General features: G+C 44.8%; 2 protein-coding genes and 1 pseudogene across 2 annotated transcripts; 1 reads left to right on the top strand and 2 right to left on the bottom strand.

Moving 5' to 3' along the window:
• Window positions 1–16,625: 16,625 nt before the first annotated feature.
• Window positions 16,626–49,778, bottom strand: LOC146173375 (venom metalloproteinase antarease-like TfasMP_A; annotated as a pseudogene).
• Window positions 49,779–50,192: 414 nt separating this feature from the next.
• Window positions 50,193–67,010, bottom strand: LOC146173374 (uncharacterized). Its single transcript, XM_084585185.1, has 7 exons — window positions 66,815–67,010; window positions 63,404–63,666; window positions 62,045–62,310; window positions 56,672–56,927; window positions 54,121–54,189; window positions 52,111–52,200; window positions 50,193–50,294 (listed from the first exon to the last, which is right to left on the bottom strand). The coding sequence occupies exons 1-7, from the start codon at window positions 66,855–66,857 to the stop codon at window positions 50,193–50,195; spliced, it is 1,089 nt and encodes a 362-aa protein (XP_084441311.1). The 5' UTR covers window positions 66,858–67,010.
• A 6,197-nt stretch (window positions 67,011–73,207) lies between these two features.
• LOC146173373 (uncharacterized) lies at window positions 73,208–81,875 on the top strand. The gene is made up of 4 exons (XM_084585184.1): window positions 73,208–74,017; window positions 76,565–76,633; window positions 76,771–76,860; window positions 81,634–81,875. Exons 1-4 carry the CDS (start codon window positions 73,208–73,210, stop codon window positions 81,709–81,711), a joined length of 1,047 nt encoding a protein of 348 aa, XP_084441310.1. The 3' UTR covers window positions 81,712–81,875.
• The last annotated feature ends 24,900 nt before the right edge of the window (window positions 81,876–106,775 follow it).

Below are 106,775 nucleotides of genomic sequence, written 5' to 3'. Positions count from 1 at the left end.
AATCTCATATAATATAACCTGCGCCCGAAAGAAAGATTTCTTAGCAGTCATATCAAAAAGGCGTCGAAGCAATTGATCTTTTTTAGGACCCGAAAACTAGGCAGTGCTTTTTAAAGCCTCAACGGCACTATGTTCGCAAACACTATAGCGTTAAGATCTGTCGATATGAAAGCCGCTAAGAAGAAATGCGGTTTGTACCATATTATGTAGACATTTCATGCCCTCGGGTATGTCAACATTATAGCACCACGTGTCGCTGCCTTCCTTAAAGCAGCACTCCATTTTGCACCTGCTGGCGAAGTAGGAGGGCTGAAATAGAAAGAGAAACTACATAAAGCAGTTTAAAAACGAGATAGCACATTAAAGCACTATTCAATGAAACCGGAAATATTCGTGATATCCTGTGCAAATTTAAAAATCAGTGATTATAAAAAAATTACAGCCGATTTTTATTGTAATTCGAAAGCGAAGTAGGTGCGTACCGCTGCTTACCCCTGCTGTACTTCTATAGGCATTTTTACATTTTGTTATGATTCGGTTTGGTTTGTACTACATCAAAGGCTCGGCATAGCCGCGTCCTGAACTGTCTTCACTCCATCTGCAGTGGCTCTTATCACCGAGAGGCCCGGTGAGCGGCTCGAATCCGGGGTCGATGATGCACCGAGTGTATATGTCTCCTGCCCGTGGAGGCCGAGGAACGACTGATGCCTCCGACGACCTCCAGCGCTGCTTGGTTATGCGCAAAAAGCAATACACACACAAGAGAATTAAACCAGGACGTTAACACAGATGATGCGCATCATCTGTGTTTACGTCCTGGTTTAATTCTCTTGCGTGTGTATTATTTTTTGTGTATAACCATGCAGCGCCGGAGGTCGCCGGAGTCGTATAGCCAACTAGCCTGCTCGCAAGTACTACAGAACGACTGGTGCTAGGGGATAAAAAAAGAACTGAACAAGGGTAAATAGGGTACGCCTCAGGTCGCAGATGAGCCAACGTTTCGACAAGTGGACTTGTCTTCGTCTGGGCATAGCGATCATCACTGGCAGGGGTTTAAATACGCTTTTGCTTCCGAAGAAGAAAAGCTGGGGAGGGGAAAGTGGGTGCGAAAGAGTGGGGAGGAGAGGATGGGTGAGAAGAAAGTGGGCCACGAAGTGGAAAAAAAGAACAATCTTGAGTATGTACTTATCAGCCAAGGAACCAGGGATTCTGTAGCCTGCAAAAGAAGTAAAGGCGGCAGTACCAGGAAAAAAAACTACAATGCCGGTTAGGTGATTAGTCACCACTAAAGATGGTTTGGTGAAGATACACCTTACAAAGGGAGGCTCTGCAAAGGGCCCCGATAAGGCATATATCTAGGGGGACAATTCTTAAAAAGCGTTGAGGTGCCGGCTAGTTGGTTATGCATTTTGGAATAACAGCGCGAAGGACGAGGACGAAGATCAAAAGGACACAAACACAGCGCTGACTGACAACTGATTTTATTTCCAGAAGTTGGCAAGCATATATACACGGCTTGAAGCGCGACAGAAAAACAGATAAAACAGATGCAATGCGCATGCCGAAACCAAAGCCATGCCGAAACCAAAGCATGCCGAAACCAAAATAAAGACCGCACCACAAGAGAAATTATTGAAGCCGAAAGAATTTTGGAGCTTGGGGACCGATGCATTAGCACTCCTTCCCTTGCGTTATCGGACAAAGAGCTTGCGTTCCTGGCAATGCGAAAAAACAGATAATTGGCTTTGGTTTCGGCATGCGCATTGCATCTGTTTTATCTGTTTTTCTGTCGCGCTTCAAGCCGTGTATATATGCTTGACAACTTCTGGAAATAAAATCAGTTGTCAGTCAGCGCTGTGTTTGTGTCCTTCTGATCTTCGTCCTCGTCCTTCGCGCTGTTATTCCAAAATTCTTAAAAGGATGGGGTAGGGCGGGGAGTACATAGTCACAGGATAATAACCGCATAGTGAAAAGTAATAATAACCATAAGTATGTATCACAACCTGGAACCGGAGATGCTGTGGCCTACAAAAGAAGTAAAAGCGGCAGTACCAGGAAAAAAAATAAATAAATTCCAGTACTGGGTAGATGATTAGTCACCACTTAGGCGGGTTTGGTGCAAATACACCTTACAAAGGGAGGGTTTGGGAAGGGCCCTGATAAGGCATATATCTACCCTACTGAAAAAACTGTAAGGGGCAATAACCTCACATTTTCTCACATAATCTCACTCAATTCACATAGGAAATCACGTACAAGTCGCATATAATTGCATAAGTTCTCATAGTTTCTTGTACATTATCATAAATTATGTACGATATTTTATGATAATGATGTGCGCCGTATGAGACTCTATGCAATTAAATTAGATTTTATGAGGTTATTGCCCTTTAGAACTTTTGGTTTTTCAGTAGGGTAAGGGCGACAATTCTTAAAACTTTCTGCAAAGGGGGGGGGGGGGATACAGTCACAGGATAATAAGCGCACGTGGAACCACAACTGACATGAGAAAAAAAAAGAGAAAAATGAAAATAAAAAAAAAAACATATATATAAAAAATATTTGAGGACAAATTCAAGCAACAAGTGATAAGGAGGAAATGTGTTTAGAGGAACGTGTAGGGTTATGCTATTGCGGAATGGAATGGGGTGTACATGGGTTGTGAATAAACTGTACAGTTAAGGCTATGTGAGATTGTTTTTCCGAATAGTTATGATGGAGAGGGAATATACCTAAGGGATTCTAACGTTCCCTTAGATATATTTATTCCTGCTGGTTCCGATGTTCTAAATGTATGAATTAGATACGCCTCTCTATATTTTCTGTTCCTTGCAGATTTAAAGCCTGACTGGAGAATATATAATTTAACTTCTTCGAACTTATGGTCTTTCTGATTGAAATGCTGGGAAACCGCTTTCGGGAGGTTTTTGCCTACGTCTGCCCGATGTTCATTAAGCCGCATGTTCATTGGTGGTCCTGTCTCTCCGATGTACTATTTATGACAAAAGGAGCATTCTAGAAGGTAGATAACGTTTGAAGATGTGCAGTTAAAGCCTGGTTTTATGTGAAAAGTGAAATCGCTTGCATTGCTTTTAACCGTGGTGTCTTTTTGTATATGACTGCACGTCTTACATCTAGGTCGAGAGCAAGGGTGTGGTACTGTTGGATGCTTGTTCTCGAGTTTAGAATGTACTAGAATATCTCTGAGGTTCGCGTTACGTTTGTGTGTTACCCTTGGTGCCTCCGGAAATAGTATCTTGAGGCGTTCATTACACGTTAGCATGGAGTGGTATTTTCGCAGAATATTGTTTATGTTTGGAAGGGCATTGGAGTATTTAGTTACAAAAGAAGGCTGTCGTTCGGTGTTGGCCTTTGGTCGTTTCGTGAGCACATCGTTGCGGTTTAAAGTGCTTGCTTTTTCGAGGGCCGTATTAAGGGAGTTACCGGGATAGTTCCTCTGGATTAGTGTTGCTTTCAATGAATGTAGTTCGTTTAGGTAGTCACTATCATCGCTACATATTCTTCTAAGCTGTGTCGCCTGTCCTACAAATATTCCTTGTTTACAATGTCTCGGATGATGACTCGTAAAATCTAGGTATTGTTGCTTATCCGTTGGCTTTCTGTACAAAGAAGTTTTAAGTTTTCTATTTTCCACTGACACCGTGGTGTCGAGAAAGTCGACTTTTAATTGCGACGACTGACAAGTGAATTTAACGCTAGTGTGATGATTATTAAGATGCGAGACGAACGACTGAAGTGATTCTGATCCGTGCTGCCATATCATGAAAATATCGTCAATATAGCGAATATATATAAGTGGCTTTTCCGGGAATGAATTTAGTATATTGGATTCTAGAACTCCCATGAATATATTCGCGTAAGTCGGCGCGAATGGAGTACCCATGCTGGTTCCAAATATCTGCAAATAATAGGATGAATCGAATTCGAAATAATTTAAAGTTAGGACTAGTTTAGGGAGCGAGAGATAAACTTCAGAGGCATGCGGATGGTGGTTGTTGATTAATACTTGGGAGAGGGCGTCGATACCTTCATTGATAGGAATATTAGTGTAGAGTGCCGCGACGTCAAGTGTGACAAGTATACAATCATCTGCAAGATTGGTGGTGTTATTAATACGCTCAATATTTCGGAGAAAGTGAGGTGCGTCCTGCACAAACGAAGGCAGCTGGGTCGGGAGGTCTGCTAGGTGGTGATTTAGGAATATTGAGAGGTTTTATGTGGGCGTATTATTGTTGGAAACAATTGGTCTTCCTGGTATGTCTGTGGTAAACAATGTTTCTGCGGAAACCTTATGGATCTTGGGTAGTAGGTAAAACCGACCTGCTTGTTTGTTTGACGGCTGAAGAAATTTATAGTCCATCTCGGTAATTAGTTTCCTGGCTAATAGACCCCTTATTTTATTCAGGATGACTTCACTGAACTGTTCTGTCGGGTCGGTATTCAACTTTTCGTAGTGGAAAGAGTTGTTAAGCTGTCTATATGTCTCTTTATTGTAATTTTCTACAGGGAGAATCACTATGCTACCACCTTTGTCTGCAGGCTTGATAACTAAGTCAGTTCTAGAAGCTAGGTTGTCTAGAGTTGCTCTTTCAGTTATGGAGAGGTTTTTGGGCTTTCGAGCTAGCTTTGTTTTTTCAATAATTTCTTTTGAGACGGATATAATGTATAGGTCTAGTTCGGGGCTGCGCTCTGCATCAGGAAACCATGTGCTGGGGGCTCTGAGTAGGTTGGAAGCTTCCGGTACATTGTTTAGATTTTCAGCGAAGAATTCTTTAATACGCATTCTTCTTGCGAATTCAGTTAAATCTCGGTGAAGTTCATATTCATTAAAGCTATTATTCGTTGGGCAGAAGGTCAGGGCTCGCCTTAGAATCTGCTTATCATTACCGCTTAGAGATTTAGAAATGTCAATGATGTTGCTATCATCTGTGTCCTGTCTCGTAGGTGATATCCGTCGTTGTGAAACTGCAGGAGGTATTATTCGCTGCCAAGGTTTGTAATAATCTACCGACTGCTGATCCCTTCTGAATTTACGCTGTTTTTTAACCTGAAGCTTTTGTTCTTTCCTTTTCACGAATTCTTTTAGTACTTGATGCTCGTCCGCGGTTAGTGCTAGTTTGGCCATTTGATCGTTAAGTTCATCTACTTTTTCCTGACAGTGTTGTTTTAAAATGGCAATCAAAGCTAATGACGCATCATCTAAAATATTTTTCCAGCGAATGAATAGTTCAGGGCGAAGTGTGCCGAGAGCGCACTTTACATTTATCTTAAGTCCTTTCGGTACCATTGCATTCGTTAAATAATGTTTGTAAGTATCTAAATGAGATATGTAGTTACTGTGTTTTGCGGCTAATTTCCTAGCAACAAGAAAAGGGCGACGTTTGTGCTGGGCGATTTCGGCTCTAGGAGCAAGTCATTTCTTCTTGTTGTTGTTCCGAGTGGACCTCCTGACAGGCGTTGCGTGTTTGGGGGTAGCTGGCTTAGGGCTGGTGTTCGTGGTGAAGTCCACTTCGGTGTCCGCCTGGCAGCTGGTGTTTTTCCTAGAATGGGTGGGTGTCTGTGTGAAGAAACTGCGGTATGTCTTCGGGTCTGTGCGCGCGTGTTGTTCCACTGGTGTTGGTTCCACGAACTCCGTTTGTGTGCACATGTCGCGGGTACTGACAATGGGAGGTCGTGGGCGTTCCGGTTCGTTGTCAGTTTTGTGTGTGTTCAGTTGATCCGGGCTGGCCAGAGGGGTTCGTGTGATAGGTTCACATGGCTGCGTGCACTTAAATGAGTTCCTGATTCTATACTTGATCATGTTTGCCATTAGTCGGACGCCTCGAAAGTTGGGGTGTAGTCCATCTCTCGCCAGGTCTACACCCCAACTATCGAGGCGTCCGACTAATGGCAAACATGATCAGGTATAGAATCAGGAACTCATTTAAGTGCACGCAGCCATGTGAACCTATCACACGAACCCCTCTGGCCAGCCCGGATCAACTGAACACACACAAAACTGACAACGAACCGGAACGCCCACGACCTCCCATTGTCAGTACCCGCGACATGTGCACACAAACGGAGTTCGTGGAACCAACACCAGTGGAACAACACGCGCGCACAGACCCGAAGACATACCGCAGTTTCTTCACACAGACACCCACCCATTCTAGGAAAAACACCAGCTGCCAGGCGGACACCGAAGTGGACTTCACCACGAACACCAGCCCTAAGCCAGCTACCCCCAAATACGTAACGCCTGTCAGGAGGTCCACTCGGAACAACAACAAGAAGAAATGACTTGCTCCTAGAGCCGAAATCGCCCAGCACAAACGTCGCCCTTTTCTTGTTGCTAGGAAATTAGCCGCAAAACACAGTAACTACATATCTCATTTAGATACTTACAAACATTATTTAACGAATGCAATGGTACCGAAAGGACTTAAGATAAATGTAAAGTGCGCTCTCGGCACACTTCGCCCTGAACTATTCATTCGCTGGAAAAATATTTTAGATGATGCGTCATTAGCTTTGATTGCCATTTTAAAACAACACTGTCAGGAAAAAGTAGATGAACTTAACGATCAAATGGCCAAACTAGCACTAACCGCGGGCGAGCATCAAGAACTAAGAGAATTCGTGAAAAGGAAAGAACAAAAGCTTCAGGTTAAAAAACAGCGTAAATTCAGAAGGGATCAGCAGTCGGTAGATTATTACAAACCTTGGCAGCGAATAATACCTCCTGCAGTTTCACAACGACGGATATCACCTACGAGACAGGACACAGATGATAGCAACATCATTGACATTTCTAAATCTCTAAGCGGTAATGATAAGCAGATTCTAAGGCGAGCCCTGACCTTCTGCCCAACGAATAATAGCTTTAATGAATATGAACTTCACCGAGATTTAACTGAATTCGCAAGAAGAATGCGTATTAAAGAACTCTTCGCTGAAAATCTAAACAATGTACCGGAAGCTTCCAACCTACTCAGAGCCCCCAGCACATGGTTTCCTGATGCAGAGCGCAGCCCCGAACTAGACCTATACATTATATCCGTCTCAAAAGAAATTATTGAGAAAACAAAGCTAGCTCGAAAGCCCAAAAACCTCTCCATAACTGAAAGAGCAACTCTAGACAACCTAGCTTCTAGAACTGACTTAGTTATCAAGCCTGCAGACAAAGGTGGTAGCATAGTGATTCTCCCTGTTGAAAATTACAAAAAAGAGACATATAGACAGCTTAACAACTCTTTCCAACACGAAAAGTTGAATACCGACCCGACAGAACAGTTCAGTGAAGTCATCCTGAATAAAATAAGGGATCTATTAGCCAGGGAACTAATTACCGAGATGGACTATAAATTTCTTCAGCCGTCAAACAAACAAGCAGGTCGGTTTTACCCACTACACAAGATCCATAAGGTTTCCGCAGAAGCATTGTTTACCACAAACATACCAGGAAGACCAATTGTTTCCAACAATAATACGCCCACAGAAAGCCTCTCAATATTCCTAAATCACCACCTAGCAGACCTCCCGACCCAGCTTCCTTCGTTTGTGCAGGACACACCTCACTTTCTCCGAATTATTGAGCGTATTAATAACACCACCAATCTTGCAGATGATTGTATACTTGTCCCACTTGACGTCGCGGCACTCTACACTAATATTCCTATCAATGAAGGTATCGACGCCCTCTCCCAAGTACTAATCAACAACCACCATCCGCATGCCTCTGAAGTTTACCTCTCGCTCCTTAAACTAGTCCTAACTTTAAATTATTTCGAATTCGATTCATCCTATTATTTGCAGATATATTTGTAACCAGCATGGGTACTCCATTCGCGCCGACTTACGCGAATATATTCATGGGAGTTCTAGAATCCAATATACTAAATTCATTCCCGGAAAAGCCACTTATATACACCTTCGCTATATTGACGATATTTTCATGATATGGCAGCACGGATCAGAATCACTTCAGTCGTTCGTCTCGCATCTTAATAATCATCACATTAGCATTAAATTCACTTGTCAGTCGTCGCAATTAAAAGTCGACTTTCTCGACACCACGGTGTCAGTGGAAAATGGAAAACTTAAAACTTCTTTGTACAGAAAGCCAACGGATAAGCAACAATACCTAGATTTTACGAGTCATCATCCGAGACATTGTAAACAAGGAATATTTGTAGGACAGGCGACACGGCTTAGAAGAATATGTAGCGATGATAGTGACTACCTAAACGAACTACATTCATTGAAAGCAACACTAATCCAGAGGAACTATCCCGGTAACTCCCTTAATACGGCCCTCGAAAAAGCAAGCACTTTAAACCGCAACGATGGGCTCACGAAACGACCAAAGGCCAACACCGAACGACAGCCTTCTTTTGTAACTAACTACTCCAATGCCCTTCCAAACATAAACAATATTTTGCGGAAATACCATTCCATGCTAACGTGTAATGAACGCCTCAAGAAACTATTTCCGGAGGCACCAAGGGTAACATACAAACGTAACGCGAACCTCAGAGATATTCTAGTACATTCTAAACTTGACAACAAGCATCCAACAGTACCACACCCTTGCTCTCGACCTAGATGTAAGACGTGCAGTCATATACAAAAAGACACCACGGTTAAAAGCAATGCAAGCGATTTCACTTTTCACATAAAACCAGGCTTTAACTGCACATCTTCAAACGTTATCTCCCTTCTAGAATGCTCCTTTTGTCATAAACAGTACATCGGAGAGACAGGACAACCAATGAACATGCGGCTTAATGAACATCGGGCAGACGTAGGCAAAAACCTCCCGAAAGCAGTTTCCCAGCATTTCAATCAGAAAGACCATAAGTTCGAAGAAATTAAATTATATATTCTCCAGACAGGCTTTAAATCTGCAAGGGACAGAAAATATAGAGAGGCGTATCTAATTCATAAATTTAGAACATTGCAACCAGCAGGAATAAATATATCTAAGGGAACGTTTGAATCCCTTAGGTATATTCCCTCTCCATCATAACTATTCGGAAAAACAATCTCACATAGCCTTAATTGTACAATTTAGTCACAACGCATATACACCCCATTCCATTCCGCAGTAGCATAACCCTGCACGTTCCTCTAAACACATTTCCTCCTTATCACTTGTTGCTTGAATTTGTCCTCAAATATATATATATATATATATATATATATATATATATATATATATATATATATATATATATATATATATATATATATATATATATATATATATATATATATATATATATTATTTTTATTTTTCTCTTTTTTTTTCTCATGTCAGCTGTGGTTCCCTGTGCGCTTATTATCCTGTGACTGTATCCCCCCCCCCCCCCCTTTGCAGAAAGTTTTAAGAATTGTCCCCCTTAGATATATGCCTTATCAGGGCCCTTCCCAAACCCTCCCTTTGTAAGGTGTATCTGCACCAAACCCGCCTAAGTGGTGACTAATCATCTACCCGGTACTGGAATTTATTTTTTTTTCCTGGTACTGCCGCTTTTAACTTATCAGGGCCCTTCCCAAACCCTCCCTTTGTAAGGTGTATCTTCATTAAACCATCTTTAGTGGTGACTAATCACCTAACCGGCATTGTAGTTTTTTTCCTGGTACTGCCGCTTTTACTTCTTTTGCAGGCTACAGAATCCCTGGTTCCTTGACTGATAAGTACATACTCAAGATTGTTTTTTTTTTCCACTTCATGACCAACTTTCTTCTCACCCATCCTCTCCTCCCCACTCTTTCGCACCCACTTTCCCCTCCCCAGCTTTTCTTCTTCGGAAGCAAAAGCGTATTTAAACCCCTGCCAGTGATGATCGCTATGCCCAGACGAAGACAAGTCCACTTGTCGAAACGTTGGCTCATCTGCGACCTGAGGCGTGCCCTATTTATCCTTGTTCAGCTGTTCTTTTTTATACCGTGCAAACCATCTTCTTCCTTTCGTTCTACCTGATGCTAGGGGAGACAGTCCGAATTTGAGGGTGTGCAAGTGACACGCGGCTACTCAGTCTGCAGTAACTCGCGGTTGTAAAGCATTGCCCGGTGACGCCTGCGACAGTCGCAACTGTGATACACGCCACTCTCCCATTGGCTGCAGCTCTGGGGCCGCTCCGCGTCTTCTCATCGGCTGAGACGCTCGATGCGGCGCAACACCACCTAGGAAGAAGAAGACGATGTGTCGCTGTGCATACCATGGCTGCTTCGTGTCCCGCAAGATTCCGAATTTCATCGGTAGTTCGCGCCCACACAGCGGCCATCAGGCTCCTCAAGAAGAGTATAAAGGCCAAAAAAAAACCTCTCGATGGCAATAAGACCTCCAAGGACAAAGCCCTCCGGATAGGAGCTGCCAAATGCCGACGCGGCTTGGCTGCTAGGCCTATTCGGGCTGGGCTAAGCCTTACTGCTGATGAGGCATCAAGTATGGGGACGCCAATGGAACGTCGCGTCGACGCTGCGACCTCTGCGAGCACAACGACAAGTACTGGACCAGAAGTCGACTTGATCACCTCAGGCTGCGGCTACGAGCCGACTTCACTAACGAGCACCTATCCCCAGAGCAACGTGGACGTCACTTCCAATATGAGAACAGCGCTCGGGCAACTACCCGAGCCTAAACATTCCTTGCAGGCTATGGATATGCAACAGAAAGTCACCATTGACACTTCGCAGCGGGTATCCCGGCCGATGAAACTACCTGGGTTGCCAGTCAACGCACCACCGGCGAAGAAGGTGAGGGCCGCCTCTGATTAGCAGGTTTCTACTTATCCAACCCAATTCTTGCAGCACTCCTTCAGGGTACATACCAAACCTACAGTACGTATGACATCACAAAAATCCAACAAAAGTTGTACAGAGAGTCATAGACGCAGCACTAGGTACAACCAGCTATCAGGGATTTGTAACTACAAGACATCAAACAACATCACAGTGCATTTAGCCACTCTTCGGGAGGCGCGCAAAATTTACACAGTGACACAGATTCCAGATACATCAGAGGAGTACCTACCAGTACAGACTTACTTTGCGTCAGGTGTCGTTCTGCGATGTGTCGTTTATGACCTAGACGTACATGATTTCCGGAGACAGTGGCGAGAGACCCCATATAAAGAACACGCACTGTGTTCGCTGCACGTCGAATGGGGAACAGAGGCAAATTTTGAACACATTACAGCGACCAGATACTTTTCCGGGTAAATTCTACTACAATGGCTGCATAGTTCGCCCCAAAACGTACAAACCTTAACCGGTACACTGTTAGGGTGCTACCGTGAAGGATATGTGCAAAAATTCTACCCAAACCCTGTCAACTTCATCTGCGTAACTGAATCGGGTGATGTAAAATTCGTGTGCGGAATATGCAAGTCTAATGATCATGACATTACTTCCTCTCAGTGTCCGACTAAAAAGCGAAAGCTCGAGCTAGCAAGAGCAGACTGATGGAACCAGTTTGCACCAATAGTTGTTAAAAACAGATTTACTGCGCTGTCTCAAGAACTGATTGATTATGGGGCTCAAGAAAAAGCCTCTCAGAAGCTCAAGAAGGGTCTCTCACGTCGGATGAACAGGATACATCTTTTGCTTCAGCACTGAAGGCTAGGCGACGCACAAAAGGCAGGACACCGGCGTCCACCGCTGATAAATTTCCAGAACTTGAGGATTGCGCAAGACAGCAGGGTTCAATAGACAAAGAAATTGAGATGCTGGCAGCAAAAATTGCGCAGTTGAGACAGAAGGAAGCTCGTATTGTCGAAAGGCAAAAGGAAAGTTCCCCAAAACAGAAGGAGGAGCCTGCGCCTAGTAGGGCAGCAAGGCTAGTGGATGTTACGAAATGTAAACCTGCCGCCAGAATAACAACGTAGGAAGCGATACTGGACACCCTTACGCAACTTACACAACTCATTCAGAGCACTATATATCATGGATAGTAGTAGCAGAAAATATCGGCAAAGGATTGCACAATGGAATTGTAGAGGCCTTTCTATATAAGGCTGAGGAAATTGAAACAAAATTATTATATGGCAAGCTACATTCCTGAGTGTATTCGATACAGGAACATAATCTATTGTGTCCAATCACAGGGTACATAGGGTACCAATGCCATTCAATTCCTGATAAAAGAGCAAGAGCTGAGATGGAAACTCCAGGAAAAGCTGCCTTCTATATTAAGTCCCATATTACCCAAACGCCACATGATTTGAGCAAGTGGTGTAACACTCAGCAGGAAGTAGTTGCGGTACTCGCGCGCCCAAACAAAACACCCCTGATACTAGTGTCCGTGAATGCTCAGCCCATAAACACACTTAACAATATTGCGTGGCTTACATATATTCGACGTTTATACCATGGAACTCCGATACTAATAGGTGGAAATTTTAGCGCCCCGCACAGAGCTTGGGGATATGATTATGATTCCAAAAAGGGAGCTCAATTGCATACCGCCTTCACAAAAATGGAGTTTCCACTGATAAATCATCCAGGGGTCACTACACTTCCTGCAACACGAACACACTCACCAGACTTGACACGGTGGAAAGGCCCTGGTGCACCCCATTGGCAGATAGAATTATTTGCGTGGGGTAGTGGCCATGCTCCCATTACAATAGGTATTAATTTGGGACACATGAAAAGTTGAAGTAAAGTTTCTGTTACAACTGGGATGGCGTATGGCAGGATACTCGAACGCATTCAGTTAGCCCGAATACTCTCGTTACCACCCTTCAAACGGTATTCAAGGATCACACCATTACAACTACAGTGAACGAAGATCAGCCAACTCCCGACCTGCACCTACTAAAACTTTGGGCACGCCGAAAGCGGGCCGAGATACAGGCTGGTCGCCATCCTGAAGACGTGCAAAGAAGAATTGAGGTAAACAGAGTGACGGCACAGGCACGCCGATATGAAAAACAGCTGGCTCATAGGAGATGGGATGAGTGGTGCAGTCGTTTGGGCTCAGGAACGAATAACAAGGCCCTCTGGAGGACTTTCCATGGCATGGAAAAGAGGCGGCAGGTTAAAGATCATGCAGAAAGTATTAGACTCGCATTACAGCTTACACCAGAGGAGTTTGCAGATCAGGCTGCCGTCTTTTTTTTTTCCCGGACCATGCTAAGTGTCCCGCTCGTCCACCAACAAAGGATGTGGTTTATAAAACGAGAATAATATCTCCATTTACCAAATTAGAGTTATTGGCCGGTATCAAAGAAGCAAATGGAAAAACTGCGCCTGGGAATAATAATGTTCCTTATGAGTTATTCAAGAATTTAGGAGGAGACGCAATTGACAGCCTGCTGTATGGGATAAATGAGGTATGGCAAGGAGGAGAAACTCCAGTCGGCTGGAAACCCACTCGATGGTGATGCCAATACCAAAGCCTGGAAAACCTCCTACTAGCCAACAATCTTTGCGGCACGTACCGCTAATGCCCACAATTTGCAACATGTATGAAAAAATGATAGCCACCCGCCTGTCGTGGTGGTTGAAAAGTCAGCAAAATAGTCATGATCGGCAAATTGAATTATGTACAAGCCTTGGCACGGTAACTGGGTTGGCTATACTAGCCCAAGAGGTCGTACATGTGTCGCCTCATAGCCACCTTGTACGCACCGTGGTGGCTACCGACGTTGCAAAGGAATATGATAACGTGTTACATGCCAAGGTACTTAACAACATGGACAGTATGGGCATTCCTTTTCAGGTGAAAAAGGCAGTGCATAACCTTCTTAAGAACAGGACGTTTTCAGTCCGGATAAATGGAAAACAAATCGGCAATTACACCTTAAACAGAGGCATGCCGCAAGGGTCAGTTTTAGCGTCTTTGTTATTTAATATCGCACTCAATCCTTTGGCGTCGCTATTAACGGAAATACCAAAGGTGCCGTTCCATATTTCCGCAGATGATGTTACAATATGGTCTACTCATAAATGTCTTGATGCAAAAAATCTTTATTTGCAAGAGGCCCTAAAAACACTAAATGAGAACGTACGTGATGCAGGTGTGAAGATGTCACCCCAAAAGTCCACCTACATTTATGTTGCAAATAAGAATGGACGAAAACAATTGTCAACGAAAAGAGCTACGCTAAAGACTGAAAATCAGGCATTCCAAAAGGTTGAGGAGCCGAGAGTTCCTGGCCTAGATATTCATAAATCCGGCAAAGGAACACAATGGCTCTATAGGATGAAAAAAGCAGCTGCTATTTCCTTGCACTTGAAAAAACGTATTTCGTCAAGGGGATGAGGATCCCGAATGGAGATTGCAAGACGTCTTGTGTACAATCGGTGCTTCAGCCCAGGATACTATACCAGGCCCAGTTCCAAAGACTCACGAGGCGACAGTGGGCAATGTTTGAAACTATAAATAGGAGTTCAATGCGCACAATAAATCCTTACCAAACCTTACCCGCATCCCTGTTCTTCGGGAATATGCGCAGCTCAACACACTAACAAAGCTCATTGTACAGCGAGAGGCAACTAGAAATACGAAACGAAATTATGTTATACCTAGGCATCCTTGACCAATGCGGTGACAAGGCAAACACCGACAATGGTGACCCCCTCCATGGTAATTCACGACCATTACCACGAACAAAACGAGTGAAGATAGGCCGGCGTCTCACCCTCTGGTTGATGTATTCCAAGGAATCTGTATTGCATATACAGACTCGTCGATTATAAAAGCGGCGGTAGAACAGCAGCTACTAGACCGACTCACGAAGAGCTAAACATAAGGAATAGGAAACAGAGCATCCGGACTCGCTTGTGATGGAACTTTATGCAATTCGCGATGCAATGAAAGCTATAAATAAAATAGAGTCCATAACAGAAGCCCACATCTATACAGACTGCTTAGCCGCTATAAAACAAATGAAAAGAGTGACAAAAACACTACGTGTAACCCAGGAGATCCATGCACTTAATAAGGAAACAAAGATACACTTCCAGATACACTGGACACAAGATAATGCTGATAACGATGAACAGAGAAAAGTTGACAACCTCACACACCAAGTTCTATCAGTGTCCTCATCACTAAGCGATCTTTTGATGGCCGCTCCGTTGTCCCCATCCTAGCATCCTCTTTGTGGAAAAGTACACGTGCCCTCACCCGGTCGAGTACTTACCCCCTCCCTAATAACTTAAGTAGAGTGGAGGTATCCCTTAGAGCGATAAGGGATGGGGCGGCCCTTACCCGGTCGGTCAAGTGTCGATTGGACTTCCAGACATAGGACCGACCACCTGCCCAAAATTTTCAACACCGGCTGCAGAGGTGGACGATCGCCACTTGCTGTGGAGCAGGGACGAGGGCGACGAGAACACAGATTCTCGAGGAAGTGGGACGGTGACGAGGGAGGAGGATTTCTTCAAGTGGAAAACAGATAACACTGAAAGCAAAAGGCTTCTCCAGTCTTTGGCAGAAAATGAGTCACATGACTTTCTATAGTATGACTTATGGCAAGTTAGCGAAGAAAAAACCTAGGCTCGCAGTGTCGCCACCATCTCATTTGCGCCTCAAACTCACGGAGAAAGAAAGAGAGAGAGAGACACCAGGTCTCAGACTGCCATCATCGAAGTCCGTGATGACGGCCTGAAGTGCTACGCGCTCTAATGATTGCAGTGTTGACTGCATGACTGTCCGGTAAATGGTTGGATGCAGTGTAGTTTTCTAACAGCGAACGAGTGCTTTGTGAGTAAGACTGCCTATTTTCTTCTTCAGTTTCGTTTTGCTACAGGTTCTATCTCCTTAACAAATATGTAAGCTAGTGTAACATGGGCTCCAAGATTACCCCGGAAGGAGACTGCAGCCATAATATTAGGAGACGCCTGCTTCTGGGAAAGAGAGCCACGGCTAGCCTTGACCGCCTTGTAAAGAGCAGAGACATTAGACTGCCAACCAAGATCCGTATAACTCGTGCTATGGTCTTTCCAGTTGTGATGTATGGATGCGAGAGTTGGACCGTGAAGAAGGCTGACCGCCGAAGAATCGACGCATTTAAATTGTGGTGCTGGCGGAGACTCTTGAGAGTTCCTTGGACTGCCAGAAGATCAAATCAGTCTATATTGTCTACCATAAACCCTGACTGCTCATTGTAGGGCCAAATTCTAAAGTTAAAGCTCAGCTACTTTGGTCATCTGATGAGAAGAGAGGAGTCGCTGGAGATATATTTGATGTTAGGAAAGGTTGAGGGTCGCCGGAGAAGGGGTAGGCAGCGAACGCGATGGTTAGATGGCATCCTCGAGGCGCTGCAGATGAAGTTATGTGATGTTAGTGAGAGACCGGAAAGCGTGGCGTGATATGGTCCATAGGGTCACGAAGAGTCGGACACGACTGAACGACTGAACTGAACTGTAACATGCACGGTTGAGTGTGTGCGTTTATCTTGCTTTGCTGTTTTAGCAAATTAAGTGTGCGATGGTTTATATTTTATGTTAAATAATTCAAGCTCAGGTATTCCTCTCCTTACTGAATTTTTTTCACGAGTGTTTTTATGCATTCTATTCTTATTTAGTAGGGACAAAAGTGTCAACTTGAGCGCTACTTAGCTAATTTGTTTCATTTGTATGTATGCGCCATGTTTAATTTGTTTACCCTAATGAGTGAAGCCCTTGTCAGGCCTTTTGGCCACCATCCTGAAATGCATGTAAAGGCAACTCAAATAAATACTGTTCTTCCTTTTGCAATTTTTCTGTATTTCTGTACGTTGTTCACCATGCTTTAGGCATCTCAATGTCCCTCGGTGCCAAGGAAACAAAGCGTCAAAGGTAAAATTGAAAAACTACAAGAGATCCAAAACAGCTTCTGCACTCGTATGCTGCAACCTTACTGCGTCCTTGAAGAGATGTGCAAGGCGGCGAAGACTAGCTGAGCTTGTATTTAAGCGCGAACGAGATTGTGTCACCAATCGCTGTGATAATGCGGTACTCAGGCACTTTAATGACAAGGATGCTGTTTCGTGGGAATTGCTGTAGCATAGAGCTGAAATTATTCGTAGCGAAATAGTAATAACAGTAGCATCTAGGGTCTTCAAATTTTATTTTGCGTTAAAATTATGAAAAGCTACAAAAGCAAATTTATGACTTATATACAGAACGATCTTTGAAGAGCCTCAGAAGCGGCCTTGGTGGGAGTGGATAGTCAGAATATTGATACGTACTGCAGCAATCGGAATTTTTTCAGAAACATTCTTAGTCTATCTCGCGCAACTACAGAGCTGTGGGCGATTGAAAATGAATACACCGTAGGAAGGAGTACAAAGATATTCATTTAGGACGACGCCCGGCCTACAGCAAATCCTAAACCTAGAACCTGTAATCGAGAATAGACGTGATGGTAAAATAAGTATTGCCGGCTTTGCAAACAGGAGAGCGCACATCTGCGTTTCTCGCTGCATTTTATTTTTATCGCTCAATCGAGCGGTTTCACGGCATGCCGACAGATAGCGCCACGAGGTCAGTGGTACATGAGCATGATAGCTACTGCTACCACCCCGATTCAAAGGGAACGCTCCTATATTCCATCCATTCCATCCATCCATCCACACAGTAACTATATGTGGTGTATATAGCATATAGTTGTGGCCTGCGAGCGCAATATGAAACAATTTAAACTGGGTGCACTCACTTCGCTAGTCCACAGCCGCTTGCAATACGCATGCGCCGATCGGGCTTGGAGATCAGAGCATTGCGTAATGTGGGGGCGATTCGAGTGAAAGCCGCCGTTAGTAGCCATGAGAAGCGAATGGGAAATATTTAAAATTTCCTCCAAACTACAAAAAGCTGCGAAGGCGACCGCCAAGCTGTAGCAGCACCGTTAGCGTCATGTTAATATGCAATGTAGATGCGTCGATTGCGCATCCTTCATTGTCGTTCTTCCGTTGCCTGACTGTGGTGCATGTGGGTTATGCTGGGCTGTGAGCAATTTACATACCCTTCTACGAACGAACTTTCACGCCTCGTTTCATTCTGCTTCACTTCATATCTTTCCAGGACATTGTTACCTGCCCGTGGCGCCATCTATCGGATCACACGTTCACTATTCAATGGTGACTGAAATTTGTAGTGTGGCAGCGGTGCATCTCGATGACCCTCGAAAATTTCGATAGACATTCACTGAATGCGCATTGAGATTGCGCGTGTGACAGAGGTATAAGAGTCTTTCAGACGTCCCTCGACGTTATATACACTGTACCTCTTGGAATTCGGAAATATGCCGACTTCCTCATCGGTTATTTATGTCTTGAATTCTTATTGATGTTGTCAAGTTATCAGCAATACAGTAATCTCCAGAAGTAAATTATCATTGTTACTCAACGGTGGCAACATTTCCGAACGCAATTCTGAAACGTTTACTCGGGTACTCGTTGTATTGCAATCCTTACTGCTGCATTGTGTTTGTTTGCATGACTATACAGCTCCCTGCTCTTTCTATAATAAATTTTTCCAATTGTTCTTCTGTCTAACGTGCGCTGACATAATAATAATAATAATAATAATAATAATAATAATAATAATAATAATAATAATAATAATAATAATAATAATAATAATAATAATAATAATAATTGGTTCACGGGAAAGGAAAGGCGCAGTATCTGTCACACCTGCTATGTAGGCACCTCAACCGCGCCGTAAGGGAAGGGATGAAGGTGGGAGTGAAAGTGGAAGGAGAGAAAGGGGAGCCGTAGTGGAGGGCTACGGAGTAATTTCGACCACTTGGGGATCTTTAACCTGCGCTGACATCGCACAGCACACGGACGCCTCTTGGTTTCGCCTCCATCGCCTGCATCGAAATGCGCTGACATCGCACAGCACACGAAGGGGCGTCCGTGTGCTGTGCGATGTCAGCGCACGTTAAAGATCCCCAGGTGGGCGAAATTACTTCGTAGCCCTCCACTACGGCTCCTCTTTTTCTCTTTCCACTTTCACTCCCACCTTCCTTCCTTATATTACGGCGTGGTTGAGGTGTCCACAGAAAACAAGTGAGACAGTTATTGCGCCCTTCCCTTCCTATAAATCAATCAATCAATCAATGTTGCCTAAATACGCTGCTTGATCGCCGCTGGATTATGTGTAATCCCTACCTCAGTTCATCGTGTTTTATCTCTCCAATGTAATAACCTCTATTTTCAACCTCGACAGAAGGCACCATGAGTAAAGGCAGATTGATTGATTGATTGATTGATTGATTGATTGATTGATTGATTGATTGATTGAAAACATCTTTATTTATTCAGTATTCTCAGAACATGTGGGTGGGCCGCCTATTCCGGTAGTCCATTGGCTGCTGCTGCTGCGCTGGCCCTCCCCACCAGCCAGTGCTGACGGTCAGAATCATCGCTGAGCAGAATAGCCTCCCACTGCTCCTCCGAGGAGTTGGGAATTGGGGTCAACTAAGGGATTAAATTGGCATGCCCACACCATATGGTAGAGGTTAGCTACCTCTCCACAGTGTGGGCACTGCGGAGAGTATAGTGTAGGGTACCACAGGTGCAATTTAGCTGGTGTTGGGTATGTGTTGGTTTGTTGTCTCCTAAGGATGTTCTCTTCTAACTTACTGAGGGATTTGTGTGGTGTTGGGTACTCCTTTCTGGCTGTTCTGTATGGCGCGAGATTGTCAGCATACACTGCTAAACCTATCAGGTCCCGGCACCCTTCATGGTCATCAGGGGGAGACGCCCGGTATAGAAGAGCTCGGGCATGCCTGTGAGCGGCTTCGTTTCCTCCTGGTAGTTCCAGGTGACCTGGAAACCAGATGATTGATGCTTGGTTGGGTGGGTGCTTAGTTAGCAATGACAACCCTGACTTATGAATTAATCCATAATTGAAGTTGCGACAGGCGTTCTGGGAATCAGTGAGCACAACGGCGTTGGGGTTAGATGCTACAGCTAATGCAATAGCTGCCTCCTCTGCATGAGTTGGGTTAGATGTTTTCACCGAGGCGCAGTTCACCATCGACCCCGCAGGCGTTGAGACTACGATAGTCATGACTCCATTCTGTGGTCCTGCTGCGTCCACGTAAAGGGTGTTAGTCTGCTTGTCCCATTTCTTCTGCAGGGCTTCCCCTCTTACTATCCTCCTCTCGATGTTATATGCGGGATGCATATTCCGCGGAATGGGGTACACGTTAATGCGTCTTCTCACATCGCGTGGGACCTCTTCCCTTTGGTCAATTGTATAGGGCTGATTAACATGGATCTTCTCGAGCAGTTCTCTGCCGGGTGTTGTAAGTGCGAGCCTATTGAGAATTGTGAGAGCCATTGTGCTTCCCACATCTCTTCGAGGGTATTATGTACTCCTAGAGCCATGAGCTTGGCCGTTGGCGTGGAGTTCGGTAGCCCCAGGGCCGTCTTGTAGGCTTTCCTGATGAGTGTCTCCAAGACCTGGAGAGGTTAAGGAATGCCGTCCCGTACATTATCCGCGAGATCACGAAAGCTTGCACCAAGCGGATGGTGTCCCTTTCCTTCATGCCATGGTGTTTATTTCGGATACGATGTATCATCCGGAGGATTTGCTCGGTGGATGTTGTAAGCTTCTTCATTGTGGTGGTGTTCTGTCGCCCCTGCGGGATATACTGCCCTAGGATCTCCGTGGGTTTCTGTACTGGGTGGCTCTCTATATACACCGAGATGTTCTGTGCTAGGGGTGTCCTCGGGTTCTTCAGAATTAGCAACTCGGACTTTTCCGGCGCACACTGGAGGCCTCTCTCCCTGGCGTACCGGGCCACCGTGTCCGCTGCTGCTTGAAGACGCTCCTCGATCTCGGCGTCACTCCCTGAGTTGCACCAGACAGTGATATCATCCGCATACAATGTGTGTTTGATGCCGGGAATTTCGGAAAGAAGCATGCGATTTTTCGCTCCTTCATAAACGTATTATCCAATAAGGACCGGCCGCGGTTGTCTTTTGCGCAGCTCACCTTTTTAACAGTCACATTTTTCTTCCCTCTGAGAATCTTTCGGCAATAAACGTCTTCATTTATTTCCTGACCAGGGACATTTTTGTACCGATTCATGTAGTTTGTTTTCGAAGTTTCGCGCCAACAAGCGTCAGATATCTTTCTGCAATAAACAACAAAATGCGGAGGTACACGGGAGTTAGAACATGGTGATTTGTCTAAATATGCAAGACGCGTAACTCGAAAAACTGCCTTTCCGAGAAGATTGTTGAGCTTTAATATTTTTTAAAGAACCATACTCTAGTGGTATAATGTCACTTAAATAACCAATGGACACCTGTATATACCACGATAGCAAGTTGGCCATTACGGTGTAATATATTAGGGTCAATTCACACCAACTGATCTGAATTGCATTTGACCAGCTTCGAACAATGAATTTCCTGTAGTGCACTGTGATGAACATTAACTTAGTTTGTTTGCAAGCGACGTCAAACCATTGTGACACAAAAAATAATTGCAAAAGATTGTTTTGAAGCATTACTATGAAACTTTATTTCGACAAATAAAACAAATTGCGCTTTCATACGAACTGAATTGAATTGAATGAAATTGAACTGAACTTTTTAAGGTTGCTTGTAAATAAACCAAGGAACCAGGCACCAAAAAAAGAAATTTGAAATGATCAAATTTATATTCTCGCAGTGGTCATGTCAACTATTTTTCTGGTTTCCAAAAGACAATGAAGCCCATAAAATATTGCTGTGGTTTATCCTGCTAACTCCAGACGAAGCGATAGCTCTGTTAGGCTTGGCTAAGTTTCTTGTCACTCATCATCATCATCATTATCACTACTAACACCATTATCAAATAAATTCACTGTCATTGTCATCGCTACTACAACCAATATAATTATCAGCAAAACCAGCGTCAGCATCACCGCTGCTATCAGCATCTTTCCTGAGAAAGAGAATTACGATTTTTCTCTTGTATACCTCGGATGTTTTCCCATGCAATAAAGAAAAAAAAACACCAGGGTGGCAAATGTGTACTATAACATTTTCACAGAAGTCCTATCAAATTGTCTAAAACATGCAATGTCGGTTCTCATTGGCCTTAATCAGACGTGTAGTTTGAAGGACCGCTCCATAAATATTAAACGTACAATTCTCGAATCTTGCTCCGGCTGGTATGAGCAGCTTGCGCTACTCCAGGTTGTCCTTGGAAAGGCATTTGATCGTGTCCGGCATTCGTTTATATTTTTTTTAGTGTGGCAATGTTAGGTAAACCGTACTTAAAGATGAGCAACTTTGTTACAACTCTTCAACTCACTTGATTGTTAACGGTCATCTCTCAGAGCCTGTCGCAATTTGAACATCCGTGATGTAAGGCTGTTATGTCACCGCTGCTCTTTTCCCTCTGCATGGAGCCACTTTGTTTGAGCAGACTGCGAAACAGCAGTATTCGTGGGTTTTGTTGCCTTTAGCAAGGAAGTCAAAATGCTAGAGCTGTAAACCCAGTATTCACAAAACAATAACCACTATTGAAACTACTGGCCTTGTCTCAGGCGCTCAAATGAATAGCTCTAAATTTTCGGGTCTATAGTTCGGTTCATGGGAATCAATACCAAATCATTGTACTGGAATTGAATGGTCTCGTGTCCCCCCCCCCCCAAAAAAAAAAAAAATACCCCGAAGTTCCCCTTCATGCACTGAAGTTTAGTGGGGCGTTACTGAAGAGAGCTTCACTTCAGCTCACCCGACAGTCTTCCGTATATCCTCTTCACTGCACTTGGAGAGCGTGTACTTTTTGGTTCCTCCATCCTCGTAGCTCATGAGGTATCCTTCAGACCACGGACACCTCTCGGTGAGGTCGTGCGTTGCCCCGACGCTGCACAAGATAGTTTGCCGCCATTCACCTAGGATCCATTCTGGGAGTAGGGAGTCATCTCAGGCTTGTATCAGAGAATTATTTAAATAGAGCGAAAGAACTTATAGCAGGCTCCAGTGGTGCTGTGCTATTTTCGGCGAGAGCTTTTCCAGGCTGTGGCTGTACATCAAATTGTACCTTTTGAATCACACATTCTGTGCTTGAGCACCATCTTACTCTGCACTCGCGGACAGCTTTCTGTGATTCTGTAGCGAAGGCTAGGAGGGAAAGGGAAGCACATAGACATTTGTGGCTGTTCTTGGGCGTGTGTGGTCCGCAGTAGGAGTGCAATGTGGTGCAGGAGGAGTCGGAAGACCGAGGTAGCCCATTCTCTGCGGAACCAATATAAAATCTTCCTCCTTTCCTGCACAGCCTTCGTTGTTGAGTCACAGAAAGTAGTCCACGGGTATAGCCTTCTCCCAGCTACACCAATTGGAAACAAACCGGCAGCTTCAGGTGTGCATGTACAATTTCAGTTGGCGACAAGCACGAGTGGCGGGTATTCGCTACAAACGGAATCTTACATTTGCCATGAGTTTTTGGCCCCGCACGGAATTGTGCGAGTCGTGCCTCTTGTACACAAGGTCATTTGCTTACAGACTAAATTTATCATTTTATAAGAAACTAATTTCGGCACACAGCCCACAAAGTGCCACAGCTTGTCGAAAAGAAAGAGTGACATAAGAACTGATAAGTCCTTAAGGGGCCTTGGCACAATCTAATATTGCCATTAACTGTCGGCTTTCTCTTCTTCTTCGTGAATTAAGAAAAGCTAAACTTTACCACTGTTTTCTGCCTAAAATAAATCAAACTTAGTTCTAGGACTACATTCCACGCTATGGGAAATCGTGCGTGAACTCATTAGCACGGCGCGACGCAAGCGTGTCCTGGGCATGAGCTCAACTTGCGACTCTGCTTGTAAGGAAAGCCGAAACAAAGGCGACAAAACAGACAAGAAAGACAGGACAGGGCGCTGACCCGTGCTGTCCTTCTTGTCAGTTGTGTGGTGTTGCGCTTACATAAGTACGAGCATTAACCAACTAGCCCCTCAACGCATACGGGAAAGCAGAAACCACCATTAGACGCACGATATAACCCTCGATGCACTCAGCCAATTGCGGATGGGAAGCAGAGAGGGGACAGCGAATAAGTTTGAAACGAGGACGTCAGGGTAAAAAAATAGCCGTCTTCTGCATGATCGAGTAGTAAGGTACATAAAGAAAATAACAAGAACACCTTCTACTACCTGGTCTGATACGTTACCGCAATAACCAGCTGCTACATCTATCGGGTGTGTCAAAGCAGCCTATAGAACTGCGTGGTTCCCCAAGATTTTCTTTAAGTGACCTGGGTGTGGTTTCTAAGGTGAGTGCGTAAACTTCAAACTCCACCCACATAGCAAGCTCTAATATTGCAAAACAAAAGGTTGTCTGCAGTCTATTTCTTTCAAACTCCACCCACAAAGCTCTAATATCGCAAAACGAAAGGTTGTCTGCAGTCTATTTCTTTCAAACTCCACCCACAAAGCTCTAATATCGCAAAACGAAAGGTTGTCTGCGGTCTATTTCTTTCAAACTCCACCCACAAAGCAAGCTCTAATATCGCAAAACAGAGGGTTGTCTGCAGTCTATTTCTTTACCTGCTTCGACCAAGGGACAGAAACGTGACCTGACGTCTGGAAGGTTCCCGTTGGTAAGCTGCAGAGCTGTCACACCATACCTCATTTATCCCTGATCTCTGAATGTGAGTGTCAAGGTCATGTCGTCGGCTCGCGTAAATTTCAGCATCATAAATGGTCCTTACATGTGTGCCAGCTCATGGGCCATGGCGTAAACGCCAATGTATGAGCCCGGGTCATCTTCGCCCTCAGCAACTGCCCGCTTGGTGCACAATCTGCCTCGAACCGCAAGTCCTGAAAAAGTAAGTACTACATTAGAGTAAATTGTCGGCGCACGAAATGAACTGCTGTTGTGCGCGAACCTAAAGCATAGTTTGCATGGGTGTCATTCAACGCAATTGTATAACATTCAATTTCTTCGATTGGACTTTGTTTCAATAAATCGAATAGGAGGATAAATGGTTCATGTTGATGTCACTAAGGCTGTTTCATAATAGCTGCTATTGATGGTATTCAGCCTGCAAAAATTTTTTTGCTCGAAGTAAACAAATATTTGCTTCATATTGATCAATATAGATCAATATGAGGCCGTAATGTGCGATTTGCTGATGACATTGCCTTGCTAAGCAACTCGGGAGATGAACTACAAATAATGATTGATGACCTAGACAGGAAAAGTAGAAAGGTAGGCTTGAAAATCAATACGCAGAAGACTAAGGTAATGCTCAACAGCCTCGGGAAGGAACAGCAGTTTACATTAGGTAGCGATGTACTGGAAGTAGTAGGCGAATGTGTCTACTTAGGACAGGTAGTATCCGCAGATCCGGACCAAAAGGAAATAAGAAGAATAAGATTTGAATGAAGCGCCTTTGGCAAGCACTCGCAGATTATGTCTAGCAGCTTACCGGTATCGCTAAAGAGGAAAGTATATAACAGTTGCATCTTACCTGTACTTACCTATGGCGCTGAAACGTGGAGGCTAACCAAGAGAGTTTTACTTAAGTTGAGGACAACCCAGAGGGCTATGGAACGAAAAATGGTAGGGGTAACATTAACAGATAGGAAGCGTGCAGAGTGGGTCAGAGAAATAACTCAAGTTACCGACATTCTAGTGGAAATTAAGAAGAAATGGACATGGGCAGGACATGTAGAGCGAAGAGAGGATAACTTTAGGGTAACAAACTGGATTCCAAGGGAAGGAAAGCGTAGCAGGGGGCGGCAGAAAGTTAGGTGGGCGGATGAGATTAAGAAGTTCGCAGGGGTCAAGTGGATGCAGCTAGCACAGAACCGGGTTAAGTGGATAAATATGGGAGAGGCCTTCGCCCTTCAGTGGGTATAGTCAAGGTGATGATGATGATGATTATCAATATAGAAAATAAAGAAAGTTAACTTATTGGTGATAATGGAAACAATTTTTCTGTTATAAATCTCGATAAAAATTACGTATCAGTGCTGAATGTTCCCCGGTACTGCGAAATGAAAACCGCTTTTGCACACATAAAGTATATGCGATAAAAGTTTCTTACCGGCAATATTTCTTATTAGTCCGCCTTTGTCGCCTTTGGCCGTTAAGTCACGGCTGCAGTGAAACAAGAATGATGAGATTCTTACCAGGTGTCACCAAGAGTGAACCTAGTGTATACTGCAACATGTAGGGCTTTACCGTTATTACAGGTGTTTATCGCGAGGGGAAAATAATGCGTAGTGGCCCTTACCCCGTCATTAAGAACACAGCGTCAGGAGAGCCTGGAACTTTTCCATCATCGTAGTAGTCGATCAGACCATACAGCGTCTCGTAAGCACCGAGAGTACCTGAAGACATGTGAGCAAAAGACGTCGTCCTGCAAAAGAAGAGTAATACAGCCAGCCAACATCCTATCGTTACTATGCAAATGCTGAGATAAATGCAAGTACAGGGCCATTCAGTATTAGAGCAACACTCAATCGCATGGTAGATTTTCTTTGAGCGCATTTTGTCCGACCTGGCCGTACATACAAACGAAATAGTGGCCATGCGAAGCACTACTAATAGCACCCTCTGTGCCTACGCCACTTTCTTTTGATGTGTGACTAATTCGAACGGATTAGCATTTCGAAAAGAACAACCACTTGTCGCGTGTTTACCCTAAGAGAGCAGGACCCTGCACATCGAGAGAGCTCTACGAGCTGCACTTTTGCATGATGGAGCAAGGAATAGTCTTACATTGTTTAAGCCACAGGCTAAAGTTGCTGCTGCAAAATGTTTGACATAAAATACTTTAAAACAACCTCTACGCGACTAAATAGGTGTTGTCCTGTATTCCAGAAATAACGGACATAATTCGCCTAATGATGTGTTACGTCATTTCGAATTTGTGCCACTGTGGCTCAGTGGTTCCAGAGCTGGGTTCAAGCCAAGCCGCGGTACCCGCGTGTGCTATGCAATATTCATTAGAAAATCTCAGGAGGTCGCAAATAATTCAAAGTCCTTCTTTCCTGAAAAACCAAACGTTCTACTGAGCAATAACCTCACAAAATCTCATAAAATCGCATAGACACTGGTACGTTGGACATCATTATCATAAAATATTTCCCGTAATTTATGATAATGTACAAGAAACTTTGTGATCTTATGCAAATATATGTGAGTTGTGTGTGATTTCTTATGCGAATTCAGTGAGATTGTGTGAGAAAATGGGAGGTTATTGCCTCATACAATTTTTTCAGTAGGGTTCCCTCATATTTCTTCCTTTATTCATGCCTCGTATCGAACTGAAATGTTTCCTTGTGTCATGACATAGTCTTATAGTGTGCCTGTAGCTCGTATAAGCGGAACCTGGCGCATACCAGCTAATATTCGACAGCAAGCCACGCCTTAGTGTTAACCAACCCGGGAATGTTATGCGAGGAGCCGAACGCTGTAAAGATGCCTGTGATTGGTTTCATAATATTATTCATAATATCTTTCTTGATAAAAACGCTGTTTCGTCCACGCGATGAAAGATGAGTTCAGCTTGATTCATGGCATAACATTATATCTACATGTATCCTAAAACGCTCCTAATAAATATGCGCATTTTAACATATAAAGCTATTTTCCTATGAAGCGTTCGTGAAAAGATACCTTAAAGATTTTAAAATCGGCAACCATGAAGCTAACAGCCCTGCATGCAGTCGCGAAAGGACGTATAAAAACGCAGCTAGCCGCCACACGCATACATCGACCCGCGAAAAGGCCACTATGCTGGGCTTGTACGGAATGGCTCCCTGTTGTTAAATGAACGCTTCTTGAGTGCAGACAACGTGAGCGAGGTGGTTCCACAGCAGAAGCACAAATGAAGTTAAAGAAGGTTCCAGCCATGCAAAATTGTTTCTGACTCAGGTCTAAGCAACCTGCAGTACGCGATAAGCAGCTCTGTGATATTTATTCCGGTCTACCTCTCTCTGGCGGAGCTATTGTTCCGCCTCAAGCAAGAATGGAGAGGAAAATGCATGGTTAATTTAAACAGCGCGAACACGAAGACAAAGGACAAGATTAAAGAAAGCCACAGTACAAGCGCTCACTCACAACTATGCCGAAGCCCTCTACTCCAAGGCCCAGAAAAAAAAAACATGAAGAAAACGAAACAATCACATAAAACAACCCCTGGGTTTTCTTTAATCATGTCGTTTGTCTTCGTGTTCGCGCTGTTTAAATTAATAATGAATAAGTACCAACTCGCCCAGCAAAGTATCTTGGAAAATGCAAGGGCCTATCGGCTGGCTCCGGCTGAGCCCCATCATTGGTGCGTGCGCAGAGAAAGTTAGAAGTTATATGAAGAGAAGAATGAAAAGAAGAGGCGCGCTTCGTGAAGCAGCAGTAGTTTGTAATTTCTCCTCTGTGTCAAGGTGTCTCCATCCAAACAGGTGGAATCCACTAGGTTCCGACGCCAAGAGGGCCAGGAGAAATTATTCATGCTTCATGCTTGCCTTTTTCCTCCGAGTAATTCCTTTTTTTCTTTATGTAACACCATTCTACCTTCGATGTTGTGCCTCTTGAACCTATATTCATGTGACTTTTCCGTCTTTTCTCTCCTACTTCATAAAATGTGGTTCTTTATGAAGCATCTGTCCAGGCTCCAACAGTTGAGGTACATAAAGCATCAAGAGACATCGCCACATCAATGTGCCGACTGCCGAGTAATTGAAATGTCAGTGTAGCTCTGGAAACCTTGGGTGCAGATGATACGCGTATGCACCATTTTCTTCTATGCATTTTCTTTTTGCGAGTTTACTGCTGGTATTCACGGGTATACCATTCGAAAATCCTTATTCCCGAAAACGGAATAGTAAAGTGAACCGTTAAATGCATTACTGCCACGAAAGTAGGCATCAGTGCTGTTGCTACACTCTTAACTGATATCATTAGCATACGAACAGTGATCCAAAGTAAAGCGTTCTTTTTTTTTTGTTAGTATGCCATCAAGTAAAGGTTAAATTTACGGGACCTTTCAGTCACTATATCGGAACTCTACAGCAGTGACTTACCGTGTTTCGTGTTACACCAACGAGCTTAAAAGATATTTTAGGGCGCTTCATATCCAGAAACCGTAAATTTACCTGAAATAAAGTTAGAAAGCCATTTTAATGATGCATAAAAAGTGGAAAATTAGACAATAAAAAATCCGTTTAATAATAACAGCTGTATGTATGTATGTATGTATGTATGTATGTATGTATGTATGTATGTATGTATGTATGTATGTATGTATGTATGTATGTATGTATGTATGTATGTATGTATGTATGTATGTATGTATGTATGTATGTATGTATGTACGTACGTACGTACGTACGTACGTACGTACGTACGTACGTACGTACGTACGTATGTATGTATGTATGTATGTATGTATGTATGCATGCATGCATGCATGCATGCATGTATGTATGTATGTATGTATGTATGTGTGTATGTATGTATGTATGTATGTATGTATGTATGTATGTATGTATGTATGTATGTATGTATGTATGTATGTATGTATGTATGTATGTATGTATGTATGTATGTATGTATGTATGTATGTATGTATGTATGTATGTATGTATGTATGTATGTATGTATGTATGTATGTATGTATGTACGTACGTACGTACGTACGTACGTACGTATGTATGTATGTATGTATGTATGTACGTACGTACGTATGTATGTATGTATGCATGTATGCATGTAAGTATGTATGTCCTTTTGATACTTTTGTTATGATTTCCAACTACAAACATAGCTTAAAAACGGATTTGAAAAAGGCAAACATTTCCGTCCACTGCTCTTGAGCCATTAAGTTGGTCGCGAGCAGAAACGAACAGAGCGTGCCATGGATTATGAATTGGACGACCAAAGCTTAAGCAAGTTTATTTATTTTCAACGGATTCAGTAAGACAAGAAAATACATCATTTTGCTTTCAGGGTACAGTACCAGCTCGCCCAAATTTCCGCTTAAGAAAAATGCGCGCTTTACGTTTGCATATTACAATTTCATAAACGGAGCGGTTTTACCAGTTACAATTAATCAACCTTCTTTTGAACCCTTCAAACTGAATGCCTGAATTCAAGCACGAAAATTACGTAATGACTTTACGTAACGATCTCTTTTTATTGATTAGAGAGTTCCATGAAAGAGGTACTTTTTTGCGGGCAAGCAGTACGGCAAGACGGGATTTATAGGATAAATTGAAAACAAAACAAAGAGACTCACCGCATTCAGCATGACGGCCAAGTAAGCGATGAGTTTCCCTTTTTTTGGGAACTCTTTCTGGTGCACTACGTCAGAGATAACGTGAACTTCCACTACCAACTTCTTAGGTTGTGCTCTTGGTTTTGGTGTGGTGCGGCGAGGATAGGGAGTACCTAGAATATAAGTCGTTATCAGCTTCTGGCTGCGGAGCTAAAGCATCCTTTTAATTTTGAATAACTTTTCAAAAGAAAAGTCCAAAGTAGAGAATCCGAACAGTATGATGAAAAATATATTGCAAAATGAAAACGAAATTGATAGTATCTGTTTTTTTAGCTGCTCAGGTGATCCTATTGTACGGCGTGATTCTATTAAAAAGAATCGCGCATTTTATTCCAGCGAAAACACTCAGTGTTCTGGTTTAAACTCGGGCGAAAACTACTTTAGAGAGAAAATGTCTGCTAAACGCCTTGAATTCAAACCTTATTCGGCATATGATTTGCATTTTTTGGTGATTAACGCTTTTTTGTTTCAGAAGTTCTACAAGAAAGCAGATCACCCGCACTCTTGCTAGATTATAAGTTTCTGAAGTCTCTTCAAATATATTTCTTGAGATGCGCAGTCGTTGTTTGTGTAGTAACAAACAGGAAATTACTCCAATGAGATAACGGGACGAGCTAATAAGTAACCGATTTTTTTTCACACTCAACGTTTTCTAATGACGCCATTTTAACTTTCTGAGTATTACGTGAACGTAACACTCAAAGCAAAGGGTAAAAAAAAATGAAAATCTAATGCACGGGAAAGCCTGCGGATATATGCACACTGTAAACACTTAATTAAAAGAGTAAAGAAATGAAAATATTTATACGTAAATAAATAAATAAATAAATATATATATTTGCAACAGAACTCATTGCTTACGCTTGGAACTGTATACTTTTCTCCGAGAGGAGCTCTTCAGCCTTGGCTCTGTAAGGCAAGTAATTATAGCGAATAACGGCAGACCATTTGGGCACGGGCTTGTGCAATGCAAATATTGCTCAGACTGTCTCTGCTTATTTACAAGTAATTGAAATGCTCGTTGTATGTTCTAAGATAGAGGCACAACTGTACTAATAATTACTTGAAAAATTGCATAATTGTTGGGAGTGTTTGCTGGGCTCCCCCAGCTTTGCTTGGGAGAGAGAGCAGGAAGTAACACAAGGCTTGTGAGGTGGATTACACTACAACATGTGCCAGTGCCGTCTGTGGCCCACCAGCTACAATGGACGCCCATCTCCAGCACTAATGGAGCAAACATGCTGGTGGGACATGTTCCCCTGGGATGGACTTGTACAAGTAATTCGCAGCCGCTGTGTGGTCCCCACCTGTGCTTCATTTCGCAAATGCACCAGAAGGGGCCACAATTTTTAGACCACAGCTTCAAGGATCTTCGCGTCTTCTTATATATTTATTTGCAAGCAGATGTCTACCGGTATAGGATTACGATAACGATTAGTATTCATTTATGAGCCTAAGTAGTCAAAAGTGTTCAGGTTTCTACCGAGTTAGCCAACACTTATATTAACATGCCACAAAAGTTACTGCTCAAGCAACCTTTTTTTGTCAGGACTTGACATTTCTGAAATCGCTGGTATATTGACTGACGTGCCTTCCACTCTAAGGCTTGCAAAAATAATTGAAAAATATCCTGTCGGCAATATACCCTTCAGCTAATATAAAGCAGTTGTGTCAGTAAGGGTCCATAAATAGATTGTCCAACTTCCCCTAAAATTTAATTTGCTCAGTAGATGCATTTCCAAGGCTTGTTTGTCCAAGACCAGTCAGGTATATGAGTATGGTACACTATGGTATAGTACAAGGTACAGTGAAACTTCACTTGAAAGAACTTCAACGGGCCTTAGGAAAAGGTTTACTAAAGAGAAAGTTTGCTGAACTGAAGTAGGTTCTTGGAAACTTGCTTGCATTTGCTAAAACAAATATCGGGTGTTCAAATCATATCTCTGCCGATTTGTTTGTCACATCGCTCATTTGTAAACTGAATTGAAGTAAGTTCTTGGAGACTTGCTTGCATTTGCTAAAACAAATATCAGGTATTCAAATCATATATCTCTTCCGATTTCTTTGTCACAGCGCTCATTTGTAAACGAACAACCTAGCAACCGTTTGGAGCACTTTTGAACATAGGGCTGCAGTAGTCTTGAACATCAATCACTGCGCTCAAGCTCTCGTGAAGCTTGTGAGGCACGACGGTCTGTTGGGCAGCTAAGGCCTCTACTTTCCACAAACGGATCATTGTTTCACTAGATAATGGTTAACTAGCTGCAGTAGTCTTGAACATCAATCCCTGCGTCCAAGCTCTCGTGAAGGTTGTGAGGTACGACGGTCTGTTTGACAGCTAAGGCCTCTACTTTCTACAAACGGATCATTGTTTCACTAGACAATGGTTAACTAGCTGCAATAGTCTTGAACATCAATCCCTGCGTCCAAGCTCTCGTGAAGCTTGTGAGGCACAATAGTCTGTTGGGCAGCTAAGGCCTCTACTTTCTACGAACGGATCATTGTTTCATTAGATAATGGTTAACTAGCTGCAGTAGTCTTGAACATCAATCCCTGCGTCCAAGCTCTCGTGAAGGTTGTGAGGCACAACGGTCTGTTGGGCAGCTAAGGCCTCTACTTTCTACAAACGGATCATTGTTTCACTAGATAATGGTTAACTAGCTGCAGTAGTCTTGAACATCAATCACTGCGTCCAAGCTCTCGTGAAGGTTGTGAGGCACAACGGTCTGTTGGGCAGCTAAGGCCTCTACTTTCTACAAACGGATCATTGTTTCACTAGATAATGGTTAACTAGCTGCAGTAGTCTTGAACATCAATCACTGCATCCAAGCTCTCGTGAAGGTTGTGAGGCACAACGGTCTGTTGTGCAGCTAAGGCCTCTACTTTCTACAAACGGATCATTGTTTCACTAGATAATGGTTAACTAGCTGCAGTAGTCTTGAACATCAATCACTGCGTCCAAGCTCCCGTGAAGGTTGTGAGGCACAACGGTCTGTTTGGCAGCTAAGGCCTCTACTTTCTACAAACGGATCATTGTTTCACTAGATAATGGTTAACTAGCTGCAGTAGTCTTGAACATCAATCACTGCGTCCAAGCTCTCGTGAAGGTTGTGAGGCACAACGGTCTGTTGGGCAGCTAAGGCCTCTACTTTCTACAAACGGATCATTGTTTCACTAGATAATGGTTAACTAGCTGCAGTACCCTACTGAAAAACCAAAAGTTCTACGGGGCAATAACCTCATAAAATCTCATTTAATCGCATAGAGTCTCATAAGGTGCACATCATTATCATAAAATATCGTACATAATTTATGATAATGTACAAGAAACTATGAGAACTTATGCAATTGTATGCGACTTGTACGTGATTTCTTACGTGAATTGAGTGAGATTGTGTGAGAAAATGTGAGGTTATTGCCCCTTACAGATTTTTCAGTAGGGTAGTCTTGAACATCAATCACTGCGTCCAAGCTCTCGTGAAGGTTGTGAGGCACAACGGTCTGTTGGGCAGCTAAGGCCTCTACTTTCTACAAACGGATCATTGTTTCACTAGATAATGGTTAACTAGCTGCAGTAGTCTTGAACATCAATCACTGCGTCCAAGCTCCCGTGAAGGTTGTGAGGCACAACGGTCTGTTGGGCAGCTAAGGCCTCTACTTTCTACAAACGGATCATTGTTTCACTAGATAATGGTTAACTAGCTGCAGTAGTCTTGAACATCAATCACTGCGTCCAAGCTCTCGTGAAGGTTGTGAAGCACAACGGTCTGTTGGGCAGCTAAGGCCTCTACTTTCTATAAACGGATCATTGTTTCACTAGATAATGGTTAACTAGCTGCAGTAGTCTTGAACATCAATCACTGCGTCCAAGCTCTCGTGAAGGTTGTGAGGCACAACGGTCTGTTGGGCAGCTAAGGCCTCTACTTTCTACAAACGGATCATTGTTTCACTAGATAATGGTTAACTAGCTGCAGTAGTCTTGAACATCAATCACTGCGTCCAAGCTCTCGTGAAGGTTGTGAGGCACAACGGTCTGTTGGGCAGCTAAGGCCTCTACTTTCTACAAACGGATCATTGTTTCACTAGATAATGGTTAACTAGCTGCAGTAGACTTGAACATCAATCACTGCGTCCAAGCTCTCGTGAAGGTTGTGAGGCACAACGGTCTGTTGGGCAGCTAAGGCCTCTAGTTTCTACAAATGGATCATTGTTTCACTAGATAATGGTTAACTAGCTGCAGTAGTCTTGAACATCAATCACTGCGTCCAAGCTCTCGTGAAGGTTGTGAAGCACAACGGTCTGTTGGGCAGCTAAGGCCTCTACTTTCTACAAACGGATCATTGTTTCACTAGATAATGGTTAACTAGCTGCAGTAGTCTTGAACATCAATCACTGCGTCCAAGCTCTCGTGAAGGTTGTGAGGCACAACGGTCTGTTGGGCAGCTAAGGCCTCTACTTTCAACAAACGGATCATTTATTCACTAGATAATGGTTAACTAGCTGTAGTAGTCTTGAACATCAATCACTGCGTCCAAGCTCTCGTGAAGGTTGTGAGGCACAACGGTCTGTTGGGCAGCTAAGGCCTCTACTTTCTACAAACGGATCATTGTTTCACTAGATAATGGTTAACTAGCTGCAGTAGTCTTGAACATCAATCACTGCGTCCAAGCTCTCGTGAAGGTTGTGAGGCACAACGGTCTGTTGGGCAGCTAAGGCCTCTACTTTCTACAAATGGATCATTGTTTCACTAGATAATGGTTAACTAGCTGCAGTAGTCTTGAACATCAATCACTGCGTCCAAGCTCTCGTGAAGGTTGTGAGGCACAACGGTCTGTTGGGCAGCTAAGGCCTCTACTTTCTACAAACGGATCATTGTTTCACTAGATAATGGTTAACTAGCTGCAGTAGTCTTGAACATCAATCACTGCGTCCAAGCTCTCGTGAAGGTTGTGAGGCACAACGGTCTGTTAGGCAGCTAAGGCCTCTACTTTCTACAAATGGATCATTGTTTCACTAGGTAATGGTTAACTAGCTGCAGTAGTCTTGAACATCAATCACTGCGTCCAAGCTCTCGTGAAGGTTGTGAGGCACGACGGTCTGTTGGGCAGCTAAGGCCTCTACTTTCTACAAACGGATCATTGTTTCACTAGATAATGGTTAACTAGCTGCAGTAGTCTTGAACATCAATCACTGCGTCCAAGCTCTCGTGAAGGTTGTGAGGCACAACGGTCTGTTGGGCAGCTAAGGCCTCTACTTTCTACAAACGGATCATTGTTTCACTAGATAATGGTTAACTAGCTGCAGTAGACTTGAACATCAATCACTGCGTCCAAGCTCTCGTGAAGGTTGTGAGGCACAACGGTCTGTTGGGCAGCTAAGGCCTCTACTTTCTACAAATGGATCATTGTTTCACTAGATAATGGTTAACTAGCTGCAGTAGTCTTGAACATCAATCACTGCGTCCAAGCTCTCGTGAAGGTTGTGAAGCACAACGGTCTGTTGGGCAGCTAAGGCCTCTACTTTCTATAAACGGATCATTGTTTCACTAGATAATGGTTAACTAGCTGCAGTAGTATTGAACATCAATCACTGCGTCCAAGCTCTCGTGAAGGTTGTGAGGCACAACGGTCTGTTTGGCAGCTAAGGCCTCTACTTTCTACAAACGGATCATTGTTTCACTAGATAATGGTTAACTAGCTGCAGTAGTCTTGAACATCAATCACTGCGTCCCAGCTCTCGTGAAGGTTGTGAGGCACAACGTTCTGTTGGGCAGCTAAGGCCTCTACTTTCTACAAACGGATCATTGTTTCACTAGATAATGGTTAACTAGCTGCAGTAGTCTTGAACATCAATCACTGCGTCCAAGCTCTCGTGAAGGTTGTGAGGCACAACGGTCTGTTGGGCAGCTAAGGCCTCTACTTTCTACAAACGGATCATTGTTTCACTAGATAATGGTTAACTAGCTGCAGTAGTCTTGAACATCAATCACTGCGTCCAAGCTCTCGTGAAGGTTGTGAGGCACAACGGTCTGTTGGGCAGCTAAGGCCTCTACTTTCTACAAACGGATCATTTATTCACTAGATAATGGTTAACTAGCTGTAGTAGTCTTGAACATCAATCACTGCGTTCAAGCTCTCGTGAAGGTTGCGAGGCACAACGGTCTGTTGGGCAGCTAAGGCCTCTACTTTCTACAAACGGATCATTGTTTCACTAGATAATGGTTAACTAGCTGCAGTAGTCTTGAACATCAATCACTGCGTCCAAGTTCTCGTGAAGGTTGTGAGGCACAACGGTCTGTTGGGCAGCTAAGGCCTCTACTTTCTACAAACGGATCATTGTTTCACTAGATAATGGTTAACTAGCTGCAGTAGTCTTGAACATCAAACACTGCGTCCAAGCTCTCGTGAGGGTTGTGAGGCACAACGGTCTGTTGGGCTGCTAAGGCCTCTACTTTCTACAAACGGATCATTGTTTCACTAGATAATGGTTAACTAGCTGCAGTAGTGTTGAACATCAGTCCCTGCGTCCAAGCTCTCGTGAAGCTTGTGAGGCACAATGGTCTCTTGGGCAGCTAAGGCCTCTATTTTCTACAAGCGGATCATTGTTTCACTAGATAATGGTTAACTAGCTGCAGTAGTCTTGAACATCAATCCCTGCGTCCAAGCTCTCGTGAAGCTTGTGAGGCACAACGGTCTGTTGGGCATCTAAGGCCTCTATTTTCTACAAGCGGATCATTGTTTCACTAGATAATGGTTAACTAGCTGCAGTAGTCTTGAACATCAATCCCTGCGTCCAAGCTCTCGTGAAGCTTGTAAGGCACAACGGTCTGTTGGGCAGCTAAGGCCTCTATTTTCTACAAGCGGATCATTGTTTCACAAAACAATGGTTAACCAGCATGCATACGTACGCCTTGTTTGGAGCTAAAATGCCTAGCAGAGCCGGAGAGTCTGCGGCTGTCTGGCTGTGGATTCCATTAAGCGTGCAAATCCAGCTATTGATTCGGCTGTCTACCACCTTGTTTATATATCAAATTCAGTTCAAAGCTAAATGACGGCTACTTTTCTCCCCGCATTATTGAAACGTGGTTGTCAACGTAAAAATATGTAACAAAAAGTGCGGGTTGTGCTTGTGGGAGTTCTCAGTAAAACCTACGAGACAATGAATGAAGTTGCGGATGAATTTCGCAGGATTGAATTAGGCAATAACTGAATTTCGTTAAAATGAAGGGCGTTTGATAGTGTTCAAGTGAACTTCGGTAGGAAAAAATAAGGAAGTTCTTACAAATGAATAGTTCGTTTAAATGACGTTCGTTCAAATGGTATTTTACTGTATTGCTCTACTGCGTTCAGCGTGGGATCTTTCTGAGCATGTAAGAGGTGCGATTTTTCGTGTCATGTGTCGATTCGCACCAGCTGCATTGGATCAACAAACCACCAGAAGACTTGCTTTCTGGAACCACTTTAGCTGGGCACGGCTCTAGAAGCGCATGGTACGAAAAAGCGTTTTTTTCCAGAATCCTAGAAGCGGCTACAAAGTTTTGGTGCCCTGAACAAAGCGTAAAATAGCCGTAATTACTCAAATTGTTTACTTGGCTTCAAATGTAATGCCCTGAATTTTTAAATAAATCAAAGTTATTTTGCAATAGTTTAAAATAACAGTCTCTTTCATCTGAAGTACAGGTATAGAAACACCTCTACCTATACACCAGTGGCCAAGATGTGAGACTCTCTGATAAAATGTTTTATATCGCACTGCAAAGTACAATCTAGTTTTCTAGCGTCTCCTATAAGATATAGAGTGTCTCTGAAATCTGCGGAATCAGTGCAATGATTGCATTTGAACCGTATTCCTATGTATTACTTGTCCCCGCCCAGCTGACTAAAGAAGGGTAACGTAGAAACTTTTCTTTATTCGACACTTAACTTTGGATAATGAGTTAATATGCTCGACTTGAGAGATGGATTAATGTTGCCTACCTATTTTCATAATGTCATCTCTGATCTCATGAACTTAGTAAAGGCGGTGTTGGATTTCTCCTTGTAATGAACGCTCCGCTTGTGGTAGTGGCTTGATTCTTAGCTTGTGGTTGACGACACCTTCCTAAATATATATTGCTGATTAGCGTGTTGCAAAGCAAGTCGACAGATACAAGTATGATGGCGGAGAAATAGTTATTTTATAATTTAAAAATGCTTGTAATGGCCACGGGAGCCGTATTTCTTTACTAGTGTACAGCCAGCTGTAAAACGTCTTAAAGAATCAATTAAGAATGACCGGTATGACTTACGACATCTAGGGATCCGTCTCTTTGCGTCACCATGACAGAAGATTGGTGTTTTAGGTCATGATACAAGTTCTCCTGAATGGAAGACGTGTCTACTTGCAAAAGCAATTCAGGAATTAACGTGGCCTTATGCCTCCAAAGATAAAAGATTATTGAGAGACTTTGAGGTGTGGCCTAGCGAAGAAAAGGTTACGCTACACGATGTAACTTTTTTTGTTTCATAGACAGCGAAAAACTTGGAATGACATGTGATATCAAGAAAGGTTAAGCTGGTCAAGTCAATGCACCACCAATCTATGGTAGTTCAGGCCACAAATTACAAAACAAATCGTAGTCTATAGGCACTGTTTAGGTAAAATGTGATAATAAATAAAATCTTGGTTTTTGGAATTAAGTTTTCCTGCCAGTAATTTGGGACGCGGGGAGTGCAAAGCTGGCAAGATAGTTCACGTTGTAATATAGGTTGTCATAAGTATAGTCAATTATATTTTATTTTTATAAACTCTTCACTTGGTCAAAGAAAATGTTTTAAAGCTACCACATCGCCGTTGAAGATTGTGTGGATGTATGACGCAAAAAGAAGCGCCACAAACGTCTGTGAACAACGCTTTGTAGTTATCTGATAATAACGCACATTTTCAGTATGGCCGCTCAAAGATGACTTTCGCCACTTACTGTGTCGACTTGTTTCTCATTTTCATTGCTTGTAACAAACAGAAGTTTGTCGGCCGTACAGAACTCTTCTCGAGGTTCAGAGTGATGTCGTCCGTCAGCCGAAGGACGAGATTTGAGGTTGTTGTTCGCTCTTGCACAATGGTCGGGTATACTGAAATCGCTTTCTTCGCTACAAAAAAAAAAAGAAAGAAAAAGAAACATGGGCTAAGAACATATCTTTTCACTCATATGTCTAAAAAAACAACTTTTGGTTGTACAGCTAAAACAGATTAATCTTCCTAGGTTAGCTGCAAATCACTTCGTACTGCTTCGAAAAGAAAGAAAAAAAAAACGAACGGCAAGTGAGGAAGAAGCCAAGGTGACAGGAGTTCTTTTTTGTATTTCCTTCTCCTTCCGACCATCCGACCATATGTGCAGCGATGTTGTCTTCATTTGGTCTGAGATTGAATAAATTAGGGTATAATCAAGCCTTTCCTATACAAGAGACATGCATAATTTACACTTACCTGTACAGCAGCTGAGAGCGACGCACAAGAGTACGACAAAAGAAATCATTATTTTCGTCCCTGCCCTAGTCATGAGGGCTAGAGTAGTGGCTTTGTTTCTCTTTTGTACTTGTTCCGGTATGCTATTTATGCTCAACTACAGCCTAAGAGTTTAGCGTTCTCTTGTGAAAACTGTGACGTCAAGAAAGAAGAAAGTTGGTCATCAAATAATCAGTTGGTCATCAAAGTTGGTCATCAAACGGTAGGTCAACGCCGCTTGCGGCGGGAGCTGGCCAGCCACCGAATTTTTATCTTTTGTAGGCCGTCATTGCACCTGCCACCACCGTTTCGGTGGTGGATGACGGCTGTTGTTGCGGCGCGCGTTTTTCTTTCCCTCTTCCTTTTCTTTCTTCCCTGTTTTCTCTTCTGTCTGCACGAGGCAGCGGAGGTGGCTCAGCTGCAGAGCCAGTAGCAGGCCCATGCATTTTCGCTTCCTTCTTCCTACAGTTGCAACAACATTAACCTGTCTGTCACGATCTGGGTCGGGCTACAGTCTTCATTTTATGCACCTATATGCACAGTTGTTTAACATTTAAGTTAGGATGTGCTGGGGTTTCTTTTGTTTTATTGCACCTTTCTTTATTAATTATATTCCTTTACAGTGATGTTTTGTGGATAGGTAATGTTTGGTCGGGACGTAGTCCGCACTCCCCGATACGCATTGCCGACCCAGGTATTTATTTACACCCTAATGACCCGAAGAGGAGTATTACATAAGAGGGAAAACAATATTACAAGCTCACAGATAAGACAGAATGCAAATAGAGGTAGTTCGTACATGTATGCAGCTTGATTGGTATACACCACACATGAACATTCACGCTAGGCATTCGCACGAAGATTGACGCAGGACATGCTGTTCTAGTAGTTCAATGTTAGGAGAAACCTCCAACGTGGAGTAGAATTTCTAATAAGAGAGTCTGAAAGAGCACAGAACAAGGGCAGAGGAGGGAAGCCTCAGTTCGCAGGTCGAGCCAACGCTTCGACCAATGGGCTTGTCGAAACCTGCAAGCTAAGGCTTCCCCTCCTCTTCCCTTGTTCAGTGCTCTTTCATACCGTGTAAGCCATCTTCTGCCTCTCGGTCGGATAAGAGAGTGATTATTCATTGGCATCCACCTGAGCAAAGCCATAAGGCTACAAAGAAAATCTATGCATTTTCCAGAAACTTCATACTTATAAAAAAATAAATACTGGTCATGCGATCGAACCTGGCACCAATACCAATTATTTACATGTTATGTTCAATGTTCTGAAGGTGACCTGAGAATGGCAGTAACGTGCCCAATATTGCGAAAGCAAAATAGTGGAGGTCGGGAAAAACGATCACGGCATTGCTCCGGCTTATGTAGAGAAGTATAAGAAACTGCAGAGCCGTCGCTTACAGGAAAATGACAATATTCAATGAGATCTAGTTTTGACAAGGCAGCTGTAGATGCAGTTTAACAAAATACAGCGAGCAAAGTAGTTCTATGTCGCATTTCAAGCAATAGTCTGCTATTTGATTAAACACGAAGCTGAAGCATAGATCTTTGCCTCTATACGTTCGCTCATACCTAACTCAATTTTATTTGTGCACTAAAGACATACGGCCTCTGCAGAATTTTTCACGTAATTGCTCAGCACTGGGGCATGTCGTCGCTTTCAGACAGAAATGTTTAGTGCCACCCATTTATACGACACTTATGTAGTTAGCACACGCAAAGAAGAACATACTAGGAAGAAAGTACTAACGAGGCTTTAAATGCACTTTATCATGAGGTCTAAACGGATCACCGACTTGGTGCGTCGTCAGATTGGCGCGAAGTGACCGCACCTACGCGAGCTTCTTTGTTGTTGTTGTTTTTTTCTAAAAGTTTGCCACAAGGCATAAGTTGAGAAAGGGAAAATGGGATGCAGGAGATAGAAAGTTAAAAGAAGGAGTGAAGTCCAATTGCGCTTAGGTATTCACAGAGGTTAGCGGTGTAGTGATTGTCCATTGTCGACTTCTCGTAATCACAATCGCGGTTCCACCGCAGGCCTATCTTCATGCGTAGCCGTTGTCTAACTGGTGTCGTTGCTGGACACATCCACAACGAGTGACGCACATCGCTTCTTTGTTGAGATGGGAGGACGAGATCAGAATAAGTTCTTTCACGGCTCTAGGATGCCGTGGTAGGCACACTGTCGTAACACGCGCAAGCACAGTCATAAAGCGCTGTTAAATTGCGGCTTTTTATCCATCTCGCTCGTGGCAAGTTGGGCAGCATGCGTTGCAGTTATCCACATGAGCGCGCCGCTGCCAGATAATAGTGAGTGGACAATGACAGCGCCAAAGGAACCTACCTTCTACAAAGATAAACAACGCCAAACTAACGCTTTGCGAAGTTATTCCAGGTTTAGTCTCGTTAGGCCTCTGCAATGCTATTATAATCATGGGAAAAATTACAAAGTTCAGCGTATTATGCAGAGAAACACGCAGTCAACAAAATGGAAAACCCACGCACCAATATGAGTGCGAGGAAACATGGAAGGAGCAGGTGAAGAAATCATAGAACCGGTCCTATGTCTGTTTCTTTGAGAGCCTCTGGACTTTGCGCATTTGGCTACCGCGCTTTTCTATCATAATGGACAACGACCCTCCTTACACGCTTCTCATTCTTTTTTATGTAAACTCCTACAGCAGAAATCACTCGTGCAAATAGTCGGCTAGGGGGTGGAAGGAGTAAATGAATATTAAATGTAGAGAGGCAAGGACACTGCACAGAAAACACACTGTGCAAAAGTGAGATAATTCTGGGAGGTGAAGGATTCTTTCACGCGCACAAATGCGCCGGGGCATATTGCAAAGTTTAAGTTTCTTTCAGTCAAGAAAAAGACACAAAATACACATTGAAATATAATCTCCGTCGCTGCCTGCAGCCGTGTACCTATCGCATAAGCTAAACCACTCACTGCACACTAGCCTCATTGAAATATAAAAAAAGACACTAAATACACATCGAAAAATCATCTCAGTCGCTGCCTGCAGCAGTGCACGTATCACATAAGCGAAATCACTCTGTACACTACCCTCATTCAAATATCAACATAAAATATCAAAATGCATCGAGAAGAGTTGGGCATTTTCTGACATCCCAAAAGGCTGGGTGAAACGTCTGTAGATTCTAACAACACAAACCCCAGGCCGCGTACATGAGACTCCTAATCTTTCATGTATTCAAGCAGAAATCGATCCACATTCATCCCTTATCCTTTAAAAGCATTTCGTCATTGCTTTCCAGTTCCGTGTGCATTATCCGATTGTTATGTGGCTACGACGTGGTTACATAATCAGGATATCCACAGAATATCTTACTGGCGCATAGCATTACCATTCATCATTGTCGTTTGCACTTATTTCCCAGTTTCACTGCTTGGTAAAGAAACCTTTCCCGCAGACACAGGATTCGGCTTCTCTGCCACGCACGCACCGCAATGGAGCACCAAGCGCAGCATCAAGTGGCCTTGAGATTACAGGCAGTATGCATCGATGGCACTCATCTATTTTTCTTGCTTATAGACATAAGGAAACATTACCATAAACCTTATTTCTCACGCTCCTCATGTCCCTCTATTCTCGCGTGTAGTTCCGCTCTTTGGTCCGGCCTTTCTATACGCGCCATAATGAGCTGGTCAGATGGGTAGCGATAAAAGGTACGTGACTAGGTAACACAGTGTTAGTATCGATGAGTGATGACTGTGGTGACTACTGAGCAGACGACTGGCGAGAGCAGCTCGGCACAGCACCGGGTTCATATTGGTGGTGCGCGCCCATTGCTGGAGTGAATATTCTTAACTTTCAACAAGAGCTTTGCAAAGGCGCAACTTAGAATTGAAAAGAAAGGAAAAGTTTGGTTCGTGTTCTTTATCAGAGGCCTGGACGTAGATTCAAGCAAACAAGTAGGCTGGTATATCCATGGTGAAAACGGTGATTGTCACCTTTGGTGAAAATATCCTTTTAGGCCCATTTGCCCCGCAGCAACGAGTGAAGTGCGGGTCAGGCGCTCTTCTTCCCCTTGAATACCGAAACCGCGTTCCGATTTTTCTCGCACGTGCCGAACACAAGAAGACCTCGGCAAAGCTTTCGCCGCAGTACAGTGCGCAAAATATTCCTAAACCAGATGCCCTATTAGGCTTCAAATTAAAGACGCTCGTTGTCATCACAGGATGCGTCCCAAAGTGGCTCATTTCTGTAGCCAGCGTCAGTGACAAAATAATGGAAGCGAGATATAAGAGATAGCAGAGAAAAAGCAAGCATGAGCTCCGAACAACTGAGGAATTGTGACAAAGGGAATGTCACCGACTTACGATGCAGTGTCATTTATAGGCGGGCAACCTGTCATTACGAAGACAAGAAAAAACAGAGTTTGGACTCTTTTCTTGTCACTTATGAGATCAAAACGATCCCCCAATAGTTCCAATTTTAATGGTTCTTAAAGGACCAAATTTCTCACAAAGAAACAAAATACTGCCATATCGTCAATATTCAAACGAGCATGCGCTCGTTTGAATATTAACGCCCACCTCGTTTTTCACGTTGCTGTCGTCCTAACAGTAACATGTTAATATACCTTTCGCGCTACTAGTCGATGGGCAGAATCCAGGTGGCAGTTGTATAAACGGGACAGATCAGCTCTTTAGCAAAAATCTTTCTTCTTGCTAGGTTCCTTTCGTATTCCTCCACCAAGTGTACGTGTACCTCAGTCTCGCTTCGAAGCTGTCGTTCAAATTTATTTGCCTGCATTTGAAATTGTTTCCTTCAAGATGGTGTTCATGATTCTACGTTGACAATCCTCTATTTCAAGACAGCGATATCAGAGTTCGGATGATCTAATTTAGTCAATATTGTGTCATATTAGGCAAGTTTATTCCTGCCTGTGCCAGACTTGCGACTTTGATCATGACAAGGAGCTTAAGGACGACCTATTCACTCATATTTTTTAGGCTATTCTGACTCTATGAAGTTTCTATGCTGCTGTATAGTTAAAACTTTTTTTCGTCAGTTTCACATATTGGACAGTTTCAGCAAGACTTCCAGTTGCTTAGCCATAGAGCATTTACTTAGAAGAAAGGGATGTGCATGAAAATAAGGCAGGCCGTTAGCATGTCGTCTTAAAGCAACGCACGATGGCCTGCCAAATGCTATTTTCTATCTGCAAAACACGTCATCAAAATGGATGTTTGCATTGGCTTCAGGGCTTAACGTCCCAAAATGACTGAGCTATGAGACGCCATAGTTGAAGGCTGCGGATAATTTCGCCTACTTGGAGTTTTTCGTATGTACTCACATCCCTCTACATGGGTGACGCGTTCACCCACTATCAAAAAGCTACCTCCGCGGCCGTCCGCGAAGCCGGGTCCTCCGGCTCAGCATTTAAACGCCCTAACCACTATGCCACCATGGCTGGGCCCAGTAACGAATAAAAAAAATGCTTTGATAAAAACGACGCCTTTATATTCGACGCCAATAGCTTTAATGATAAAAACTTGCTCTTTTTGCTAGCTCAAGGTGTTTTTAAAAGGCTGGAAGCAGTGCTGCTAGAAGCTTCCGCCGCTACTCGTAAATTCAAAACACTCTAAAAAAGAAACTATTCAGTAACGATTTCTACAAAAGATTTTCTGTTTTGTGTTTTCGGGGAATTATTCTTCAATAAATGCCTTAATGTAACATAAAATGTTGAAGCTAATTATCCACACCATGTTAAGAACACTTTCCCACTGAACTGGCTGTAGTTTTCTATATCTTATTTAGAATAACGAACTTGCTTGGTTTACGTATCTGCGCTGAATATCACTCTACATCAAAAAGGTCATGCAGCAAACACATATGATATGGCATTCAGCAAACACTCCCCCCAACTGCCACTGGAGCAGTGAGGGTTCCTCGCATGTTCTTGATTTGATCTTTTAAAATATAACGCGCTCGTCTGCTCTCCTTACATTTTAATTCATTGCCCTCGATAGAGCAAGTAGAGCATGCAGCCTTTGGCCTACAGCAACGCCATTCATTTTGACCTTCATTAAGTAGGCTGCAGCGCCGTCAGTGGCGCAGAGAGAAATTGTCGCGGGATTCTGATTTTGTGCTCTAATAGCAGATTTCAATTTTCTACATGGCTAACAACTTGACCCACTTTAAAGTGCTGCCCATGTTACATTTTGATTGTCAGGTCTGAGGTGACCATTATACCCTGTTCTCCGAACAGCCACATTTGGCATTACGTCGCAACCATTTGGGCAAAAATGGGTAGGTAGTGGTATCCAGGGAAAAGAAATCGGTATAAACCATTAATATTGTAAGCACTGTGAGTGAACGTTATCTTCATCTGAACGTCATCATCATCGATCATCTGGTCGTGGGAAGAAGACACGTAGCCTCGATTGACATGAGTTCTGGCCCCCTTGGTCAAACCGCTGCAGCAACGCATCGCATCCACACCGACAGATGAGGCATCTTTCGACGCCGGCCATATCATGTGACTTCAACCGAGCACAAGGTTTCCAGGAAAATGTTGCTGACATGCTTCCACGCAGTTCGTGGGCATCGCGTGTTGTGTTAATGCAAAGAAAAAAGGACTGTTTGGTTCGTTTTTGTGTAGGTTACCATGCTCTCAACAGAATCACTTGCAAGGATGTGTATCCCCTCCCTCCAATTGACGACGCCTTCGAATGTTTACAAGATGCCCAATTTTTCTCTAGCCTAGACTTAAGATTAGGCTACTGGCAAATCCCCATGCATGAAGATAACAAACAAAAACACCTTTGGAACACTGGACAGTTTATACGAATTCAATGTAATGCCTCTTAGCCAAAACGTTCCTGCAACATTCGAGCACATGATTGACACAGCTCTCTGTGGCCTCAAATTGAAAATATGTGCCCGTTACTTGGATGACATTGTCACTATTCCTTCGTCATTTTCTGATCATATCACTCGTCTCGGTGAAGTTTTGGCAGTACTTTCCGACTCTGGCCTGCAGCTAAACACAAAAAATGCTGTTTTTCATAAAAATCTATTAATAAAATTCCTGGCCACCTCGTTAGCAGCGACGGAATTAAGCCTGACACTGAAATAATCGCTGCTGCGCTGCACTTTCCCTGTCTGCCTCGGGCCGAAGATCTCCGCAATTGCCTAGGCTTGGCATCATACTTCCCCCTATTCATCCGCAATTCTGTCTCTATTGTCTCAACGATGGAAGCGCGTCTCCACACCGACACGCCGCCTTTCGTCTGGTCTCCTTCATGTGAAGCAGCATTTGAAACTCTAAAGCGTGCTCTGACTTTGATGATACAGCTCCATGACTACCGACGCCAGTAGTCATGGCATTGGCGCTGTCCTTCTGGAACTCCCAGACATCGCGACCGAAAACGTCGTTGCCTATGCAAGCCGAACTCTGAGTCCTGTGGAATATAACTACCCTATTACCGAGCAGAAATGTCTCGCCGTCGTCTAGGCTGTTCAGAAGTTTCGTCCCTACGTTTACGGCCGTCATTTTACGGTCGTCACTGACCACAGCGCCCTATGCTTGTTACCCTCCTTGGAAAACTTGTCCGGTCGTCTCGGGCCATGGATTCTCCGGCTTCAAGAGTACGACTTCACAATCACTTACAAATCAGACAAGAAGCATAAGGACGTCGACGCTCTCTCTCGTTGTCCTATTGCTTCTGCATCGCAACACTTGTCCTCGCATTCATCTGCCCCTTCGGAGTCAAGCCATTAAGAGCCTACAGTTATGCAGTCTGAGCGCCACCTCTATTGTACCGCACCTGTCAACCTCTGCATAGAGAAAGGTCGCGCCTTGCATTCCTTGCTAATAAAGCAAGCGGTCTACGTCACCTCCTGCCAGTCTCTTGCAATCTATATCCTTTCCCGCCTTTCGAAGTCGTCGGCATCGACTTGTATGAACCCCTGCTCTTGACTCCAGCTGGCAACCGCTGGGCTATTACTGCCGTCGACCACCTCACCTGATACGCTGAAACCGCAGCACTTCGTTCCGGCTCCGCTTCCGAAATCGCCAACTTCTTTCTCCACACCACACTTCATCATCACGGCGCCTTTCGCCTCCTCCTTAGCGATCGTGGCAAGTCGTTCTTATCCAGCGTACTCGCTGCAGTGCTTCATGGCCTTACAGAGCACTTCCATGGCACCCTTTCTGCTATGCTGTCCACCTACATTCCCTCATCACAACAACTGGGACTCTACTCAACTTTGTCACCTTTGCCTACAACACTGTCGTTCAACGAACCACCACCTAATCTCCGTTTTCTCTTGTTTATGGCCGCACCCCCCCCCCCCCCCGCCTTCTCGCTCGAAGCATTTCTTTTGGAGGAAGAGTAATTAATTATACCCTGGGGATCACACTGTTTAATATGCAGGCAGCCAGAAACAATAGACTAAGTTTTTTACACTGTTGGGAAGGGGTATAATTTTTGGGATGTATTGCAAAGAACGCTAATGAAAGATTTTCCGCTAGACCCGCATGGTATCCAGTACTTATACGTTGAAGTGAGGATAGGATACCATTTGATTTAATTATGTTCATGGGCATCAATATGCACGGCCTGCTCGAATTTATTTTCGGGAAAGCGTGAACAGGTTTTTGGCAATCCATAAAACTAATCAGAACATCCGGAGTGGCTGTCAAGACTACAGCCTTTGTTGTGCATGCGTGAATTTTAGTGTGTCATATGTAAATAGCGCATGTAAATAGCATTTGTGTGATTTGTTTTTTTTTCGTGAAATGCAATATGGTCAAGATCAGGCAATAAAGAAAAAACGACAGCCACACAGCGTTTCAGTGGCAATGCCATGTTAAACAGTACAATGTTCTTTAGTCGCTGCGGCATTTGAAGCTGTAACATGAGGGTTTCGTGTTGAATAAAAGCTCGCCTCAGTATCACTGGTGACGGCTTTGGCTGTTAGCCAAAAAGTCTGATTGGTCGGTAGTATAATGACGTGCAGCTGTATATCCTCACTAACACGCCAGAGGACTCATGTCTCGCGCAACTTTAAAGTGCTTACAACATGACATTAAACACGAAGTAAATGTGGCTCCATCACTCAGATCATTACACTTTAGAAAGTATTTTATTTTGCTTACAGAATGATTTCAAGAATACTATATTTTTAAGCTGGATGACCATTGGATTGCAAGCTAGCCATCCTGCGGATTAGACCAAGCGAAGGACACTTCTATGGCACGGAGGATGCTACATATGCGTCATGCAGTCTCTCATAAAGTTGCACCTTACGAATGTATGCTAATGAGTGTCTGCATAATTAAAACCACCGGATGCTGTTACGCAATGCCCTCACCGCGGAAGTTTTCATTGTCCACTGGTGTGCGATTGCACGTCATGACCTCATACACACAAAGCAGATATCTGACGTCATCACTAATCTTAAAAACGGTGCCATTTGCGATCGAGCACATCTTCGCACATTAAATTGAAGATTTTTATACGATAGCATTACACCCCCATTGGAACAAAAATCTAATGTCCCCTGAATTTATTAAGCTGTGAACTCGGGAGGTTCTATGCCAATGTTAACCATTGACTGGATGGATGGATGGATGTAAAAACTTTAAAACTCTATTTGCTACATATTTGAGGTGTTCGGGATCGTTGCTGGTCACTTGTGCGCAATAAGCGATCCTCGGTCTAGGATGCCGCTCTTCACTGCCACCATTGTATCTCGGTTTAGTAGAAATGGTTGCGCTTCCTCGTTCTCGCTGGCCAGCAAGAGCTCCTACTGCGTCCCACTCGGGTTGTCTAGGGTGGTGTCATGAGGTTCATGAGGTCCATGTGACAGAGTCGGTTTACCGTGACACCACGGGTATTCGTCCACATATTGCGCGTAGGGAACCTCTTGTATAATTTTTGCTCTGTTTCCAGCATGCCTCATGCGGAAATGTCAGCATAGATGTACACACAACCAAGTGCAGCTGCCAGATGGGGATGGTCCGCCTTCGGCCATGTCATGCGACTATAGTGCACCTGCACCTTGCCAGCACACCGGCCATGTCGGTCATGTCAAATGCTTTCGTGAACGTCACGTACTGCGACGAGTGAATGGTTATTGATAAGAGGCAATTGATAAGGCTCACGTATGAGTCCAGTAATGTCGCTTTAAAAAAATGAGTTACAATGTCGCGCTTTAACAGCAATGGGCCCACGCGATAAGTGTAGTTCGCACATGAAGCCCTTGGGCTGTTCCGTGCAATGCTAGATTAAATAAGAGTTGCACTGTTGAAGGTTTATTTATTTTTGTCATATCAAAGTGCATTTCACGCTTAAATTTCCAGCTGTTTCATCATCCCCTTTGATTTTTTGGCGCATAATTCCCTGTCTTACGTTTTATTATACCCGTATACACTGGTGGACTTTCTGAAAGGATGACAACGCTATGAAAGTAAAGAATTGTCCACGAGCCTTGCTCAGACAACAGTGACGTTGTCGCACCGTCCGAGATGGCCTTTACGGTAGCTCTCATTTGTCTGGACTAAGACTACGGTGTATGTGATGACCGCGCCCATGATCTGCAAGAGAAAAGCAAGCACGTTTAGTGTAGAAAATAAGCGCAACTGATCTTTAAGTTTGATAGAAGACGATTTGCTTAAATACTGCACAAAAAAGGTACCACTGGAATATTTTCCACGGATATCAAAAAGGTCTCCGAAGATGAGAACTATAGACAGCTTACTAACTGTTGATATGTTCATACCGTAAAGAACTATGTGCTGGCTTGACTAATGCTGGTTCTTTCTGCTTTTTTGTGACATGTTCCGCCTTGATATTTTCGGGTCGTTTCTCCAATACCGCACATTTTCTTCTGCACTACTATTTCTTTCTGAAAGTTCCATAAGTATATAGCGTTATGTATGGAGTGCTCCACTTTCTATCCTTATTATGAGGCAGGGATGGAATATTTTAGCATGCAGTTACACATATGTCGATGGGTATGACCTAAAGTACCGATTGTCATCAACATTTCTCTTATAAGCTTTTTGGGCACTGGTGCAAAGTAATTCATGCTGGCATTAAACCAATTATCTGTGTTTTTTTAATATTTTTCAGGCAATTAGGAAGTACTGAGAGATATGTTTATGAACATATCGAATGTACTCATCAATCTAATGTTATCTCATGATGACACACCACCCGATGTCCAGTCAGTGGGTGGCCATGACACCTACCAACAACCACTTGTCACAGCCATGCTCGCAAAGTTTCTCGCAACATCAACAACGCCATGCGAGATTTTCCTGAAAATGGTTTTGGGTAGATACTCTGAAAAACGCCTGATTTAACCTGCGTGTATTTCACGGAGGTGAGCACCATCCTTAGGGCTATACTGGTGACGTCAGTTACCTCGTATGAAGCAAAATCACCTTTCAGTGCCCTTATATGGCTGAACACGTGTCTTCAAATACGATTGGGTAGTAACGCACACGTAGTATTACTCGGCACACGTCCGGAGCCAACAGTAACTTGACCTAATCGATTAAAATAATTATCAGGGCTTGCCCCTGGTTTTTGGATACCTGAAAACTTATAAAATATGTAGCAGGTATGGAAAGAGTTACGCAACGTGTGCGTGAGTGTGTTAATGCTTGTTAGGGTCTGGCGTTAATCTCAGTACTGTTTGTCTAAACGCGAAGGTAACCGGACCAAGTAACTTTTTTGAATATTTTAGTGATGTTTCTCTTTACTATTGGTAATGACAGGTTAAATAAACTGTGTTTAAATATTACAGTCTGTTAAAGCCGAGTCTATTATAGCGTGATAGCGTCCGATGTTATTCTCAGTGCTTTTTGTTTAAACATGAGAGCAACCTTTCAGTTTAACAATTATGGAATGTTTTCGTGAAGTTTTTTATAGTTTTGGTAATAACGATAATAAAGCGCATTTTAAGCACTACAATCTGTTAACGCCATTAACTCTCTCTCTTAATTCATAATTTATTACTTGTTATTTTAATTTATTATTATGACAAAACAACGAAATAAAACTAAAATTTGTTATTCAGAATGGACACCACAACAAGCGACATGCACCTCTCCCCCTAAAATTTACATTCGTTTACTCCCCTATTTGGCATCAAATAAGAAAAAACTTGACGGCATGCCGAAAATAGAGCTGCAGTTATATTGGTTGTTATAGCGTAGTTTTATACAATAAAATACGTTCAGAACTCTTGTTCAAAATTTGGCGAAAATTTGTATGCGTGCAGGTTATGAAAAATTTTGAAATTAGTCATATGCAGCATAACAGATGTCATTGTTTTCCGAAGTTGAGGAGTTTCAGCTTGTGCAGTAAAACTTCTTTCACTAAAGAAAGCACTAAGTGACTTACGTCTGCGATTGTGGAAAGGTCGACAGCGAAGAAACCGCAGGCAGTGAACTTGAGGTCATGCGGTTTTGTGGTGCTGAGCGTCAGTCGGAGCTGAAAAAAGAAGTTAGAGAATAGTAAACTGACAGGGTCATATGCTGTCTCATTCTTACCAGGAGAAACAGACGAAAATAAATATTTGAATTCCCACGAAGCCTTATGCAGACGCATAGAGCTCGCCAAATAGGACAAAGCTCAAGATAACTGTGTAACCATGGCTTCCCTACGAATAGAGGAAATTACTTGTCGTTTATAACATGCTCTCATACATTCAAAGGTAATTATCTAATTTCAGAGCAAAAACAAATTTTGAGGAAGATAACGATACTCCCTAATGCTAAAATCGAGAGCAGCTACTTAAGCGTTTTTGCGATATATTCACGTAAAGAATATGAGAAAGGCTTGTTTATGTACGCATGGGCATGTATGTATGTATGTATGTATGTATGTATGTATGTATGTATGTATGTATGTATGTATGTATGTATGTATGTATGTATGTATGTATGTATGTATGTATGTATGTATGTATGTATGTATGTATGTATGTATGTATGTATGTATGTATGTATGTATGTATGTATGTATGTATGTATGTATGTATGTATGTATGTATGTATGTATGTATGTATGTATGTATGTATGTAGGGAAAGAGGTGGAAGCAATGCTGGTACCTTGACCCACTCTACACTTGACCCACTCTACACTTTAATATCTCGCTGCCAATGGCTTTATAAATTGGAAGCAAATATATTTTATAAAATTCTGAATTGCTGGTTGGTGATGGTCCTATTATAGTTAAACTCTGGTATGCAGACGTTAGGATCGCAAATTCCTGAATTAACTAATCAGCACCCCAACACATGGGTGACCCCACAAGGCAATGTGGGTCTTTAGTCAGGTCAACCCTGACGGCATTTTTGTTTGTGTTAAATAAACTTTTAATGAATGAAAGAAAAAAAATGAATGAATATATTTCCTTCTTGCATCCTCCCCCTTACCTTCGCACGACTTTATACACGTGCTAAAACTACGCAGAGAACATTTGCTATCCTAAAACCAGCCTAATTCATTTCTTTAAACGTTGCTTCTTGCAATATCAAACACAAAGGTATGGGCCAAATTTCAAAGTTCGCTTCAGCTCATGCTGCAGGCTGACATGCTTCCTGAACTCAGCTGAAAAGCAATGAAGGGAGCCAACTAATTTTCTAGACATCTTTAACCACTCCCTGGATAAGTATGAGACGCTTCTGCGAGTCGGATGCCGAGAATAAGCGCATATTAACGAAAATATTTTGTCGAGACTGAAAACAGGTACAAAACTGCATTTATTTTGTGGTACCCACTCCTAAGGGCTTGCGCTTCCTATTTCAAATGCCTTGTCCGAACGTTCTAGCTGGCCTAGTAGAAAAACCCAGTGTATATGTCAATGTGCATTTTCCTTAGAAAACATAATATGGCTGATGCCGAATGCAATGTTCAGAATATGCGGCGATTTTATCTTTACATCCTTTTCAACATCACTGCAGAAATAGTTAGGCTTTCTTACTACCCATTTTTAACTTTTTCCTTGAAGAAACTTTTTCCTGTGCATTCGTGTATTTCTATAGGAAACAACACATAGCGTATTGCTGTCATCAATGTAATAAACGAAATCGCTGTGGAACAGAGATTCCTGTAGTTGATGACAGATTCCAAAATTATCGATTAGAATGAGCAATCACGCCTCTGTGCCCCTGAAAAAAACATTGGTGAGCTGAAGCAGGCTTTGTTTTTACCACAGTTATCTTCTTTGTGTGATTTTCTTCTATCATATTCTACTGCCCGTATCTGTCTCACATTTGCAGCGATCACTACAAGGCAGTTTGATTGATGTTGGCAAGGGCAGGAAACTAATTATTGTGCAAACTCTTGGCATGACCTGTGAAGCTTCACGAGAGCTTAAATCACAAGCAAACATGTGACGGACCCACCTGTACCAACAGTTCGTCAGAGCAGTCTTCCACAAGCACACTGTAGACAACGGTCCGAAGCTCGGCGACCTGAAACACGCCAGAAACAGTACTATAGCTATGCCAGCTAAACTTTAGCAAGCTTTGCTCCCAGCTGATGAAACTGCGGATATTTTAAGGTCGGGTGGCATAGACTGCAGAATATTTTTACTTTTCTAACTTCAATTAAGTAGTGAAACAAATGGTAATATTTAATTACAAAAATATTATGAATAATGTGTCAGTTCAACATTTTCAATAGTTTTCATTGAGGCTGGCTGAAATGTTTTGACTATATGACATTTTCTCAGCATTATATGGCAACCCTAATGAAGGACAGTTATGTGCCCAGCAACTGGAGTATATTTCTCTCCCCGTGCTTACGCGAAGCGCTGTCAGGATCAACACTGAACATGAAAGTAAACGTTTATCTTCTAGAGGCGACTTCGGACTCTGAACCAGTACTACTCTCGCACGGAAATATTTATACTCAGAAAGTTATCATTTGCGTCTCGCAAGGGAGAAGCTTTTTCTCGTTGATAGTATAGACATCAAATGAAATATGAACAGCCGAGCACGTGGCCGCACGTGCTGTTAGTGCCTTCTGTCAGCGGACATAAAACGAAGCGTACACATGAGGTGTGGGAAATTTGCGCCTCTTTTTCAGCAATAGTTGCATCTCTTAACCATTTAGCGGGCTGTCTTGTAGAATCCACCAAGGCCTCAAGGCAGAGTAAGTGCCATAACATTATTTCTTAAACATTGAGTGGGCTGTCTTGTAGAATCCACCGAGTCCCCAAGGCAGAGTAAGTGCAGAGTAAGTGCCATAACTTTATTGGGCGCGCGATCTTGTGTTTTGTGCATGCGTGACGATATAGGGCATCAACGTCAGGTTCCCGCTTCTATAACTATCTCTACTTGTGTTTCCAACAAATTGCTGAATGAAACCTATAGTCCAGAGTTATTGAGCTCTTACCGGTTCACACATATATTCACGTACTTCACCGTGCGCAAAACAAAACATCGTTCTCCGGCGAATGTCTGGTATGAAGTCCTGAGGCAGTCAAGCCATTATGTGACTCTGCTAATTAAATGTTAGTCAAAAATGACGGCATTACCTCAGAGTTATCTATACATTCTTTATTAAAGGATCTTTTTCACCCATAATTTTGATGCTCGGTATGTTCTTGCATGTGCTTATTTCAAGCTGGCGAAATAGGATGCCTTTGTCTTCCTCCCACCATCAATGTTTTGATTCGTGACCCCTTTCCCGACCATTTGATCCCAGACGAGCCGAGCACCAGGTCGGGGGAAATCTTGTACCAATTGGCAACCAGTGGGTACCTGACGACAGCAGGCATCGAACCTACCAAGTGCGAGGCGGATGCTGTACCTCAGCCATTCTCGGTCGTTTCAATTTCGGCAGTGCTTACAAAGTTACGACTGCGAGCTCGGTAATCAGGTGCGTCGTGGCCCAGTATGTAAATGTTAGAAATCATAATTAGCGCACTGATTGCATACATGTTGCCTGCGTATAGTTCAAGATTCGCACTGGTGCATTCCTTCATAGTCCGCGGACATAGTGCATTGTAGGCCTCTGAACGTAATTATGCCGCGCTGCCTTCAGCGGCAGCCGTAGCGTTGCAGCATACCAGGTTCTGAATATACATGTCCGGCAGCGCATTTACATAAGTGACCTGCATAAATTAGGCTTTTTTACTTTAATATTCTACAATATGCATGAAGGCACCATCCAAATGGCGGTGTTGTGGGCGCTGAGCCACCCGCGGTTCCCAACCAAAATGCTTTTGATTACTTTTCGAGACACCGAATTGTGTAAAGTGTGATCAGTGAGAGAGAACGAATGTGATTGTTGAAAAGGCACCATCCAAATGGCGGTGTTGTGGGCGCTGAGCCACCCGCGGTTCCCAACCAAAATGCTTTTGATTACTTTTCGAGACACCGAATTGTGTAAAGTGTGATCAGTGAGAGAGAACGAATGTGATTGTTGAAATCAGTTTAGCTAGACTCAACTTTTTTGTCTTGAATCCTGCGCGTTCTCACTTACATTTCGTAAGTTGTTGTTTTTTTGTTTTTTTCAGTGGCATGTTCATGCAATGAAAGTGTGCAGTTTGTATTTAGAGAGGACAATGAATGTACAGAGCATAGTGTTTGAAGCACAGCATGTCCAGTGGCCCAGCATTATTAGGTTCATAACGCCAGCGAAAGACATTGAAATCGGTGCATGCGTTTTTCCTCATCCTGAAAATAGCGGTCCACTTAGGCTGGTTACATCAATCTGCATGGCAAATATTACTTTTACGTCTTCTCTCAATTACGCGCTTCCTTAGATGATATGCAGCTAAAAATGAGGGCACTTTAGCTGTCATTTGCCCGGTAAACGATAAACGCTTAGCATGCCTAATACTACGTTCATAAACAAGCACTCCACTCACACTTACACAGAGCGCCGTTATGTCGCCTCCGCTTGTGCATAGAAGGCAAGCATTGTTTGTAACAATGTAACACTTACGGCCGCCTTCATTCGGTGCGCCGTAAGGGGGAGCATCAGGATACTGAGACAATGTAGCAGTCCGAAGATGAAGAAGAAGATCCGAACGGGAGCGTCCGGTTCCGGGATGATAGTGTAGTAAGATGAGGCGCACAAGACGGCAACCGTGTAAGCGTACGTGTAGAGCAGGCAGGGCCCCACCAAGGTGCTCACCATGTCGACGCAGTTCTTTATCAGGGAGAGCTGGACGCGCACGTGGTCTACGAACTGCACCTTCCTGCGAGTCACGTGACACGAACGAGTAGTGAAAATTCTACGCAGCGAAAAGCCTAATTAGGTTAGATTAAGGCCAAAGCTTGCTCTATTACGCTAGGTTTCTTCAAGATCATTGCGTGGAACATTTTGACTTTGAGACCAGGAATTTGCTGTTTGGTTTAAGCCTAAGTAGTCGATTTATTTTTGCCTTTGATCAGTTACACCAAAAGCCTTGACCTGCGACCTTGGCCTTTTATATGGGTGCTTAATAAGCGTATATAAGCCAAGCAGAGCTTTTGCTTTTTGTCCAGGTTTAGAAGTGCTAAGCCTCCATAATGGTTTGCATTACACCGGAGCGGATACATGGGAGCAAAGTATAACATCCCTCGTAATCTGTCACACAATTGCCATCTGGTTACTTGCACTCTCCGAAACATTCTCATCGTCACGATGACAGCCAAGGGGACAGGCAAGCGCTTCCCGGAAACTTTGAACTTGATCGGAAATTTATCCTGGTCTCGAGTTGTCACCGAAAATACATCTATATATTCTAGATTGTACGCATTACCTGGACGTCGACTACTTCTCGAAAGAGTATTCCATTTATCGTCGTCATTTCTCACACATTACAAACAACAACAATCAAGACCCACAGTACACACAACCCAAATACACAACAAACAAAACCATATAGGGTCTTTTTGTTGTTGAAGATGTATTATTCATAGATTCAATTTCGTAGTCTTCCTGGCATTGGGATCACTCTGCTGCTTGGCGACAGACACTGTTAGGTTAATAACAGTTTGAAAAGCTGACTCACAGTGCAATTATTTTTCACATTTACGGTCGCATAAACACCAGTCACATTCACCGTACGGCTCTGGAGCTAGAAAACAATACGGTATGTGGTCTATGGAGCCATTTATGCTTCTTGGGACTTGAGGTCTGAGTGCTCTGCCTTTTATCTGGACTTCCGCAGTGATGAGATGTTTACTCGTACCGTAAAAAAAGATTACGAGAGTTTTTATTATTATTTTTACCTCTTATCACTTCTTATGCGAACGACAGCAGTGGTTGTGCGCCTCTGTTTCTCTGGTATATAGCATCTGATTTCGTTCATGATTAAACAGTTGGAAGTCTTCATCTGTGTTGTCGTTTTGTTTCCTTCGTCCCTTGTCCTGTTTCATTAGCGCAGTTTTATCTTTTATATACAATGAACCAACTAGCCCACAAAAATGTTCAATTTCTGGCTTTCTTTGTGTTATACAAAACATAGCTAGATTTGAGCACAGCTGTAGCCCAGCAGTTGCATCACTTCCTACCTAACCTTTGTGATATAATTGGTCGTTTTATACACCCGCCAAGTCAAAGGCGGTTCTGTCGAACACTGTCAAGGTTAAAATTCGTGCAGCATAAATACTTTCCGAAAAGGAGAATGGACAGCCACCGTCACCGCTCTCGAGGGGAAAGCACTGCGCCCGCGCCCCTCAAGACTGGCCGTGGCACCACATGCAAAATGCAGAGACCGTGCGTTCAAGACCCATTGACGAGCTGGGGTTCGTCATAGTAACAACCAATTATCCTGGTGATAAAATATCGTCTCTTTACTAATTCACTATGAAACAACCCTTTTTGAAAGATTTAACATTTTTCAAAGCTTTACTCAGGTTCTTTGAGTTTTGGCTGCCTCACACCTTTGCAGTACTTAGCAAAACTTGTATCTGGGCTATATGGTGCATACATTTAGGCAGCCGAAAACAAGCGCACTAAGAGGTACACACGAAAGGTACAAACCTTATCTATAAGGAATGTTAGCCTTGACTGATTTCAGAAACGTGTATACCAAAGCTCACAAGCACGCAAATCCCGAAAGCAACAATACTTGAATTTGCGAGTTGTAAACATATTTCTGACTTTCACAGAACAAATTTACTTTGAACATGTTACGAACGTATAACCAACAGCGTACATACATGTTTTTTATGCTGCTACTGGTTTTAAAGTAACAGCACGTGTTACACGCATGTCTCTACACCAGCCAGATATCGTTCTTTCACAGTAGCCCAACCAATATCAAGGCAAAAACTCGGGTTTATAGGATAAACATGTAAAACTGTTTCGCGCTGTTCTCAGAAGAAAAACAAAAGTCTACCATACATTTGTCTACACGGCTCTTTGCCGATTCTGTTCCGCTGCACTGCAAAAGAATTGGCCATACCACGTGCAAAACTCGACAGGGTGATCCCTGGTGCGTTGTACAGACTCCCGTTTTTGGTACTGTTGGGACTGGGTTAGCGATGTCATCGGCTCCTCCGGCATGGTGTCGTACGCTAAGAAGCGAGATGCTCAGTTGCGAGAAGAATTTTATAAAAATAGATTACATATTCGAGGTTCACGAGTGAGAGAGCGAGCTCGAATATCGATGGAGGCCTGTATAAATACAGAAAGTGTTCCTCAGGTCTCCGCACAGTATCCCTAGTCATGCACGTGACATGACGTAGCCGCGGGAAACAGTCTTCCGGAACACCCGGGGTCAAAGGGTAGCTTGGTGCGGATTAACTTATGACCGCCGAGCAAGCGGCCGCTCTTCGGAGTAGGTGTTCGATGGGAACGGGCCACTTCGCCTGCTCCGTGCGGAAAATCGCCCCGGAATCGCGTCTCGACCGTGGCGCGAAGAAACGAAAACAGAGCAGTTAGAGTGTGCACAGCGTAAACGCAGTTCATGTGGGATCAGTGCTAACTGCTCTGTCTGTTTCTCTTTTTGGTGGAGAGGGCGCAGACAGTCGAAATTTCCAAAACATGGCGAAACATGAGCTGAAGGGAATGTGTGGAAGAGGAGGTCGTTGAAAGGTACTTGGCCAGATGTTCCGTTGAAACCGCCACCCGGACGCATGTGGTACCCGCTGATTCAAGAAACATTCTGTGTGGGCCTGCTGAAAAGCCGCTTCGAGTGCCTTCAAACGTTAAAGATGCTCCACTAACAGCCGGAGCGTGCCGCTGTCATCACCGCAACGTGGGCCGCTCTACATAACCTATTTGGGTACCTTCCTGAATGCGGGAAAGGAAGATACTGCTAGCTTGGATAACAAAGGGTCACGTCTGCGTATCGGCTGCTTGGTGGTGGGATCATAATTCAGCCATAGGTACATCTGAGTAAAGAGCCATGTGCCGTCATGTTCTGAGCTTGTTCCAGAGAGCCTGCCACCAGAAGCTGGCACACCAGCACATAGTGCATTAACAGCAGCTGACATTGGCATAGCACCTATAGCTGACAAACTCGTCACAAGCAGCTTAGCACTACCTTCTTATCGTTTCATATGTGTGGAAAGGAAACCAGCTGTGGCGAAGCCTCTTCTCGGGTCGTAGCATACGTTGAACCACCTCATCCGTCAAGTCAAACTGGTCTCCGCTCCGTACGCCCTCCTTAACTTTTACTGGCATTGCTGTGTGTTCGTTTGTGTGTGTGTGTGGGGGGGGGGGGGGGGGGGGGGCTTGCGTGCGTGTGCATAAATACAGTGTGGAGAAGTCTCACAGAAGCTCTTCAGCAGCACATTTATCCAGGGCCACTTTTATTTTATCTTATCGCAGCATTTCACAATTTCAACATGTCCCAGCAAAAGGAACTGCCTGCAGAAGCACCCGTAGGGATTTCTATAAGCCTTAACATATTCTGCACGAATTGCTGTACGCAGAGGCAGAGATGACACAAATGAAAAATCGTTAAACGATTTGAACCTGGCGCTGCATTCATCACAAGCTTTTCAAATTTTAGAAACAAGAAACTAAGCACTGCACAAGAAATTGCGCACCACTAAAGCGGAGATGACATTAAAGAATACTTGCTTAATGATTTGAGCCTCGACCTGCAGTTATAACAGGTTTGCAACATTTCAAAAGCAGGAAATCAAGTATCAAACACATCAATGGCCGATCATCACGAATGCACTTTTTTTTTTTTACCTTTTACTTTTACCATCGAATTTAGTGCTGACCGAACACACTGCCACATGTCTTCGTCGGTTGCTGTGCCGATCGCTCCATGCAGATGTAGATATCTCTGCGGGCACTTAGCGTCCAAGGCCTTCAAATATTTCTGCACACTTAAGCCACCGACATAGAATCTCGGTTTCACACTGCGCGAGAAAAGCACCTGCTATCCGGAGAATCAGCTGTTTTTTACAGGCCACCATTCCGCCGTAAGCGTACCCTCGGAGGAACAAAGTTATTGAGAAGCCAATTTGATTGTGAAACTGAGGACACTTGTTGTGTGTCATGCTATTGAAATTAAAGGTTACTTACATGGCAAAATAAAACAAAACAAATTGTATTAATTTTGCTCTTTTACAAAATAGTTAGCAGACGGTTCCTTGTGCAAATAAGTGCTACGGGGCCGGAACGCTGCTACCAGTCACCTGAACTTGCTGCTATTTGGCTTATTTCGTAAACCATCACGACTGACATCCCAAGATCACGTTATTTTGACATCACGCCCAAACATATTTAGAATCCATTTTATAGGCACCCGATATGAACAACGCGCTTGTTTCTGCGTGGTTCTTATGCCTAAAGAGTTGCATTCAAGTCCAAAATTTTTGGTGAAGTCAGCATTTGCTTGAAAATTTCCCTTCGTTGTTCCACATCACGCCGATGACTTACGCTGTGCAAGTGTAATCGGGTACCATAACAGCATCATGTGTCTTTACAAAACGCCTCCGCGAAAGGCTTATATGCTTCACATGAAAAACGTTTGTCAAAAAATTTACAAGGGTTCAACGCTGCTGAACCGAATATTGAGCGAAAGCATTAGCTGCGGGTGACCAAGCGTTCTTCTTCCTCAGACCAGATATAAAGCCCCGCTTTAACCAAGCTGTATGAATGTGCCTTAGTGGGCTATAGGGGTAACGTGAATGTCAGGGTCCTAGCAGGCTGATTCTGACATAACCATCCCATGTGAAACGAGAGACCCAAGTTGGCAGCTCCTGCCAGCCCGTGTTCCACGTGGGGTGTGACGTCACAGCGTCACGTGGGTAAGACGTAACTGCGGCCGGGTCACGCGAAGGCTTGAAAGTGCGAATAGTATTGTTTTCGCAATAAAAGGAGTCTAACTGAGAACCTGAAGTTTGTGATGAAAAGGGATACCTGTTTTCCGGCGTGCTGCGGGAGCGAAGACACCGGTCCATGCTCCTGTGGATGCAACGTACATAGAGTGTGATGGCCCGCGAGAAGTACGTGGCAACCAATCTGGTGCTGGTGTTTACGATCACCAGGTACGGCACGCCCACGATGCCGTGGCTGATGGCCAGGCCCATCAGAAAAGGGTCGAGCTGGCGGCCCTCTTCCACCAGCAGAGCGGTGCCAAAGCGCGAGAGGGCGGTGAGGGCCATGTACAGAACAGTCTCGACGAGCTGCGTGTGAATTTAGGGAAACGCCTTGAGCCCGTATGCACATCGTTGACAAATAGAGCATGTTAGATGCAGATGCGAGCGTTTTTACTTTACGTCTAGCATATATCCTCATTTTTGGTCTTTTTGAACTATTGCATCCATAGCAGACTTAGATGACAAGAGCCTATGTGGTTCGTTTGCAGTATGCATCAATGTCGCCTGATACCAGTCTGCGACATTTATAATGCCAGCTTTTCGTTATCATGGTGATGGGATCTCTCAATGGTAGAGCCTCGCAATTCTTTCTCCTCACTCGTTTTCTGTCAGGTAATTTAACGGTAATTTCGTTCCCATATATCTCCCAGCACAAACGTAAGGTAACACACACGCAAGGAGAGCAAGAAATGATTACGGTGAAGGTAATCGCATTCTGTAAGCGCTTCCATATCGCAACATTTGATAATGTTCATAATGAAACATTTGATAATGATAACACGCCATTAAAATACGGTAAATGGCGTGTAAAACGAACTACAAAAGTACTAATTTTTCCCACGTACTATTTCAAGTTTCCAGCTGATGTTGTGAGTCTAGATCGAGATGCATTTTTACGGCTAATCAAATGTTACCGCCCGTCTCTGTTCACTACTGATTCTGCAGCTATTTAGATTATTTAGATTGAAAGGTATCACATAATACAACCTGAAAGAAATGACAACCACTAGAATATGTTAATTATTTCTTTTATTGTTGTATCTTGTAGGGAAAGTATAGAAAAATCTTCCAAATTGGATTAGGACCGATGTTTTGCCGAAGCGAAGAATATGGCTTGATTTAATTGTGCTGTTATTCTTTAAAAAAATATTGCTATTATTCACTATGTGAGGCTGCTCAGAGGACGCTACAGTTGAAAGAACGGAATGATGCATTCGAGGTAGTTTATAAGTCAACAAAAGATCTAATGAACTTCATATACCCTTAATTGGATTTAAACAGAGTGGAAAGTATCAGGAAAGTGTACCGAGCTATAGTGTGTCAGGCATCTCGAAATTGATTGATGTTTGCTTTGGTTTCTTCCAGAGGACATTGTGGAAGCTTATGGTGTCATCCGTACCTGGAAGGCGAGCACTGCCCAGGCGAACCGCACCGTCTCTCGTTTCATGTAAGGGGGTACGGCGTTGTACAGCTCGATCAGCTCGCACATGCGCAGTACCTCGACCAACTTTGGAGCCTGCAGTAGCAGCAGAATTCCACTGAGCGCCCATTCCAGGTTCAGGGCCAAGAAGAAGAGGAGGAAGATGGTCACGTTGAGCTGGCTGGTGGCTCCCATGGCGTGCATGCGCTCATCAACGTCTATGAGCAAGTTTATGCTGACCACTGCAAAGGATTTCGAGGGCTTTGTCAGCGCGAAAATGATTCAGCAGTTATATTTTAGCTTATGTTTTGAACGGAGGTGGTGCCTTTGGTACAAAGTTTTGTTTAGTTTCCTTCAGTTTCGTTCTTCGCTTGCGTTTACATTGTCTGGTGTAAAGAAAATCGCTGCTCAGTTGTACCAGTCTCGCAAAAAAAGAGCGGTAATTTGTGATTCGCGGAAAAAGATTGCAGGCAAATATTAAGTCTGCATAAAAGCGTTGATGATGAAAGCCACCTCACAGGACTGTCTTCATGAACTACACCGCCATTGTCATCGGTAATCTCACCAATATTTATACTACCATTCCTATTGTTATCCACTAAATACACCGTCATTGTCATCACTACCATCATCATCATCATTAACTGGCTTTCTGTTGTCATCCCCGCTATAATAATCAATATCACCACTATCACCATTATCAGCACCAACTAAATCCAGCGTCGTTGTCATCACTACTAACATGAATATCATCATCAAAACAACCTTTGGGCGCATTCTGATTTATCTGGTGCAGTAAATGCAGAGGCTATGTGTTACCCAGGAAATCTAAGCACTCAATAAAAAAACAAAGATAAGCATCCAGATACATTGGACACAAGAGAATGCTGAGAACGCTGAGCAGAGAAAAGTTGACCACCTCACACACGAAGTTCCACACACTAATGCGCCCCCCACCAGGCTCCCTTTCGATGCCCGCTCCGCTGTTTCCATTTTAGCATCCTCTTTAAGGAAAAGTACACGTGCCCTCATTCCCCCGTGCACATTCCCACTCCTTCGTAACTCAACGAGATTGGAGAAGGTTTCCATTAGAAGGATAAGAGCTGGGGCGGCCCTTACCCCGTCGGTAAAATGCCGATGGGAATCGCAAGCTGACATCGGACCAACCACATGCCCAAAGTGTTCCACACCAGCTGCAGAAGTGGATGTTCGCCACCTGCTATGGACTTGTGCAGGGACAAGGGAATCAAGGACACAGATTCTGCGCGAAGTGGGTCTAACCACAACAAGGGAAGAGGACTTTTCTAAATGGCTCACCGACAACGCTAAGAGCGGGAGCCTGCTCCGGTTCCTCACGGAAAACCATTTACATCAGTTTATATAATATACCTTATGGCAAGCTTGCGCACAAAAAAAAATTCAGAGGCATATATTTAATTGTCCTAAATATTTCATTTTTATATTTATAACGGTTGATGAGAAAATGCCTTTAAAAGACACCAAAAAAGTTTTTTCAGATATTGCGTTCGAATTGTTTTTGCTTCTTGATGACGCTTACATACACCTGGGGCTTATTCTTCTCAATCATATCGCTGACTTACTTTAAAAAAAACCTTATGCTTGCTTTCTTGTTCTTCTTTGTTTATTTTATTTTTCCGAGGCCCAGAAGTATTCTTTGGCTACAACAGCATTGCCCATCCGATTTAGGACCACCGTGCAGAACACTACCAGCGTTTAGACGAGCTCCTCCAGCACTTTATTCCTTGTTTTATTTCCATCATTGTAGTAGCGAACTGCATCGTCCACGTCATCAGCTACGATAAATAGGTATAATAGGCTGAAACTTGCAAATATGGCGCGATGTGGATATTTAAACGCTTACTAAAAAGCGTGGGAAGCCCAGTTTGAATCACTCAAAAAGTCGTCTGCTGGCAAAATTAAGAACTAGGCAACAGAATAATGTGACCTATCAATTTTAGAGTAAAAATTCTTGCAATTTCACATAAAAATTTTTTAACGCATACGAACTATGCTATGAGCTCCCTCCCCCCTCTTTTATGAGGGGATGGGTATATTTGGCGGGACATTTAAATTTCTTCTTTTGCTCTTTTCACCTCACAATGTCAAAGCCATGTTATTGAAATGGACTATATTTTAATGACAAAATTGAAACATTTTTTGTCGATTTTACCTACCATCCCTCCTTAAACCTTCCACTTAGCGAAGACTCCGTGCCGGTTCCCAACCCACGTTTTCTTAAAAAAAAAACACTCCGGTTTTGCGTCCTCGTCTCATCAGTGAGATCGATAAGTGTGCCAAATCGGCCATGTCCATCCGCCGTAACTATCTATGCGTAATGAAAATTCAAAGAACAATGAAAGTTGCATCGGCAAAATCTGCGATCCTGATCCGCATCAATACGAGCTTTCTATATTTCAGGGCATCAAAAAAAACCATCGACTTATCCGCAATGATATTTCCGCCCTTATTTGGTGCTCGTTTGAACTATTTCGCAGGCAAACCCACCATCCATGCTTTACTTTAAAGCCTTTCACATCTGTCACTCAGCATTGTGAACTCCAGGGGACAAAAAAGGGACGGCACACAAACCAAAGGGCCCTAAAGACATTACGAGTTATATATATATAACAAGTTTGTGATCTCTAATAAAGAATTTAAGAACACACATAATGCCCAAAAGCCTACGGAGAGCGCATGCCTTCAGCAGGAAGTTTACGAGCGCAATATCGCATAACGCCTGATTTGACCATGCAGTTGGTGTGTCCGCCGTTCCTTTGGGAAGCTTATAATTAATTCTGCTGCTAATCAGAAAATAACACCATTCCCATTAATAAGTCCGTAAGAGTAGCACACAACATTCTGAAGGTGTCTTATAATATTGGCGTACAACGCGCCCATGGTACTCTACGCCGCATGTTCTACTTGGTTTTACCACGGAACAACTTTCAAAATTTAAAATCAAGAGCTTCCGATTTGATACAACCCTAGCGAAAAACCTGTATGAGTCACAATAACCTCATACAGATTTCTCATACAAATCTCGTACAATCTCTTATAATTCTCATGCGTTGAATGATATCTGTATGAGATTATATGAGATTTATACGAGTTTAGTTTGAGTTTAGTATGAGAAATCTGTATGAGGTTATTGTGACTCATAGGGTTTTTTCGATAGGAAAGGCTCTTTTCAGCTGATAAGCTAGTTTTCTATAGGACTTCTTTATGTTTGAATTTCTTTACATATAGTTCTTAGAATGTGCTATGTATATTAGAGCAATAATTTCTAGAAGCAAACTTACAGGTTCAGCTTTTGTTACATCTTTAGCTTTCAACACAATGTGAACCATTGCTCAGCACAGACGTTCTTACCGTTGAAGTAAAGCCATACGCAGAGTGGGTAGAGGAGGTACATGCTGAACCTTCTTGCGCGAACGTCGGCAGCATCGGAAGAGCCAAGGTTCTCCAAGAAGCAGCAGCCTGTTAGACGATGTAGCCAGCAGATGATACGAAAGCCCGCGTAGAATGGATGGCATCTGTCCTGAACGAGCAGTTTCTTTCGAACCGCCGTTTTTCTTGAGGAATCAGTAGCATACATCATCGCCATAACACCCTTCTGTGATGTGGGTGCCACCTTGGGCCTGTAGAAATTGTACATGCTGGCCTCTGGTTCGAGAGTAGTGCCTTCTGAATCGCTGCACAAGAGAGGAACGAGGATACTTTTTCGCACGTAGGTTAAACGTTCTTAAACTGTTGCGTAGGTCTAACTGAGCCACAAGAGCCACCAAGACATGAGAAGAGCAAACAAGCGCTCGTCTTAATTGCGTAGAAAGTTCCAATTTAAGTGTCGTTTACCTAGAAGAAAGCAGCGAGTATAATCAACACGAATGGGTAGTGGTGTTGGCTGATATTTAAATACGGAAATTGATTTTAACCCTGCATGTAATGATGAGGTTGCATTCCTTTCGAGAGGTGAAAGTAAAACTGTACAGGCAAGCGGATTGTGAATCAGAAAAAGAAATGTTCAACAACGGTGAAACCTCGGCCTCCACAAGACAGGTCTAACTGTTGATTAAAGAGAGAATCCTTTCAGTTAGAATGCTCTCATACGCTCACCCCTACCGACCAAGAATCTTGTCCGATCTGCCAAACGTCTTGCGCTGGTAATTCAAGCTAAATCCGGTAAGGGCATCCAACTTGCGACTCGCTCGACGTGTCTTTCGAGCTCACCGGCCAACAGGGAGTGTTGGAGCCCATGACCGATCATTGACTGACCATTACTTCTTCTTGCCTCTTTCATATTAAAATAATATTAGTGGATCCCAACCTGTTGGGTTTGAACCCCGCTTCTTGGTTTCAGCAGCCACGCGTCTTGAGCGCTGAGCTACCGCGGCGGATCATTTCACTTGTTTAATATAATCACGTTTATGTAGGGTTCAAATTTCCTTATTTGACCCGGAGGCTCCCAGACGGGCAAGCAGATATAAACCCATGGCCTTCGAGAGCAAGGCCGCCCTTGCACAGGGACTGATCGCAAAGGCCGTGGTTGAACCTCCGTCATATGACGCGGCTGCTCCCAGATGGCACCTAATGTACCGCTAAAATTGCAGCGCACCCCGCCTATAGCCATAGAGAATTTGTATCAGGTAAGCAAAGCCGCAATTACGTCAAGTTAAAATAAAATAAGAGAAAAAATTGCTATACTTTCGCAATTCAAATTGTTTGTCATCCCTGATCATTTTCCCCGTAAATTAGCTTAAACCTCATAGCTAAGGTCATGGCGAAAGCGTCAGCGAATCGCAGCACAAAGGACGTCATAAGTGACTCAGTTTCCATAGGAATTACCAAAATCATTGAAATTGCACTGAAACCAAAGGAGTGTGTGTCCACCTCTTCAGACATAGTCTGGTAGTTTTTGTGGTTAATTCGCTGAGTGGTATACTGAAACGAACAAACTCAAAGCCATGAGCTTGGTTTTGCAGCTACCAGTGCACGCGACAATTTTCTGTTGAGCGTTCCCTCGGGCAAAGTTAAGGTTATCTGCCCACCTGCAACTTAAATCTCAGCAGGGTGTTTGACATGAGTTAGTCAGGTATTTAAATAAGCAGTGGGCAACCTCAGTCTGGCAAAGCCAACAACACGTCCATTGCTTTGATACGTTGCTATTTGGATTTTTTGTATTTCGGTCATTAAAACAAATTTGGTAACATGAATTATGCGGATTTTATATTGTTTTCTTTAGGGTGAAGACCGTTCTATTCAGTTCTAAATAAAGTTTAAAGCAACTGACCGATTGTTTGTTTGTTTGTTTGTTTTTTGTTTGTTGAAATGTATAAAGTCTATGCGGCCCTTTACTCTATCGAAGTTCAAGGAATTCTCGCAGAATAGAAAAAATATCAAGTAATGAGAGAATGCGCCTTCATATTTAAGAGTTCTCAGCCGCGATTTGAGCAAATGAAACGTGAGCCCTGGCTATGCCCAGGTGAGCGGCCACCGCTCACTTCGGTCGGCTAGACTATGATACAAATAAAGAATGCGCACAATATCTTAAGTTTTGCGCCTTCATTGCTTTTTCATCCTCATTTAATTTGTCATTGGGACCGGCACAAAGACACCCCTTATCTGAAATGGGGGTCGTTGGATTACGCACCTTTCATCGCAGATTGCGGCGCCCGTTTCTCATGTAATAGCTTGGCATTAATTGATTCTCCTCTTAATGCGGTTCAAATGCTTTCCCATTATATTGATTAACGTGACTGTCGTAAGGGACCCCAATCCACTCCGCCGTAAAGCCGTTTCTTTCCTGTGCGTTTGTCCGGTCCTCATCAGCATGCATCGGGCAGGTGGTAGTTTTAACGTGACACATCCACCTCCATGCCTAGGACATACCACTGGACAGCCAAAAGATCACCTGCTAGAAACATTTCCGTGATTTCTTGCCATGTATGCGTTGTATACGTATATATACGCAGTCAGGTCAAGTTGAGTCAACAGAGGTGACGAGTTAACTCTTCTGAAGGGAGTAGGTTAAATCATTGACAAAATATACGCTCTAGAGCCGGGATGGTGTAGACACCAATTAACCGGGGTCGTCAAGATGGCTTTGCTTAGCCCGACGCTAGATCTACCCGGTTCCGTCGGGTTCATGTAAACTGAAGTATATGTGACGCTGCCTAATAGGATTTTGTTTCTATTCAGACATACGAGGCTCTCTTGTTATTCTACAAAAATATTTCCTTGTTCCCATTTTGTTGAGCGAAAACAGTAAAGCTTCACGGTGCACGCGACACTTCAATTCATCATCTCCATCTTGTCTGAAAATTCCTCGTCAAACCACCTTTCGTCAAACAAAAAGAAGCACGTAAAGGCTGCCGAGCTTACCTTAGGGTTTCAAACTCGATTTGAACGACTTCAAGCCGCTATGTCCCTTACTTCGCACTCAATAGCCACCTTGGCGATCGATCGCTCGCCGGCCTTTATCTCAGCGGGATACGCATCGGCTTTTCCATTCGATGCGCTCTGAATCGACACGCGACTGGCAATCACTTGCTCGCCGTTGCATGTGTTACAAGCGGAGTGCATCAAAGCTTATTTGCGACGGAGTAGCATGCTTCCCTGCCCCTTCGGACGTGTATCGATCGCATTTGGCCCGCTTCTTGTGGAGGGGGCTATCCTTATTTTGGAAGCAGAACCAGCCGAGATATTCTGTGTTTTGGTGTTTGATTGATCGTTTCACTTTTTTCCTCTGTGAAGAAAAGGCAAACAAAACAAAAGCGCTCTCTCGTCTGCACAGCCGCTTTTCGTACAGCTCCATCTCTCTCGAGTGCGAAGGTGAGTAAAGGCTTGGTTGTCATCGATCAAAACTCGTGGGAAATTGAGTGAGCAGAGGGGTATCGTATAATTATGAGTCTTTCTCGTGCATACCAACAAGGCCTGACGGTAAAGGTGGGATACATAGGCCTGCCTCCAAAACATGAAAACTCTTTCTACTCGCCTGTCTGAATGAAATTCAGAGTAGCACATGCAGCTATACTTAACAACCTCCACGCAATAAATCCCGGTCCGAGGACTTTTAACTACGTAAGGGATTTTCTCACAGGTCGAACAGCCGAACTAAATATTGGGACCCTCAAATCTAACACTATATCACTTGGCAGCCTCGGCACCCCACAGGGGTCGTGCTGTCCCCCTTCGTCATTAACTTATCCCTCCTATCACTCCCCTGTGGAACTCAACCGTACACCCAATTTGTCCCATACGCTATACGCCGACGACATAACGCTGTGGGTCCCATCAGAAAATTACGCAGAAATAGGAGAAACCCTACAACTAGCAGTGGACACCGTTATCGAATGCGGACTTTTGGACTTCTTCACATGCGTAGTAAACTAGGCACAGGGGGCCATACCCAAATCCGGATGCACGTTAAGGGACAACTTATCCCGGGGGTGTCCGTCATACGGGCTCTTGGAATTTGTATCCAGAACAACGGTCTAAACACAGAGTCCCTCAATCACTGCAAGCCTGGTGTCTCTCAGAAAGTATGTCTCATACGTCGAATTGCTAACCGGTGTCCGGGTATGAAGAAAACGGATCTTGTCCACCTAGTCCAAGCTCTTGTCATTAGTAGAATTACGTCTACACGCTACCATACCTCAAACTTAACGTAGCAGAAACACAACGTGTCCATTGCCTGATCAGACGGGCGTTCAAGTCTGCACTCGATCTCCCCATAAATACCTCCACTGAGCGCTTCAGTGCCATCGCAGTCCACAACGCTCTTGGCGAGCTTGTAGAGGCCCACCTCACCTCTCAATATGAACAGCTAACCCACACACTGGCCGGACGCTTTATCCTTCACGCCCTCTCAATCGGTTACCCGCAACAAGGCAGGACAAAATATCACTTCCAATGAACCTGCGAACTCACTTGAAAATCCTACCTCTCCCGAACAATATGCACCCTGAGAAGCGGACGGAACAACGGACACATGAAACCGACGAAGAGTGTGCCGCCGGATTTCAGAAACGCCGTGAGAGGTGTGCAGCTAAGCGTACCGCTTCTACTTCTGAGTGTGATGACTCCGAGGCTAGCTGCTCGTGTTCCCAGTGTGAGCCTTCTTCTGCAGAGCCTCGGCTTACCAAACAGGAATATTGGCTTGGACTTGGTGCTCCAAAGATCTACACCAGAGACAACCTACAAAATCGACAAAGTAGAGACCAAGTCCCACTACTTTACCGACCATAAGAGTGCATTCATTGGGATTAATAAACAAGCTATATAAACTATACTTTGTCTGCTTTCCTCCTGCATCGAAAAGCGGCCGCCAGAATTCGCTTCCGATTCCTTGGGTACTGCAATCAAGCGTCCGAACCACTGCGCCACCGCACTGAGGCTCAGTGAATTGGTGGCTGCGCTGATGTCAAAAGATATTGCGAATAAAACGCAATCTTTTGTATGCTTAGAACAGCCACGAGGTTCAAGCCGCTTCGGCAACAGAATGGAAATTTTGCATCTGATCGCGATAACTTTATTTTACCGCAGATATCACAGGCTTTAATAAGTAACAATACTATTCTCACGTGCTCTTGAGAGCCAGTCTCAGTGCAATCGATCGAAAAGAAAAAACTACGGATGTGTTTCTCGGCGAATAGCGGAATCGTTCAATAAATAGCAGTCAGCAGGTACGGAACAATAGAGCGATGATTATGAGGAGACCTACGGTCTCGCGCTCACCGCCCACTACCTAATCAATAAGCGAGCATTCAGCAAGGAAATTGAGTGCCTCGAAACGAAAATAATAGACGTTTGTACTGCTGTATAGAATATTAACGGCACCGTGAAAGCAATCCATGCTACTTTGAGAAACACAGCATACCCTCGTCATCCGCGCGTGCTATAGGGTAAGTCTCACCTTTACGCCATCAAAAGGAAGAATCAGTCAGCGCTGTCACCGAAGACATCACAACAATATTTGAGGCTCTTTTTGGTCTGAAATTTGACCCGTCCAGTTTGGTTTTGCCGACACTGTGACATTTGCAACTGATCGAACAGGCATTTTATTATTATCGTGATTCTCTTTTTACTTGGCATTATCGTGTGAATAATGCATCAAGCCTCAGTATGTAAACGCCTACAAGAGCCACATTGTTGACTGCAGGCAGAGAATTTCAGCCTTCGCTATTCAACGTGGGAAGAGCTCTGTCAGTCATTGAAACAAGCTTCTTAAAACGGGTTTCTTTCAGGCACAGCTAATTTGTTCATTGCATTGCGAGACCATATCCGCCAGTCCCCAAGTATCACTCATTCGACTAACCCTTGCCTTTTATTTTAGCGGACGTAGTTAAACATATCGTACGGCCTTATAACATTATTTATCGGCACCGACTACAGTAACCTTGTTTAAGATTGCTGCTACTTGCTAGGAAAGTAAATGGCATTTAACTCACTCTGTTTAATGCCTCAGTAAGATGTACCTCACAATCACTTAGGCTGCAACGAATTCGCTGCATTCAGGAACAATAAAGTTTAAAGTACATTTTGTTCCGCGTATTAAACTTTCGGTGATCGTGGGGTCGTTCTATCCTGCTACAGCCTTTCCGTAGAATACTGATGGATACTAGAAGGTCCGTCGCTTTCCAAGGCTTTCGCGTTATGTTTTTCTTCGCAAAGATAGCTGGCTGGCCCTTTCTAGGTGACATCTACGAAAGAAAGGCGCCGGAGAATTATAGGCTGTGCGTTTTAATTCGAAAGCTGCTCCGCTCTATGTACTCGCTTCTCTGCGCCATACTATTCTGTTGTGTTCCTGGCACCTGCGTTGTAGTTCTGCTTTGGTTTCGGACACCTTTGAATCAGGTAGATGTCGCCACTCGATATGGCACCTATTTCGTGGTCTACAGCCAGGCAATCTTGAATTTTCTAGTCCTCGTCGGCAGGCGCGGCCAACTCAGCGACATTGTTCATACTGCTGCCGCTCTCGAAGCTAACCTCTTGGGACGTTTGGGAAGCATACGTCGACGTCTCTGGAAAGTCTCTCTAGTCTGTCTTTGCTACACCTTGGCTGACGCCCTCAAGTATGTTGTGGTGTATAGAGACCACGTCAAGGTGGCCTACATTTTGCTGCATGACAACAGCGAACACGTCAAGCGTCTCTTCGTGCCGGCGTATATTGCGAGCTGCTTCCTACTTTCAGCCTGGTACAACGTTGTCATCTGGCAGATTGTGTACTTCTCGTCCCTTTTCCGGGAGTATTTCGCTGCTTTGGGAAATCGACTGGAAGCAGAGTTAGCTGCCGAGTCGATATTGCCTGGTGGTCTGGCGAAAGGTTTGGCCTGCGAGAGCGCGCGCATCAGCCTGGTTGAATTTGAAAGGCTCTTGGCGAAGACGAACAGCTTCATAGGAGTCCAAGCATTATGGTACTACGCAGGCAGCGTGCTGTTCTTGTGTGCCGAACTGTATGATGCGATCACATCCAGTAGAGACGTTGGCGAGCAAGCGTCCAAATGGACTTGCATTATCATGATGGCTGCGGGCGTAGCCCTATCGACGACAGCTGCAAGTCTTGTATCCGATGAGGTAAGTCAAATAGATATCAAAAGTAATAAAAGACTGCTAGATATAATTTTTCAATACCAACCGTGTTCCATGCTGCAGTCTCCGATCAAGGGAAGGGAGTATGATTGCGGATCCCATAGATATCATACTCGTTGCACAGCCGTAGTATAACGTCATCAGTGTGCGTATCTGGAATATCTTACCAAGGCTCTTATATGTAAAAACCTTGCTTTCTTTACTGAAACCAGTGCGATCCGAATGCAAAACGCTTGATTTTTTCTTTCTGAACGCATATAACTCTTTTAATCGTTAACGCACAAAAAATGATTGCTATATATAAGTTATGACTAATAACACCTCAACCCAAACATACAGTGGATAAGCGAATTCTATTTTTTAACTATTTTGTGTCGAAATAGACATATCTCTATCATTTTTTTCGTATAGAGCTATCGATTATTTCATTAATTATAAACCTAGTTTCTTAACCTTAACGTTGTAATAAAACTACTGATAATTCGCATTTCTTTTCAAAGTTTTGCAAACTCCAACTCATCTTAGAGTTGTTGACATGCATTCAGTGTCTTGTTTAGAAAGGATACTTGCTCTATGAAAGAACAATTTATGCTATTAACGTTTACAGTTGGATCATATTATGTGGCCAGAAACTGAACGGCGAAAGTATGCAGAAGGCGTTAAACACTCCGATGATAACGCTCGCCGGTCTATTGAACAGCCACGTAAAACTCGAGCTTGTAATGGCGTCATGTAGTTGTCTCTCTTATAAGCCATGCATGCTCCGCTTCTATTTGACGTTTTCTCCGACAGTCTCCTTTGTAGTAAACGGTTCATTTTTCTTGCCCTAATTCGTCAACAAATAAAAAATAAATTTTAAGGCCTTAATTTAGCCCACTTGTTTTACATTACAACCAGGCGCCTAATACAATTATCCTTATAAGTATACCCTACTGAAAAACCAAAAGTTCTACGGGGCAATAACCTCATAAAATATCCTTTATTCGCATAGGGTCTCAAACGGTGCACATCATTATCATAAAATATTGTACATAATTTATGATAATGTACAAGAAACTATGAGAACGTATGCAATTATATGCGACATGTACCTGATTTCTTATGTAAATTGAGTGAGATTGTGTGAGAAAATGTGAGGTTATTGCCCCTTACAGTTTTTTCAATAGAGTACCCTTAATGTTTATTTTTCTTTTGGCCAACGCAGCTACTTTTCAGCGAGTGGGGCTTCTATTATTTGGGAGAAAAGGAGGAAAGACAAGTAAATCTTATGCCGAGCTTAATAAGACGGCTCTCTGCAACCTGTGACGCTACATGACCATTCCAGTGACGTCGACCTTATGTAAAATCTCGCGATGATACGTGACCGGTCACCTCACGTTGCCAACGGAGCCACATGATGTGTAGATACCGCAAGCAATGACATCCCTCATACCACTAGTGAGCCGCGAGCAGCTGAGCGGTAAAAAGCAACAGGAGCGAGAGCATCCAAGCCCCTTTTTTTCCTTTCTTTGTTCGAAGACTCGCCATGTGGCATAGAATGGGGATGTGTGTAACTTAAAGAAGTAAGTTATGGAGTCTATTGTCTTCAAAAAAACAGGAGCAAGCTCAGGCTCTTAATGCGGTCCATTAGCCACAAGTGCATGTTTTCCTCCCTTGTAGCCGACAGACTGACCTCTTGTAGTCGTCCTTATTTTTGATGGCTGCATCCCTGGGCATATCCATAAAAGATCCACCTCGGCCGTCTTGGGCACTTTGGGCACTGCATCTTCTTGGGAGGCCCATCGACACATCACCGACGGGGTAAGGGCCGCAGAGCCCTACTCCTTGTAAGGGACACCCTCCATTCTCGTTAGGTTATGACGGAGGGGGTGAGTGCACGGGAGGATCAGGACACGTGCATGTTCCTTATAACAGGTGCCAAGATTAGGAGAGCAGAGCGGGGATCAAATGGGAGACTTGAGGATGAGGCACTCGGGTTAGGGGCTTGGTGAGTAAGGGTGTCTATTTTTTTATGATCAATGTTATAGCGTCTTCTTGTATCCAAATTATCTGAGCGCGTTTTGTTCCCCAAGCACCTCTTTCCGGAGAATTATTCGCTGTGAGTCAGTAATATTTCCAGACTGCCCCCATATATGTCTATGCATGCGGGCTTGGCAAACTTTTCTTTATTTTTTCTACTGCTTATGCTAATTTCTGTATATATCTATTGGTGTAGGAAGGGCCCTATTATATATCTTTTGTTCCCCACTATAATTCCTGTTCATAAGTACTACACTTTCCCCATGCCCTAACTACGTTTTTAGCCATGCACCCTGCGCAGAAGCTCGGCTTTCTCTCTTTTTCGACTTTAGGGTTTGATGTGCTAAAAATGTTAATTACATCATACATGCCGAATAATGTGCAAACTTACCAGGAGCAAGTTTGGTATGATCAAACACTTAAATTTTACAACTGTCTTTTTCTCCTGGATTTATACTTATAGTATTCTGTATTTTGCAAAGCTAAGAGGTATACTCAGCATTTTCTTTTCAGGTGGCCCGCATTCCGAGCATCATACAAGCAGCCAAATTTGGAGACCTTTCTGACGCAGCTACACACAGGGTATGTTCGCACGAAGTATATATAACAAGAAGACTTCATTTGTGGCTAAACCTCAACGTCATAATCAACCAAGCAGAGCAGTCACCTCCACAAATGTGGTTAATGTTTATTTAGTTCGTTTTGTATTGATGTTTCAGATGCATATATTGGTGTTAACTGCCGAAGACTTGCAAGGGTGCTTGACTGGCTGCGGAATGTTCGTGATAGACCTTCCCATTATTGTTACCGTGAGTATATACTTGCTTTCTTTTATTTGCAACAACTCGCGATTAGTCATTGCGCCAAAAGCACGCTGCCCACTTAAGGGTATAAGCCTCAATACAGCTTCCTTCCGAGTATCATCAGTCTCAAGAACGTCCGAGAGCACTGCGAATCTGCAATGGACTAATGCGAAAGCCTCAACATTGCTGCAGCAAGCGATACATCGCGCGCCCCTTTTATAGCTTTTTTCTAAAAGGCCAGGGTTCGTGCCGCATAGTCGAAATGTCCTTCCTTCGGAGCGCATTCACTGCAGTACTCCTGCAAAGGCGAGGGTGGCGGTACGGCGTCGCTAATGTGGCGTGGCGTTCTCATGCAAATTGACTGTCACGTGACCATAGCCGAGTGAATGTTTCATGCCACTACTGTCACGTGACATTTTCATGTGATACTGTCATAGCCACGTGACATTTCCATGCAACTTGACTGCCACGTGACTTTGTCACGTGATACTCTGATAGTAACATGACTTTCATGCAATTTGACTTTCCTATGACTGTCCAGTGCTACCCTCATTGCCACGTGACTTTGTGAGGTGATTCTCTCATACTCAAGTCATATTGATTGATATGTAATTAATGTCATTAATTATTGACACAACTGATCATGGCTTAGCACTAATGACAATGACTGTATTGAATAATCACTGTCTTTATATACTTCACCATCTTACTCTTCGGATCATGACAGGGTATGTCATTTACAGTGCGATAGCCTTGTAAGGCTTTTGCCTTAATAATTTTGTGAAGCATAGTTATACGTGTTTTCTATCTAGTTGGTATCATCCCAGAGCATGACAATCTGCTTTTATCAAGAGAAACATCTGCGACAGTTAAGCTTGTGGCTTCAAATGAACAACTCCGAAATAACAGGATTTGCTGTATGGTTTGGCTACATACTCCGTCATAATCGCCCTCGGAGTTACGCATGGCTGGGCCTGATCACCTCTCACACTTTGGCTCTCGATCATAGGTAGAAAACTGATGTTAATGTCGGTTTTGACTCCTGCAGTACATCAGGTAATTGAACTAGTGATGTTCAAACACTGCGTGACACACTAGCTCCTGGTTTAATGAATGATGCGGCCTTGATAATGACTCCCGTTTGGGCACGTGTATTGCTTTACATTCAATTGCTAATCGAAAGTTATCACGTAATAAAATCTACCCGATATAGATGTGAGGCCCTACTTTAACCAAGAGGTTACAGCCTACTTGCGTGGCTAGGAGCGGCATGTCTAATTAGGGATCCTAGTTTCCTGAGGATAGACTCTGATCTCATCCTCCCATCTTAAAAGTGAAGCCTTAGCTGGCAGCGCCTGCTGACGCGGCATGTAATGTGGTCTTGTGATGTCACAGAACCGGACGACTATAGTCACGTGGATTACCATATGTCACTTGAGGACTATCACTCTATAGAAGCCGGCCTGCGGTGATTCCCTCACAGTGCCAACGCTCGATGGTTTCATAGAATGGAGATTTAAAGATGTCACTTTAAAATTCGATAACTCTTACAATGCAGCCTTACTCTGTCATCTTCCACGGGAACAATACTTTGCCCAATCGAGCTATATAGTCTTCAAAATTATCAGGTTTTAACGAATTATATTTAGTCTCTAACCATGCGAGGAGCCAAGCATGCACTTTCTGTGAGGCAGTGATGTTGGCCGAAACATGTAAATCATCGTGATATCCCCTTTTACATGGGCAGTGGTTGTAATGTTGACCGGATGTTCAACTTGTTTCTGTGTCAGTCCTAGGAGCTTCGATCAAACGTCCACACATTGGGCGGAGCAGCTGTATAACATCTCTCAACGCAAAAAGCGAGCTCCAAGGAACGTGTACTAAGTAGACAAACTCTGGATAATTCTGCACGCAAGTGATTATTATTTTCCACAAAGTCTGATGGAGCAAAATAAGCACACTTACGACTATATCAAACCATCTTGGAATGCTACTTCGTCCGAAGTTATCCTCTTCTTAACTATATGTTCCATTCTCTCTTTTTTAATTTTTTTCTGATCTTAATATGAGCCATCTGACTGAACATGAGCGTTTTTTGTATGAATTTGTTTAAAAATAAGAGACAATATATCATTCTTATATGCTGACTTGACGCGACCATATCCCCTTGAAGACATTAGTTGCGGTTTAGCTCTGTTTAACTCCAATTGAATTGCGAAAGCAACGGCGGAAGCTTCTTTTGCCTGCTACATTATTCCTCTATCACGCCCTATCAGTGTAAGATGCTACATTATTGGGGACTCTTAAGCTCATCCTTTCAGGGTATGACGCGAGAACGTAAGCTACCAGCCCACATATAAAGTCACGCTTCAACCAAGCCATATGGACGTGCCTGCGTGTTGTAGGGGTAACGAGAATGCAAACGGTTCTGGTAGGCTGATTCTGATATCACCCTCCCATATGAAAGAGCGACCCGAGTTGGCAGCTCCTGTCCGTGGCATAGGGGTAAAGTGAATGCAAATATGTCATGGCAGGCTGATCTTTTTTATGAGGAGACCATAGATACGCCTCTTCACAGCGTAGCTATGCCTCTTCACGACGTAGCTGCCTCTTCACGGCGTAACTGCGGCCACCTGAGGTCTCGCTTTGGCTGTCGTAGTATTGCTCTCGCATTAGTATTAGTAATCCCACAATTTCCACTAGGTGCATTGCCAAGAAATTCAATCAAAATGTTAAATAATGCGCGCCTGACAACAACGCCAATTCAAACAACCGCCAAATGTAGTTGAGGCTATTGTTGGTGTCGTGTTGCTTTCTGTTCTCTGTAAGCGCAAGCCATCCCAACAAAGGCGCCCTTTGGGACAAAAGTAGACCTGTGCAACAGGACCCAACGCCGGTGTTGTGGCTTGTCGTCACTTCCAACATCGGTGCACTGGACATAACTGCATATTCGAGCAATTAGGCAGCTTGCAGGCATTTGCTGACGACAACGACAAACGAAGGCAGAAACAGGAAGATGGTTGAAGCTCTCTCCTTCCGTAGTGTGCGTTTTCCTGCTGCAGGGACGTAAACAGCCCGGGATACATTTTACTACGCCCACATGTACCGACAAGCACTACCAGTTAATGTGGGATAAGTTTACTGTGATAACCTTTTCCACGACGTGGAAATGCTGACGTGCTCTCATTGGCGCATAAAAACGTGACTCCAGCACATAATAACTTAGCACTGTGTTACACGCGCATGGTGTTATGTAACATTCTTATAAAAGCAGCATGCGATGTCTTCTATCATACGATTTTGTATGCTTTTCACTTGTGAGCTTAAAATCACTTTATATAATAAATGCTATAAGTCAGTGCTACGCTTTGATGTTTATTGCATTTACTTCATCGGGAGAGAGTAAAGGTTCGGAAAGCATTTCTTTTCTTCTTTTCGAATTGCTTTTTGCGCTATTCTGAATGATAGAAAGACAATGCTCTCCGAGCAGCAGAAGAAACTGAAGTTTATATAACACAAACAAATTAACGTTACAGAAGGGTATATATAAAATATAGAAGCTGGCACGCTCCACATGACTCGGAGCGTGCCAGCTTCTCCACACATGACTCGGACCCCGCCGGGGTGGCGCAGTGGTTACGGTGCTCGACTACTGTTCCCGACGACGCGGGATCGAATCCCGGCCTCGGCGGCAGCTTTTCGATGGAGGCGAAAAGCAAGGCGCCCGTGTGCTGTGCGATGTCAGTGCACGTTAAAGAACCCCAGGTGGTCGAAATTACCGGAGTCCTCCACTACAGCGTCTCTCATAGCCTGAGTTGCTTTGGGACGTTAAACCCCACAAACCATCAACCAACATGACTCGGGATCCCAGCTGTATCACCCTGGTTTGTCCAAACCCGGGGTTTGTCTGATTACTCTGTCGAAGCCTGGCCGGAAACAAACTACCTCGGCGCGGCGCCCTTTAAGTAACCTAGTTCTAAATTTCATCAGCACTGAGAGAGAGCGCAAGCACTGTGGCGTGTGTGACGCTGTGCTCCTGTCCCCTGGTCAACTAGAATGTAACGGAGTATTTGGGAAACTAAGATCAGCGTGCAGTGATTCTTCTCAGTTCAGTTCAGTTCAGGCGTTCAGTCGTGTCCGACTCTTCGTGACCCTATGGACCATGTCACGCCACGCTTTCCGGTCTCTCACTATCTTCTTAACATCACATAGCTTCATCTGCAATGCCTCGAGAATGCCATCTAACCATCGCGTTCGCTGCCTACCCCTTCTCCGGCGACCCTCAACCTTTCCCAACATCAAATCTTTCTCCAGCGACTCCTCTCTTCTCATCAGATGACCAAAGTAGCTGAGCTTTAACTTTAGAATTTGACCCTCCAATGAGCAGTCAGGGTTTATGGTCGACAATATCGACTGATTTGATCTTTTGGCAGTCCAAGGAACTCTTAAGAGTCTTCGCCAGCAAGTGATTCTTCTAAGGCGCTATAAAAGAAGAGCGGCAGGGTCATGGTCTCGAATAGGGGCGCGACGAACCTGCCTCCTCACCCATTACGGAACTCTCTCGTGGCTTCTGCAATGGTTGGGCTAGGAAGGGCTGAGTTGCGCGGGAAAGCGCAAATTTGAGAGCACTGCCTACGTGAGACTTCTCAAGATTTTCTTTTTGTGCTGCTTTCTTCAACGGGTGCGCAGAAACGGTTCTAAAATGTCCACTGCGGCCTTACGATCCATTTGACCTGTTTAAAGAACGACGTGCTCATTGCTTTTTGTTTTCTTTTACAGGTTGTGGGGGCCGTCATCACGTACACCATTGTGCTCGTGCAGAGCAACCAAAGTGTCACGGAAGACAAATGCTCCTAATTGCCAGCCGCTGCTGCTTTGAAATTACTGTGGTCTACTCAGGATTTAAGTACGCGCGTAGAGAAATTCTCGGTCAGGGCAGACTGCTGAAAAACGGAATAAAAGCATAACCCGAGGGCTGACTTACTTCACTTCGGAATACTGCAATAAATGTGGCAGCATAACAGCACTGCATATATTTAGTGCTGTTAGTTCATCTGCAACCAGACCGATATTATCCCAATAACGTTTAATGCCCTGTTCGGCAGAGAATCCGGCATCGGTGTCAGCGTTGGCGTTGTATTCCCCATAATTTGTGTTTGTACAGACACTACTGGCAATGTGTGGCATATAGCTAGGCCAACGTCAATAGCATCAGCCAAAGTTCAGCTTTGTTAATAAAGACTTCCGCTTCTCACCATCGCAAGGCTTGCTCTTGCAGTACTCCTTCCAAAGAGGTGTTTGTCCTTTGGTTATATTGTACAAGGGCAGCATTAGAAAGCCTTAAAATTATGATAACACTAAATATAATTAAAACATCAGTATTCTATCTAAGCATTGATGCTGTCCGAAGCAACCCAACATCCAGAATTCACACGCTTGCTTCGTTAACAAGATGTTTTCAACTTTGGAGCACAAGACTTAAAGTGAAAATTTAGCCCGCTTTCTTTATGAGATGAGCAAGAGATCCTGCTGATCCGGCCTGGGCAAATACTACAGCATAACTGACTTTACATGGAGATGAAAGTCATTTCTAGATCAAACTCAGAATTGGCGCTAGCAACTTTCTTTAGAGAATTCTTTTAGGAGCCTAGCACCATTGCATTGTTATTTTTTAAAAGGGTGCAGCAATAATGTTTCGTTCAGCCCACTGCAGGATTTTCGGAATGTCGTAGAATTCTGCAACATATCTAAGTAACTATGTGTGAATGCTAAAGATCACTTAACGTACCCATGCTTGCATTCGAAGCATAAATATCTTCGAAATTTCTCACATTTTCAGCTGCAAGCAAATGTCCATTTGTATCTCTATCAGCATAATGTTGTGCTACATTAAGCAAGTCACATGTGAATATTATTTGAACCAAAATTGAAAAACACGGAAAGCGATGCATTTACATATTATTTACTGTTCTTTAGTCGCTATTTCCGTAAGCGGTACCAAATATAGATTTAATGTACCGCTATCCGCTATATGTTACCGTGATCCGCCACCGGGCAATGTACTACGCATGCCCAGATCCCACTGAAGCTGACAGATGGCGCTACATGCTTAAAGCCTGCATATAGGCATGTCGCACCGGGACCAATCAGCGCATGCACACCGCCTGGCCAGGTAGAGTGTCACGGTGGCGGATCACGGATGACAGTATACTAAATCTGTTTGACAGAGAGATTCAGCTTACCGTGATCCGCGACCCGCCACCGTGACCCTTTACCGCACGTGGGCGGGGGCACAAGCTGAATGGTCCCGACGCGCAGGTCTATGTGCCGACATCCAGTATTTGGTACCATCTATCGGCTTCAAGGGGGTCTGGGTATACGCAGTGGAACGCGTGGTGGCAGATCACGGTATACTAAAACTCTCTAATACCTGTCCGCGACCAGCAACAAGCTGCTGTTGGATGTCCGTTCTACTCCGGGCTTTGCTAAAAAAGCTTTATTGTCATTAAAGATTGACTTTGTTTATATTTGCTGCATTTTATTAGTACAACTATCATTGTCAGCCTGAGCTTCATGATCAATATCCGCAAACCGATGTCTCAGGCTTGTAGCCAATCTGGATGAGTAGAAGTAGAAATTTCTATATGCACAGGCCTGGCTTGGCGCTTTCTCCCGTCTGCGCATTCTGCGGGGAACCAGAAACAATACATCATTTCCTACTATTTTGCCGCCGTTTTATCATGATGAGAAAACGGTATTTGGAGAAGCCGTTGCAACAGCTGGGTCTTAATTTGAGCAGCCAGATTCTATTATCATTCGGTGCCACCATGCTCTGGTACAGCTACAGGTCTGTTTTTAACGCCATTCAAAACTTATCAATAGAAACAAAACGCCTGCCTTGCTAATATGCTTTGAATTTTTAATCTGTACATATAAATCTTAGTATTCTCCTACTGCGTGCGTTAGTATTTACCCTTTTTATTTCGGTTTTTCATATTTACATTTCCATCTCTATTCCCTAGCAATTATTTCTATTTATTTTTTTGCGATGTAGTTATACATCTCAAAATCTAATATCTCTACACCCAGGCCGATCCCGCTGTGTGGGTATGTGCCATCAAATTAGAGGAGAACAAAGCAGCCGTCGTCTACCGCCGAAGCGGTGGCGGGTGCAATGGCGGCCTACAACAGATAAAAATTCGGTGGCAGGCCAGCCCCCACCGCAAGTGGCGGTGACCTACCCGTCCCAGCCTCATCAGAGGAATATTGTCGCTGTCGGAAGAAGGAAGAGAAAATGCACGGGCCTGCTACTGGTTCGGTTGCTGAGCCACCTCAGCTGCCTCGTCCGCTGCCTCGTGCAGACAGAAGAGAGAAAAAAACTGATTTATTTGTAGAAAGGGAAAGGCATGGTGACTATCTCGCTTGTTTTATGTGGACACCGCAACCGAGCCGTAAGGGAAGGGAGGAAGGTGGGAGGGAAAGTGGAAAGGAAGAAAGAGGAGCCGTAGTGGAGGGCTACGGATTAATTTCGACCACCTGGGGATCTTTAGCGTGCGCTGACATCGCACAGCACACGGACGCCTCTTCGTTTCGCCTCCATAGAAACGCAGCCGCCGAGGTCGGATTCGAACCCGGGTACTACGGCACAGTAGTCGGGCGTCTTCCCACTGCACCACCCCGGCGGGGCAGACACAAGAAAGTTGAGAAAAAAGAAAAAGAAGAGGGAGAGAAAGACGCGCGTCGCAACAGCTTTCATCCACCACCTAAGCGGTGGCGGGTGCAATGACGGCCTACAACAGATAAAACTTTGGTGGCTGGCTAGCCCCCGTCGCAAGCGGCGTTGACCTACCGTCCCAGCCCCGTAGGGCCAGGAACAGCCACCCTTCACCCTCTCAAAGCCCCGCCGGGATGGTGCAGTGGTAAGACGCCCGACTACTGTGCCGGAGTTCCCGGGTTCGAACCCGACCGCGGCGGCTGCGTTCCGATGGAGGCGAAACGAAGTGGCGTCCGTGTGCTGTGCGATGTCGGCGCACGTTAAAGATCCCCAGGTGGTCGAAATTACTCAGTAGCCCTCCACTATGGCTTCTCTTTCTCTCTCTCCACCTTCACTCCCACCTTCCTCCCTTCCTTTACGGCGCGGTTCAGGTGTCCACAGATCAAGTGTGACAGATACTGCGTCTTTCCCCTCCTGTGAACAAATAATTATTATCAACCAAATATTGCTGTTGTTGTTGTGGCTGCAGGAAGGAGGAAAAGAAAATGCACGGGCCTGCTACTGGCTCTGTAGCTGAGCCACCTCCGCTGCCTGATTGATTTAACTTATTGATTTATAGGAAGGGAAAGGCGAGGTAACTGTCTCGCTTGTTTTCTGTAGACACCTCACCCGCGCCGTAAGTGAAGGGAGCAAGGTGGGAGTGAAAGTCGAAAGAGAGAAAGGGGAACCGTACTGGAGGGCTACGGAGTAATTTCGACCACCTGGGGATCTTTAACGTGCGCTGACATGCGGCGGGGGCTCGCCTGGCACCGAATTTTTATCTGTTCAGGCCGCCATTGCACACGCCACCGCTGGTGGTGGACGACGGCTGTTGTTGCGGCGCGCGTCTTTCTTTCCCTCTTGCTTTCCTTTCTTCTCTCTTTTCTCTTCTATCTGCACGAGGCAGCGGAGGTGGCTCAGCTACAGAGCCAGTAGCAGGCCCGTGCATTTTCTTTTCCTTCTTCCTACAGCCACAACAACACAACAGCAACAGCGCTGACATCGCACAGCACACGGACGCCTCTTCGTTTCGCCTCCATCGAAACGCAACCGCCGAGGTCGGGTTCGAACCCTGGTACTCCGGCACAGTAGTCAGGCGTTTTAACACTGCACCACCCCGGCGGGGCGCACCTCCGCTGCCTCGTGCGGACTGAAGATTTAAAAAAAAACTGATTTATTTATAGGAAGGGAAAGGCGCGGTAACTGTCTCACTTGTTTTCTGTGGACACCGCAACCGCACCGTAAGGGAAGGGAGGAAGGTGGGAGTGAAAGTGGAAAGAGAGAGAGGAGCCGTAGTGGAGGGCTACGGAGTAATTTCGACCACCTGGGGATATCTAACGTGCGCTGACATCGCACAGCACATGACGTCACTTCGTTTCGCCTCCATCGAAACGCAGCCGCCGAGGTCGGGTTCGAACCCGGGTACTCCGGCACAGTAGTCGGGCGTCTTACCACTGCACCACCCCGGCGGGGCAGGGACTGAAAAAAAATAGAGAAGAAAGAAAAAGAAGAGGGAGAGACAGACGCGCGCCGCAACAACAGCCGTCGCCCACCACCTAAGCGGTGGCGGGTGCAATAACGGCCTACAACAGATAAAAGTTTGGTGGCTGGCTAGCCCCCGCCGCAAGCAGCGTTGACCTAACGGGGTTCATAACAAGGCACTCCGGAATCTCGACGCTCAATCTGTTGCCGCCCTTACTGAATACTTTAACGAGTGCTGGCGAACGGGCACCCTCCCACCGCAATGGAAAGAGGCCAAAATCGTCTTCATACCCAAACATGGGAAACCTCTACTCACCTCTAACCTCAGACCCATCTCCATCACTTCTTCTGTTGAAAAGCTCATGGAGCATGTACTCCAGACTAGGCTGTGCCAGTACCTAGAAGGCAACACAATCTTATGCCCACCTGTATGTTTGGATTTCGTCCTGGGCTTTCCACACAGGACGTCTTTCTACAGCTCAAACAGCACATTCTCGACTCCCAAACCTACGACACCAAAGCTATCCTAGGTGTGGACCTCACTAAGGCATTCGATAACGTTATGCACTCAGCTATCCTACAGAACCTTACAACCCTGGGAGTCGGCGCCAGGATGTACAACTACATCCGAGATTTCCTCAGCCACCGCACAGCCACACTTACCTTCTACGACTACCGCCTCCCAAGCATCACGCTGGGAGCACGAGGTACGCCCCAGGGCGCCGTCCTCTCCCCTATTTTATTCAATATAGCACTTCTTCACCTACCCCAAAAACTAGCTCAAATCCCCGACATCCATTTCAGCCTCTACGCCGACGACATCACTGTCTGGACAAACCACGGCAGTGACGCCGAAATAGAAGAGCACCTACAATTGGCACTAACTACCATCGACACATACGTACGGGAGCGTGGCCTGACCGGCTCCCCTTCAAAATCAGAGCTCTTTCTCTACCGCCCCAAGCAACAGGACAACGCCAATCCTCCCATCTCCCTCACGCTAGGTACCCATCCCATCCCACTAGTATCCAAAATCCGAGTGCTAGGGCTAATGCACCACTCCCATGGCGCGCACGGAGAAGTCATAAAGGCTCTCCAAACACACGCTCAACAGGCCACCCGACTGATTCGCCGCATAGCGAACCGCCGGGCTGGCCTACGCGAGCGAAACACCCTTCGCCTCACCCAGGCTTACATCATAAGCCGCACCGTATATGCCCTTCCATACCTACCCCTCAGACAGAAGGAGAGAGACCGGGTAAATGCGCTCCTGCGGAGTTGCACGAAGGTGGCTCTACGCCTTCCCCCCAGCACATCCAACGATCGGCTTCTCAAACTCGGTGTCCACAACACCTTTGAGGAACTTACAGAAGCCACCTTTACGGCACAAATATACCGTCTATCGAACTCAGAGGCTGGCCACGCTCTATTATCCAAATTAAACCTAAACCCAATTACACAGGCTACCAAGGGCGTCCCCCTTTCTTCTATCTTCCGCTCTAACCTCAATATACCCCCCTCCCCAAGAACATGCACCCTGAGCGAGATGGGAACCGCAGAATAGCAAGGGCTCGGGCCCTCCACAAACAGTATAGCGAGGACCATGCGGTGGCCTATGTGGACGCAGCGGAATATACGTCAGGCCACCGTATGGCCCTGGCGGTAGCCGACAATCAAGCAAAACTTCTAACCTCCAGCTCAATCATCACCAATTCGGCCATAGAGGCAGAAGAGGCAGCCATCGCGCTTGCTCTGACCTCTACATCTGCCAACATAATTATCTCTGACTCCAAATCTGCCATTCTCAACTATGCCAATGGATACATATCTCGCACCGCTGCTCGCTTACTACGCTTCTGGCAGCCCCGGCACCCTGTAACCCTTATATGGACGCCAGCACATGCCGGCCTCCCTGGCAACGAAGAAGCTCATTCTCTAGCCCGAGGTCTCACATTCCGGGCAGGAGGAGATGAGCCCCTTCTACAGGCCGAGGAGCGTCTGCTCTCCTTCCGCGATATTCTCTCATATTACCGGGACACACGAAGAGAATACGCACCCCCAGCCCCGGCCCTTACCATAGCGCAGGCCGCACACTGGCGACGACTACAAACTCGCACTGCTCCATACCCCATACTACTACATGCCAGATACCCAGACCAATTTCCCTCCTCATGCAAACTTTGCGGCAAACCAGGAGATTTCCTACACACCCTCCTCACATGCCCCACCTTCCCTCATCCCCCATCACCGACCGCGGAGTCTTACTGGGAAACTCTACTGACCACCACTTCTGCTCAAGACCAGCGCCGGATCATCTCCAGTGCTATGAGAAGGATAGCGCTCCAAAAACTATCCTTCGCTTTGTAAGGGTGCCCTCCTCACAGTGAGGGAGCACCCAAGTGCCATGTAGGGGGCTTCGCCCCCACTATTCATATCATTGGCATTAAATGTTTTTACCTATCTACCTACCATCCCAGCCCCGTTGTGCCAGGAACAGCCACCCCTCACCGTAGGACCAGGAACAGCCACCCTTCGCCCTCTCACATGGTGAAGGGTGGCTGTTCCTGGCCCTACGGAGCTGGGACAGGGCAAGCCAGCCCACCAGTCATAGCACGCCATGTGAGAAAACGCCCTTAAGATGTAAGGGTGCCCTCCTCACAGTGAGGGAGCACCCAAGTGCCATGTAGGGGGCTTCGCCCCCACTATTCATATCATTGGCATTAAATGTTTTTACCTATCTACCTACCATCCCAGCCCCGTTGTGCCAGGAACAGCCACCCCTCACCGTAGGACCAGGAACAGCCACCCTTCGCCCTCTCACATGGTGAAGGGTGGCTGTTCCTGGCCCTACGGAGCTGGGACAGGGCAAGCCAGCCCACCAGTCATAGCACGCCATGTGAGAAAACGCCCTTAGAGAGACAAAGCGTGAAATTTCTTGTGCGTTTAAGTTTGCTCTATAATGTAGTCAATGGCGTGATATATTTTCAGTTACAGTGCGCATAATGGTTATTTCTATTTCTTCTGGATTTAAACACATTTAAACCATCCATTAAGCTGAAAATTGGCTATGCATTAGTTCTGGTTAAACCTGGTAGAGTACCCACCCGTTGCTACGGCTACGATTCGATTGTGGCAAACGATGCTATCCTGTTACGACTGGTTATGCTTAAAGACACGTAGCTATGCACCGGTTTCAATTTACGACTAGGTTAAGATGTCCGTGGAGAATTGTGACAGATACTGCGCCTTTTCTTTCCTGTAAACCAATTTGAAACACAGCTGATGCCTGCTACACTGCGCCTGCTTACATCAAGGTGAAAGCATTTATTGCCTCATCGTTGTCAACAGAAGGTTGTCGACAGAAAGTTCTCGGCAGAAGGTTGTCAATACAACCGTTTTCGTTTGTCACGTTTGTCACGTTGTCACGTTTTCGAGAGCGAGAGTTTAAAATAAATTAAACCTGTCTTCACCTGGAATCGAACCTCTATCCCTTGGATAACAGCCCTCCAACTTACCAACTGCGACACGCCCGAATCGTAAAACACTTCATAATTCCCCTTGTTTACAGTGAGGATGATAACGGGATTCCGCGAGTGATAGATACTGCGCCTTTCCTTTCCTGTAAACGAATCATAGAACGCCAGTGAACTTTGATGCTTTCAATGAAATGCTGGTCGTGTTCGACCAGGGGCGCGCGATCTACCGTCACGACAGGTCATGACGTCACCAGGCGATTAGAGCTAATTCACGTGACGTCAATGCAGCCTTCCTGGCAACTGATTTATTATTTATTTAGAGGAAGGGAAAGACGCGGAACTGTCTCACTTGTTTTCTGTGGACACCTGAACCGCGCCGTAAGGGAAGGGAGGAAGGTGGGAGTGAAAGTGGAAAGAGAGAAAGAGGAGCCGTAGTGGAGGGCTACGGAGTAATTTCGACCACCTGGGGATCTTTAACGTGCGCGGACATCGCACAGCATACGGACGCCTCTTCGTTTCTTCCTGGCAACCATGGAACAACATGAGAGAGGGAGCAAAAAAAAGAGAGGGGGGGGGGGGCTACGGCGAATCATGACACGGCGTCGGTGAAATCCGAGCTTTGGTTGGACGGCGTTCCAAACGGCGTCTCAAGTATCCGTCAAATGAGAGACGCGCAGCAAGGAGGACGATGGCAGACGCTTTTTAGTTTTAAACCGCCCAACGTTATGGCGTCTCCGCAATACAGGGTTGCCACAACCGCCTCCTACTAAATGTGATAGTGAATAGGGTCTATACGAAGCAGACCTCGCCGGACGTCCAATCCAGGCTTCCCTGGGTGGTTGTTCCTGGCCTTACGGGGCTGGGACTGGTAGGTCAATTCCGCTCGCGGCGGTGGCTAGCCTGCCACTGAATTTTTATCTGTTGTAGGCCGTTTTGCATCCGCACCCGCTTAGGTGGTGGACGGCGGTTGTTGCGGCGCACGTCTTTCTCTCCCTCGTTCGTTTCTTTCTCCTCTGTCCGCACAAGGCAGCGGAGGAGAGAACATAGAGAAAGAAAATTTGGAAGACGATTTAAGCTTCGCCTTTGTGTCGTCGTTGTAGCTGTAGGAAGAAGGAAAATGCACGGGCCGCTACTGGCTCTGTAGCTGAGCCACCTCCGCTGCCTGATTTTTAAAAAAAAACTGATTTATTTATAGGAAGGGAAACGTGCGGCAACTGTCTCACTTGTTTTCTGTGGACACCGCAACCGCGCCGTAAAGGAAGGGAGGAAAAAACTGATTTATTTATAGGAAGGGAAAGGCGCAGTAACTGTCTCACTTGATTTCTGTGGACACCGCAACAGCGCCGTAAGGGAAGGGAGGAAGATGGGAGTGAAAGTGGAAAGAAAGAAAGAGGAGCCGTAGTGGAGGGCTACGGAGTAATTTCGACCACCTGGGGATCTTTAACGTGCACTGACATAGCACAGCACACGACGCCTCCGTTTCGCCTCCATCAAAACGCAGCCGCCGAGGTCGGGTTCGAACCCGGGTGCTCCGGCACAGTGGTCGGGCGTCTCACCACTGCACCACCTCGACGGGGCCTCGTGCAGACAGAAGAGAAAATAGCGAAAAAAGAAAAGGCAGAGGGAAAAAGAGACGCGCGCCGCAACAACAGCCATCGTCCACCACCGAAGCGGTGGCGGGTGCAATGACGGCCTACAACAGGTAAAAATTCGGTGGCAGGCTAGCCCCCGCCGCAAGCGGCGGTGACCTAAGAATGGAACGCGATAGCACAAGAGACACTGTAGTGCGTCCGGCACTGGTAGACGCAACCGCTTTCATTACACGTCTCCCAAGAGCGAGCTTATGTTCCGACGATTCATGCCCTAGCGGTGACGTCATCGCTTCCCCTAGCGGCCTCTGCGAGAGAACCTTTCGGCTCTAGTTCGCGCGTACGTGCGTTCCTTCGCTCACAATGCGACTGAGGCGTGCACTGAGAAGGGAGGCTCTGTTTCGAATTCCTACATAGAGCAACTTGCTATACTCATTTTTATTTATTAATCCTTCCGGGACGTAGAAGCGCTGCCAGCCACCTTGCCGAAACGCGCGGGCCTCAAGTTGCAGTGGCAGTTCGTCGGCAACATTGTTGCCGATCCGAGCCGGCGCGATGAAGATCTCGGAGGCCATGCCCTGTCTATCTTATTCCGTGTGCCACACGCATGATGGCGCTGCGTTAACGCCAAGCGAAGAGGAAATACAACGGGAAAGTAATTTGCCACTCGCTTAACTGCGTGTTCTGTAATTCTGTAATTTACATGCTCATAATTATTATTGTACGCCACAATACACTTCTTAAAGGGACATTTTTGAGACATCGCAATCAATAGACGCGCCTTTGTCCATTTGCAACCGTCTAGCTGGCGTTGTGGAGTGGTTAGCGTGCTCGTCTCACACCCCGGAGGCCCGTGCACGTTGGATTCCTCAGGTCGGCGATTTTTCCTACTCGTTTTTATTTATTAATGCTTCTGGGATTTTTCGCTCACGGACGACGCGGGACGGCGGCCGCCGACGACGACACCGACTTTTCTGCGACACGGGGCCCTTAACGCTACCGCGTAAAAAGGACGTGTGCTGTGCGATGTCAGCACACGTTAAAAAGATCCTCAGGTGGTCGAAATTACTCCGTAGCCCACCACTACGGCTCCTCTTTCTCTCTTTCCACTTTCACTCCCACCTTCCTTCCTTCTCTTACGGTGCGGTTGAGGTGTCCACAGAAAACAAATGAAATAGTTACCGTGCCTTTCCCTTCCTATAAATCAATCAGAGGCAGCGGAGGTGGCTCAGCTACAGAGCCAGTAGCAGGCCCGTGCATTTTCTTTTCCTTCTTCCTACAGCCACAACAACCCTTGCTGTGAACCGATTATTATTATTATTATTATGCGAAGCATATTAACTAGGTTTCGGGCCTTCGCGCGACGCCCGGCGGTGGCCACCATTGACCCTGAAGTGGGGTAACGTGATGACGTCACACCGGCTGCAGATGGGGCCTCATATCGCGCCGTCGGACGTCGCCCGGCGGAGGCCTCCACGCTTTGGTTCGCGCCGTCGCGCGCGACGCGGTGGCGGCGCCACCATCGCTGCATCACGTGATATGTGACGTCACGCCAGGGATGAAGCGGCGCGCGCCCGCTGTCGCGTCAGTCTCTGTGCCCGCAACCGCGCCAGCGTCTTTGCGCCGGGCGTGTATGCGTAAGTGACGTGCAAACCAAGAGTCATGCATTTACGGACCATAAGAGTGTGTTTGTCGGGCTGCAAAGAATAAAGTACGACGATTAACCTAAAACCACGTCTCCGTTACTTAACCCCATCCACACTGAGGCAGCTGCTTAACATGCTTCGCATCCACTGGGCTTAACCTTGATAAGCCTTCAATTTTTATTATTATTATTATTATTATTATTATTATTATTATTATTATTATTATTATTATTATTATTATTATTATTATTATTGATTGATTGATTGATTGAATGTCCTTTATTGAATGGGAAGGCTCATGGCCATGGATGGGGATAAAGGTTATTATTATTATTATTACACATAATAGGACAGCTCAATTCATTAAAACCTTACCCAAGAATATGCACCCCGCGCACCACGAAGGTCGACGCTTGGCGAGGGCTCGCGCCCTACATGCCAAGTATGGCCGAAATGCCAGTGCAGCATATGTGGACGCGGCGGAATATCGGCAAACCCCAAGACAAGCGTTCGCACTGGTTGCGGTGCATAGGAACGCTTCTCCGTTGGCGGCCGCATCGGTCGCAACCACCTCTTCCGAGACGGCGGAGGAAGCGGCCATAGCCTTAGCTATAGCAAACACGTCCGCTAATATTATATTCAGTGATTTTAATATAGCCATTCGCAATTTCGCGAGGGGCCGCATCAGATCTACCTCCCTCTGCAATCTCCAAAACACCCCTGTTCCAATTAAGGATATCGAACTCGAATCCCGGCCTCGGCAGCCGGCGAAAAACAAGGCGCCCGTGTGCTGTGCGATATCAGTGCACGTAAAAGAACCCCAGGTGGTCAAAATTTCCGGAGTCCTCCACTACGGCGTCTCTCATAGCCCGAGTTGCTCTGGTACGTTAAAGCCCACAAACCAGACTAGACTAGAGATATCGAACTAATCTGGGTCCCGGCCCACTCGTCTATTCCGGGGAACGAGGCGGCTCACACGCAAGCCCGATTTTTCGCCTACCGAGCAGTGAGCGCGCCCTGGGAGGACTGGGAGACCTCACTGCGATCAGCGGACCCGGCCAGGCAGAAGATCGTCGTCAGCCGGGCCGCATACGTCATGGATAAACGTAATATGAACGTTTAGATCGTGAGTGGGGTCGTGCGGAGACCCAGGAGGCCTGCGTGCCTCGAATTCTTCTGCAAATAAAGTTTTTTCCTCCTCCTCCTCCTCAATTTCTTTTCATGATGACACCCACCACTTCAAATTGGAAAGGCGCATGTATCCCCCTCCCCACAAATGCTTAACGAAGGCACAGGAAGTTACCTGGTGCGTTGCTGGCGGGATAGGGGCTGGGACAGGTCGGTCACCGCCGGTTGCGGCGGGGGCTGGCCTGCCACCGAATTTTTATCTGTTGTAGGCCGTCATTGCACCCGCCACCACTTTGGTGGTGGACGTGGTTTATGAAGACGGCGCGAAAGGGACGAGGACAAGGAAGGAACACCAAAATAACAAGACGGCCGTTGTTTCGGCGTGCGTCTTTCTCTCCTCTTCCTTTTCTTTCTTCTCCATTTTCTCTTCTGTCTGCACGAGGCAGCGGAGGTGAGAAGAAACCAAACCAAACCAACCAGAAAATAGAGAAGAAAGAAAAGGAAGAGGAGAGAAAAGAGAACAAATTACCGACGATTACGTTACTTCCTAATGCGAAATTTGAGCGCAGCAAATAAGCTGTTTCACCTTTTCGATAGATTGAGGCAAAGAAATCGAGCAACACATGTATGCGCTATCACAGAATTTTTTAGAGCGCGCGAAGAAAGGAAATAAGTTCGAGCCGGCGCTTTGACAACCGGAGACTCGCAGGAATAGGGGGGAGGGGGGCGGCGTGTACACCCAGCGGCAAACGATGGGGGCAGAAGCGCGCACAGCAAGCGGACAACGCGATAAAGGGAGGAGGGAAGATATAGCAGCGACTGACTGATGCTGCTGACGCCGATAGTGAGTCAACCCCAGCTGCGGAGTTGGTTTCAGGGACAACGCCGCCGATACCGACGCGAACAATATGATACCCTTGCTTCCGCAGCGCCAAGAACCAGGTCTAGCCGTGGGAAGGTGGTCACGTATTCGTCGACGTGCCGGGGCCTACGTGAAATAACCGGCCACACAGGAACAGGGGGGGGGGGGGGGGGAGGACCCTCCCCTCCTCTTTCTGCATGGCGGCGACGGTGTTCTATGCAGTCACGTTATCTTGACTCTCTAGCGGCGTCAGCGGTATCAGTCGGTCGCTGCTAGCGCTGGAGGGATGAAAGGGGGGCGGAGCTGGTTACGAGGCCGACGACGACGCCGACGCCGACGCGAAACCCAGGAACGGACGCCAAAGAGCTGCGCTCTAAAAAGAAGATGAAGAGGAGAGAAAGACGCACGCCGCAACAACAGCCGTCCTGTTATTTTGTCTGTCTGCACGAGGCAGCGGAGGTGACCCGACCACGGCGGCTGCGTTTCGATGGAGGCGAAACGATGTGGCGTCCGTGTGCTGTGCGATGTCAGCGCACGTTAAAGATCCCCAGGTGGTCGAAATTACTCCGTAGCCCTCCACTACGGCTCCTCTTTCTCTCTTTTCACTTTCACTCCCACCTTCCTCCCTTCCCTTACGGCTTGGTTGCGGTGTCCACAGAAAACAAGTGAGACAGTTACCGCGCCTTTCCCTTCCTATAAATAAATCAGTTAAATTAGACAGTGGAGGTGGCTCAGCTACAAAGCCAGTAACAGGCCCGTGCATTTTCTTTTCCTTCTTCCTATAGCCACAACAACTACAAGCACGCTCCATCCTAAATCTAGCGGTGCTTATACCCTCATGTACCCAGGCCAGTACAACCCAAACTGCAATAAATGCGGCGAAAGACCGACATACGACCACATTCTGGAACTGCGCGAATGATGCGTCTGCGGCGTAATGGAGTAGCTGCCTTCTCCCGGGCGGTAGGAAGCTGTGCTGGTCAGCTCGGACCCGAAGATTCAACTTCGGGCCATTGAGCGGGCTAATTAGGTCGCCGCCAGCCATGGACTAGTGGCCATCTAGTCCGTCTCCCTTAGACCTTCTTGAGCGACGAAATTAAGTTTAGCAATCCAATCCTTTACAGCGCGGCTCAGGTGTCCACAGAGCAAGTGTCAGATACTTCGCCTTTCATTTCCTGTGAACCAATATATTTATTATTATTATTTTTTTATATTTATTTATTTGTGCTGCAGCACGAAGACCACATGGTTGTTCCTGCGCACATTAAATAAAGATTGATTGATTGATTGATTGATTGATTGATTGATTGATTGATTGATTGCTTGATTGATTGAGCTCAGCATCTTGGCGTCTGCTCCGCGGTTAGCCCCCACACTGGCACCGGCTGCGCGGCTCTGACGTCACTCGGCGCATGCGCAGAATTGGCGAAGCGAAAGCTACAGCGAGACTGCAGGTAATGTAGCTCTGGATACAAAATTCCGAGAACAGTAATTTCGACCACCTGGGGATCTTTAACGTGCGCTGACATCGCACAGCACACGGACGCCACTTCGTTTCGCCTCCATCGAAACGATCCCGGCCTCGGCGCTGCGTTTCGATGGAGGCGAAACGAAGTGGCGTCCGTGTGCTGTGCGATGTCAGCGCACGTTTCCCCAGGTGGTCGAAATTACTCCGTGGCCCTCCACTACGGCCCCCCTTTCTCTCTATCCACTTTCACTCCCACCTTTATCCCTTCCCTTACGGCGCGGTTCAGGTGTCCACAGAGCAAGTGTGACAGATGCTGCGCCTTTCCCTTCCTATGAACCAACCAACCAACCAACCAACTGAAGAATCTGCACTAGAGAAATGCGTAAGACTGAAAGTTGCTGTTGTGACCGCAAGATGTGTGACCGGGATTCTGCGAGTGACAGATACTGCGCATTTCCTTTCCTGTAAGCCTATTATTGAACGCCGCTGAACTTTTATGCGTTCAACGTAATGCTGGTTGTGTTACCAAGGGGGCGCGCGATGTACCGTGTGCAGCTGCAACGCTTAGGCTATGAGAGAGAGAGAGAGAGAGAGAAAATTTTTATTGTGCATTATAATGTGCACGTTAAAGAACCCCAGGTGGTCGAAATTTCCGGAGGCCTCCACTACGGTGTCTCTCATAGCCTCAGTCGCTTCGGGACGTTAAACCCCACAAACCAAACCAAACTGATTTAACCTTCAGGTGACATCTAAAGGATTGCTTTATAGCAAGGAAAGGCGCAGTATCTTCAAATTTCTCCGTGTACATCTGAACCGTGCCGTAGAGGCTATGAGGCTTTCGCATTTCTCCACTGCACTCTCTCAAAATCTTTCAGGCTGCTGTTAGTTGAGTACCTCTTTTGACACACTTTCTATCTATTCTCACCATTTGTGTACGCAAATCACGCCCTTTCATGCTTTTTCATGTTCAATCATTTCAAATTTCAAGCCACCGGAGTTAGGCCAACGTCAACAGAAGTCGAGTACCACGTGACCCCATCGGACGTCGCCATTATCCTCTCGGCTATTTCGACGTCTGTGACAAATGGTCCTGCTTAATTAACTAATTACCCACATGCAACAAATTTTTCCCCAGCGAGATTTTTTGGTCCTCTATCTAATTGAAAATTTTTTCTAATAACTCGTTTCGTTCGAGCGCAATCGTGATAAATTCTAGTGACCGAAACTGTCGACATATTCGTACAATGCTTGCGCATTAATAAACATGTCGAGAGTAAAGATTAACATTTGAGAGGTTGTCCTTCAAGTTTCTACCAAGTACGGACCTTGTTATTGTTTTTGCGTATCGGCTGACTATTCGTAGTCGATAAAGAAGACGATGGAAGACAAGCAGCAACAAGTCGCCTTGCGTCAGGTAAGCTTAGAATGGTTTACTACCTTGATTTTTTTGCCATATGCTCGACATTCGGGACAACATCTGAACAGTCTTAGGAGCAGGGAAATTCTTCCTGTCCCGATTCCTAACCGCCTAATGAACTGCATTTATTGTCTTCACGTACAAGAGCGTCACAAGCATTTCCGTGCCACTGGTGCCCAAGAACGATGGGCGCATAAAAACCAGCTCCGAGCTATAGAGGTCAACGTTAGACGCTATGCATTGCTATGTGATGGCTGAGGTGCGCTAGTTTTGGCAAAATATATCTGCGCGCTGTACTTTGCCGATTGCCATAATTGACCAACATCAAAGACATACCCACCTTGTCCTTTTTGTTGCCTACACTATTTCATCCTCATCTGAAGTGCACTAGTGCTGGATTACAGACGTAAATTCAATATTCTGCAACACTCAATATAATGTCTCCTTTAACTCTAGAACAAAGTTCAGAACTACAATGCATAGAGGTCAACTCGGCGAAATAACCTCTATCGTCGCACCCCAATTCTGTTTGCATTTATATCTGTTTAACACTTTCTGGCTCGACAAACGTGCCTAAAGTTTGCACCAGTGTTGCGTACATAAAATAGGCGAGAACATTTTAGAGTCTTGCACCTTAATTTGTGTTCATAAGACTTGAGAACAGATCGAATCCCGGCCTCGGCGGCCGCTTTTCGATGGAGCCGAAAAGCAAGGCGCCCGTGTGCTGTGCGATGTCAGTGCACGTTAAAGAACCCCAGGTGGTTGAAATTTCCGGAGTCCTCCACTACGGCGTCTCTCATAGCCTGAGTCGCTTTGGGACGTTAAACCCCACAAACCAACCGCAAACCAACCAAATGGTGTTACCTGCATTCAACCTGTTATGCGCCCCTCAGTGTGCAAATTTGAACACTTCCTTGAAAATTCAGTCTTTAAATTAGTTATGCTAAACTTATATCATTCTGTGTTCATGTTCGCTTACCAGCAAATGTTATAACGAATTCTCACTTCTAATGAAATGTTTCATAGAGCGGAAAGGCGCGGTATGTGTGATATTTACTATGCCGACATCTGAACCGCGCCATATTGGTCAATGCTAAGCCTGATATCACCTTTAGTTCTGCATGCGAGAATTGAAATGGAGGCGATGGAGGCGAAACGAAGAGGTGTCCGTGTGCTGTGCGATGTCAGCGCGCGTTAAGGATCCCCAGGTGGTCGAAATTACTCCGCAGCCCTCCACTGCGGCTCCTCTTTCTCTCGTTCCTCTTTAACCCCCACCTTCCTCCCTTCCCTCACGGCGCGGTTCAGGTGTCCACAGACATAAGTGTGACAGATACTGCGCCTTTCCCTTCCTGTGAACCAATTATTATTATTATAACTCTAAAGGAATGGGTTATAGTAAGGAAAGGCGCGGTATTTGTCACACTTTTTGTGTGGACACCTGAGCCGCACTTTGGCAGAGATGATCTCTGATACCCGCCGGGGTGGCGCAGTGGTTACGGTGCTCGACTACTGTTTCCAGGGATGCGGGATGGAATCCCGGCCTCAGCTGTCGCTTTTCGATGGAAGCGAAAGGTAAGGCGCCCGCGTTATGTGCGATGTCAGTGCACATTAAAGAACCCCAGGTGGTCGAAATTTCCGGAGTCCTCCACTACGGCGTCTCATATAGCCTGAGTCGCTTTGGGACGTTAAACCCCACAAACCAAACCAAACTGATTTAACCTTCAGGTGACGTTTAAAGGATTGGTTTATAGCAAGGTAAGGCGCAGCATCTTCAAATTTCTCCGTGTACATCTGAACCGTGCCGTAGAAGTCATTACCAAGGGTCATATGACCTTCAGCTCTGCATGCGAGAAGTGGAGTTTCGCTCTAAACGTGTTGTCTTATTGCCGAGCGGTAGCATCGGAAGTCGAAGATTTGCGTTCGGAGCTTAACGGAGTGGCTAAGTAGATGTAGAAAAACTTGCCACCAACGTCGTACCAATGCTAATGCTTTCGTATTGTCCCAATGTAGTTTCAGCGGTGATCTCTGTTTTTTTAGCGTTTGGTCACATCCATGACTTGCTAATAAGCCATCTTCGGCCTCCCAGTTCTTGGTCAGCTACTCAGTACGGACATATGTCTTTAGTCCACTAGTCCAGACAACAATGTCAGGTTATGCCGGCTGCAAGAAGACATTCGGCAGACCATATCGGCAGAAACCACATCCAGGCCCGTATGGTTACCTTTTATCTTACACATCACCTGAACTCACGAGATTGGAAGAGAATTAGAAAGAGGTTACTAGCCAACTATAAACGCGTAGCAAGGATCCCGGTCAATATGTCTAATAGTATACGGCAGAGAATATACTGAGCTCTCGTACACAACATAAGCCAACACATTTAGCCTGTCCAGCGATATGTTCCAGTAATACGATACAATATGACTCAAGTCCTCAATGGCTGCATGAATCTCTTTGTTGAAGAACTACACAGCTTCTTAACCCATAAAATAAGAAAAACTGACCACAAGTCAGGTGAAGTATGACGTGAGCTGTACTTATACATAACGCCTGATCTTACCTAAATATGCTGTTCACTCCTTGCAGCATTCTTAAGCCTTGCTTACAACAACCAAATGGGAAGTGGCCTGAAGATTACTTCTGAACTACCGGTCATTTCCGCGAGTAAGTCAGTTGCAAAGTTAGAGTCCTACATGTGCAATGAATTGAAGGAAACAATGCGGAATCTAAGTTTTTCTCGCAAATAGCTGCGCTGTTTATAGATACCAACCATAAATGTGGCTGTTGACTTGTTCCCTATATTCTCTACTCATAGGCGTACGTATACTTCAGCTCCATGCGCACCTGGTCAATTAACGTAGTGCTTTTAAAGACCGCGTTCTGCAGAAAATCTGGCTTCGGTGTGATCGACAGGGACGTTGTAAAGGAAACATCCTGGGCAAGGCTGGTAGATGGCAGTTGATATGTCCGGAGGGTCTAATTCGTGTTCAGATTGTGTCGCTACAAGAGGCCATATTATATGGCCCAATTGACAGGAACTCCCAACTGGGCCAGCTTGCTTGGGTTTGGATGGTTAGATGGGAACTTCGTGACCCTTTGACCCTGAGTGAGACATGCTGCCCTTATGTCATACAGGAATGTCTGTACAGCTTGGGTAAAGTGGGTCTCATGTCGGATAGCCTTTCAGATATTCTAGTAGCTTATGACTGTGCGCTAATAAGTACCTGTGGAATAATATAGGCAGAAGTTAATTGATTAGCGATTAAGCGAGTACTTATGTGTATGTAGGCTAACGAGCTCCCACAAGGAAAGCGTGCAGGCGCAGGCCAATAACATTGTTGAACTATGTTCTTAAAAACTGGGCTTAAGAGTCCTTTAATTTATTTTCTGCTTCTCTTACCACCACCTTTCTCACACTGGCTAATGTGTTCTCCTGTGTGCTCCTTGTTCCTTAACTGATGTGTAACTTAGCTAATCGCATTCGTACCTAACTCACAAACTGTCTTTAAATCAATGAAATGAATGCAACAATATATTACTTTGAACTAAGATAGTTATAGAAGCTTTTTAGTGGAATTGGCTATACACATTTATTCTTCCCTAAATACGTTCTACATACTGGAGCTTTCAACGAATTGGATATTTTGGCAATCATCATAGTGTTTTCTTTGTTTTGAAAAGCACTGCTGTGATAGTCATGGTGGTCATGCTGCATGTCTTGGGAAAGGAACTCTGTATATTGCACTTTGAACATACGACGTCCATAAAATTCCTTTGCGCACTACGTCGATTTACAAACTGCCGAATTCCTTATATAACATTTTAGGGCACCACTACACCGCTCGGCTGCACTGTAAGAAACCGAGTACAATTATTAGAATCTTTATTTCTTCTTCTTTAATTGAAGAAGACGTTCGGCTGTAGAGATTTTCCTAGGAAATAGGACCGAAAATTCATAAAAAGGGATGAATCATTTGTTTATTTGCATTTCCACCCGTCATGCGTTTCGTACTACAATAAATGCATGAAAGCCTGTACATGCTTTCTAGCTACTGAAGAAAACGATAGCTGGATATATTCACAAAATGTCACTGCATTGTACGTACACTAATATTTTTGCACACCTAAACAAGCCTAGCCAGATTTGCATAGCATAAAGAGTCCATTGGGACCCATCATGCGTTTCTTACAAGAAATGCATGAAAGCCTGCACATGTTTTCTAGCTACTGAATGACAATGATAGCTGGGCATATTCAGAAACTATCACTGCATTGTACGTACACTAATATTTTTGCACACCTAAGCAAACCTAGCCAGATTTGCATAGCATAAAGAGTCCATTGGGACGTTCCAAGGATGCGTCTTCGTGACGTCACTCCTGGTTTGTAGAATGTCATTGCCATCAGATGGCATCACTTCCGATTTTATTCCGACTTCAATTCCAAGCTGGCGAATCACATTACGTTCAGTAATGACTGGTCATGTGACTCATGCAAATTACTCTGCTACGTAGGATCATACTTAACAATCACAACCAATGTATACCCGCCAAATTTGTCATAATGAGTGATGTCCCATGCTTGTAATGAAATGAGCTACGTGAAATGCACTGTGAGAGTGCGTCAAGGCGCTCTAGGCAGTATAGAAGGTGCAGATATATTCAATACGGAATGTCTGATAACCTGTGCCACTCTGGCACGCTCGGTCTCTTAAAGCGCAACCATGAAGCAAAGACACACAATACAACGAGTACTGAAAGAGTGGGAAAGCGACACAGTAAATCCGGAGTAAACGCCTGAGCGCAGCCCTTATAATACCGCTTAATTAAAGCCTGGAATACAAGAGTGGGGCCTTTCTTACCGTAATTATAAAAAGTAATTAATGAAAAACAGGGCCATCTCTCTTGCAAGATGTCGTTTTTAGGTACCGAAAGCTAGCGGGCAATTACCAAATGCCGATTACAATTCTGGAATGAATAATTCTGTGCGAAGGCTCGCGTATTTATCCTCATAGTTCTTATCAAGGCTGTGTTCACACTGAGCAAAGACATTTCCTGTCGAATTAAATCAGCATTTCGAATCTTCTTTTTTTTTTTTTACCTCGCTTTTCGTTCCGAGTTAATGCCTGCTGTAGTCATATTCATTTACGTTTATTTGTTTTCTTATTTATGCGTCCCACCTGTAACATCGTTTTGTTTCCTTCAATACTGCTAACTTATCAATATTTCGAGGCTGCTGCATTATTTTATTTTTCTTTTTGTCGCGAGTTGTCGGCGTCTTCGCATATATGTATTCCTCAGGAACCATGTTTAACTTGCTTCCTGGTCGAATGTTGGACGGCTGAGCTACACGAGCTTCCGTTTTAGTTCGGGATATCCACTGCGATTTATAAGGCCTTCGTAGATTTGGATTTTACAGTACGCTGTGCCAACTTTCGAGAGGAGGGCCTTTCAGTACCCCTAGCTGACTCTGCCTCTTGATTTTCAGCGTCGTCGAGTAACGCGGACCCGAAAAGAATTTGAAGCCGGTTTTATTCTTGGAGACCTTTAGGAATCTCAGCGATGGCGAAAGAAATGATTTTGACCAATTCCAGATTATCGGACAGCTCTAAGAGTGGGTTCGCTAACATTCACGCTACATGGAAATCGCGAAGCCTGGTCAGCGTTAATTGTCAGCAGAAAAGTAATGATCCAGATCGCAGACTTTTCATTGGCTATCATAATGAAGCTATTCATTATGGTACTATACAAGCCGCACATTTGTCTTTGTAGTGTGCGTCGGCAAAACAGCACTGAAAGAGTGTAACGACAAAGCGTTAGCCGCAATATCAATTCTAGCCACCGAATCCTATACTGCCACGGTCTTACTTAGCATAAGCATCATCCTACCTGTTTCCAGAGTCATTTTCTTGAGAACGCGTTGTGCCCCCCTCCTCTTTAACCTCCAACATTCTGCTATCTCTTCGTCTCTTTTCAGATGCTGTGGTTCCAGGCTTCTACCTACCACAAATATGACCGCATGGATGAGTCAGACAGCGTAGAGACGAAAGTGAAACTCCTTTTTTGGGTATGAATCTAAAATATCTAACGTTATCAATCAAACTCATTTGAATGCAACCCGCGCGTCCAGACGTTTCATGTTTTGCACGCAACGATGTCACGCTGGCCAAAAACACTGCCAGAAAGAACGCCAATCACTGCGAACCTGTATTCATAGGCAGTATATAAACATTTACCGCCAGAAGCTTGTCGGAGTCAACAGCCCACGCACAGAATGCGCCATGTGCGATCTTTTCTATATTTATGTAGGCGGAAATATTCAACCTAGAACCGGCCATAGAATACTACGTATGTGTATTACTGCATGCTGGAGTGTTAAAGCCAAACATTATTCTCATGCACGTTACCAGTATAAGCCACGCTTTCGCCACTGGTGATGTAAAAAGAATAGCAGTCGTTATTTTACAGGCACTCCTTTGAAAGTCTGGGTTTCGTGCTCTGTTAGAGTATTTGTAATTGGCTTGACAGATAACTAGAGAAAAAAGCACAAGGGTTCAACGCTGCTGAACGAAATATTGAGTGAAAGCATTAGCTGCGGGTGACCGAGCGTTTTTCTTCTTCCTCAGCCCACATGTAAAGCCCCGCTTTAACCAACCCACATGAGCATGCCTCAGTGGCTTATGGGGGCGACGTGAATGCCAGGGTCCTAGCAGGCTGATTCTGACATAACCGTCCCATGTGAAACGAGAGACCCAAGTCGGCAGCTCCTGCCAGCCCGTGTGTCACGTGGGGTGTGACGTCACAGCGTCACGTGGGTAAGACGTAACTGCGGCCGGGTCACGCGAAGGCTTGAAAGTGCGAGTAGTATTGCTTTCGCAGTAAAACAATGCGGCCACAAGCGCCATCATGTTTGTAGCGCCAATTTAGCCACGCAAGGCTAAACATGTTTTTTCTGCTGATTGCAGAGTGTGGTTAGATGCTCTTTAAACATATTTTATCCGCATATGACCCTAAAGAGCTGCCTTTGCACAATTACTTGCGGTGTGAGGCCTTTTCATGCACTTTGGTGCATGAGCACAAATTTATGTGTGCAACGAATTGAGTACCAGACAGTAGTTAAAGGCGATGTGTTTTTCTTGCATTTCAGATTGCTGCAATAGTAATACCGTATATAGTCATCCTCCTTAAGACATGGACAAGCTTTGGGTCTTCTGAGAAAATAGGTTTCGACGGAAGTGCCTAGATACTTGGGATGGACCCACGTTATCACATAAACATAGACAGTAAAGCGAAAGGCGCTCTATAAAAGATCGCTCAAGGACAGCAACTTATCGTGTTCTAATTAACAGCGTTCGCTCGCTTTCATTTGACCTCCAGCCTCAACAGCTCCAAGTCTCCGACGAAGAAGCTCCATACTGCGACACATCCATGCCACTGCGGTTTGTGTTGAACCTGAAAGAGTTTTTTGCAAACTAAAGGAGCGTATTTTTGCCGATGTGTTTTAGAAGGGACACTAGATAGTTTGCTGATTTTTTCGTGTTTGCTTTACAATTAACCGTTACATTCTTAAACACAGGCTGGCTACTATGTTCACTACCATGTACATGCACATGTCCTCTTCCTTTTTATGAAAAATAACAGACAACCTACTTGTTTTCTTGACTCTTTCCTATCCTTGAATTGAAAACATCTGGAGATGTGGCTCCAATGCAAAAAAAGGTTTGGTTTGGTTTGGTTTGGTTTGGTTTACGGGGTTTAACGTCCCAAAGCGACTCAGGCTATGAAAGACGCCGTAGTGGAGAACTCCGGAAATTTCGACCACCTGGGGTTCTTTAACGTGCACTCATGTATTGTGTCACATGGACTGAGCAGGTATTTTCCTGTTTTTCTCCTGGTCCTCAACTACATCTTCTTGCTATTAATTTTTCTGACTTATCATTTTTCCTTGTACTCTTACCTTACTCGTAGTTGTTCTCTAATGTTGTTGTTGGCCTTCCGAAAAAACGTGGCATATTTCGTTATGGTATCATGCTTTTCGGTTTCTGCACTTCATTTTCTTGTCCTTTCTCTTAGTGCCGTCGTATGGCTTGTACTGTCTATTGACTTGATTGCCTTGGTCTTCTGAAGTAGGTCATCCAATGGTCCGCAAGAATACAAGAGTCAGTTAAGCACAGGAAAAAGTGAACCAAAAGGATTGCGCGGGAATGACGGTTCCCATTTACTCTTTCCTGTATAGTGATTTTGGTGCGTCTCTTTGGTTCCCGCATTATGATAACTACAACAGGCTCACAAAACCCCTTGGCGTGGGGTCCCAGTAAAAACTGTCACTGTATTTTGGAGGGAAATGCAGGAAGAGAGGACGCATCCACACCTACACCACATGTTTCAGAACTTAATATTTGCACTAGGCAATTGTCTTGCACTTAGTTAATCCGTGCCGCCGTGCACCTCCATGTTCACGTTAAGAAGCAGTGTGAGAAGCAACGCGCGAGATGTGGTCTGTCAAACAACCGGCCGACTTGTCAACACCTAAATATATTCTTTGCACCACGTGCAGGACTCATGCGCACAAATGGAAATGGAGTGGTTGTAATAAAGAGATTGAGAAAGAAGTATGGCACCTAGTGGCGATTTGTATGTTTCCATGAATGAAAAATTATTAACTCTGCGATTGATTTTGTGCTAACCCATTTTAAGGGGTGGTGACCTCATCCTATACTTCACTGGACATTCGAAGCCTAGTGAGCCCGTAACGGCGGCGCAATGCTTATGGCTCTCGACTGCTGTACTTAAGGATGCGGGATCGAATCCCGCCCGCGGCGGCCGCTTTCGATGAATGAGAAAAGCAAAGAGCGCCTGTGCTGCTCGCTTGCTATTTTAGCGTTCAGGCCGAGCGCTCAACTAGCAAGTGAGGTTGCGTCGTCTTGTTTGTCAGCGCGCACCTTTCGACCTAGACTCGTCTTCCCCTACAACAGTTACCGACCGTGGTTGCTACACTACAATCATACTTTATGGTTTAACTGTAAGAGCTTTAAGAGCTCATAGTCGCGGTGACCGTCCGTCCATTACATCCAAAGGCTAGATGAAGAAGAAGAAGAAAA

This window comes from Amblyomma maculatum, chromosome 11, assembly GCF_055883805.1.
Source record: "Amblyomma maculatum isolate TAMU_Amacu chromosome 11, ASM5588380v1, whole genome shotgun sequence".
NCBI classification, from domain to species: Eukaryota; Metazoa; Arthropoda; class Arachnida; order Ixodida; family Ixodidae; genus Amblyomma; species Amblyomma maculatum.
Note: the sequence above shows the minus strand (reverse complement) of the source record. Positions and strands in the feature narration are given on the sequence as shown.

Excerpts from the sequence above, each read along its gene's own strand:
- LOC146173374 (XM_084585185.1), bottom strand. The coding sequence starts at position 66,857 with ATGTACCTCCTCTACCCACTCTGCGTATGGCTTTACTTCAACG. Across the intron at positions 62,311-63,403 it reads GGGCAGTGCTCGCCTTCCAG|CTCGTCGAGACTGTTCTGTA; the intron begins GTACGGATGACA and ends ATTCACACGCAG. Across the intron at positions 52,201-54,120 it reads CTGACGAACTGTTGGTACAG|CTCCGACTGACGCTCAGCAC; the intron begins GTGGGTCCGTCA and ends TTCTTTTTTCAG.
- LOC146173373 (XM_084585184.1), top strand. The coding sequence starts at position 73,208 with ATGTACTCGCTTCTCTGCGCCATACTATTCTGTTGTGTTCCTGGCACC. Across the intron at positions 76,634-76,770 it reads CTGACGCAGCTACACACAGG|ATGCATATATTGGTGTTAAC; the intron begins GTATGTTCGCAC and ends TTGATGTTTCAG. Across the intron at positions 76,861-81,633 it reads ACCTTCCCATTATTGTTACC|GTTGTGGGGGCCGTCATCAC; the intron begins GTGAGTATATAC and ends TTTCTTTTACAG.